The following is a 121,378-nucleotide window of genomic DNA, read 5'->3' as shown; positions in this document are numbered from 1 at the left end:
TATAAACCCTGCCTGCTCCATTGGAGCAGTTTCGGTAAATTGAGTGCATAATTTGCCCCTCTGTCCTAAAACTGCCTAAATAAAGAGGCAGAGAGTGAGGAGATGTTTCTCTCCTTGAAGCAACAAACAATAGAACTTTTGTTTATGCAGTAAGGGACAGTATATATCTATGTGTAGGGAAGGCATTCTATATGTTTATCCACTTTAAAACATGTTGGTGTTTCCAATACTGTTTTTTTCCTAAATGTTTGTTTTAAGTAAGTAAATGCAAAAAAAAAAAAAAAAGGTTTGATAAGTTAAGTTTGAGACATGCAAAATCCAAGAAATATACAGTTATTCATAACCCTTTATCTTGGACCTGTGCTGTGGTGCCTTTGGTGTGACATTTTCCATGGAAGTATGAGTTGAGGATGGCAGGATATGGGTACTAATTTATATATTTCTTGAATTTGTCTGTGTCACAACCTTAACATTATCAAAATCTAGGTCTTTGTATTTGTAAATGTATTTAAAAGGTTTGAGTTTACCAAAGAGTGACTTATCCAAAATTGTCTCTGACAAATAAAAAAACAACATCGCTTTGATTGTACAGGTTCAGGTTCAAAACATTTTAACAGGACTGTTAAGGGGCAGGAAATGATCACTTTTTCTACAAAATCACAGTTCAGCAGTTTGCAAGTTCTACTTGCTCCTATTCGTGTTCATAATGCCATTTACCCTTCCCACTGCTAGCAGTGTTAATAATTATCAAGCCATAACACAGTACTGTAAAGTTCAGCAGTGCTTCAAAGGATACATATGTAGGTGAGCATAAAACATCATCAGGCACTACATTGACACTTACAAAGTGTGTGACTCTGGTAGAAAACGAACTTCAAACCTGGCAACAGCAATTAAATTGTGCCTTGTCACATAATGGTATGCCAGGATTAACATTGTCATGAAACAGGAAGCATTATGTGATTGAAGTTCATTTCACAAGTCCACCAAAAGAGAGTATGCTGTTTTATTTTAGGCAAATTACTGAAGTGCTGTACAGTGTCTTGTGTCTGTACAGTTTTAAGTTAGCACAGAGTTGTTACACATTTCATTTACAAGAAATGCAGAAGTCAATAAAATATGTGAAGAAATATTTGACAGCAAAATAAATAATGAAATTATATAGGCTGGTTCATAATTGAGTCTCTTCTTAATCTACCTTTTTAATTATAGACAAATGTGAAAACAATGACGGTGTCCTTTCCTCTAGATATTTAACCTATTACAACCAACTGTGAAAACAGAGGATTTTATACCTTTGCTAATGTTTGTGGTTTTAAATAGTTATTTTAGTTTTCTTAATCAGTTATCTTTCATATTATTTCCTTTAAACTTGTAAATAGGTTTAGAAAATAGCTTTGTAAATACTTACAGTATATTAAAAGTTCTGTTTGGTCCATAAGGCCTCAAGATTGGCTCTGCCTTTTTAGTATGAAATCTTCCAATAGCATAAAGGATACTGTCAATTCACTGTTGAGCAGAATATACTGTAGGCCTAAACTGATAGCTAGTAATGCAGTCTTCCCAAGCATAAATCCATGGTTTATGCTGAAGCCTTTGGTTTACTTTTAGGCTAAACAATGAGGCCTCATAATATGTTAAGGCTGAATTATGGGAAGAACAGCATAAATAAAATCAAGGGCTGGGAAGAGATAGAATGAGCTTTACCTTTAAATATATATATATCTATATCTCTTATTTGAGTTTTTGTATTAGTTTACTGTGATTGTTTTGTTGTCATTTTTCTAAATAGGTTTCACATGAAACCAGTGAAAGGGACTCAAATATGCAACACCTAATCTATTTTCCAAGGGAGTTTTACCCTTGTATGGTGCTTTTTGACTGGTCAGGGTTATTTATTAAATTTTATATTTGAAAGTATTTGGGGAATTATGTAAATTCTTTATATGAATCTGTTTATTTCATGAATTGTAAATTTCATAATACTCAGAGATTGAATTGGAAGTTTAGTAAAGTCATTCAAAATGTTCAAAGTTTATAATCTGTGTGCATTTTACATATATTTTAACAAGTGCCAGAATAGTTGTATTTAATATTGTGGGATTCATACTCCTTGCACACCCCTGTGACAGCATTATCTGAAGTTACACAAGTTTACATTAAAAAAAAATTTAAAAGCTAAACAAACAAGGAGGCCTGGAACATATGTTCCTGCATTTCTTCAGGGGATGTGAAGCTAAGGATCAGTAACTGAGCAGGTTTGCTTCTCATTTATATAAGTAATCCTGCTATGGTAGATACAGTAAACTGCTGTCTCCCTCATTTATCTATGCGATGCATTCAGCCTTTGGACTTGGTTTACAAGCCTTTGGCTGTATATCTGATTAGAGGTAGAGCTCTTGCACGATTTTAACAGTGTTTGTTTCTGACTGAAAAACTGTATTTTTAAATAACTTTTATTTGTATGGTTGTTTTTCGTGATAAATAATTGAACAGTTTGAATGACTTGACTTGGTGTCATTATCTTGCAATATAAACCGGTAACCTCACGACTCCACACTTCATCACCATATGAAGTAAATGAAGCTAGCTAAGCTGATGCTGTAACAATTGACAACTTGCCATTAAGGATTATTTTATAGCATGAATTTTAAAATATTTATTCAAATGATATTTTACTCTTGTATTCACTTTGTTTTTAGATTTGTGACATGAATATTTCAGTGCTGCTTTATTTTGTTCTGATGAATTTGTTTCTTGCTTGTAAATTGCTTTTTTTATGGTATAAAGTCAATGGGAATTGCTGTTTGTAAATTAAAATGCTTCTAGAGCAAATCTATGGTGTCAGTGTCTACATTTAGATATTTAATTACTAAGGGACTTACATTTTAGATGTTTTTCCTGAAACGTTATAAGAAGTTGCAGTTTATTACTCATCTACCATCTAGGAATCAGAAATCTTTAGAGACAAAGTACTGTTGAAGCTTCTCCCCTTTGCCAGCATTGCTTGCTTGTTTAGTTCTGAACAGATGATCATCTGAGTTCTGCTCTCCAAAACTTTGTCCAGCTCTCTGAGCAAAACAAAAACCCATTCGGGTGGTGACAATCTGTCTAACATCAAGTCAGAGGCAAGTCAGTCAGGTAGAGAGGTAATGTTTAATTTCTACAGCAGCATTTGCATTTTATGTTATGCCATATCTAACAACAGAGCTAATACTGTTCTCAGTAAGTGCAGGATACAGCCACTCCTTGCCCAGAAGCTTCACTTTAACACCAGTAGCCAGCAACTACTTAGTTACTTTCAGCTGATAGCACAGCCTTAACTTGTCTCATGGCAGCTGGCTGTTGATGACTCTTTAAGTGCCTTTGTAACAAGCAGCTTCTTGGAGGAGTTAATATATCCTCAGCCATGTTACATCCCATCACTGAATTGCTGGGATAGACTTATCCTTCCTGGGACAACTGGAGTTTTACAGGAAGAATTTTTCACTTTATATTCATGAAAATACAGCTGATACGTTTGATTAAAATGTACTACCATTGTTGCCAGTTTTTCATTGTGTATGAGATGTATGACAGCAAAGACTTTTGTTCTCTAATAAAGCTGAATTACATTTAAAAGAGTTTAAACTCGCATGGCAGCGAAGGGTGTGTTTATATAATGCTAATGTAGCTGAAAGAGAATGTTCATGACTGGCTCTGGGATGTTGGATTTGGGAGGTGGGTTGGTTTGTTGGTTGGTTGATTGGTCCCCTGAGACCCTCTGGGCAGATTCAGAATGATTTTACTGTTCTGGCTGAACATCTCTTAAAGTCTCCTTTCGTCTAAGGTCTGTAAACTCAAGTAATGCACAATTGGGTAAACGAGACTGCTAGGAGAGGAATAAATGGAATGTTGCTTTTACTGGGAGAGCAGAGGGACAGAACACAGCATACTTCTGTGTCCTGTACACTTCTTGTTTTGTTTGAGTTGGTAGAATTGTTTCATCTTGTCAGGTGGGCACTGAGATGCAGCAAGGCTGTGTCCATGGAATTTGAGCCAAGCTGCTCACTAGTTCCCTCAGAAAATATTTGCCCTTTTCTTCATTATTTATCTCTCTCCACAGAGCACTAATACAAGCAGCTTTAGCTGTTTCTTGTGAAGAATTGTAAGTTGGGAAGTGTGTGAGCTGATGTGACCCTCAACAACTGTATTATAAATGTCATACCTTTGTTCACAGCAGATAGTCTGTGCACTGGTTGCTACACGTTATAAAACATTGGGCATCCTCTGGAAGTTGCTTTTAGTATGCAAGTTTGCCAAAGGGGCTGCAGTGCTGCATCAGTCACAGACTCCAGTATCTCTTAGTTATTTCTTTTTGAAGGTGAATGTGAGTTTGTTCCTTGATATGGCTGGCTGCTTTTTACTTGCTTTAGTCAAGCAAAACAAACATGCTGTGTTTTGTTTACAGTGCTGTGCAAGTACAATTTAACTTGCAGAGTTCTAGATAAATTTACCTTTTAGAAGAGATGCTGTTAATAAGGGCATCACACTTAGGGACTGATGAGGAGAGGGAAAGTAGCTAGGAAATTCTTTCACGTAGAAGTGGTACATGTCTGGTGCGTCTGCAAATGTGGATTTCAGTAAGAATGGGATGGATGTCTTTACACCATTGGAGCAACTTATGTGCATAATGTGTGCAACAGCATCTGGATAGTGTATACTAAAGCACAAGTGATACTTTGTTTTATAAAATTTGAATTGTTAATGAAATGGAACATTCTTGCTTTCAAATTGTTTTTTTTCCTGGTACATTTAAAAATGTATTATTTTGAAAAGCACAAAATGCAAATATGCCACTGTGGGTAGAGGTGAAGTACTGGTCCTGGTCACCATGTTCCTGAACATGGTAGAGTTTTATCAAGGGCACTAGAATAAAGTACTTTTATGAAGGCTTATAGTTGTGTATAGGAGCTAATAATGTTGAGTGGGCATAGGAGATCTTTCTGCTAAATATCTTAAAATCTGGCATCAGAAAAACAGGGTAAAATAGTATCAGGGAAGATCTTCTGTATTATGAGAATGTAATAGAAAGCATACAAAGGCAGTACAGAGTTCTGAAAAAGTGTCTGTCTGTACTGCCATTGTACCAGAAATCAGACCCATGTTTAAGACAGTCGTGTTCCTATATGGCTTCCCCATAAGCCTTGTACCGCGTAAAACAAAAGACAACAGATGTATACAGGAGAGGAAGAGTAAAGGGTTTGGGTCAGAGAGGCATCTTGCAGTCACCCACAGTCAACTTTATTTGGTATTGAAACGAAGAAGAGTTTCGAAGGATGACCTTTTGAGGCAATTTTGTAATGTTGATTGATAGTTTGTTAGTATGAGGAGAGCAGTATCAGAGAAGGTGCAATGGTGCTTGTTTGAAAACATAGTAAGCAGGCAAAGGACAGTGACCTTGACTAGATATAAGTGAAATGTGAAGATAAAAAAATATACTGATTTTTCTTCACCTGGAAGATCCAGAATTGATTTTGGAAGAGAAAATTTGGGAAAACAATGAAAGAATTTAACCAAAGAAGATTAGAAAACTAAGACAAAACTTGTCGAACTAGTCAAATCTCAAATGATGATGTTATAACCAAATTTTCACACCGTGTAAAACAGTGTTTTATTACTTCAAAGGTATAATACATCAGAAGACTTTGCAGTGTCTAAGTAGTCTTTCTTAAGATTGGTATATCTCCTTTTATAGAGAGGAGAAATCTGATACCAAGACAGGGGGTTGTACTGTGCTCAGATATGAGATGGCATGGGTCAGTTGCCTATGTTAACAGGTTGGTAGCTTCAGGGGACTCCTTTATTTAGATGTGGAAATAAGGGCAATTGTGGTGGTGTATATCAAATTATTATAAGACTTAAAAAATATCTCTATCAGAGTAATTCTGATACTCTTTGCACTTAACTCTTAGTAATTATTCAGGTTTAACTTTGCGTTTTGTAGGTAGCATTACACTGCATTTCTGCTGCACAGGTTTCTGACTTCATCTAGTTCTATCTAGGCATACACAATTGACCTTGGGTGGTTCCTATTTGTTTAAAGTTGCAATAATTACAGTTCCATAGTACAGTATATGTGGTTAAACTTCAACTTATCTTCCTGTTTAGAGTTTGTCCCTAATACCTTGGAAAATACTTTAGGCTATTTCAGCAGAGATATCCAATAAAAGAATTGTATTACATAAGCTAAAGTAATTTCTTTCCAAAGCACTGATTTGGTAAAGCCCGAACTTAATAAATAATTTGTTGTTTTAAATGACAAACAACTTTTTTTTATCCAACTTCTTATATCTGAGCTGTTTATCAGAACTATTTCTGTGCCTGTAATTTCAATAAAATATATATTGTAACCAGGTATTCACCTGGAGCCTGATCCCATGGATGCTACATTTCATTAACTAGATTTTGCTATGAATATGCTATGAGAGGCTTATTACATAGTATTGGACATGGAGATAGGAAAAAAAATTATTCAGTTGAATGTCAGTTGAACTACAGACAGAAAGATTTCACTAAAGATTACTGAAATTATATGGCTAATGGCGTTGTCCAAAGTGACATTATTTGGCTATGCATTTTGCCAACCTTTTCAGATGACTCAGTACAGTACAACCCTAAATCTTGCCTGTGCTTATTTTTTTTTTTTTTTTTTCAGCAGATGTTGCTGGCCACTTGCAGATGACCTGCCTGGTGAATATTGCTTTTAGAGAAGCTGCAGTTTGGAGAAAGATGCACCTTCCTTTAGCCATGTAGCTTCAAGCACCAAAGGTTACTATATCGCTTTTAAAAGAGTTGAAGCCTTTAGCTTGTACCAAATTTAATTGTACATAGTTTGATGTAAATATTCTCACTTTCACATGTGTTGAAGAAGCCTATATGGCCTATTTAAGTGCCAGAAGAGGACATTACTGTCAGAGGACTCTAGCAGTATTGCTTATACGTGAATCTGAACCCAGAGCTAGCTTGGAGCAGGAGAGATATTTGATATTGGGAAAGATGAGTTGGAAGTCCGTACTGCAGCAGGGGGGAAGTGGGTAAAAGACAACAGATTTTTGGTCTCTGCGCACAGCCACGGCCACGTCTCCTCGGGGCACACCAGAACTGCCCACTCGGTGGCACGAGAGGGAACGTGGGCACAGCGCTCGGCGGGGAGGACGCTGGCCCTGCCGGGAGCGCGGGCTGCGGCGCTGGGGGCCCGCCTCGCCGTCCCGACCCCGCCGTCCGGCACGACTTCGAGAGCCTTTGGCCGCGCCGCGACAGAGCTAGCTGAGCCGCGCCGGGCCGCGCGGAGACCCCGAGCCCGCAGCCGCCTCCGGCCGGCCGGCGGCGAGCAACCGAGCGCCCGAGGCCGGCGCGGCACACCTGCGGGGGGCGGTGGCTCCTGCGCAGTGGCTGCGCGCTCCCCGCTCCGGTCCCGCCCCGCGCCGCGCCGATTGGCGAGCGCTACCGTGCGGAGCGGCGGTTGGCCAGCGAGCCCGTCAGTCCGCCGAGCCCCGTCCCCGCCCCGCGATCCCCTTCGGCCGGCCTGAGCCTCGTCCTCGGTAGCGGTGGTGGGCGCCGTCCCGCGGGTGGGCGGCCGGGCGGCCTGGGGGGCTTACAGCGCCCGCCTCGTCGCCGGTGCCGGCGGGTTCCCCGCGCCGAGAGGGCTCGCGGGCGACGCTGGGAGAAGCTGTGCCCGGACAGGTGAGCCGTGGGCGAGCCCTGCGCGCTCGGAGGGACAGGTGGTACCCGCCCGGGCCCCGCCGCGGGTGTCTCGGGGCGACTGCGCTCTGCCTGCTCTTCCTGGCCCTGCCCCTCGCGGCTCCGCTCTGCCTTGCCGGGCTGCGGGCCCGTCCGCCGCAGCCGCCTTTAAGCCCCGCTCGGCTGCCGCGGTGCTGGCTTCGACCGTGTGTTGCAGGCGGAGCGCTGCGGCGATGGGCCTGGTTGGGAACCCACCTCGAAGCTCGCGGCCCTGCGGAGGGGCGGCGGGCGTGGCGCGGGGCACAGCCCGTCTCCGGCGCTGGCGCGGGTCCGGCGCGGCCCGCGGGCAGGTGCGCGGGTGGGAGGCCGCTCCCCGTCGGCGCAGTTCCGCGCTCCGGCCCCCGCGGGCTCCGTGTGAGGCAGGCGAGGGGTCCCGGCGCCGTCAGCGGCCGCCTGTCCGCCGTGCGGCCTCGGGAACGGCCTGTTGGTTCGTCGCCCTTGGCCGATGCGAGGGCAGCCGTGTGACGCTCTCGTGTCGGGCCACCCAGCCCCCGCGGGCGCTTCTGCTTTCTGCTTTCAAGTCGCTTACAGAAATTTTTGGTTGAGTTTCAGTAGGCTTCACTCTGTCCAAGGTTTTGGCATGTAGTAGAGAACAACAGAAAACTGTTGTTGAGCTTCTCAGTTGTGGAACCCCAGCATGCCTTTTGATTTTTGTCTTTTGTTTTTCTGTCTGTTGTTCTAAACCCAATAAAACTGAACGTAGGTAATGTTACGTCTGGCTTGCTGACAAAAAATAAATCTATCTTGGTCCTTCTTATGATGAGGAAAGGTACTCCTTGTCTTAAAAGTCTTTAATGTAGCAACCTGTGCCATTTGTGTCCACCAGATGCTTTTAAGGTCAGATTTGGTTCTATGTTGAACATTGATGCTGTGACTACTAGTTCTTCATATGCGAGAAGGACAGGGACGGTGTGTAAAAAGGACAGAATTCTGTGCACTTGTTTGGCAATTTTCTGTGTGTTTTCAATCCTACTTGGTGTAGCAGCAGTTTGAGTAAGAATATTGAAAAACTCTTATTTTAACCAAGGTATTTTATCCATTTTTCTGTTTATTTACCTTACTTTAGTAAAGGGATAGCATCTAGAAGTCAGCGTAGACAGTAGTCATGAGCTTTGCTTTTTGTTCAATGTAAACTTTATTTCCAGCCTTTTAGCACATGTTATGACTTTATATATATGAATATGATAGTATATTTAAAAGGTTTTCTAATGAGCACCTTGGAAATTAAAGACATTTTACATTTATATGCATAATATCCTTAAAGCAAATTTACATAGGAAGCACGGCTTTTGTCAGACTGTGAGACCGAGAAACTTATTCTCTTTAAAGAAAGTATTTTAGTGTTACTGTATTTACTATATTTTCTATTCCAGTCGGTGTTTTCTGTGACTAACTATGGTGAAATTGAATTGTGTTTGGTTTTAGTTATTCGATCTCTTTGGTTAAAGTCATATGTTGTATTGACAGTCAACAAAAGCTCATCTTTCTGAACTGTCCAAAACTGTGTTTTTTCAAAATTAAACTTCATCTTTGAACTATGTTTCTCATGTAGAACTTTTATTCCACAAACTACTGCTCACATTTTACATCATACTTGGGGTATTAGCCTATATGAGGGGTGGAGGCGGGACTGAACAGAGAGGTTGCCTCATTAAAAAATCACGCGCTCTATTTCTATGGTACTTGAGAAGAGTAGCACTTCTCATCAGTAGCTCAAACTGACTTAGTTCCAAAATGGAGAATTTTAGAAGGGAAAAAAGGCATATATGGAAATGGGAGTAAGGGAACTAGGTGGCCATTTTATAAATTGAAGTTTTCAAAGTACCATAGATGAAAAAGGAACCAACGATCTTGGAGACAGTTGTACTTACTAGAGCTCAAGAGAGCATGGAAAAATTGATGCCTATTCTACACGAAGCCTGGCAACACGTTTGTCTATTGCAAGGCAGATCTGTGAAAACTGTTAATATGCATGTAATAAAAATCGTGTGATGGCAATGATGGTGTTTTTTTTTCTGGTAAGAAATAGGAAATTATATCAGATAATAGCTATTTTCTATTTAATAAACACCAGACAGTATCTCTTAAGGATCAACAGTTTAAAATTTAGTTTGAGTCAATTTCTTAAATTGCAAAGTATAAGTCGAGATCTCTGGCCTGACAGTCCTTATTTTGAAGACTGAGAGTTCCAGTGTGCACCTACCAAAAGGCAAGGGCTCCTTTAAGCTTATTCTTTAATATTATCTTCGTTATCCATAAAAAGCTAAATAATATGGGAAAAGAGAATGGGCTTTATTTAATAATATGTTGAAGAACACAAATATGGGGCAACGTGGTTCTGTCTTGCTAACCAAACCTAACTTTGTTCTTGTATGCAATTGTAGATTTAATTGCCAATGGTAATTAGGTAAAAAATTAAATATGTTCACTTAAGCACTCTAATACAGAGTGATAGTCAGGTTTAAAAAATAACATGTTATCCTTTTAGTAACAAATTCTCATGTAACTGTTCTCTCAGCCTGTCATCTTTCATCGGACCTCTCTATCTTTTTTTGATGAAAGCCTGACTTTTAGCTGGTCTTTATGTCATAATATATTCTGTTTCCCGAGCAACGTGTTAGATACAGTCTTCAATCCAGATTTGTTTTCTGAAACTACATTAGAATGGCTTTCTAGAAAATTCTCTTACAGACTAACGTTTGATTTGATATTACTTTAGGTTTATCTTACAAAATGCCATCTTCAAATTATAGAAAATGAATAGTGAAAGATTTAAGCATTTTTTTAATAGAATCATAGAACGGTAGGGGTTGGAAGGGACCTTCACAGATCATCTAGCCCAACCCCCCTGCAGAAGCAGGGTCACCTAGATCAAGTCGCATAGGAACATGTCCAGGTGGGTCTTGAAGACCTCCAAGGAAGGAGCCTCCACAACCCCTCTGGGCAGCCTGTTCCACTGCTACGTCACCCTCACAGGGAAATAGTTTTTTCTTATGTTTAAGTGGAACTCTTTGTGTTCCAGCTTCATCCCATCACCCCTTGTCCTGTTGCTGGCTACTATAGAAAAAAGGGATGTCCCAACCTCCTGACACCCACCCTTTAGATATTTATAAATGTTAATAAGATCCCCCCTCAATCTTCTCCAGACTAAACAGCCCCAGTTCCTGCAGCCTTTCCTCATATGAAAGATGCTCCAGTCCCCTGATCATCTTGGTGTCCCTGCACTGGACTCTCTCCAGAAGTTCTCTGACTCTCTTGAGCTGAGGAACCCAGAAGCGGACACAGGACTCCAGATGAGGCCTCACCAGGGCAGAGTAGAGGGGGAGAAGAACCTTCCTTGACCTGCTGCCCACACTCTTCTTGATGCATCCCAGAATGCCATTGGCCTTCTTGGCCACGAGGGCACATTGCTCGCTCATGTTTAGTTTATTATCAATCAGGACTCCCAGGTCTCTCTCAGCAGAGCTGCAATCAGGACTTCAAGGTCTCTCTCTGCAGAGTTGCATAGGGTTGTTCCTTCCCAGGTGCAGGACTCTGCTATACTAAGTGGTCTTTTCATATTTTAAATACTGATTAAAAAATTCTGAAACTGGTATGAGTTACATATTTTCTCATGTTTGGATTTAAAACCAACTTAAATCGGCAATAGTGGATAACTGAATTATTGTAAAAGCATTTTTACTGGGTTTGTTGTGTGAAACACATGCTTCAACTTGAATGAATGCTAGTCTTTTTGAAAGTTGTCCAGTTAATTTGTGGTGAGATTCTTTAATACAGCATTCCAGATACTATTTTTTTTTCCAACAAGAGGCTCTTTTCTTCAGTTTGTTAATGTTTTCCTATACTTCTGTTTTTAGACATCAAGTGCCATATCTGTCTATTCTTGATAAATTCTTTTTTCTGCCTTATCGATATCTGTCCTCAATACCAAAAGACCTTAGACTACTAACAGGGAGGGGAGTGGAGAACCAGAAAGAATTAATGCTGCCTGACTGAAAAGCTCAGATACACTGGAGCCCGTTGGCACAGAGTTTTCAAAAACTTTTTTTTTTCAGGTGCATCTAAGTTTCACTTGGAAAGTTAGTTTCCAAAGCCATTGAGAGGGAAAGAAGTAGACAGAATGGACTGTGCAGACAGACACACACGAACCAAAAACAAAATTGCCAGGGAAGAAATACATTTGACAAAGCTGAGATGGAATGTGAATGTACATTATGTCGGTAACTTTGGCTGAAATACTTAAACAGACTCTAACTAATTCATAACTTGTTTTGATTCTTTTATGAACTAGGATCATGTGTTCATGCAGGGTGCGCCTTCTGTGTATATACTCAGTTTGGATGAGTTTTCAGTGTATGGAATTTTCTATACTCTTTCCAGCAAAAGATAACTTGCTTTCATGCCAGTAGAAATTACACAGATTTAAAGACTAGAAGACACATTTTTGTAAGTGGCCATTCTTTAACGGTAGAAGAACAGAGGCTGCAGTGGAGGCACAGTAGTAATGTCATGTGATCTGCACTGATTTTTAACTTTTTCAAAGCAACATGGACTTTAATGGGATTTTCATGTCAGTTCCCACATTAAATTATCTGTCTTTTAGATGATTTTCTTTGTATCTGATGTATAATTTTCTTAAACATTAGCTGTTAAAAATGTTGGTATAAGGCAAAAGAGAAGAGGGAAGGGCTACGTCTACGTATCACCAAAGTGAGTTACCTAAACAGTATTGTCTCAGCTTTGTTGCTGATCATGCTTGGTGGAAATGCTGTGGCCTAATTTACTGATATAGAGAAGGAAATACAATCCTTTTTGGTTTTGTGTCCATTTTGCTTTGTTTAGATAAGTCTTGTGGAAAATAAAGTGAAAATGAGTAACATTTAACATTCATACAGCACCTTGAAAGAAGTTATTGAAACCAATAAGCAAACCTATATCGGCTTGGACCTTGTGTTGATTGACAGAGTGAGGAAGAGTTACAGGTACCTATTTGGAGAACATTTAGTTATGAAATTCATAGCATGTTGTTCTTCCGTCTGTAATAGTGTCTTTTGAGTTTGGGAATTTGTCACGTACCAATGAAACTAGAGGGAGAGCTGAAGATTAAAATAACAGAGTGCATGTTTCAGGTAAGTAAAGCACAGTTTGAGAACTTGAGTTACATAATAAACGTCACTATAATCCTTTTTCCTGTTAATTTACAGGAATGTCATGCTTTTAAACAAGAGATGGTCCTGCTGAGTAGCCAGAGCTAGACCTAACAACGAACTGATGGAGGTGTGCAGCAAAATGGGTTGAGTGAGTGCAGACCCACCTTATTCCACTGTAAGTATGTGCACTAGTTTCAGCTGAGATAGAGTAAGTTTTCTTCCTAGCGATTAGCATGGGATTTTGTTTTGGATTTGTACTGAGAGTAGTGTTGATAACATAGATGTTTTGGTTATTGCTGAGCAGTGCTTGCACAGAGTCAGGGCCTTTTCTGCTTCACACACCGCCCCACCAGTGAAGATGGAGTTTATGTTCATGTTTCATTTATGTGAAGCTGTTGCCGGTTAACTTAGGGTAACTATGTGTACATGGTTAGAAAAGTTGATTTTTTTTATTTTCCAGATGCCAACAGGCAGCCTCCATGAGCTGCTTTTGTAAGGATGACTCCTGCAGAATATCAACTGCATGTAGTCTGGATTAAGATAATGTAATGCATTACAGCGAAACTCTGCATCTGCATTATCATTATGAAATGGCTACTGAAATAGCAATATAGTGATCTTTCACTGTTCCAGGAAAAAAGACCAGCAGTTCAAGAACATTAGCCTCCCAATGACACTTTTAGATTAGAAAATTTGGTGAGATCGCCTCTTTGAATTGATGCATGTATTATAGTCAAGATGTCTTTGCACAATCAACTGTTGAATGAGTATTGTTTCCAGACCAATTAATTTTAAACTAGTCTTCTGACATGCATGATGTAGATCTCTATGCCAGCTTTACTGTCAAAGTCTGGAGGAGGCCTGAGACAATTGAAACTGGTAGTCTGATGCACTTGAGAAGTGGTTTAGTTAACTGAATAATCAGTTACTGGGCCAGTATGCATAAAGCATTCAGATTCATGCACCTAGTACTTTAAGATTTTGGAATACACATTTCTATATTATATCTACATTCGATTAGTTTTCACTTTAGCACCTTGATAGCTGATGCCTTAATCTTGCTTTCAAACTTGGCAGAGTAACCATAAACATGTTAAAGATGTCTTTAACCAAAAGCTTAAGTTCTTATACTTTCTTTTAACCTTAGCACGGTCTAAGACACGACTCTATTGTGCCAACATTCCCTCCCTCCTATAAATGTAAATCTTCATAGTTATCAGGGGATAGCTTTTTTTCTTTCACATACCTACTATTGCCCTGAAGAGCTACTAGTACTATGTACATGGCAGTGCACCTGAAAGACAATTTGAAGAGGACAGAGCTTTTATGAAGCACTGCCACAAGTTGAGAAAATAAGTTGCAACACCCATGGAGATAGTCAAAGCCCACCTGGACATGGTCTTGGACATCCTGCCCTGCTTGAGCAGAGACATTGGTCTATATAGCCTCAAGAAGGCCCTCACAGCCTCAGTGAGTCTGTGAAAACACTGTTAAGATTGTGGGTATACCAGAGTCTGAGAGAGATGGCTGGTTTTCTAAACTCACTTTCTACAGGTGAAGTACTAAAGGAATATGGCAGTAGTTGTGCTGAGTCCTTCATACTAAAGAAGGACTGTTTGTCAGTCTTACATGAGCATCTTGACCACTGGAGTATAGGTTAAATCATAGGCCCAGCAGTAATGGTAATTCCTACCTTCTACATTATGTAAATCTCTTCCAGAATATTTGCTGTTTTAGCCAAAATGATTTGGCAAAATTAATACAAGTATGAAAGCAATTTGGAGTGATGGAAACTGTGAGGGATTAATTGTTGTCTAGCCCTGAGTAAATTCTGTTCTTCAGGACTTAGGACAATACAGTGCAATTTAGCCTTGTCTTCTGATTGACTTCACCTCAGTCAAGTTGTGACACTTGCCCTGTATTTGTTTCAGTTGTTTTTCTAAGGGATGTTGCAAAATAGGTTCTCAGAGTAATTGTGGGGAAAAAAAAAATCTAACATGTAGAAAGCACTTTTTTCTTTTCCATTTCTTAATCTGTCAACGATACCTACCTATTCTTTTTTGAGTTACACAAAGATTAAGACATTGGGCAACGGACGCTGGTGAGTTACAAGTCACTGCCACCTAGTGGGACGTTAGAACTGTGGAGTGGTCTAAAACTGCATTGAATACAATTTGGAGAGTGGAGTCCACAGTTGTTTTTATGGTTGATACAGAATGAGAGATTCCAAGTGACAGCAAAAGATTCTAGATTTCTTTTTTGGGGGTAGCTTATAGTCATTATTCTTCATTTAAAAAACACATTTTTTCCCCTCCTCCATTTATAGTAGAACATGTGAGATGCTCCTGCTGACTTCTAAGATTTGAGTATAAAACCATATTGTTATTAATGAAACACTCAGAAGCCACAAAGACTGTTATGCTTTTGTGACAAATACTAGTCCTTGCTAGTCCCTCTATAATATAGTGTTTACATACTAGAATCATAGAATGGTAGAGGTTGGAAAGGACCTTTAGAGATCATCTAGTCCAACCCCCCTGCAGAAGCAGGGTCACCTAGGTCAGGTCGCATAGGAACATGTCCAGGTGGGTCTTGAAGACTTCCGAGCAAGGAATGGTGAAAGATCATACATCACTATATTGCTATTTCAGTAGCCATTTCATAATGATAATGGATAAGACCTCCTTCCTTCCAACCCCTACCATTCTATGATTCTATGAAGGAGCCTCCACAACCCCTCTGGGCAGCCTGTGCCACTGCTACGTCACCCTCACAGGGAAATAGTTTTTTCTTATGTTTAAGTGGAACTTTCTGTATTCCAGCTTCATCCCATCACCCCTTGTCCTGTTGCTGGCTACTATAGAAAAAAAGAGATGTCCCAACCTCCTGACACCCACCCTTTAGATATTTATAAATATTAGTAAGATCACCCCTCAGTTTCTTCTCCTCTAGACTAAACAGCCCCAGTTCCCACAGCCTTCCCTCATATGAAGGATGTTTCATTCCCCTGATCATCTTAGTTGCCCTGCACTGGACTCTCTCCAGCAGTTCCGTATCCCTCTTGAGCTGAGGAGCCCAGAACTGGACACAGTACTCCAGTTGAGGCCTCACCAGGGCAGAGTAGAGAGGGAGAAGAACCTCCCTTGACCTGCTATAATATATTTGTTTTGTGTGACAGGCAGGGTGCCTTCTAATCTTGAAACTGTTACTGAATATGAAACTTCAGTTACTTTTGCTGAGATATTTAAATCAGAATGTATTGTTTGACTAGAAATTACTCTCAATTGAGGGGCATTTTTGTCAGTTTCACAACAAAAATGGAAAGCTGCATCTGCAGAAACAGAAAACATATTCCAGATGTCAATAACTTAGTGTAATGCAACTTTTATCTAACTTGGGGAGGAGTATGTGTAACACTGTGGTATGGGAGTGTTAAACCTGTCAAGCAAAAGGAGGGCTTTAATCACCTTGCCATTTCCCAGCAAATCTAGGTTTGTATGACAAATTAACAAACTGTTTTCTGGTTCCCACTGTCCTTACATTTACTGCAGAGTCTGGGCTTTGCAGTGACAATTTCCAGTGCTGGTGGAACTTGACAAGTGTAATTGTATACTATTATTGGTAGCTTCTGTTGCTCAAGAAGGTGATTTTCATCATTAAAGCTTTCATTGGTGTGTCCTGTAGTACTTACAGGATCATGAAGATGAGGGAGGACTTTGGTGGTAATCACTGGTGTCTTCTGTACTGTATGTCATAAAACTTCCCTGAATATTCATTCAATCTTGTGGCTGGGTTGAGTTTCATTTTTATTTAAATAAATACATTGAACCTTGATGTAAAGATTTCCAGACATGGGTACGGTTCCACAGTCTGTGCAGAGTTCTTCAGGCGAGTTCTAATTATTTGAAATCTGCACTGTATGTTTTTTGTCTTAATTTTAGGTATCCAGACTGAGATAGTTCTATTGCCTTTACTTATGAGAATGCCATTTTACTTGTATAAGCAAAAGAAACATAATAGCATTGATTGGATCTCACTAATAAGTATATAAATGGTGGATGTCAGGAACTTAGGACATCCGTTTTGTATCTAGCAACAGGACAAAGGGTAATGGGATGAACACAAAAAGTTCCACTTAAACATAAGAAAAAAACTATTTTACTGTTGAGGTGAGGGAGCCCTGGCCCAGGCTGCCCAAGCAGGGTGTGGAGGCTCCTTCCTTCAAGACCCGCCTGGACGCATTCCTGTGCAACCTGATCTAGGTGAACCTGCTTCTGCAGGAGAGTTGGACTAGATGATCTCTAAAGGTCCCTTCCAACCCTACCATTCTGTGATTCTATGATTACTTCTTTATGCAGCGAATGATGGTAGAGATAGCAGAATGGAGAGAGAAGAGAGCACTTAATAATTAATTTGTCAATATTGTAAGTGGTCATTAAATTGAACTCAATTGTGGGTATAGTAAAGATATGGGATATAATCAGGATAAAAATATTACACATTCAAAGCTGCTTTGTCAGCCTTCTCTTCTTCCATGGTTTTAGCAACTGAAGATATTGTGAGATATTTAATAATTTTATAATACATTCTGACAGTTTCAGAGCATTATAAAGAGCTTTTTTCATGAGATTGTGCATACAGCTCAAACTGTAAGACTGTTGAATTCACTGTGATTTTGAAAAATAACCTTATTTTTATTCAACTTAGAGAACTGAGACAATTTTTGTAGGAGAACTCAACTTTGAATCAAGTCTGATTCATGAAAAGGCGGATTTGTTGGCAGCTATTGGGAAGTGCTGAAAGAATTTTTCAGCCTCTTTGCTTAGGAATTATGCATGTTATTGAAGAATATTTATTTAGTTCAGTGATTTCAGTTTGTAGTTTGTAGTAGCCAAATCAGTGGGGTTAACACATAGTTAATCCACAGCCAGTTAATCCACATAATAACATTACAGTGATTTTGGTTAAAATCCTGTTTCAGTGTGTTGAAGACCGACACATCTAGAGGGACACAATTATTTTGCTTGTTCTGCTCAACTTCTGTGTTTGTTTGGTAGTGTAATAGTGACTGATATAAGCTGCTATACTAAATTTTGGAGTGCTGTTTCGCTTCAAAAGGTATATTGTCATTGTATCTTGTCACAACTCAATATAGGAATATATGTTCTAAATTCTAAATATAATTTCCATTACATTTTCATTATTATTCTTTAGTGAGTTTCTCAACAAATGTACACGAGACTACTAAATTGTTCATGACATATTTTATCTATAGGTGGTACTATTGTGTAAAACATCATGAAATATGTTAGGGACCTTCTGGTGAAATGGATATTAAAAATACATAAGAGGAGGATCTGTCGCTTAGGAGGATCTTTAGGCATAAAAGTGTAATAGCTTTTTAATCTTCTATAGACTAATTGCTTTTTCCTTACTAAACTGTTAATAAGCAATTATTATTTAAGTCTAGGCTTTTGAATACTTTAGAAAAGAAACCTTAGTGAGGAGGAGAAGGTATGCAAATATTAGATATGGAGAAGCAGCAATACATGTTTTTGGACACCTTGTTGCTAATTGCCTTTTTCTCTTTATTTAGCAATAACCCAAAAAGATGGAACTATTTTCCCTCCTCTTTAAAGTCTCTGGGCCAAAGCTGAATGTGGTATAGATTGTGATATAAGTTTCGTATCAGTGGCTGAATGCAAGCACAGGAACACAACTATAACCACATTATTGTTTTGTTCTGTTTTCATAATACAATCCCATTTTCTTCTTCCAATATGTTAACTGTACTAACATAACATATTCTCATTCGTACTCTACACCCACAGCATCTGAATATGACTTTCTTCACGGTTCATCAAGGAGAGAAACGTTCTAATGGTGAACATCTGAAGGAATAGTTTTGAAATGAAGGAAGAGGAAAATGAGTGCAATGATGAAAAACTACAGAATTTAATATGAAGCTCTACATGGTCTATTGTAAATGTGTCCTTAGGTTGTGGCAATTGCCAGTGAAGTGGAATAGTATATTGTTGATCTTAATGGAGGTAGAAAGTGAGATTCTTTCCATATTCTTTGGTTGACGACAGCAAACCATTCTGATGCCAAATTCTGGAAGGTGTACGCTCAGACGAGTGGCTGAGGACTTTGAGTTTATCTAGTTTGGAGAAAAGGAGGCTGAGGGGTGACATCACTGCTCTCTGCAGCTTCCTAAGGTGAGGATGTGGAGAGGGAGGTGCAGATCTCTTCTCCCTGTGATCTAGAGACTGGAAACATAGGAATGATTCAATGTTGAGTCAAAGGGGGTTCAAACTAGGTGTTGGAAAACATTTATTTACTGAAAGGCTGGTCCAACACTGGAACAGGCTTCCTAGAGAGGTCTTCCAGTGTTTAAGAGGCGTTTGGACAGTGCCCTTAATGCCATGCTTTTAACACTTGGTCATTCCCTGAGGTGGTCAGGCAGTTAGACTAGATGATCATTGTCAGTCTCTTCCAACTGGAACTATTCTAAATTTATTTAAAGAAAACAAAACAAAAAAACCAACTGATAACCTTTGTTGTTTCCAGCCCAGTGTATCAGTGCCCAAACAGGGCCCTAGTCCTCTGTAGCTGTCTTTACTGACTCAGTTGTGTAGCTAATGAAAGTTTAAGAAAGAAGAGTTATCTTTTGGTAGAATACCAAAGTATGTTTTCTTAAAACATACTGTCAGCTGTCAGCTTCATGATATAAAAAAGCTATCATGAACTAATGAAAGTAGTAAGTAAATGGAGTTTTAAATCAGCCAAGACAGTTGACTTTTGGAGCCCAGAATGGCCACACAAGGTCTGATCAAAAGCTTATCTAGCTTAATATCTTTTCCTCCAGCAACAAAATTAATAAGAACCATCGTCATTATATCCCTCATGGTTATTCATGTATTTGCTGAGGGCAATGTGAACAGTTGGTAACTTCCCCAGATTGCTCTGCTAGCATTCAGAAAGTAGGGCACAAAGACTTCCTCGGCCAGAGGTACTATCTGTACTTAAGAGTCTTTTAGTGGCTTTCTTGTGAGTTGGATAACTAGTAATGAGAATGAGTTTACAGTCATTGTAACCACATTACCTGCATATTACTAACACCAATGTAAAACTTGCAATATTTCTTTCAGAAAATGTAACTTTTGTGCCATAGATGACAAAATTTGCCAAGTGCTGGTAAAATAAGGGCTATAGGGATTACTCAGTTTTGATGGTGGTGTTGTTTTTCTTTTTTTTCCAGTGTAGTTACTCTTGCTCTGTCTTCACTTCTGCTCAGAGAGAACTACACGTCTAAATGGGTTTAAGCTGACAAAGAAGAAAAGACAACCTCTGGTGATATGTGTATTTACATCCTGATTTATCCACTTTGCTTCTGGCAATCTATGAATGAGGTCTGCTGCAATGTGCCTGTGAACTTTCTGTTCAAACAGATAAGGTACGTTTGTTTTGGTTTGGTTTTTTTAGTGCTGTTAGTATAATGCATCATTTTAGTGATTAACCAAAGCAAGTTGAAAGAATTTTTAAGAAGCAAAAATATGAAAAGAAATTGTCATTTTAGTGACTCTTTACCTTTGCCAATATATTGGACCTTTAATGTTTTTTTTTATCTTCTTGCATTGAAATGTTGCAAGTGTAGGGGAGAAGCTTTTATAATATTAATTATTTTTAATATCTTTTTGTTTGTAGTCTTGACAGTCTTTTGTTACTGTAGGCTTAGTAGTAGCTCCAGTGTTATTTAATTTTCAGAGTGATACCTTCTGTGATAGCAGATGTGGCAATATTTCAAATCACCATGTCATTTCAGAAGAACAAAAACTCCTTGGATTTGACTTGGAGGAATAATTCCACCCTATGACTCTCCTCAAGGCAGCAAAACAACTGGGTTTATAGAGAAGTATTTTTTCATAGGAATCTTGGAGAAACATATGCACGTAGGAAACAGCAGTGCATTTTAAATGTTTGTGTTATATTTGAAAATGTTCTGGGGAAAAAATCTATTTTATTCCTTTTTGGAATGAAAGTATCTGACCTTGCAAGCTTTTTCTAAGTACTGAATGTTGAAAGGTAAAAGTATGTTAGTGCTTTTAGTTTTGGATATTAAAGCACTTTTGCCTTGCTTTGGTTTAGTGAATGTTAAAACTTGGAGTAAAACTAAGCTTGGACAGAATTCAGAATCACATATGGGATTTTTCTTTCCCTTTGCAGAGCGTTTTAGAGCCCCCGCACACTGGAAAGCCGAGTCAGAAAGGCGGAGAAGGAGGGGACGAGAATATTTTTGTGGCTCTAATGTAAATGCCACATTTTAAAGAAATTATATCATTAAAATTGCCGTCCACTTCTGTATATCTAAGGACTATTAACAGGAGTAACTCCAGACCTAGAAATACTTTACAATCTGTTAGTGTTCAAAATATGAGTTAATTTTATTAGGACACAGATAAAGGAAATTGCGTCTTGACTAGTTTAACTGAGGAGATTTCTGTCGCTGTTTGACTTACTGGTTTGTTTTGTACATGCCCTTAGGATCATGGGGACAGTTGTTGTTTGTCATGTAAGGCCTTTTAGGGATGACAGTTGGGGTGAAGATCTCATCTTTCTCAAGGGAGTAAAAGAAGAGGTTATTTTTATTTCTCAGCTGCTTGCTTTTTCAGCATTTTCCTGTTTGTGTGATGAGGCTGCTGTGGGAAAGGGTGAGGGTACAAAGGCAGATGTGGCAGTATCCCTAGTTGCTTATTTGAGCAACTGTAGATTTTGCTGTAAGAGTACATGTGAGGAGTTTGTGGCAGTGGTTGACATGGTTATCACCTGTGCATGTTGTGAGGCGTGAGAAACATTCTGTTTGTTTTCTGAACTTAAAGTGAATCAAAGCTTGAGCTGACTTGATAATTCAGTAACCATTTCTTGGGTTTCATGTGTGCAAACGCTTACACACTTGCAGACACACACAGAAATAGTTCTGCTTTTAGTATGTATGTGCGTGGCATGCTGCACCTGAAAATTTTTTCCTAAGTGTATGCTATATGGATGCTTAAAGTATGTATCAACTTTCTGCAACATTGCCAGTTCTTCACACAGTGACAAAGGCATATATGGTGTCTGTATTTTAACCTGTTCCTAGCAGCTGCTTCAGGTTTAATAATTATAAATAGTCAGATAGTAAAGTTTTCACCTCATGGGCATAATACTGATTATTTCATTTGAGAGGAAAATTCCTTCTTTCTTTTGATGAGACAAATGTTTGGATTCAACAGTCTTTATGCAGTTCTTTGGGTGTGGATTCTTGGTGGGTTTTTTTGTGTCCATCTTAACAAGCTTTCATGTAGATTCTCTTTGGATTCTTAGACCCGAGTCTTGCAAAGCATCACCTGCTTGACAAACTGAGAGACAGATCCTATACTAAGACCTTCTCTGTAAGGAATGTTAGCAATGGATTATGTTGAACATTGTAATTTCAGTAAGGTTTGTAAACATCCATGGTTGTCCCCTTGTTCATTTAATCACGTAGATCGTTGTAGTCCTAAGAGTATGTTACCATATTCCTCTAAGATTATGATGTAAGAGTAGTCTCAGATCTGAGATTGTGGACTCTGATTCGTGATTCAAGGAACATAAACTTGAAATCTATCTTTATGATGTATTAGCTGACAATTTCCAGTGATTACGAGCATGATGTGTTACGCTGAATATTCAGTTGAGGGACTTTTGTAGGAACTATGTCATTACTGCTAATCGTCTTTAGACTATTAGCTTTAACATGTTGACCGAGTTCTTAGTATGGATGCCCAAAATGTGCTGAATACAATAATCTTGTTGAAGCCTGTTTTTTGCAGTGTTTAAGAGCAGAATTTGAATTTTGATTCTGGCTTTTACTTTACTTCACATACATACAGAGAATGCTTGTGTCTGAACAGTATCTTCCTTAGGAACAACTAATGCTTTAAGTTTTGCAGCAATAGTCAGAGGTCTGAAACATAGTTTTGTCTGAAAATAATGGTTTTGTGCATGGAAGTATCTGTGACTGTCATTGTGTGAATGTTTTTGTTTAAAAATCCATGTGTAATTCTTCTGTGAGTACCCTTGCTATCCAAATTAAGTCTATAAACAAGTCAGTTCTCATTTTAGTTATGCTTATTTATATAGAAATTTCATTTTTTCTGAATGAGCTGCAACTTACTCAGATTTGTGGGATTATACCTCTACCTATGACCTAATGTGCTTATCCTTTAGTATATAATAATTAACATATATCCAAGAAGCTGAAATCTGATTTCCTAATATCAGGGAGATAAGTATTTGTAAATACTTAGTGTTATCTTTGATCAATACTCACAAATACGCTGTTTCATAATTTTGTGTTCTATTTCAAGATTGGTTCTATGAGGTGTATTACCATTGTGGTCAATGGTTTTGTGAATTCAGAAGTGCAATATGGAGTTCTGGACTGTGTAGTTTTGTGTGTATGTTTAGTTTTCATTAAACATTTTGTATTTCTGCATTTTCATTAAACACTTTATAATTTAAGAATGGATTATTTGATCCAAGTGAGTAGACATAGTTTCTTCATGGTACCACATACTGTGATATTTTGCAGTGCAGTCTTTTGGTTTCTGGAAGAAGTTTATATTACATACATGAAGTCCTAAGCCAATTTTCAAATGTGTCTGTCTGCTTTATGCAGTTTGGAAAAAAAACCTCCCTTCAGACAGTGCTGTTGCTGGATTAGCTGAGATCCTTGAGATTTATCCTTCCAACTAAGAAGGATGATGTTGGCTCTTTCTGTTCTCTGGAAAACTGCTGTTGTTTGGAGCCTGAAATAAAATGTTTTTTTCAGATGCATCTGTTGTATAGATATTAGCAGAGGCCTCCTAAGCAACTACAAATGAGATTTGTGCATTAGTAAGATATGCTGGGACTTGAACCATCAATTATGAGACTTAAGAGATGTGCAGGGAAAAGCGAGGAAGCACCATTTTTTCAATCAGTTAGTAGTGTATATTTCTTATTCTAAAACATATTATGGTAACCATCAGTTTCTGGATGAATATTCCCCAGCATGGACTTCATATAAAACCTAAGTCAATGTAAATGACAAATAATATATTTTTTTCCTACGTGTCATGTGTTTATTGAAAGTGAGAATAAGGACTTTGCATGGCTTTGGCAATATTCAGTTATTCACAGTTGGTACCTGATGGACAAAAGAAAATGAAATTTCCTGTATTGTTGATTGGTTTGTGGGTTTAAAAATTATTATATTTATTTATCTGCATGTATACATTTGCTTTGCAGGAATTCTATTTGGATCATGCTGTCTCATCAGTGCTGGCTGAGCTAAAGCTTCATGTGTCTAGGGGAGAGCATGTATAAAAGGAATGACTTCATGGCCAATGTGATGGTCACCTCTGCAACTCCAGAGGTAAATTTTTTTGTTCTTTACCATCTCCTGTATCAAAACATAAACTTTGGTTTGTTTCACCTTGCACAGAAGCTCTTTGCACAGAAGCTCTTACAGTGTAGTATTTGACAATAGAGGAATTTTAGAAAGCTTTAGAAAGGTTTTTAGGAAAAGATTTTTACTTTCTCATTGCCATACTCCATTTTGATGAAGCACCTGACACCTAGCCAGGGTTAAACCACCACGTTGATGATGATGAATACCCATTTAAATTAGTTTTAAACGAACGTTTTTGACCTACTACTCTTATAGCAGTCATTATTAATGAGATAAGAGCAATTTAACGTACCATCTAAATATTCCAGCTGAATTTTCTTTTAGTTTACTAGTCTACTAGTAAGAAGGTGCTCTGTAAGAGTTTTGTTCATTTTAGTCCTTGTATCCTTTGGAGACCAGGCAGCTCAGTTGTGCTGTTTCCAAACTCTACCAAGCTTTGTGTTGAGCTGCCATGCACAGCTAACAGACTGTGTTTGTAGGTCTGGGACAGCCAACTAAAGAATACTTGGGAATTGATTAGCTTTTTCTGGGTCTTTTTTCACTTTGTTCCGGGTTTTTTTGTTTACTTTTCATGTAATATTATGATGAAATATTATAAATCAGCTACAGTACAGCTTGTCCAGTAAAGCCCACGTTTTAAATGTATAATTGGAGGTATTTTGTGTCTTTTGAAAAGGTAGCATTTTGATGAAATTCTTTCCTGATTGAAAAATTCTTTGTCTCAAGACAGATGAAGAGCTGTGTGAAGCAACTTTTTCCATTGTAGTAGTGCCTTTTAGCATAGACAGCTTGATCCTATCAAAGCAGTTGTCCTGATTTTCGTGAAACAAATCAGCTGTTTCAGCGGTGAGCTGATCTTTAAAGGTCTTGAACTTTCTTGTTATACTTCTATGTTTGTTTGGGGTTTTTTTATAGCTTACTTTCTAAAGCTGGAAATTTTGTAGAACTGAAATTGTATCTCACTATGATTTTTGAAGAAGAAAGTTGGAAACATTCATGAACTGTGCTAAACTAAATTCTACAATTCAGTGTTTAAAGCTTTTTGAAGTTCATATATCTTCTTTTACTTAGTATTTTAACACATTTATTTTCTGAATTTCACATGAAATTCATCATTCTGTATATAAACATATTATTTTTTCATTGTAGGGTAGTAGCAGCTCAGATTCCCTGGAAGGACGAAGTTCAGATTATGCCAACAAAAGCTATGATGCAGTTGTATTCGATGTGTTGAAAGTAACTCCTGAGGAGTTTGCTGTAAGTAGAACTGTTATTCTTACATTTAAGCTTACATAATTTGCAGGGCTTGCGGGGTACGAAAAAAAAGGTAACATTTTTCTTAAAATGTCTTCAATGAACTTCCAGTCTTCTTGAAAACAAAGTTCTGATTTTTACAAACTTTTAACAAAATGAACATGTCCTGATATAGCCTTTTGATATTTTTTTTAAATTTTATTACAAATGCATTTAAATATATTTGTTGTTCTTAATTCATAGAATCAAATGAGCACACTGAGAGAGGATTAGCAAGTTTGCTATTTTGGGTTTAGCAGAACAAAATAGCCAACAGAGAAGCTTTGCTGGGGAAAGATTCAAAGAAGCATTCTTTTGCACTTTTTTATGCATTCAGTTGTGTAAATTACAAAGTTAAGTGCTCTGTACGTTTATACACTCAATTTAAGTACCTATTGGTGTAACATAATTTACATAACTTCCAAATCCATAATGTCATTTGACTACTGAAACAATTCAAGTGTCTTATCACTCAGATGCTAGAAGTGTTCTAGAAATGCCAGGATATACTAATGACTTGCCACTCAGGGTGGTAGAGTTTCTGTTTGTGGTAGGTCAGCCTGGACAGTGGAGGGCAAATTCTGGGCTGATTAGTTCTGGTCTATGGTTGAAAATGTGACTCTACGGTTATATGTAGTTAATAGAGGGCAGATGTAAATACATTAATGTTAACTCTTATTACATTAGTTAAAATTTTATTGTTCTTGCAGAGTCAGATTACATTGATGGATACGCCAGTATTTAAAGCTATACAGCCTGAGGTAGGTTTTCTTAAACTATCTGCTTACAGATAGCGTCTGTGGAAGTGTAACTACTTAAATAATTCTTTTTGTTCACAAGTGCTCAGCTTCTTTCACTGAATTAATTCTTCCAGGCTTATTCCTTGTTAGCACTGTGCATCTATAACACAGCTTGATTTACCTTGATTTGTCATCTATTGCCACAATAAATGACTATGCATTTCTGGAGGTCTTCCTGTCCTGCTTTATGTTGAATGTTTCTTCAGTTAGGTAGTTATCAGAATATGATAAATTTGCATGAAAATGATGTTACGTTGGTATTTTAATTTTTTTTCCTCCAAAAAGTACAAGAATTGTGTGTTTACAGTTTTGAATTCTTGAATATAAGAGCATGTCCTTAGATTATTACGGTTTATTGTATTCTCCGGACTAGGTGGAGTATCATAAATACATAAATGGCCAAAAAAACCCCCTATGATATTAGCAGAACTTAATTTTTGATAGGGCAGTCCAGTTTAGAAGGTTCTTAGTAAGAGCTCAATCTCTTTAATTTGATCACTAACAAGACAACTCATTTTATATTACAATTGTTCAAAGATATTTATGCCACCTATTTTGACAAGATATAGGAAGGAAAATAAAATCTTATCTATCTGATGTCTTCCTTGTGTCTTACGTTTCCTGTGGGAAAAAATTTGACAAACGAGCAGTGCAATAAGAAACCAGTAGTACTCATAGAAAAATCTATTAACACAAAAATGTCAGTATTTACAAATAGATACATGGGTACTTTCTAATGAAAAAATCTGCTCTGGATTTTAGTTATACCTTCAAATTTCTTTTGCTACTTTATTTCATATTAATATATGAAATGATATCATAAGTGACTGCTTAGTCTCTATCTTGAGTATTAATAATGATGCCTGTTTTTACTAGTATCAGGAGACTATATGAATCACATTGTTTATGTACATCAGCAAAACACAAAAGTGTTTGATTAGACTAGTTGTTATCAAACTGGTGTCTTGGATTCATTTAAGTAATGTAATGGATACCTCTGTCATATCTTAGTTTTACATTTTTAAATGTTTTTAAACATTTTTGATTTTTAAGGCGATTTTAAAATGTGTTTCCTAGGAACTAGCCAGCTGTGGATGGAATAAGAAAGAAAAACATATCCTTGCTCCAAATATTGTTGCCTTTACTAGAAGGTTTAACCAGGTAAATGGTGATAAATGAACAGGTACTGTTTGACAGTTGTCTTGGAGTATAAATTTAAATAGAAGTGCTCCTATGAATTAAAACTCAAGAATATTTTTCTGAATGAGAATTAAGATTTTAAAATGGTAATGCCTGTTTTCAATTGACTTGTCTACATTTTTGTTTTGTTCCTCTGGATCATTGGTTCCTAATTATTAGTTCTAGATAATTATTGCTGATGTGTCATGGTACATGAGCAATACTTTTCCTTTTTTCCTCTGATTCACCTGCTCATAAAGTTATCTTAGTGTTACCTCAGTTCTCTACATACTTATATCTAGTGGTAATGCTTTGGGCTAATTGCAACTTTCTTAACCTTGTTTTTGTCCTGGACCATCATAACAGTTTACAAATATTTCATCTAATAAAGCCCTTTATTTTGGTAAATAAACTCGATTATATGTGTTTATTTTATAGGTCAGTTTTTGGGTTGTACGAGAAATATTAACAGCACAGACCTTAAAAATAAGGGCAGAAATATTGAGCCATTTTGTGAAAATAGCTAAAGTAAGTGCAAATTTCTTGCAAATACTGTCATTCAAAATCTTATTTCCTTTTTATTTATTTCTGCACTACTGTGAATGGTTGTTGGATTACAGGTGGTAATGTGTTGGGTTTTTTACCATGTCTGCTGTGTTTTATTGTATGAATAAGATAAAGATATAACATCTGTTGTTTTTATTTGGTTGTAATAAAACTACCCAGTTCAGTATGACTCATACCTTTGCTTAACATGTTTAAAAATGGTTTGTCTTCTTGATGGCTAACTATGTGTTGCCAGCACTGAATATGGTTGTAAACGGTTCTGCTTTTTGTCTGCCCCTATTTACACTTGCCTTTTACAAAAAGAAATGTGTTACTTCTAAAATGGCTATTGTGATACTTGTATTCCTACTTGTAACATGTAGTTGCTTGCAGAAAGTACCACTGCTAAATAAAGCTCAGTTAAATTTTAGTGAGTGTGAGCACTGCAATTTAGAAGTAATTCTTAGCTTTTAAAAAGTGTGTATTTTTAAAAATATTTTTCTGCTTCATGACCTGTGATTGTTCTGTTTCATGTGACCCCATGTGACATTTACTAATATTGTTAAGAAGACGGCACTTGAGTCCAAGGCCTGACCGCTAATCCTGTACACGTGAAATTGTGTGCCTGTATTTAGAATAATATTTTCCATGTAATGCAAGCTAGGTTTTTTTGATATTGTGAATATTTCTAATGTAGTTACTTAGCAGTTTTGTGCTTATGAAGAAGGGAATGTATCTTTTTGACACAAATGCATAGTTCAAGTAGTAGGGCAGTGGTCAACTTTGAGGTGCTAGGTGGTTCTTAAAAATAAGAGATTTGGCTTTGTGGTTTTTTTCCCTGCAACAAGAAAAACATCTTTCTCCCTCTTCCTTCTCAATACAATACAGTCCTTCCTGAAGTGCTCCTGAGCAATTTGTAAATCAAGATGAATCTGGTCTCTTTAAGATTTATGAAGCACTATGTGACAGCAGTTCTCATTTTTCTATCTTTATGAATTTTTTTCATATTTTCTGTTCCTGAAAGAGCAGCCATAGAAAATAACAAATTCAAATGAAATACGGTTTCTATTCTTACAACTGAAATGTCTGTGGTTTTGAGTGGTATATTGGGAAAATTTGCAACTGCAAAATCTGATCTTAAGAATTTTGCACATTGACATCATCGGGTAATGTTGTTGCCAGCAGTTATTGATGGAAAAAAAGGGTTTTTATGAATGCAGTTTTGAGATTAATTAGTCTTGCCTTCCTTTTTGATGTGCTAAAAGTTGTGTTCCTTTTTTTTTTTTAGAAGCTTCTAGAACTGAATAACCTTCATTCTCTTATGTCTGTGGTGTCAGCACTGCAAAGTGCGCCTATCTTCAGACTTACTAAAACCTGGGCTGTAAGTTACCGTTGTCTTTTCTGTCTTGTTTGAATTCTACTGAATTGTTAAATTTCATGCCCTGGAAGAAGATTCTTTATATTCTTGTTTTTGTGGCACCATCATAGCAGAAGTAGTGATCTGTTACGTCTTTTGTGAAAGTAGAGTTTAAATGGATGCGTATTTTTAAACTATCTTTTTTTCCTGTCTATTCTAGAAGACACTGATTATATGCTCAAGAGGACTTTAGGTTATAAGCAATTTTAGAAGGCCCTTGTACAGATTGTATCTCAGTATCCCGTTATCCAGGTCATTATGTGTTTCATTACCTAAAGTGAAAGGAAGATAAAATGACCTATTGCAAATACAAAAGCATTTATTTTGTGATTATTGTACGATATGTTTCAGTTTTCATTTTCATTTTGCAAATTCTGTCTCTTGAGGACAGAATTTTGCATTCAAATTTACTTTAAGTTCTGTGATTTCTTTCACTAACTGAATCAGCCTTTGTCAGCAGCAAGTCCATCCTAGAGCTGACTGGCACTGGACTTATCAGATACAGGGGAAGCTTTTGGCAGCTGTTTTCAGAAGAGTTACCCCTGTAGTCCCCCTACTACCAAAACTTGGCCACACAAACCCACTACACTGGCTCATGTTTAATTTATTGTCCACCAGAACTCTCAGGTCCCTCTCTGTGGAGCTGCTCTCCAGCAGGTCACAGAATCTAAGGGTTGGAAGGGTCCTCGAAAGATCTAGTCCAACTCCCCTGCCAGAGCAGGACCACCTGGGCACACAGGAACTCATCAGGTGGGTTTTTAGTGTCTCCAGAGAAGGAGACTCCACAACCCATCTGGGCAGCCCATTCCAGTGCTCCCTCACCTGCACAGGGAAGAAATTTTACCTTGTGTTTCTTTGGTACCTTTTATGTTCCAGCTTGTACCCAATGCCCCTTGTCCTGTCATTGGACATCATTGAGAACAGCCTGGCTCCATCCTCCTGACACCTGCCCTTTATGTATTTGTAAACGTTAATAAGATGACCCTTCAGTCTCCTCTTCTCCAAGCTGAAGAGCCCCAGCTCCTTCAGCCTTTCATCACAAAGGTTGTTCCCCTCCAGGTGCAGGACTCCACACTTACAAAGACACTAGGAAGAGGGGAAGGGTGAGGGCAAGGGCTGATCATGCACTGCATCGTCATCCTACTCTGTATTGCTTTTGGTTGGGTATGTTTTCTGTTTATGTTTTTGGTTGGTTGTGGATGAAATTGTTTCCTTTTCTTTCCCAAATCTGTCATTCTTGTCTGTTTTGCCTGGGTGCCATAAGTGTGAGAGAGCCCAACCTGTCCTTACAGAGTTCCAAAGGCCCTCAGTACTTCTCTCTTCCCTGTCTAGTTGGGAGGGGGAGGAGTGAATGAGTGGCTGCTCATGGTTCTTTGTTCCTCCCTGGACCTAAACCACATTGAGTCAGTCAAGATCTCACTGAGTGGCAGCACGGTCTTCTGATGCTGTACTTTTTATCAAAAAAGTTTTGTCATAAACAGGTGGCATGTTTTCAATAATTTTGCTGGTTTGGGTGATGACGAATTTGACCGTGCTTTCCTTTCCTGTGGATCATACAACAGGATCGGTTCTGGGGCCAGTCTTGTTCAACGCCTTCATCAACGATCTGGATGAGGGGACAGAGTGTACTCTCAGAAAGGTCGCTGATGACACCAAACAGGGAGGACTGGCTGATTCCCCAGAGGCTGTGCTGCCATTCAGCGGGATCTCGACCGGCTTGAGAGTTGGGCAGAGAAGAACCTCATGAGGTTCAACAAGAACAAGTGCAGAGTCCTGCATCTGGGAAGGAACAACCCCAGGCACCAGCACAGGCTGGGAGTCGAGCTGCTAAAGAGCAGCTCTGCAGAGAGAGACCTGGAAGTCCTGACCCAGCAGTGTATCCTTGTGGCCAAGAAGGCCAATGGCATCCTGGGATGCATCAAAAGAGTGTGGGCAGCAGGTGGAGGAAGGTTCTTCTCCCCCTCTACTCTGCCCTGCTGAGGCCTCATCTGGAGTCCTGTGTCCACTTCTGGGTTCCTCAGCTCAAGAGGGACAGAGAACTTCTGGAGAGAGTCCAGTGCAGGGCCACCAAAATGATCAGGGGACTAGAACATCTTTCATATGAGGAAAGGCTGCGGGACCTGGGGCTGTTTAGTCTGGAGGAGACTGAGGGGAGATCTTATTAACATTTATAAATATCTAAAGGGTGGGTGTCAGGAGGTTGGGACATCCCTTTTTTCTATAGTAGCCAGCAACAGGACAAGAGGTGATGGGATGAAGCTGGAACACAAAATGTTCCACTTAAACATAAGAAAAAGCTATTTCCCTGTGAGGGTGAGGGAGCCCTGGCACAGGCTGCCCAGAGGGGTTGTGGAGGCTCCTTCCTTAGAGGTCTTCAAGACCCACCTGGACACGTTCCTGTGTGACCTGATCTAGGTGACCCTGCTTCTGCAGAGGGGTTTGACTAGATGATCTGTGAAGGTCCCTTCCAACCCCTACCATTCTAGGATTCTATGAAATTTTATTATTTGTAGGTGTCCGTGCAGATTTATATTTTAAACTTGTATTATCTCCTTCATTTTTTCTCTGTAGCTTTTGAATCGCAAAGACAAGACCACCTTTGAGAAGTTAGATTATTTACTGTCTAAGGAAGATAATTATAAAAGGACACGAGAGTACATCAGAAGCTTAAAAATGGTTCCTACTATTCCATATTTAGGTGAGTGAACAATTATTTTATCTGCAGTTCATTTTGATTGACAAGCACTAATGTAGTATGTTGTGCACCTGAAGAATATTATATGTGAAAGGTATGGTTCGCTTAATTTCATATCTAGAAAAATTACATCTGGTGGAGATTTTTCAGATAGGCACTGACTAGAATCTCTGTCATGTAGAAGTTCTGTGCATTATTGACATTTGAAACTACAAGTTTTTCTTTGTTTACTATCTTTTTTTGATGTCTTCAGAGTTTAAAGGAGCATTTGGTTTCAGAACTGTCTTCAGAGTGTTTTTGTCATCTGAAAATTGCTTTTCTTTTGATGTTGCAATATTTGGAGACTCAACACACATTAATAGTAGTTGTGTATCAGAGGTTTTTTGAGTCATGAGCCAGAGTGGTGTGAAATTAAGTAATTATCTATTCTTTGCTATAAGTAACCTGAACTAGAACAGGATGAAATCTGAACATGTCAAAATAACATTTGTTGCTTTATTAAAGGATTACGACATTACAGGGTAATCTAATATATTAAAAACCCAACTCTTAGTTATATACAACACATGCTACATCACATGTCAGTTTAATGCATGTCATACTGTTGCAAAGAAGGGATGAGGTAATAAGGGAAAAAGTGTGCAAGCACACGCAGACCAATGCACAGTAAGTATCTTACAGGCTTACTTAAAAATATATTGAGTTTCTAGAGGTTTTTGCTCTCCCTCTTATATGCATTCTTAAACTTACATTTTTGAGTAGTTGCTGTTTTGAAATGGTATTATAACAATCTGTTCTAGAAACCTACCTCAGAAGAGTATTAGAATTATCCTAGTCCATTGTATTTCACAGTTGTGACTGACCTCTAAATATAGATGAGTAAATCTATTCAATAGTTTGACAGTAATATAACTGTGAAATGCGGTAAATATAACTTCTCTTGACTACAGGTAACTTCTTTATATAACTTCTGTCTACTGGCTAAGGATATTAAATATATATTGGTATCCATCATTGGCCTGCAAAGTTGGATAGTCCCTTTAATTTATATCCATCCATTTCTTAATACAGAGGCTACACAGCAGGTAATGACTGAAGTCAGGTACAAAATACTGTGGCAGTTCTAGTGTAGTATAACATGTATAGCCAACATGTTATATCTGTTGTAAATCTGGATTAATTTCTATATGCAGGTAGTTACTTTGTTTTCATTATTGTTTTTCAAAATCTAAAATATTACAATTAAATGGGAATTCTGATTTATAGGTGCAGTTTATTAAAACGCTCAAAATGAAGGGGAAAGACTAGATTCATCATGACAGTAATGGTTTCAGTATCTGCTCTGAAAATCAAATGATATAGTACTAACTTTATTCGTGGCAGCTAACACAGTTTAAATCCAAATAATCACACTAATGTACATATACCAGCTACACTGTTCAAAGGATACGATTTCCTGTGTCGAATGATTGCTCATAATAATAATAAAACTCTTGCTGTACATTTTGTAATATTTCCTGTATTTGAGAATATTTATACATATTAATAACATATAAAAATATTTAAATGTTGTGGCAGTATTTTTACCATCCAAACTTAATTTACAGTGAATAAAAACCAGAAAGCTTATCTACAGTCCATCTGAACTGCCAGTTCTAAAAGGCTCAATATAACTAGATTTAGTACCAAGAGGTGTTCTGAATGCTATATCATTTCAGTTCCACTTCTTCTTCAGCTTTTTTTCCTGAAATGATTCTTGAAAATACAATATACAAGCCCTCACATCTTTGCCATAAATGTACAATATCTTACATTCTTCATTTCAGAAAAGATAATGCCAGGTAATAACATCATAGCTTTACATGACTTTTAGAAGAAGAAAGCAAAGCAAGTTAAAAATGGTATCAGTGGAATGTGTTGGGGTTAGGTCTTATCATCATAACAACTTTCTTTAAGGAATATGATCCCCCCCGGAATTCAGCCCAATAAACACCATCCTGATACCGACTGCGGTAGTGTCCTCCACGATACCAAACTCCATTGAGATTTGAATGAGCGCATGCGTTGTACCACCATCCTCCCTTCTGGTAATGAGCACAATTACCTGCAAAAGAAAGCTCTGATTCAGTCTTAGGAGTAAATGAAAAATCTTGCAGCACACAAGCTAAGCACGAAACAGTGTTTGGTTTTGACAGTATGTTTAACATGTAAATCCATGTGGTAGAAGGTGAATATAGGCTTCTTCAGGAACCAGCTCTGTAGGTAGGTTCCATAGATAGACTCTCCGTTGCTGGAGAATTTATTTGCATTACTGTCTCAATCCCCATAGCACATTTTACAAAAGTGATAAATATTTAAATGAAAAAAATCGTTTAAGTGTTAGTATGTTTAAGGGTTGACACATCAGTTTGTGCTTCTTAAGTTACTAGTGGACAAATATCTACAAATGGCATTTCTTTTTTTTTCTTTTTGTTTGCACTTCTGTGTGTGCCCACAAGTATTTTTTCCTTTTTTAAAAAAAAAAAAGAGGGAGGGCAGTGTGCATGCAAAAAAGGCAACTGAAAGAGACCTTGTACCTGTGTATACATCATGGTCCCGATCCAGCGTGGTGAACTGTTTACCATTGTGCCAAGTGAAAGAATCTCCAGCGTTGCCATTGTAGCGTCCCAGCCTCAACTTGTAATACTCACTTTCTGGCTCCAGTCTGAAGCTGGCATACTCAGCAAATACTTTTCGGCCTGACCAGTCTTCCATTGTTATGAGCAGTTTGTAGTTGCCTTGATTCGTTAACCAGTAAATATTTTCTAATCCAAGCCAGTATTCTCCATCTATATTACCAAACCCTTGCTGTAAAGGAAGCAAGAGAAGCATGTTAACATCATGCATGTGTTTTAGAGGTAAATCTGGGTGTATTCTGAAGTAGAAAAGCACAGTAATTTATTTTATAGAGACTTCCTCTTCTATAAGAGTAAACACACAAGTTTCTTTTCAAGTAAGTTAGTGGCCAGACCCTTAAGTCACCCTTTAACTTCACCAATAATTTTTAGAGGGTAGAAACCATTAAACTGCTCACTTGTCCTAACCTTGTATGTCTCCCAGTTCCTGAAAAAGTTGACAGAGCCATCCAGCCGTCTCTGAATGACTGTCCATCCACCAGGGTCATGCCGTTGATCACACCAGACCTGCATAAGCTGGTTTGTGTTTTCTGGCTTTACAAGATAGATGGAGCTTGTATCGTGGCCATCTTCTAATGCTTGTAGACAGTCTCTCCAGGGCCCTATGTCAAAACAGAAGGACTCTGCATCAAAATGCAGTTGTGTGTATTTTTCGTGCAGGGTAGTGGTGGTATGTTCATTGGTAACTCTTTACAGTAGATTAACAACACTTGTAAAGGTAGCAGTACCCTTGTACTCAGCAAATGAGTTAGTAATAAGTTTTACAGAAGCAACCTCAGTGTTTTAGGGGGGTTGATCTTCTCAACTGGTTAATCAAAAAGTCTGTAACAAGAGGCAATACAAATTTTTGGTCTGTGGTCATGCTCTGGTGTTCTTGTTTTTTATAGTCATTCACAGATTTTGCCTAGAGTGTTGCTTTTAAGCTCCTTCTCCATTTCTTTTGTGGCTATTTGTTCAGATTTCTGGCAAATTAGATGTAGATGCAGTATTCTGTGGCACAGTTGCATGGCTTATGGGAAACGGAAGAAGACTTGTAATGAATGCTGGTAACTTAAATTGCCCTTGTTTATTTTATCACAATGTGTATGTAGTGGCACTTTAAAAACAAAAAAGAACATGCAAGTTCAAAGTAATTTCTGAAGAAACTCCTAAAATAGTCAGTCTCAGATCTTTGATTTTGGTAAAAATATAGTAGTATATGATGTGGTACTTAACAACTTTTTAATCTTGCAGTTTCTTCCTAGGCCATGTGGCAACATGATTCCACACACGATTCTTTTCTCTGAAGATGCTTTAAGATAATGATAAACTATTACAGATACTTGAAAGCAGAGTTTGCTACTACTTTTCTATGGCAGGTGGTTTTTTGTCAGGTACTAACTTTCTAAAATTTTTACTGAGGTGTGTGGCATCAGATATGAAAGGGAACATACTGAAGATGAAGATACTGATAAACTAAAACCCATTCTGTGTAATCCACGTCTGCTAAAACTCGTTCAGCATTAATGCATGGTTGGGCTTTGGTGCACCATAGCCCTACATCTGACCTCAAACCTCTGGGTCATAACTCCAAGACAGGAGGAGCTGTTAGTGAGTGTCACAGCTAAACCATTTCATCCTGAAGTCTTTTATTAGCATTTGGCTCTTTGAAGCAAGTCTATAGAGCAGTGTTCCTAAGACTATAGACATTTTTCTTGCAATTCATATTTTGCAAGTTGAATGGAAGAAAATACAATTTTGAACTTCTGATGTTGTCATGCAGTGACTTAGTGGCTATGTATTGGTTATTTTTAACAATTTTTAATTTTTCTGTAAGTGTTCAGTATTTTGCAGACAGTTAGACTTACCTAACATTCTTTTAGGAATGAGTGGGAAACATGAATACACACATAAGAATTGTAAGGGATACTTTGTGAGGAAGGAGAGCTGTCAACAGATTAAACTGGTTGGTTTGTTTGTTTTTACATAGAACATTAGAATCATGATATTTTTGTCTGAAGTTTTGCATGCCACAATGCAAGCTTTGGTGAATTCGTCTCTGGCAATGTTGTGAAATAACTGCTTTGTAGCAAAGTGTTTTAGAGACCATGCTTTAGACTGATACATCTGCTCAAGTTTCTTTCATTATTGGTATTTCCACCAAGAAATAGGAGGTTTTTTTAAATGTGGCAGTTGCACTATTTGATCATTCTTAAGAGTTTGATGATGTCATTTAGAATGTTGCACATAGACTTGAAATATATTGAGTGCAGTTCATGTGCCTTACTCTTGTTTCAGGTCTTAATTTCAGATGTCTATGGGTCCCTTATTTTTTTTTTTCTGAAGCAAGTAGGTGTTACCTGCACACTGAAGAACAGATATCTTACATGGGACACAGAGTACTTGAACTACATTTTAAATATGTGGGACTATAGGTTAAACTGAATTCTTTACCTGTTGTTTCTTTATCATGTAGATCAAGTGATCTCTAATGGGATTTTTAGGCGCCTCATCTTGCTTACGGCACAACTCCTAACACTCTTAATGAGGGCTGTATGATGTCCCTTATTATTCCACCACTTGCTTCTCTTTGCTCCTGTCTTAGAGCTTAAGTGCCCTGTGTGAGCTACAGAGCAGATGTGTAGTACTTCTTGAGTTACACAAGCAAAAAATTATCACATGCTAGATGAACAAATTTGTAGTAACTTCATAAATGTTTACACAAAGTGTCAGTCCTCTTCCAAAGTCATGAACTGTAGAGGTAAATAAAATTTAAACGATTGACTGGTGATTAGTAAAAATTTTATGCAGCTCATCCATGTAATATAAATGGGGGGATTGTCTTGATAGAGTAACATGAGAAAAGTCTGCGGAGCTAGTGTGTCTGAATCAGACATTTAGGATTTAGTTTTTTGCATTTTCTATGCTTCTACTAAAACATGTATATTATAAATACACAAGATAAATACACAGATGACATTGGATCTAAGAAATCTCAATTAGTTAAAAAAAATTCATTAGTATTTATTTTGACAAATAAATTCTGTCTGCATTTTTTTATTTTACAATTAAAATGTTCCCCACTGCATATTAATATAAACTACTGTTGATGTGTCAATAGTATTACTTACCAGACGGTTTATCAGTTGAAGTCGGAATACTAGTAACAGCAGGCATGGTTGGTAAGGTAGGTGGCAAAACCTTTAAGTTCTGATCACTCTGAATCTCATTTGTAGATATCTGGTTAATAATGCGATTGTAAGTAGGAGGCTGGTACACTTTATTCGGTGGCTGTGGAGTTTGTGGCAGTGGCTTTACAGATGGTGTTCTTTGACAGTGTTCTTCCAGTTGGGCAATTATTATTGATTGATTATTGGCAATTGACATCAAATGTTGGTATTTGTGCTCCAAGTCTTTGTATTTGTTTGCAAGCTGCAACATATCTGCAGTTTGGTTCAAGATCTTATTCTCAAGTTGAGAAAGTTCTAAGGCGTTGTCACGTTTTCGGATAATTTCATGTAGTAACTGCATATAGAGCTGTGTGACTCGAGAATTCATATTTCTGCTCTCTTTTCTTAAGAGTTTAACCTCATTAACAATCCCGCCATCCACCTCTACTAGTTGCTGAAGAGTTTCTATTTGTCTCTTTTGTTTAAGAAGTTCATTGTTAAGTAACTGTAATTCTTGTTTATTTACCCTATTTTCAAGTAGAACTTCAGGCTCCTTAGAATTAACACAAATGGCACCTGTCACTCTCTGTTGAGGTACAATAAAGGTGTAAGTGCATTTCTCCTGTGTGTCACTGGAACGCTTATATCTGTTCATATAAATGAATTCTTGTTCTGTTTCCTCATCATTGCCTTCAAATTCCTGTGTTTTGCTTGCAGTAGCTCCCACAACAGCTATTATCAGTAAACAGATGAATCTTATTGTCATCATGATCCTCTAGTTCTGGTCAAATGTTCTTCTGCAAAGAACTTTTAAAAATCTGTTTTAAAATAAATTTAACAGTAAGTAAACAAATAAGAAATCAATGCAAACTTAAAACTGATAATCTGTTCTAAAACTTACAAAGTATTACATAATTAGTACATGTGTACATACATGAGATTTTTCTCATTGAGCATGAACTTACGTTGGCTAAAGGGGACGTCACAGAATCACAGAATGGTAGGAGTTGGAAGGGACCTCTAAAGATCATGTAGTCCAACCCCCTGTTCAAGCAAGTCTGCCTAGACCAGGTCACTCAGGAATGTCACAGGCAATAGTTGTATCATTCTATGGCCAGAACTATAGTTACTAGTTGCAAGTTTATCTAAAAACTGCCAACCCCTCCCAAGAAACTAACTAATAGATACCAGGATTTGAAGTCTTCCAGGCAAGTACCACAGAAGTTTCCAAGATTGGTGTTTTTCATTTAAATATGACTGACATTTTCATTTCTTACAGTTACAAATATAACCTTTAAATGTAAACAGAATGTAAGTTACTACGTGCCATTAAAAGCTCTAAAACTATCAAATAGCTCACTTGCAGTATTTTATAGTTACATGTTATAAAATATATTACAGGAGATACAGCTTAGGTGGAATGTAATAATTTTACTTTAGTCAGCATTATTGAACCTCCATTTTGTGGGTTTTTTTTAAGAAAGGAGAAACTCTACATTACTCCTTAATATTTTTAAATTCTTCTGCCCAAATATCATAGGCAATAAAATTTTTTGTTTTTTCAGACTAGTAGAATTTACAGCTGAAATATTTGAGACTCACTGGAGACATTGTCTTTACACCCAACCTAGTTGTTTCACTTTGTAGTCCCTTCTTGGAAGGGAAAACACGCATAGATGTGTGCATGGTGGACAAAGATGACCCTCAGCTATTAAAATTAGCTATTGGTGTTTATTGATATAATGCAATGGTACCCTTTTGGTGGCCTTATCACTCTCTACAACTACCTGAAAGGAGGTTGTAGCAAGGTGGGGATCAGTCACTTCTCCCAAGTAACAAGCGCTAGGGCAAAAGTAAATGGGCTCAGGTTGCACCAGGGGAGGTTTAGATTGGAGATTAGGTAAAAGTTCACAAAAAAGGTTGTTAAACACCAGCACAGGCTGCCCAGGGAGATGGTGGACTCCGTCCCAGGACATATTTAAAAGACATGTGGATAAGCTGCTGTGGGACAGGTTTTAGCGGTGACTGGCAGTGTTAGCTTAGTGGTTGGACTCAATGATCTTGATGGTCTTTTCCAATCAAAGATTCTGTGAGTCTCTGAAATTACTCTTAGTTCTCAGAGTACACTGATGTTTAAGGTGTAAATTTGAGTCCATCACAATCTGTTAATAGTCTACAGTTGTCTTGGAAACAATCAACATTCTGACTACTGCAAGGAACGCCTTCGGCACGAATCAGTCTTCAACTGCTTGAACAGCACTTTGATACCATGTATTTCTATCAGCTTTGTGTTTATGAATTTTAATAGGCATATATGTATTATATATGTTAAATAAAACGGGGGGAAATGCAGTGTGGAGTTTTTTCAGTGTGTAAAACCTACTTGATACTTTTTTAAAACCAAGGTAGTGTTACCATCATATTTTCCTTTGCTTGTAAAACATTTCATACGGAATAACCATTCATTGTTTAACTAATTGTCACTTTACTGCTTGGTCATCTTTAGTACAATCAAAATATTTTAAATGACATGAAAATATGATAATAACAGCTGTGAGAAACTGGAATGAGTCCATCTGAGTGCAACCACTGATAGCTAGAGGCTGGCAGACATGATGTATGAGAAGCAGCAGAAAGAGCTAGGTTTGTTTAGTTTCCAGAAGAGAAGGTGACAGAGACATCTTACTACTGTCTTCAACTACTTAGTGGGTGTTTGTAGAGAAGATGGATTCTCTTTGGAAGTGCACCACGAAAGTATAATGGTCAATGGATACAAATTGCCTCAGGACAAAATTATTTGCGTTTTAGAAGAAAAGAATATCAGAATGAGAGTGGCTGAAGGAGTCACTCGGAGGGAGTGGAATCTCCATTTCTGGAAATAGGTAACATTTTGATTCAGGCAGGGCTCTGAGCAGCGTACTGTTGAAATTAGCCTTGCTTTGTAAGGCGAAGGTGAGGTCCCATCCAATCTGAATTGTTCTATGATTCTGGCAGCTGTGGACTCTTAAACATTTTTTTCAGTTTCAGGTTAAGGATGGATATACATATTTACATAATTCTTTATACTGAGAAGATACATGTTTGCCAGTCATTAACATTTTTCTGTTATTTTGAAATAAACTGTAGACATTTATGTAAATACTTCTGTTAATGATTCAAACAAAAGTTATCATGACTTGATCTGTCCTCAAGTTTTAGGATACACGTTTGCCTCAGTTTCTTGTTTGGATTAAACTGATTTTCATTTTGCAAATGGAGAGGAATTGTGTTTTACAGAACTTGTGAAGAATCTTGAAATCTTCTCAGATAAAAGTTTGGAGTTTGACACGGTTAGTATAAGTAAAGAAAGGTTATTTGGAGACTGGGAAACATAGCCTAAATTTACCTCAGATAGCTTTAACTTGCATGATCAGCAGTGGCACAGCAGGTCACACTTAGAAACCCTGGCAGTTTTCCAGGCCTCGAAATTTTTGCATAGATGGACTGTTTTTACAAATACCCCTCACATATAGATGTAGAATGGATTTTATTTCACTGGTTGAAGTATCATTTGTTCCCTTTCGAAAACTGTAATTATTGTGACCATTGAAAAGAAACCAGTTTTTTCTTCGGTTGATTAGTGGATTTTTTTACATCTCGTGTCTTTAATAGAGCATGGGATTTGGGGTGCACATATTCTTCTCAAGGATGAAAAACAACAGAGCAACATACAACAGCTGGATTTTTCTGCAATTTTTCTAAAAATGTTTTAAGAAAAAAAAATAGAACAGACTTCATCAGACTCAATGTATCAGTTCGAATGTCTTTCAAAGTAGAATAAACTCTTTCAGTTGTAAAGGACCTGTAGTGATCATCTAGTCCACCTGCCTAACCATTTCAGGGCTGACCAAGTTAAAGGATGTTATTGAGGGCATTGTCTAAATGCCTTTTGAACACTGGAGAGGCATGGGGCATTGACTGCCTCTCTGGGTAACCTGTTCCAGTGTTAGACCACAGCCTGTAGAATGTAAGCCATCAGTGAATGACATCAACGTGTTTAGACCATCCTGAAATGCTTCTTTATAATGATCTTGCCTGCATTTCACGTTTTCCAAAGTGTTCTTCCTATAAGAAAAATCATTGGAAGGAAAAATGCGTTGGTAAGATAATGCTTCTGTACAAATAGAAACACTAACTATACTGTCTTCAGATGTCCTTCTTCCTCCAGAGTCTGTTTATGAAGTGATCTCTTAAGTCCTTTATTATCTATTATTATACTTTTTCAGTTAGAGAAGTGTTCAGAATGAGGCTTGTTTGTTGCATACTGTGAGGCCTGTATAACAGAAATGGCATTTCTTCTTTTCTGCAGTTGGATTCAAGTGATGTTGATAACCAAGATGCTTGTTTGAACAACTCTCAAGGACTAATCTTTTACGGAGATAAAAGCTTGCTGAAGGAAGTGGGAAGGGAAGACAGAGAAATAATCTTAAGTTTTGATTTAATGCTTTTTGATATCTTCCCCTTCTTTTTTAGTAGGAGAACATCAGATTCTTAGGACATTAGAATTCCTTCCCATGGGAGAGGAAGATCTTATTTATTTGATGTCTAGCACACAATTTTTTCCTGTGTTGCACTTATGCCAAGTAATTGCTCATACTCTTTGTAACTGAACTAGTGCTGATCACTCAGTTCTTCCTGTTTCTCTGGCTCAGCCCCTCCTTCCTCACTCTCTCTCCCAGTAGGTCTTCTGCAGGGAACTGTAAAGGAGCTCTATTACTGAGATTGTATTTTCCCCCTGTGCAAAATTCCACTTAGGTAGCTATAGACTTTTCAACTTCACCATTCCACAAAACAACATTATGTAAAAGCATACTTGGAGTTTCGGTGCATATTTTCTTAGATGTGCTGTGTTTCTGGCAACTATCTTTTATCCGTGTGCACACTAACAAAACTCCCAACAAACAAGCATACAAACAAAAGAAGGGAGAACTGAAGGAAGCATATTTCAAAGGAAATATATATGTCCTTTTAATTGAAAACAAAATACATACTTTTTCTAATTAGAAGTTCTAAGTTTGAAGTAACATGATTTTTATATTCTGACTGGTCAAGACTTTTGTAGTTGTAAAAGCACTTTTTGTGGCAGTTGAGTTGGGAGAAACTTGCCCTAGTGCAGATGCACCTAAACCAAATTTTGTGTATGTTTACCTTGCTTGGCAGGGTATTCCGTAAAATATTTTTTTCTTGTTTGTTTTTCGTGAGTATAACTGCATCTCAGTACTGTTGTATGGGTTAAAATCACAGTATTTTTCGTACTGGTAGCCATCATAACTGCTTTGATTAAAATGTCAGTTTGTAGAACAAATGTATTCTCATCTGTATGTAACTGGAAGTAGGTAATAAGTTGTTTTGTTTGCTTTTTCATTGTTCCCCTGAGGATGTTCCTATGATCTGATAAAAAAGAAGAAATACTTTCTGAAAGGTGTATCAGATGTTTCAGCATTTTATATTCTTTTCTGTCCATTAGAGGGAAAATAAAATCTTTCTTTGGCTTTGCTTTGAAATATTTTTCTGTTCTGTACTTTATCATACTTGTATAAAACTTTTGGTTAGCCAAAATATATTAGCTTTTGGTTGCTCTGAAAGTCTTGACACTTACACATGATATTTCAATAAGATTCTAGTATCTTACCGTCTAAAATGATACAGGTGTTTCACATCCTACAGTTTAATCACTGTCATGATCCCAAAGATATTTCTACATGCACAGTGTAGCTGTTTGGGAATTGTTCACTTTCTTTTAATCAGCTTGACTTAAAGGAAGCATTAAGGGTAGCAATGTCAGCACTATGGTCTTTTTTAAAGTTATTTATGACAAGATACGTATTTCATTGTGGATACTCCACAGTGTATACCTATTTTGTTGTTTCTTGGTTCTGATGCATACTTCAGACAGTCTCATTTTTACAAAATAGACTGGTGAACTAGCTCTGGTTTTCTGAAATTTTACCTATCCTTTGGAGTTCTGTGTGCAAAGAGAACAAAAATATGTCTCCCTCAGTCGAAAAGTATGACTTGTAATAACATAATAAAATTATTAAGCTTATTTGAAAATGCTACCAGTAGCCTTTCAATGCTTTGGCTGTATTCTGTTGGATGAAATTTGTTAATAATTTGTTATTAAGGCAGAGGACTGTAGGTATGAAAGTAGTGATGCACTGAGCTATATAAATGCAGCTTTTGTACAAGTGATACATGACACTGTGTCTACCATTGGAGACTACTTTACAAAGAAGGCAATTTTCCAGGCTAAAACTAGGATATTACACGAGGATTTCTGGGGACTTGAGTTACTACTTGAAGTATAGTTGAATGTATTGCAAAGATAATCTAATTAAGAAAAAAAAAAAGGCTACCAATTTTGTTTGAGAAGGTGGTGTGTGACGGAGGTAGCAGGAATTCTCACTTCAAAAAGGTGTTTTTTTTTTTTTTTAGTGCCTTATATGTCACAGCTCAGGAACTGAGGCTTTGGTTACAATAATCGTGAACAAGAAGAAGGAGTACGTTTCCTATGTCACGTTACACTTAAGCAGGAGGGCTCAATAAGCTGTCAAAATAAAATAGGACTCTCCATGTACGTTGCTGTATCTCTGGGATAACAGCTGTTGTTTTTACCAAAAATTGCTATCTTTTTCTGTCATTGTCACTTAACTTCCCTAAAAAGGCTTCCTGGGTATTTCAGTCCTTAGAAAGTTAACTCCAGAATTTGGGGGTTTATTTTTTATTATTTCACTCTGTTTTTATATGTGGTTTTATTTACGTGTCTCGTTTTGGTTTTGTTTTTTTTTTTTGTGGTAATAGGTGACTTTCACGAGAAAGTGGATAGGCAAGATCCAACACTCAAGATTTATTCCTCTCCTTTTAATGTGCTCTGACTCAAGGGTCTATAGTCTAGAGGGTGGATCATGAGTGTGTGTAGGTTTAACGTGCCAGAATTGAATTCACCATTATTAAACTGATACTTTAGAGCCTTTTAGAAATACCCAGCGGAATGAAAAAAAGGATAAGAAGGATAAGATACACACTTTTTACACCACACTGATACTTTCTGACTTTTCCCTCTAGTTGTTTTGACTTAAAAGAAAAAAGTAGCAGTGATACCTTACATCTACATTATTTCAGTTTGCTACGCTCAATCGCTCTGTTACAAAATTCAGTTGTATGGATTAGTCAGTTCTTGTGTGGTGGTCGCATATAATGAGTCTAGCAGTCATTTGATGGTCTGGCTTTTCTTACATAATCTTACATATGGTACCTTTTGTGCAGATTCCTCAGGCTTTTAGACATATAAATGAAGGCACAAAGGGCATAGTGTTAGTTTTTACAGAATTTATTCATGAAAAGAGAAACTATTTTATTTGGTTATAAATTCACACAAAGTTTTATAATTGTTCATTCTAAGCAAGAAAAAACTAGCAACCAGCCTCTGTTGTTTCTTTAATATTTTTGTCCTAGATATTAAAAGTAGTTTTTAGATGAGTGCAGTTTTACAATTATTTGCAATTTGCAGTTATAAAAGCAAATGTAAATCCCACTATATAAAGATCAGAGGGTTTGTGTTTGGTTTTCAATAACAAATGTTAGGTTTTGCTTCTTTAGAGTCCTTTGATGGTGTTTGTGGACTTAGTTAGCTGGCATGTTCCAGGCACCAGACCAGTAATACAATCTGGATTTCACCACACCATTGCGATAAGCATGAATTTCCTGAAGGTGCTTGCTTTCTTACTCTCTGCCCCTTTTCTCAGAGCTCATGCTCCATTCATCTTTCTCCCTGATATCCTCTTCCACGAAATTATATTAATCCATCCTCTCAATTTTTCAGGTAGTCTTCATATTTAATGTGATTTATTAATTTTTGCTTTTCTGTAAGGAGAGAGACTTCCAGTTGTTTTCTTTTAGAATGAACTCAACGTGGCTTGATTTTTAGTTGTACTGCTGTGAAAAACCTGAACACTTTCTTTTTTTCAGTTTTGTTAAAGGAAATATCTATTCACTGTGGAAATACAGCACAGCAGTATGTGTCTCGTGTATTAGGAAAAGTTTTAAAGTAAATATAGTAAATATTTTTATTTGGTTTTTTGGTAACTAGTTACTTGATTCCACTGTAAACAAGGGCCACGCTGACAGAAACTAATTAATTGCCTTAAATTTATTATAATGCATTTTATACTCAGCTTTTCTGTTCACTTAAAATTGTGGTGAAATTTCGGTTCAAACACTAGTTCATTCTTGTTAAAAGGAAATACTTTTTTCACTGAGAGGAACGAATGACTAAAGCAACACTTCTAAATGACAGTGACTTAATTAGCTCTTGGAGAGCTTTTGTTTTGAAATACTATCAAGTGCTGCACGAAGTGTCAAAAGATTATGTATCTTTTGCTGCCATGTCACTTTTGTCAAGTTTTAGCAAACGACAACTTTTTTTTAGTTACAAGAAGTACTTTTTTTTTTTCTAGATTACCAAGAATTTTAGTAATTTTGTTTGTGGATTGTTCTTTGTGCTTTACTAAAGTTCTGTCATAGATGTGGAATGTAATTATTGAAAGAGAGCACTGCTTTTGTTGTTGCTTCCCTTAACAGTGGCCTCACCTTATTTTCACTTAATCCAATCACTACTAAAAAGTTCTCATACTATGTGTGCTCATATATGTGCATGCCCGTTGTCCATATTACTAAAAAACCCTTAAACAGATTAACATTTTAATAAATGTGACATCTTTTTGCCCATGAAAAATAGTAGTTAAATCATATTGTAAATATGGAATGCTTACACAAAGGTACTCAAACGCTAGGTTCTTTGTCAATGAAATTTTTGCAAAATCATTCCAATATTAACTTTATAGCCTCTATTACCAGGAACTTTTATATCTCAAAGTTATATGCATAATTAAGTAAGTTTTAACAAAGATTTCACATTCCTGAAAATAATGGCAAGAAGGTTTTCACTGCCTGGCATCATAAAATGTCTCAGTTATCTTTCCAACTATAATACGTGAGGCAAGTTTCTTTGTTTTTTAAAAATAAAAAACAGGTTTGCTCCTTTATAGTATCTTTTGACAAGCTTATATTCACTTATATAATAGTCTTTGCAAACCAGTCTTTGGACTCTGGATGTATACAAACTCAGATGCACACTTCAAACGAAATTCATCTGTGCTATCCATTCTTACCCTGTCTCCTTTGGCTTCTTTCTTCAGTCCTTAGCGTGCTTTCATCAAAGATTTTCAAAACAGTTCATCCCCAGGAGCTGTGACATTTCACTTAGGTGCTTGTATCAAAAGTGAAACTCTTCAGTGACCTGAAGTATACAGCTGGGTAGGTCTGTGCGCTCTCCGGGAGTTAGACAAGGAAGTAACTAGGTGGAAAATCTTTGCCTTTTCTCCGTTTTTCTTCAAGCTTTTTCACAGCTTGGCTACCCTATCCGAGCAACACATCCACACCGTCCTACTCTGGAGGCACGGTAAGATTTAGTGGAAGGATGGGAACTCAGCATTGCGGTTTTAAAGTTTGGAATCCATCATCTCATGCGAGGTTAAAGCAGCCTTACTTGAACTTCAGCTCCTTTGTGGCAGACTTGCATCCTGGTGGGGGGGAAAGGGAAAAAAAAAGGAGGGGGTGGGGAAAGGCGGACCTCCGCCAAGCTGACACGTTCTGGTTGGACGAGCTTTCTTCCTCCTCCCCCGAGCGCCGGGCCTCCACCAGCCGCAGCCGCCCGCGGGCCGCGCCGCAGGCCCCGGCCCGCCCGCCCGGGCACGCTGACCTCACGGCTGCCGGAGCGGCGGCCGCAGTGCGGGGGCGGCCGCGGGCGGGACTCGCGGCGTTTCGTAACTGCGGAGGTGCAGTTTTGTACAGGGGTTCTTATAAGTGAAGCTTCGTCCTCGTGTGTCGTGAGCCTGTTGCTACCAGCATGTAAAAGTGGACCCGGCCGAAGAGGTGTATTGCTATTGATTGAGTAATTAGCGATAATCCAAAATGAGAGCGATTTATCTGTTACATATAAAAGTGTTAAGAGTAGGGCGAAGCTCTAGAGGCTGTTTGAGAAACCAGGGTTTGTTTTTTTAGATCAAATGAGAGATGCGAATCTGTAACTGCAGAAGGATTCGTCCCCAAAATGTCGGGAGGAGAGGGGGGGAGATCCACGTCCTGCTTAATAGTCTTCGCAGCTGATGGAGACAGTATTTTTCATTGTAGACGCTGAAGTACTCTCTTACTAGTTTTTACTGACTGGTCGTCTTTAAAAAATAAAGCAAGACAGCTTTATTGAGAGTAGTGCTGATACTCTCATTTTTTACCACTTCCCGGATCATTTCTATCAGGAAACTGCATGTTCTCAGAAATAAAGTGAAATAATGTTGTCTAAATTTAAGCAAACAATTAATGCAGCTTTTGAGTCCATAGTTTGACTGAATACTGGTGCATTTTTTAATGTTTGCTTACTGCTTGTGTTAGTAATGTAAAGCATGTTTTTTTCTCATTCTGTTGCTGTGAATTTTTAGTTTCCGTAGAACCTTTCTAAAATTTGCCATTACTGGCTTTTCTGTTTGTAGAATACTTTTGTTAGCTATTACTCTGATTTAATTGAACCAGAATGTGATAATTCTGTTTTTGACAGATTTAGCAATACGTCCATTAAATTTTCTTCTAATTTGTATGTGATCCACACTCCTTCCTTTCCAAGGTGGCTTGTTGACCTAGCAATATACGTAGTTTCTCAAGGGAGGAAAGCAAAGAGCAGGAAGAATGAAGAGAATGGGTTGCCATGAGTGTTGAGGCGACTATTTCGCATGCTGATCAATTTTTCAAATTTCAGACTACTTAGAGAACTAGCAAGATTATTACCTACCTAGATTTCTACTTGATTGCTTAGTTTTCTTTTGAAATTAACATTTTCAGACTTTTTGCTTTAGTAGAAAAATAAAAGTTTCTAACTTGCTGTTACACCCCAGAATGCCAAAGTTCTTGGAAATAGAAGATTTCCTAAGGATAAATTTTCTTGTTTAGAATTTTATATATAAATCATCCATTGCTACTTTTAAGATCTTTAATGTATACTTAAGCAGCATTGATTTCTAGGGCACTTAAATTTAAGTGCAGTCAAATGCCTAAAAATGAAGGAGACTAAATACAGACTTACTTTGCATTAAGTTACCTTTTCCCATCATTAATGTTTTTAGAAATAACAATGCTGTTAAAAAAAGGCATTTAAAAGATCAAAAATAGCTAAACCCTTTTCTTTGATAATTCTCTTTCTGAATAATAATATGTTGTTACATAGATCTACCTTATGATTAAGTGTCAAATGTGTCTTTGTCTTTTTAAAGCTATCTAAAAAGCCTGTTCCCAGAACCATTTGTTTATAGGTCATCCCAAATTGTGTATGACAAAGATGCCTTATTTCTTTAGTCTGTTGTAATTTTGTCTACTGGGGAAAAATAAACTTATGTCAACTTGGTAGATGACAGGGACCTTTTATTTGGCTGTGCCAAGTGTTCATAGAATATATTAATTGTTTAACGGTTTTAGCCGTTTGTGAAGAATTGAAGAGAAAAATGGGATTAGCCTTCCTAGGGCCGTTCTGCGTGGAGCAAATGGGAGTGCCTTTTCCTTGGATTTGTAATACTAGAGAGTTCATTGCTTCTGTTACAGGCCTTACGCTTAATGATTTGATTTTTAGAAAGTTTCATAGTTGTCCCATTTGCTTTTTATACTGAGAATCTCAGAGATCAGCTTGTATTTATATCCATGATTGGACAATACCAGTTTCTACTAATAGTAAGATTTTAACAGCCAGTTTTTTCTGGCAGTGAAAGTTAACAGTTGTCTTCACCAGAGTAATTCAATCAACAAGGAGTGGTCTAATATTAGACTTGGCTTTGAGAAGTCAAGCAAAAATGCTGTAAAACAGCTGGTCATAGAAGTTGGCTTTGAGTAGTGATAAGAAGCTCAAGGTAAACAAAGTAGATAGGAATGTACCAATCTTAAAAGACAAACTTCGAGAAATAAATTAATTTTTTAGAAAGTGTGCAGTTCAATTGCTGAATTCATTTGCCCCAAGGTCTTTTGGAACTCAAAAGTTTAAAGAAAAAAAAAAAAGGGTGGAAGAATAGCATGAAAAAACCAGAAATTGACAGAATGTATTCAGGGAAGAAATGTAAAGAAAAAATAGCATCTAGACTTAAATACAAAAGCGTTTATACAAAATGTAGCTCAGGAAGCCCCTAAACCACAGCTAAGTGCTGAGAGGAAGCTACATCTGGAAAACAAATATTGTACATTTGCTTTTTTGCTATATTCTTCTTCAAAGCATTCCCTACTTTCTTAAACTAGGTAACATATGGTTTAAAATGGTGAAATGAATTACTGTTACAATATTTAGTTTTCTGAAATGCATTTTCCTCATTCATGAGAAAAGAAATAGGAAATAATTTGGCTTGGAGGAGAAATTGGGGAGAAAAAAAAATAGCGATACTCTAGAGAAAGTCTGATTTGTTCAGGAGATATTTGTTAGGAAGCTCCGGATGGCTTCAGGAGTTTTTAGACTGTTTCAGCAGGTAAGAGAATGATCTGCAGGGGTCTGAGGCGATTGAGGACATAAATTCCTGAACACAGTGCCATCTGAATTACTAGTAACTTTTTCTGTCATCCACTGATAACTTATTTTGAAAGTGAGTTGATTTATGCTGTAGATACTTGTCTATTTTGCTCTATTAGGCTTCATTACTACCTTGGCAAAGATGGGATGGTTAATTCCAGTGACATGTTAGGGTGAGATTACTCGGGTTATACCATGGGACTCTCTTTCTTTTAGTTTTGGAGTGGCTTTGTTTCTTTCATTCAACTTAGACAAGGAGAATAGTTGAAAGTGAGTTGACTTTAAGAGGTTTCTCTGGTGTTCCAAGTGATACTTTCTGAGAAGTCTCATGTTTGCAGACACTTGAGTGGCCTTTTGGATTAGCAGATTAGCAGCCATGCTTCTTCAAGTTTTTCTTTTGAGGTTTCTAGTGTGCTTGTGAAGACGAGCAAAACTTTATGTAGATCAGCAACATGAGACACAACATGATGGTAGGTTGCTCAGTGGAGGATTAGATGCATCAAAAGGTAAGAAAGAATGTATTTTTTCTGTTTTCTCTGAAGAACTTCAAATCAACCATGAAATTGAAAAGTCAGTTCCCTAAAATTGTGTCACTCTTTTCCTTTAAAACTTGTGAATTTTCAACCACACTGAAATGTCACTGTAGAAGCAGTAGTATTTCCAATTGTCTGTCAAGCATTAGTAGAAAATGGTTGTCATACTGAGACACTATTCTTTGTATTCCTGTTACCCATTAGTTTAGTTTAAAGTCTTTTTGGAGAACAGGACTCTCTACAAATAAGCACTGTCATGGTAGACCAAATAAACCATGGGAAGGTTAATGGAGTTCAAAAAGGCTAGTCTATATCTGTAAAACACAGAAATAATACCACCACAGTTAAAAGCACTGGCACTTTTGTTAGTGACATGTCTTCTTTCACAGAAACACTATTTCTTTTCCTTTATTTCTAGGGGGAAAAAAAATCTAAATTGTATCAAACAATATTCAATATGAAAAGCAAAGTACAATGTAATGGTTTAAGTTAGCTTAGTGCCATGCCTGAGCTAAAAGTTTCAGTATTGATCTTTTGATTAAAGAAACAAGTTGCAATTATTATGCTGCAGTTTATGTCAGTTGCTTCTTGTCCTATCACAGCATATCTCTTAGAAGAATCTGTCTTTCTAACTCCCACATGCTCCCCTTTTTGTTAGGAGAGTAACCACAGTGAAGTTCTATGCCTCTGGCCCCATCTCTTCTCCAGGCTACATAAGCCCAGGTCTTTATGTGTGTCCACATCTGTTGAATGTTCCTCCTTATCAGTCATTTTAGAGGTCCTGTGCTGACCTTTCTCCAGTTTAATGTCTTGTACAGAGGTGCAGCAGGACTCTACAGCAGTATACCAGCTGTGGCCTTGCTGCAGCCAAGTAGATGTAAAAAACCTCTTAATCTTTAAAAGCTTTTTGAATATGAAGTGTATACTGTTTTGTTGACACCTCTGTGCAGGTAGTAACATTGCATTTTATAAGACACTCTACTAAGTAACATTTCCTACACACTTCATGCTACTTTAAAAATAAACCTGAGTTTATAATGCTGCTTTCTTAAAAGTTGTGGATGCCTAGAGAGTTACTTTTCTCCCTGTAGGTCAGATCAGGGATGTCTAGAACAGTTAATGCATTCAGGTTAGTAGCTAAGGCTTAAATAAGCATTGTAGCTTTGAGAAGGCAGTGTGATCTGAGCTCTTTTTTCAGGAGCTGGTGGTCATTATTTCTTTTTTTAGGTATAGAAGGAGGCAAAAGAAACAGGGCAGTATAGGAGATGCTCTTGGCCAAGAGTGGAATTAAAAGATGTATCAGTGCTGTAATTTTTTTATTATTTCTTTTTCTTTTTTTAATGCTTAATTTTAAGATGCCCATGACTTTCAGGGGACTTGTTTAGGAATAATGAGGTTAGTCATTACGTCCTGTTGTTGAAGCTATGGCTTGAGCAGAATGACTTTTGTAGGCATGCACTTAGTATAACAATGAGAGTGTACTTTCCATTAACTATTTTTAAAAAGTCTATTTGCCATTTCTGTTCTGTACATAATATCATTTGTTCTTTGCAATTACATCGTTTGCCATGAAGTAAAATAATTTTCAGAATGTTCACTCGAATTTCTGAGTTATTTGAGAGTTTGTGTTTCATGAATGGATTAAGAGATGTATATTAGAATTATGCTATGCATAGGTGTTACATTGGCACAGGTTTTGAACCCATGAGGTACGTTTGCCTGAATGATCCCTAAGTTTTATTCAGATGAACACTGCACTGAAGGCTTACTGAAGCATTTATTCCAGTGAATGTCTCAACTTGGATGTGATCATTCTTGAGGAATGCTGAGCCTGTAATAGACTATCTGTTCCAGAGTAAATATTCAAAAATAGTTTGTCTATGCTTTCCAGGTATAGACAAGCCCAGAGTGGTAATGTGGCACTTCAGTACTGTTTTCTGGTTCTGAAAACAGAAAAGAGAGAAACCATATGCATGACTATCGGTATGAGAAGTTTGATTCGATTAAGAAATTCCATATAATCTAGAAAACAGCATGGTACAGAACATCTTTGCAATTTTGGTTGATGTACTGCAATTTCAAGTAAAAAAATACTGCAGGCTTGCATACTGTGCACTGTGCTTTTTTTGCTGAGCATGAGATACAGCACTTCTGTTTTGGCTGTTCTGGAATTTGGAACTGTGTAAGTAAAAATTATACAAATCTTTTTAATTGAGAAGATTTTTTTGTCTTTTTGACTCAACTTCATTGTAGTTCTCCAGTTATGTGTGTGTGTGATACTGATGCTATGTTGCAGTTAGCTGACATCAGACAGAAGTGATAAACCTGGTCAATATACCACCTTTACTTTCTTGTGAGTGATGCCATTCACCCGGCCACTGTGCCAGCAACATGTATTACAAATCACATGTTTTTGCTTTGGCAAAGATCTGTCTTCAGTTGTTTTTTAGAGTAATTCAACTCCTACCAAGGTTAACCAGTGTATATGTTTGGTTTTGTAGAAAAATTTTCCTGCCTTTAGTCCATGGAAAATATCCAGTCATCTTGAAACCAATGATACCACAAAACTGTTGGCTTTTCTGACTATGAGCTAATCTCCTAGGAATGATGTCTTTGGTTTTACAGACTGCTGACTGCAGTGTTTCGCACTTGCAACCATTAACTTAATTGATAAGTTGTTTTCTTTCTGTCCTCTGCTTTATTTAGTGTGATACAACCACAGTACTGTATGTGGGAAAAGGCTTTCATAAATATAGCAGACTGCAGATTGGAAACATATTTTTGTCTCTTCTGGTTTTCCTATCAAACTAGATTCAACTTTTGGGAGGGGAAAGAGGGAAAATAATAGCTTTCCATAGGTTCCCTTCTGTTATGCGTGCCAGTTACTGTGTGTCTTGTAGACACTGCTTCCTGTACTAAAAGAAAGCTCTGTATTCAGACATCCATACACTGCAGCATATGTGTATCCAGGGTCTCTTTTGAGTTGTCTATCTTTAGAAAGAGTACATGATGCAAAGTAAGAACTAAATTTGTTAATTAAAACATATAACCTTTTTTTCCCTCTTCTTATAGTTTGTGGTTGTCACAGTAACAGTAAAAGTTACCAAACAGATGTGGGAGGTTATTATACTACTTGATCAAAATGTTAAGAATAACAAATTGAAGTCCCCAGGCTAATCTGCAATAATTTCTCATCAGCTAATTATTCTTTGTTGCAAAGTAGTGGAGGTCTGACTAACAAAAATACCATACAGCAATTGTTTCCTAATGTACTTGTATTTTCAGAATTGCACGGACTCTTAGCAGAGCATTATGCACTGAAGTGTATGTCAAGTATACAGTAGTGACGTCCTTTAACTGCTTAATTTTGGGTTTGTTAGCCCCACTATTTCACAGGATAGTTTAATATCCATTATAAAAAGAGTAAAGTTTTTAAAAAGGAAAAAAATTACACAATTCAGAATGATACAAGTTTTCAATCTTTATCTGCACTTTTTTTTATGATCAGTATTGCAACAGTGTGTATTGGTGAGACAGTGTTAGGTACTGTAATTTTGAATAACACCTTGTGTTTTCAAGTATAAAATCCCTAAAAGAGATTAGGAAATCTGAATTGTTAAGAATAAATGGTACTGCTAATTCTACAGGTGACATATTGTTACATATTTTCTATAAGGAGTTTAAACCCCACTTCTGTTAAGTCTTCCTGGTCATAGTATTTCTTTTCATGGGGTCTTTCTTACATGGAAATGATGTCTCTCTCACTGAACTCATGTAAAATAGATCAAATCACACATCATCACAGTGTGTGGTGTTAGTACCCATTGACTCCAAAATATGCTTGTTTATTATCTGCTTCAGTGCTACTTTCTCAAAAGCTTTGAGTATTGAATAAAGAAATAATAGGAAAAGGTAACTGTGAATGAAGACACAAATATACAGACTTTGGTTTGCATCCTGCTGAATGCTGCAGTTCTCCATATATACTTTTTCAGTAAAATCTGACCTTGAAAACTGTGGATGGGGCACTCAAAATGCACGATCTGGGTGGCATTGACTACTGCATTTCAAAGTCACTTTATTGTTGTATTTCAGTTTCCCTGTCAGTAATATTACTGTTTTGTTTGATCTCTGCAAAAAAAATTTAAGAGATAGGTACTGTAGTTGTTTTTTGCCAATTTAAAAATAACTGCCCACCTTTACGCAATGTGATTTCCATTGATAAGTTCAATTCTTGATTATTTGACCATAATTTTTCTTAGTCATTATTTCCATGATACCATAAACTAATGAATAGTGTGTATCCGCATACAATGTCCAGCTGCAAAATTAGTTCTAGTAACAATGGAGAAAAGTGAGTATCACTGGAAAATGTTTTGCCTGTGGAAGCAGCTGCCCATGAGCTCACCCTCTGGAAAATATCCTGATGGCTTCACATCTTAGAGAGCTTTTTTCAGTGCACAGTAGCACAAATGTAAGCCAAGGCTTGAAAAGCTAGTGCTGTGTGTTTTCTTTGGCATATGGCAACCCTGAGCCTTTCCTTTGAGAAGCACATCTTAAAAGTCTTTTGCTAAAGGAGTAATTTTGTGATTCCTCTGGGCAAAATAAACTGATTCTTGTCTCTTCCTATTATCATCACATCATATATATATATATAAAATACGTATATATATGATCCAAATGCCACTGCCCAGATGAAGACTGGTAACATTAAAGAAACATTCGTCAAAAACTAACCAGCCTTCTTGCTTTAAAAGAAGAGAGAAGACCTTTGAGAACATGTTGCTTGATGTGTATTTTGTAACATGTCAGCATGTTACATTCAGTTTAATTTTCTATTACCGTCCCTCAGTTTGGGTTCTTTCTTCCTGTACCCACAAAAAGCCCATTTCCTTACAGTTTTATTGGGAATTTACAGGACCTATGCTAACACACACATCCACATGCACCACCTCCCATCCTTTTTGTTCTTTATGTATCTTGTTGGTCATTATCTTTATATTGTGCTGGAAAATTTACTGTTTGTCCTGAAGAAATGCTTACAACTACTGATACAGATTAGAGGGTTTTTATACTCTTGTTATCAATGAGAATAGCTGCAAACTTGCGCAAAATAGCTAGAAAGTAGCCTTGAACCAGGCTGGCATAATGCATGTTGCACTGTAGAGACTCTGAGCAAATAGAATTTTTACAGGGTTTTAACTACCTTTTGATGTACAGTTTCACAAGAGGGGAGAGTGAAGAGCTGCTATATGAAGTCTAAATCTGGGCAGGGTCTCCAGGGTATGGGGAAATCTTGGTGACTAGATCTGATCTGGTTTCACTCAGCATTTGACTACTACAGAGCCTTTTCTATACTGGGGAAGTTGCAGTTATTTCCTTTGTTCTAATGTGCAAGGTGCCTGGTCCATGTTGGCAGTGTTAGTAACCCTTGTGTGTTGGATGATGGCTAAAGCAAAGCTGAAGAAATAAAAGGATGTGGAAGCTACGCAATATGCAAGGAGTGATAAATGGAAAGAATAATGCTGTAGGATTTTTAACATAAAAATGGCAGGAAGCATGAGGAACCACCAGAAGTAATTCTTGTTATAGTTGTCAGTAGGCAACCTTTTTGGGAATTAGCTGTGATCTCTTAGATTTGCATAAATGTACAAAACTAATGATCCTGGCTTTTTCTGCTAATATTCTTAAAGGAAAATCTAATTTTCTGCGGTTTCCAAGCTTATGGATGCAGAGACAAAAATATACCGGTATGAGTAAGTTAACAGAGCTGTACTCAAAACACAGGGAGAACAAAATCCCTCTTCCTATAAACTTCACTCATCTTTTGGCTTGGATATTATTGTAGTTAAGAGAGGTAGAAGCATATCAGCATATTTAATCCATAGGTCCAGAACTCCAGACAACTAACATAGATTACAAAAATGGAGACCATAATTGTTAGGAAATAGAACAAATAAAACAACTCTCCCTTTCTAGAGTGAGAAGTGTGTAGATTTGGAAATGAAGACAAGTTCAGAGTGGTTTTTAGAAGATAGTTTTTAGGAGAAAACAGTAAATACTGCAGGTTACTCTTAAGCTAAAAGGACTAAGATAGTCTGAGTTGTATGAACTTCTGCTTTATAAACTTTATACATATCTATGACATAAATTACTTCGTCAGGAGAGAGCTTTTTTAATATGGGAAGAAAAATTTCAAAGGACTAGTGGAGGAAGTTCAACTAGACTGTTAAACTTGACCTGATTTCTAAGCATCTTTTTTCTTCTTTGTCACTCCAGCATGATTGGAAATTCCATTGGCTTATATGTTTTTCTGTTGTTAATAACATTCTATTCCCCTATTTTAATGAGGGCTAAAACTTTTTGGGTTTTTTTTGATGAGCTTATCAAGTTACCTTTGGCTACTGGATCACTCCTTTGTCTATCATGTCAGTGGGTTTAACAGGGATATGTTTCTTTCTTTGTCCAAATTCATGGCTTGGTGGAGTCATAGTCTTATGGTTTCCTAGTAGAGCAGTAACAGTTCATAATTAACTGAGTTTGTTCCTGTTCTACATCAGCTTCTTCATTTTTCAATAAGAATTCTTAGGATTTCTTCACTCAGTGCTCCTTAAGCAGTGACAAGGTTTTCCAGAAGGCATCAAAAAATAGGGTAAAAACTAAAGAAATGGGGTAAGCACTTGCAGTGTGGCTAATGGCTGGACATAATGTAGTGTGACCCAGTGAAGCCACTCATTTGTCAAGGTGATAGAGATCTGAAGAAACATATCTGTAGTAAGCACAACACTAGTGAGAAGAAGTCTCGCAAGTACTTTATTTCCATAAAGTACTCCTAAGTCTTGGAGTTGAAACATTAATGGAGATCTTCCAGACAGCACTTGAGATATGCAAAATTCCCCACCAAGACTGAATCTGAGCTATAAAACTATGTAAAAGTAAAGTATGGAGTGTCCTCAGCTTGTGAATGAAATTTTACTCCTGCAGATACTTAGTACTTCTTAAAATCTAACAAAATTATGAGACCTATGTTTAATACAGTGTGAAGAAGAAAACCTTAGTAAGCCACATGTCTTTTTCTTAAATTTTCTAGATGAGACAATACTAGGGAACCACATAAGAACATTTTCATTTCAGGAAATAATTTATTTTTCCCAGATGGAAGTCTTAATTCCAGGGGTTTGGGCTTTTCTTCATCTGCGTAAGTTTGAGGCATACTTATTACCAGGAGATTACACAAAAATGTGCTATTTTCACTGCACAAACTTAATACACTTCCAAAGATCCAATTGCTATCAGTAATTAATGCAAGCACACCGAAATTCTCTCAGGACTGTGATGCTTAGGTGTGCTACATGCATTTCATTGTAGTGGCTTTCCTTCTCTTTTGAAAAAGTCCACTTAACTCGCATAGTTGTATTTCCTCTTGGTTTAGTAGCTGGAATTTACCAAGGAAATTTAACGTTGTAAAGCTAGCAGAGTGCTAGAAAATAGCCAGCTAGCTGTTTTCCTGAAACTAAGAGTGCTCTTTTCAAGGTAGGGCAAGAAAACATGGAGCAGAAAGGGAGTCATTAATTATAAACATGCTCAAAAAGGAGCATGGAAAATCTGATGTGGAAGTGTGGTAGATTTTTGTGCTGCACAAATTCTTTTCCCGCTCAAAAGAATGTCCTTTTCTTTATCATACAACAAAGAATCAGTAACTTCCCAGCACAGCTCATAGAATAGTTTAGGAATATATTAAATTAAAGTCTGTCTTTTAGCTCACCCTAAATGTTTGAGCAATCCTTTAAAGAAAAATCAGACTGAAATAATGTTTTTGACATACTGTAGCAATATCTGCAGTGATCCCTGAATGGAGCACATACAGTGATTTCAGTCTGTTTGAATACGACATTTGCGGCTGACTCAGTACATTTTGTACAGCATATTCTCCCTGCATTCTTAAAGATTTCACTTCCAGGACCACTGAGGCCTTAAAGGTGTTTTGTGAATGACACCTGAGACTAAGAGATTATGCACTTTGTCTTTTTAGCTAAATTACAGAGCCAAAAAGCAGCAGCAGTTAATCAGGCAAAGATGTTATGTGATGTTTCTTATTTTTACTGAACGTCTTATTGTTAATTGAGTCCTTGTTATGGTACTGTAAATTGCTAATGGTGGACATCAGCCTGTATAAGTGCACATGAGCAAAATTTTTCTGTCCTTTTTTTAAGAGGTGTCGTAGAACTCGAGCAGTAACAATAAAGTTTTTCAATATGCAAATCCTGACCTCTCCTTTATTCAGTGTCCAGACTACAGTGGGGGTAAATAGTTGCTGGCTATTATATTTATTTAAAATTAGCAATTATTTCTGCTCGAAACAGTAGATAAATTGATTGCTTTGTTTGTTTTAGGAATTTATCTCTTGGATTTAATTTACATTGATTCTGCATATCCCGCTTCAGGCAGCATTATGGAGAATGAACAAAGATCAAATCAAATGAACAATATTCTCCGAATAATAGCTGATCTACAAGTCTCCTGTAACTACGGTTGGTATATTTTATTATACTTTTTAAGCATTATCTAAAATGTCTCTGGTACAACATTGTGAAAGTGGGTTTCGGCCCTGTGTAAAGACAACACAAGAGAAGGACGTTGGGAGAGTTGAACACTAGTAAGTGATGTTGCTCCCACTTCTGTGAGGTTGCAGTCTTGCCAGTAAATCAGACAAGTAAGCACGTATTCTAACTTATAAGAACGGTAATAGAAGCTGTGCACTTTACTAGTACATGTGGACTACAAATGACATTTTTCAAATACAGCTATTGCATTTGGGTCATATTCTGCTTCTGGCAGGTGACAGGATCAGGCTCCCTGCCTCTCCCCAGGCCATAGCAGTGGTGGGCCTGGTGTTATAGTCTAGATTATATTCTGTTTATGTTATAAAAGCATAAAAGTGAAGTAATACAAGGCATGTTTCTCTCCATGCACCATGCATCGAAGGATTTTTCTGTTGTTCTGAACTTAGTGTCTTTCTTAGTATTCAGCATTGTAATTTTTAAGTCTCTTCACATCATATTCACATGAGAATCAGTGACAACCATGGCTGCAGGCTTTTATTTCCCCCAGAATAGTGAGCACAAAATTCAAGCAAGATTTACAGCACATAGCTCTTCTCCACTTGTGAGACAGCATATAGTAAAATCCACTGACTTTCATAATCTTTGTTTTCTTAACAAGTGAGCACCACTTCTGCTCAATCAAATCTTTAATATCTTCTTAGAGTCAAAGTGGTATTTTTGTTTTAATTTATTCTTTAGGAAGGTTCAAATTGTCTTTTTTCCATTAAGATAACTGTAACAACCAGAAAAAAAACAAAAAACGAAAGAATAATTAATTTTGATTAATGTGAATGTTCATCTTTTTTTTGTTTGAATGTTCTACAGATCATCTTACAACACTACCCCATGTGCAAAAGTATTTGAAGTCTGTCCGTTACATTGAAGAACTTCAGAAATTTGTAGAAGACGACAATTATAAGTACTATTCCTTTTTTCAGGTTTTGGGAAATTAACTGGCAAGACTATTTGGCTGTTAGTTTGAATAACAGTTCAGTAAAAAGCTGAAGATATTTTGGTGTTTTTCTGGTGTTCTGAATACTTTATTGATGGAACTGGTAATACCCGGATGCCTGGGTAAAATCCAGAATGGCAGTCATCTTTTATGACTCTAACCAGATTTCCAAAATCAAGTATCTTTGTAAAAGTTTAAATTAGATGAAGGTCTATTCTGGGAATTTTGTTTAGCAGCCATAATGCCGTCTCTAAGGTGTCCAGGATTGACTCTATGCTATTGTAAAGAGCACTTTAAAAACATCTTCCCATTTCAAATTACTGTTTTTAATAAGCTGATAATTAAGATGCAAACCTGACAGTTTTAGGGAGTGGAAGAGAGCTAACCCATACAGTAGTGTGAAACGGACACTGTAGAGTACATTGGTCAATACGTGAATGTGCTTCAGTTGAAGGAGGTGATAGTCCTTGGCCAAAGATTATGAAAGAACTAACACATGAAGAAATAGCTTTTGCAGCCAAGGTTTTAAATAACTCAACCAAGGTAGATGAAATGCTATGTAATTATCTATTGGCTACTGCTATTTAGGTGAAGCAACTACTACTGCTATTTAGGTGAAGCAAATTAAAAGTATTCCAGGCAACCAGATGTTCAGTAATGTGATGTTGATACGAAAGATTTTAGGATGTGTTTTGAAGAGCAGGATTGCTAATTAACTTCTTTAAAATGAGTCTTGTAACTGGTTTTATTAAATACTTTGGTTTCAGAATTTGGGTGTACTTATACAGTATGCTAAGTTATAGTGGGAAAGAATCTCCTCTCTCTTTCCAGTGACCACTCTTTTTGAGCCAGGGACAGCATTGGTTTACTCTGCCTTTTGCAGGGAGAGCAGAACTATCTCAGTGCCAGGGGATGAAGCTTAGATACTTGCCCTGAAATCTATTGGGAGGATCCCAACTCATGTTTTGCCAAATGAGAACCTCAGTTATACGATATGAAAAGGAAAATTTGGCAGCCGCTTGATACAAACAAAGCTTTTCTCTACAGTTTTTGGTTCACGCCAGTTGTTTTTGGTTCACGCTTGTCAGAGAGTAGGAACACTCCAGTAAACACCCTGACAGTGATCCTAAAATAATAGATCTTTCTTGCTCTGTCCATATACTATTCTCTGCAGAAGCTGAGAAAGTTTAGCATTTGCTAGTTACTAAGAATTTAATGGGGCAGAAAAATAGAAATTCAAATACATGAAAAGGAACCATAAGTTTGTTAACGAACTTCACACTAACACATAGTTGGTAATGTTTGGATACTGTGGAGAATGGACTGGAAGATACTGCCCATAAAACCATGAAAGATAAGGCAGTAAGGGAAGTGGTAGTTAAGCCATATGTGATATTCTGAAGTGCTGTCATAGGTTCCTTTCCCCCTGCTCCTTTGCATGTTTTCATGTAAAGTTAAAGACTTTCACTGGTGTTTGTGGAGTACTGCAGTCTGTAGCTTGAAACCTTCACAACTTTTTTTGTATATTTAATGCTGTGCAGTGACAGCGGTTATTTCCTTTGATTTTATGCCCATTCCATTAAAATTTACTTAACATTGTAGTTCTTCATACTTCTTGGTCAAACTGGTGAAAAACAAAGGACTTATGAATGTCAAGTTAAGAGTGCCTAAACTTGAGACGTGGCAGAAGTCATATGCACTGGAAGATAAGACATGTGTTGGAGTGCAGAGATAAGGCAACAGTAAGTGCCTCATAAAACACATCAAATAAGGCAGAGAGGCATATAATATTATAACTTTGTTCTGACTATTGTCTTTTAAGTGTTGGTCACTTTACTTGCTTATGCTCTTTTTCTGTAAGTTCATAGTAACTAGTATATCTTAAAAACTATTTTTAAGTGCACATTTCCACATGGTAACAGAATAAATTCACTTTTCAGGCACAGAGGGAATAAAATTTCTGCTATTAGGTTTGTATCTAAATTTACGATCTTTTGGAGGGTTTTTTTTTACAGATGAAAGACACTAATAGGGAATATAAAATACCCATTTCCATTTCTGTTTTCATAGATTTGCCTGGCTGTTTGTTTCTTGAATCTAACAGGGAGAGATTTACCTAAAAAAACCTTATTGTTTTGTTATATAACAAAGAACTATTTGTGCTTACCACTGCCAAAATAATTACTTTCTTCAGTTTCTTTCCACTTTTATTAAGAATTTTTTTTTGGTTAATTTCTCTAAAATCTTGTTTTTCCAGATTATCATTAAGAATTGAGCCAGGTAACAGCTCTCCTCGACTGGTTTCCTCCAAAGAAGATCTTGCAGGTATAAAACTTCATTTGAAAATTCAAGTAAGGAAACACTTTTCATTACAGAAATCCTCTGTGGAAGTATATGAGAAAACCCATTTTATATCAGAGGGCTTTTGGAAGAATTAATAAGTTTCAGATATGGGCTTTTACTGCAATTACAGAATTATCTTGTAAGTGCTGTGAGTCCCAAGTGCAGTCCCTTTCCATGCATATGTCGTTTCAGAACATCCTTGGTCCAGGGCATCGCTCCTCCTGCAGGTGTAAAAGATCTGGTTTTTGTTGCAAATTTCCACATAGCCAGTTTGTACTTGGGTTAGCACTGTCCTTTGTCAAATAATTTTCTTCCTTTATGATATTCACCATCAGATTCTTACGGTAACAAGTTGTATCCCATATATCAAGATTGATTTCACATATATCAGCATTCATTGACTAGGCAAAACAAATCCATTGATCTTAAATGAATGAAAACAGTTTTATTTCAGTATTGATTTCAAGTGGTGATTGAGACGATGTTCGATAGTACCTACTCAATTGAATATGCAATTGTATGATGTCTGGCAGTATTAGGAGAAGGTGAACTTTCCCCTCTGAATCTGCCGTGCCCTGATATGCTCTGTAAGGTTGCTTTCTTCACCATGAGAATTAATGTGATGACTAGCAACCAAGTCTTGAGTCATTCCTATTGCTCCATTCTTGTGTTAGTATTTCCTATGAAAGCTTGACACAGTTGTGAACTGCTATAGTTCTTGCTCAGTTACAGTTCTCCCTTACTAACAGTTAGACAATGAATGCCACCAGCGTTTCTTAATACCCAGATGAATTTTTCACTGACTTGTACCTATGTGCCTGCAAAAGTGCTACAAAAAAAGAACTTTATTGAAAAAAAAACATTAATTCCTGGGGAAAGTTAGTTAAGTAAGTTAGTATGAATTCAGAGAGAAATTTAAGTAAGCATGAAGACAGCCCTTTATAGTTTATTTCACTAGATTAATAAATAGAAATATAGCCATATGTTAGTCTTGAATAGTTCTGAGCTGAAATATCCAGATACTAGTAATGAGATATTTGACTGCTGGGAATTAAAAATAGCACATTTGAAGGTATGTATTTGAGCCAACTTTATTTGGATTCAACCTATAGTTTGAGATTACTTCCATATCAACAAATGTGTTCCAGGAATAAATCCTTTGCCACTAGCAAGTTATAATTGTAAGAGATAAATGCAAAATAGTTTACGTGGTAATTCCAGTCAAATTCCAGTTTAAGGCACGAGAGTCTGAATATAAGGTAAAATAGAGGTTCTTGGTTTGTAAGGGCAGTCATCAGTTCAGTTCTTCTGGTAGTCAAAAAGTTAATACATTACTATTGCCAGTAAGTCTTATTGAGTTCTGCATGTGCCATTCTGCCTTCTTATAAGTTGCCATGTGTTTCCACGTGGTGAAAAAACTCGATATTGTGCTAGTAACTCTAGGGTTTATAATGGACTTGTGTTGATGATGGAAATGGATTTTCCTTCCTAGCACTGTGACTTTTATCTTCTACACAGCTTTGTTTTCTCTCTTTAAAAAGAAAATTAACAGTTTCCTCTAGCCAGAGACATTGTAGGTTTCTTTTTTTCCCCTTAAAGTATTTTTGTGAGTGTGAGGTCCACCTGGACGCATTCCTGCATGACTTGATCTAGGTGGACCTGCTTTAGCAGGAGGATTGGACTAGATGAACTTTAGAGGTCCCTTCGAACTCCCACCGTTCTGTGATTGTGAGGTTCAGTAAGAACAGTAAAATCCTCCAGTACTTCTTTTTACAAAGTACTGGAGAAAACTGTGTGTCCGTTTTCCACTTCGCTGTCTGGTTTTCCAGTAAGTTCAAATAGAAGGCAGACATCTGATTCAAGTGTCTCACAACAAGCTATGGTTTGTATATTAGTGGCTAAGATAGTCTCATTTAATTACCAAATACATATATAATTGTGAATAGTGCTTTCAAGGGAAGATGTCATGCCTTCTCTAATGCTGCAGGGATTCTTGTCTCTTGCAAGTAGCATTTAAAAAGGAGTTTCAGACAGTTTAATTGTATGCTTTCAGGAACTGTGTGATTCACACAACTTCCTTGGCAGCAACTTAAGTCTGTTTGTTCTGCCTTGCTATGGTTTGGGAAAGTGGCTGGAGAGCTTATAGTATGCTAACTGTTCACAGTTTCCAGTTGAATTAGCTATAAAAGACATCTGTGTTCCTGCAGTGTTGGCTAGGAGGTGCCCAGCATTTATGGTACAGCTATTAGACAGATTGTTTTGGAAGGTATAACTTGATACATTTCCCAGAACAAAAGAAAATATTTTATGTCATATATGGTAAATAAGTTAGCCTTCTAATCAACTGAAGTTCCTTAGCGTTTGCACACCAAGCATAGCTCAGTACAGAAAACTTTATGCATGTTATTTATCATCGTAATGTTATTTTGAAGATTTCAGAGTGCTGTGCTAATCAGAATCTAGAAAATAGATACTCGTTCTCTGAAATATACCATGCTTGTTCTATTTTGGAAAACAATATAAAAGGAGAAAATAATGTTTAAGTAATTACTATATCCAGAAAATTCTATCCAATACTAAGTGATTCAAAGACCAGTCTTGATTCTGTGATTTTTAATGAACATCTTCATTAAAGTTAGTGTTTAGAAGTTCTTTTTAGCAAAAGTCAGATCTCAGCTGTGGGCAGCTCTAGTCAGAGATGGACCCACATCCTCTTCTTTTTTTTTTCAAGTGGGTCTCCGTAGAATTCTTGAGAGGAAAATAAGTAGACTGTAGGTTTTATGTTACCACCCTACCAGGAATCAGGAGTAATTAATCTGAAACAGGTGTAATCTCCTTTTTGTTATTGGGATAAATTTTATCCCACTTTGCTGAGTCTGTTCAGCTTCAAGTGTTGCTAAAGTACTTTTAGTATCTCTGTTAATTAATTAGAAGCAGTAGATTACATTGGATGTAAAGCATGTGAATATGCAGGAGCTAACAATGCAGAAATAGAAGGAAGTAAAGCTGGGATGTTTGCACATTTGTAATCCTCTGAAAGTAGGTGTACTATACTAGGGATGTCTGTAGAGCAGTCCCAGCATTTTAAAATAAAAAACCCACACACTGTCGTTTTTCATGTAAACACTAAGTTTGACATTTACTTTTGCCATTTGTTTTACTGGTTGCTTTGGCAACTAATAAATAGTTTGTGCTGAGTGCTTTAGCAGCCAATCATTCTGTGGAAATGAGGATTGTCTAATCCCCCTGCAAGTGCTTGGTTATTGCTTCATATGCATAGTGTCTGTTTTTCTTATGCTGTACTTAAGGTAGAAATGGAAGAATTGTTTTTTTCTTCACACAAGTTTACAGAGAAAAACTTTGCTCTTTCATTTCAGATTTATACTCATTTCCAATCTCTTTGTGATACTTACCCTACAAATTTTGCCAACTCATTTGAGTGTTTTTGAAATAAATATATAGCAAACAAATGGGTAGGATTCACATGTTGTTATTAATCACTAAATTCAGACAGAATTAGTGTGCTGTGGGTTTTGGTTGTTTTTGTTTTTTTTGTCTGGTGTGTTGTTGCTGTTGTCCTTGTGATCTTGCCTGTACTGTAATCTAATCTTTCACTACATTGTTTACATATTTCTACAGTCCTACTCCTGGAGATACTGGATTGAGTACTACTGGGCAAACTTCTCTAGGATCCATTTTGTATGTTTTGACACTTAATATACTAAAATCAACAAACTCCCCTCTGTGTCCACATCACTTAATTGGTACCTTTCTGGCAATTGCAGCAAAAAAAATTAAACCAAAATGGAATGGTCCAAGAAGACTGAACTACTTCTTCAGACACATATGTAGTTTTTTCCCAACAACAATGGAGACAGGGCGAATGAAGCTGCACCTGCCCAAGCTGTAATTGTCCATAAGGGATATTAATATCCATAGTTAACAATCCAGCATGACTCAGTGTTAAACTTATAGGAATAAAAAATATAGGTCAATATGCTCGTGTGATTCTCTTTTTTTGTAATTGTTGTTACTGAGAGATGTTGTGAAAGAGTGACTTCCATGCTTTTGGAGTTAACTTTTAAATTAGTGAATTTTGTTAATGTGAATTTGAACTCAAAGCAAAGGCTACATTGAAGGAGGACCACACTGGGTATCTATTTCAAGCACTCTTGGCACTGGTAGGTGGTAGCATATGTCAAAAAAATCCCTAAAATCCAAACTGAACCAAACTATTCTTGTTACAGATTTGAGGAAATATGTATGTGAGGCAATAAGAGCTATTAAGAAACGTCTTCTAATAAATTGCCTAATATGTACATTCTGGCATCCTGTAAACATAAAGTAGGTTCTGAAAGATAGAATCTGGAAGTAAAGGGAAGCAAAAAAATACCACTTAGTCCAGGTGTGTTTTAATCTCTCCTTTCTTGTTTGCTTGTTTAAGAAATTTGAGATGAGAGGTTACTTGCACAAAGCAGACCAGTTGAGTTTGAGGGAGGAAGGAAATGCCCGTATCATTACTTTTTTGGACTACTAAGTGAAGTCGTCTGTTGTTAGACCTTTTAAGCTGTTTTCGGATTATGTAGGAAATCAAGCCTGCACATTTCACCTGAAGATCAACTAAAGGCTGTAATAAAGGAAGGATCATTGAGAAGGAGAAGGGAATCAAGAAAAAAGAAGCAACTATAGCTGGAAAAGTGGAAGATAAGAAACTGAGAGTTATTTGGAAGAAAATGTTAACAGATACCAGGGTGTTCTTATCACAAGAAAAAATTATGGTTCATCTGGACTGTCTGTGAAATAAACACTTAGAGAAGGAAAGGACAGTGCAGCAAAGCCAGGCAGTTTATTTGAAGAAATCTTAAATCATGATGTCTACTGAATGTTTCCATAGCCTTAACATAGTCTTCTTAAAGGCAGAAAACTAGAATGAGAATCTGTGGAATAGTGAAAATACAAAGTCTGGCATTAATCAGTGAGTTAATCTTTTTCTTCATATGATATTTCTATAATTGAAAATTCTCCATTGCCAAAGTAGACAGACTAATGTTCTATAGCAATTGTTGTCTTTGAGGTTAAAAAAAAAAATGCAGTGCAGAATAAGGTTTCCAAATTATTTTTTATAAATGTGTCTGTTACCTTTTGCTGTAACGTCAAGTGGAGACTAAATACAGCAGCAGGGATCATGTGACAGAGATATAAAATCCTATTTATGTTCCCATTGCTCCCAGGGCATGGCATTAGGAATAGCTCATAGTCCTTTTGGGGAAAAAAAAAAAAAGACTACTTTCATTCAATAACCAAATTGTCTTCCTGACCTCTGAAGCAACAGGCCTTTGCGTCCTTTCTCTAAAGACAGTAGGTGGGCTTCAGTTTGTCTAAAATACACACACAGAGCAGGGGGCTGCTTGGAGGAGCACAGAGAGGTGTAGCCACAGGCTTTGACTCTTGTTAATAGTTTTCTCTTGACTGAGAAGCAGCCATAATATACATGTCTCTTGCATGTTGTATGCCTTTAATAGGCTTTAGTTTATTTGTAAAGCAATACTCTATAAATGAAAACTATGGTTTCGCAATAGCCATCATTCTAGATTTTTTTTTTTTGCATCCTTCCTGATCCTGTGCACAAAAACATTCTTCTTTATTGTGTGTTTTGTGAGTCTTTTATTTGAAAGTTTTAATTATTACCCACTGACTTTGGTTACAATGGCAACAAAACAGTAAAAATTTACAGCAAAGATTTAACTAGGGAGTCTGTGGCTTGGAATGTCTTTATTAAAAGTTTTGAAACAAAGCTGGTAAGTCTCAGTTTTACTTCTTAGCTGTTTGCCGAAAAATAGTAAATAGTTGGGATTGTTTTACCTTCCCCAAAAAATCACTCCATTTTTTGGTATATCATCCAAATCACTTTCAGTTTTCTGTTTCAATGCCTTTGGTTTATTGATAGATTTTTAGAGGAGGAAAATTGTGAACTGTAACTCCTTCACCCCACTGCTTTTCTTAAAAGCTCTGGAGACTGTAAATGTTCACATGTTCTACTGAAGGATTGCAAAAGTAACGTTCACTTATAACATTGGAAGGATTATTCATGGAAAAATTATGCAAAGGAAAAAACAGTGAGATCCTTTGGGATATGTGTAAACTTTTCCAAACGTTCCTGCCACAGATCTGTGAACAGCACTCGACTCACTCTGATGAAGTTGTCTCACGTTCCCTTACGCAAACAAATTTTTAATAATGTTTTAATATTTTTATACATTATTTTTGTGCATGTCAGCATAGTCTTGAAAATGATGCTGAGAAATAATGAAAACCAAACTAACCCTTGTTCATGCCAGCTGACTGGAAAATCCTACTAAGAGTGCTTTGTGTCCATGAAAGGCAAAATAACAGAATAGCAATCATGGTAACAGTATGCACTAGGAGCGGAGCCAAGAGGCTGAAGAAGAGAGTTAGCAGTAGCAGATGACTTCACTTACTGGAGGGAAAAAAAAAAAGGCAAAATCACTCAATCTCAAATGAATTTAAATATTGGAATTTGTTATCAGCAGTATCAAGCACAGCTTCCCCAGATAATTCCTCAGCAGTCTGGTATGTCCATAAACATCCCTTGGTTTGTGTAGTTTTCATCAGTATCTCACCACTTACCCTCTTTGGCATCCTTCTTGGCACAGGCTCTATGTCCCTTTAGAGAAATGAGGTCACATCCCCTGTGCCCCATAACTCATGCTGACACCTGCTGCACCCTAGACTTCTTACCAAGCTGAATGTACCCTGCAGCACAGGTCCTGTTAAATGAGAATTCTGAACTTCACTCTGACAGCAGAGCAGTTACAAAGACTTTGTAAAGGTTTTTAAACTCAGATTCATTTTACCTTAGCAGAGGATTAACAGAGCCAAACTGTGTATATTCCTCCTCTTGCCTTGGCGATGTGGAAGATGCAGAACTACATAGGGATTAGGATAAGTCCATTACCACCTTTCACAAGACTAATGAAGACAATTGTGATTGTCATGTATAATAGCAAGGGAGCCAGGCAGGAACCGTTGGCTTAAGTTATAAGGCTACTGTACCTATTTCCATAAATTCTGTCACCCTTGACACGTCTCACCTTAGGCAGGCAGTATTTTAATCTGAAGTCTGATTCTATAATCTTATTTTCAATCTTTGTAATTCAGTCCTTTTAGACACATTACATCATTTGTTTTAGGAGGTTTTTGAACAAACTTTTTCTGTTCTGAGGCTGTCCAAGTAGTAAAAGCTCTTGATAAAATTATAATGAGCAATCTTTAAATAATGTTATATTCATATTAGTACAAATTTCACTCCATGCTTGCTTAAAGGACATCTAATTTCCAAAAAAAAACCAACCCCAGAGTATAGAGTGAAAACTCTAAGAACTATTTTTGATGGTAGACAAAATCTCTTCATTTCTGTAAGTTTTGATAATGATAACATTTGAACCTATGAGTACTGTAGAATACCTGAAGTCAAATCCAGTTGACTTTGCTTTTGTAATGGCTTGATTGTGTCAGCATGAGACTTGTTAATTTGCTGTTCTTTCTTTAGATAAGTAGTTTTGTTGCAGTCTCTGTGCTTTGCTTCCTCTCTGCATAAATTTTAAGACTTTGTTATGAAAACAAAAGACTTTTGTGAAATTTATGTTCTTACTAATCTCATACTAAACTACTGTGCTCAGATTCTTAATTTTTATATTCTAACTTGGGCTTCGTCTTCCTGGTAGAAGGGGAACATGAATGCTATTGTATCTAGGGAAAACACATGTCACCTTACAGCCCAAATGCAGCAAAATCTTGCTTGAACGTGCAGCCAAATGCGGTACTCAGCTTTCTTCCAGCCTCCCAGATGTTTGTTTAATATCTGGATCAAATGATGATTAAAAGTGCTTTTTTTTTTTTTTTACAACTGCATGTGGCCTTTAAACATAAGACCTGTGAAGCCACAGTGACTCATGGTACTGTGCTCATGTTTTACCAGTTTTCAGTTGTGTGATGTTAGAAAAGACACTCAGACAAAAATGGTGTCTTACATCATTACACTGTATAGATGAGATCTTTCCCCTTACTGCTAGAGAAAAACCTTTACAATCCCTAGTAATGACCCAGATCCTAGTGAAATTCCTGAGTCTAGGCTGTGGGGAAATACAAACATAAATCATTTGGAATTACTTCCTGTGTTTCATACAACTTGATACAAGTCTGTATTGCAGCGTGGATATGGACAGTAAAGCATCTTGCATCTATTTGCGTTAATTTTTTTATCTCTTACTAGGACAAACTCATAACTGGTTCTCCTGTTTCTTCGTGTAGTATAAATCCTCAGTTCAAGGCAGAAGATACTGATGAATAACTTCCATACTAGAGAAGAGATAGAGTAGCCTATATAACGTGTAGAATCATAGAATATCTCAGTTTGGAAGAGACCCATAAGGATCATTGAGTCTAACTCCCTGTTCTTTCCAGGACTCCCTAAAACTATAATACTAAGAGCATTGTTTAGATGCTCCTTGTACTCTGACAGTCTTGATGCCTTGACCACTTCCCTGGGGAGCCTGTTCCAGCGAACAACCACCCTCTCAGAGGCAGTTCTGTTACGAGCATACCTTCACTTTCTGTTGTGAAACTGTGCTTTGAAATGCAGAGATTTTGTTTGGGGGTTTTGTTCTGTAAGTTTTGGGGTTTTTTTCTCTTTTTCTATTTAACAATAATTTGAGACAAAACACTTCTGTAAGGATTCTGATGATAGTTGTATGTGGTTTTTCACATCACAAAATTTCCGTCTCTGTTGATTTCACATTGGGAAGCTTTAGGTCAGAGGCCAGAAGGTGACTAAGCTAAGGTCTCTGGAGCCTCAAAAATATGCTTCCTGCCTGTGTCACTGCTACCTGAACTGTACCAAGTCCGGAGATAGATATGGGGCAGCTGGACACTTTCATGACTACTGTTCCCACTTCTGTCATATGCAGCAACATCATAACTAAATATTTAAAAGTGAAATCTCAATTGTTTATTGTGAAGCCAAGAATAGTCTTGCATTCACTGAGGATGATGATAGGCCATGTTGTTCTCCACTGTGTTACAAAGTTCAGTGCCAACATTTTGCAAACAGCATCAAGGAACTGGAAGAACAGCTTGTCCATGTTTTCTGTCAGGCCTCAAAAATGAAGTGGAGAATGAGAGGAAGAATAATTGCAATGAGACATCTCTAGAGCTCAAAGATGATTAAGAAGTAATGCATCTGTCTGTCTCTCAGATACATGAAAAGCCCCTGCTTTCCCTTACATGCTTAAGCTCTGAGTCAGTATGAGCAGATTGTTTACAGTTTGTTCACAACATGGAGTTGTGAACAAAATTCAAAACATGTGTGAGCATTCCTGCTCATACCCGAAGTACAAATTGACTTTGTGGCTCTGCATGTTACACTTTGGCACATCCAGCTGTTACAAGGGTGCCAAGGCTTTTTTCAGAGTTCATTGTTAAAAGTACATCTAAAGCTGGTTTTAAAATTATTTCCAGACAGTTCAAGGACATAGAGATGTATTCATAACCGAAATGGATGGTATAACCCTAATGCACAGGAAACAGTTCTTTAGAAATGGTGCTTCTTGGTGAACTTCGTTTTAGTAAGTGGCTAAACCAGCCCATGAAATTTCTGGGTTTTGCATCATTTTCTCTGTGTTTTAGGTCCATCTGATGTGTCAGCAATTATGAAATTTGGCAGAAGACCAACATGTCCAGATGCTTCAGTAGCAGCAAGTCTACCTACGCCTCCTGTACCAAGGCACAGGAAGAGTCACAGCCTGGGAAACAAGTGAGTGCTCCAGACTGTCTTATGCTCTGGCAATTTTGTGCATCACAAAGGTTTAAGATAACAGGAGAACACTCTGGTAGTTGTCCTTTCCATTCCTTGTATTGCAAGAGTGCTTCAGGCTTTACCACGTGTCCTCCAGATTTTCTTTTGACACTTTGTTATTTTTGCAGATTCTATTCTCTGCCAGTGCAGTGCTTGAAAGCTCCATGCCCACCTTGGTCTTTGGATTCCAGTGTACATAGCTGAATTTTTTTTTCTTTTCTTTTTTTAAACATCTTGATAACACATATAAGGAAACTTATAATCCGCTTCACACGCTTTATCATTCAGGAAAGTTGAGACCCTCTGCACTGTTTTACCTGGACAATACAGATTAGAACGTTTTTCTCTATCATTTACCCAGCTAAGTGAAAGCACCTGCTCCTTAGTTGAGGTTTCAGCACCCATCAGATTTCATAAATAATTTGTTAGGGAAAAAGATGTTCACATGGCTTGTCTGGGGTCATATACTGTAGATGCCTTAGTTCATCTTCCCTGGGATCTGCTCTTTCTCTTTTTCTACCTGTGGCTCTCTCCATATATTTTATGTGGAGAGGAATCAGATAAAGGCCACTAAGATCTGAAACTTGTGTTGGTAAGTCAAGAAGCGTATGTGCAGCAGAGGGAAAGTGTGAACACTACGGTTTAATTGCCTGCTGTTTAGTAACCTATCTATTCAGCAAAGTCTGAGTGGAAATACCAGGAGCCAGTAGTTGCTGTTTGATGACCTAAGAGGGGGTCTGCCTTGTTTTCACAGCATGATGTGTCAGCTCAGCGTGGTGGAGAGCAAAAGCGCCACCTTCCCGACAGAGAGGCCACGACACCTCCTGGATGACAGCGTCCTGGAGTCCCAGAGCCCAGCTCGCGGACACACACTCCACTCTCTTTTCACCAATGGCCTGACCATAGGTAAAGTCTGTGTGGGGAGCTGGTGCTCCTGCTTTTCTCTCCCAGTGCTCTGGAAACTCATAGGGAAATCCAGAAGTAGGGAACTGGGAAGATCTTTAGCTCCTCTACAAAGACTTTTCATTTCTGTGGAAGAAAGTAGATCAGAAACACTGCTTAGTCAACTTTATCTCAGCTTTCCTCAGTTACCTGCTGAAGGTTTTGTTGAAAGTGGCATGAAAGATTGTCATTGTACATGCTCAGTATGTGACACAGAGCAATGGTCAGCTTTTGTCAGGAAAAAACAAAAGTGTTTCTAAGAAGTGGAGATATATTTTGAAAACTACCTTTTCACAAACAAAACTTTGATTTTAATGATATGTTTTAGAAGATGGGAAAATAGCTTAGCTGTGCTCTTTGAGACTTTAAAAGAAACATAAACTTGTGAAAGAGGATGATGACAATTACATTATGGTATTATAGTTAATGTAATAATAATTACAATAAAACCAAAGTGATGGAGATTCTGTGTTCTAATCAAGAGAAAGCCACCCTTTAAGTGACTTGGACTACTTCTAGAACAGGAAATAGACTGTGAAGGATAGCAGATTACTTGACCAAGAAGAGTTTGACGTTGAGATGGTGTTTGAACTTCTGAAAATGCAGGCACAGCAAACTGTGCTATACGCAGCATTAGAATATAAATCCTGGGCAAATTTAAACTGAGCTAACCGTCTGTGCTAGGGGAGGAGGCACAAAATGGTCATGGGCTTGGAGGGAAAATAGGTACTGTCACTGTGAATACCATCGTGTTGATTTGTTATGGCTGTTAGCAGCAGCATACAGATGGCATATCCTCTGTTACAGATGTGCTTGCTTGATGAAAGAAAACAATGATATCATGTCTAGTAACTTTAATTGGCTTGCAGATCATGTGGTATAAATATGATCTTCCAAAGTAACTGGATTTTGTGTTCCTGAAGTGCTCACGTTTTAGAGGAAAAGCAGCATAACGAAAATCAAAGTAACATGTAGTTGTTTGGTATTTAAACACAACAGTAACAGTTATTTCATCAGTAAGATATCATTGGGAAGGCTTATGTAGGCCTCGTTCAAGTTTAGATTTTATCATGAACTCTAAAGACTTCAACCTTGAAACATGATTTGAATAAACAGTTTCCATGGTACTACATAAAGATTACTCTGGTGATCCACATACATTGGCTTTGTATTTGCCTTTGGGTGGTTTTCTTACTCCTTCTCTGTACTACTCTTTTTCTAGATAGCAGTGAAAGCTCAGAATTTAGTGAGGAGCTGCCATCAGGGCTTGAAAGGTGAGTTAGCCTTCATGTATGCTCACTGAGCGCTCTACAGACTTAGCTAAGAAATTCACGAATGATCCCTAATGTAAGTAAGCACTAAATCAATAGTTATTTTTATGAAATTATTGATTAGTTAGGAAAAAACAACAAACTTTCTGAAATAAAGCACTGGAATTCTTCCTGTGGACTTGGAAAGATAGGGAACTATCTCTGCCATGTTACCAAACCCTAACTGTTGAAGTCTCAGACTAGGGTTTCCTTCATCAGATATTTGCGTTCATAAACAGGAGTCGTTTATATGCCACGCTGGGGCCTAACTGGAGGGTACCGATCCGGAATTCTCCTAGAAGTCGAAGCTGTGTCTACAGGTACAGTTCCAGGTCTACCTTGCTCAGTGTATGGTGCTAAACTTCAATATGCATCTCTGCGCTTTCCCAGCGTAACCTGTGTTGTGTCCGCAAGTATGCTTATATGACTATATCTACTTATGGGAGTGTTGCACTCCTGCTTGTAAAAAATCCTGTTAATACTATAGCAGGGGTATGGCCCATTCAGATGAAATTCAGTTTAGCTATTGATTTAACTTATTATATCTGGCTTCCATATTGCAGAAAACTGGTGTTTACTTTGGGTTTTATGGCATTACAGAAGCAGATTTGTCAGGAAGGTCTGCGACAAATAATGATGTTAGAAGGATACCTTCTTGACCCTTTCTCATAATTTATTTCCCGATTTGCAGGACAGCTACCCATAACATCTATTTGTGTCAGAGAGCGATAGTACGATGTGTTGATTTTATACAGTAAAGAGGTGTTACCTTGCCCAAGTAAGAGAGGGAACATCCGCAATGCTGTATGTAGCAGGCACTCCCAATGTTGTTAATCACTATGACGTGGACTTTTCAGAAACAGGTAACTTATTTGCAGGCCAAAGAGAGGTTACGTGGAAAATTGTTTGTAGTTAGAGTGATAAAAATAATTAATTGCATCCATATCTGACCCAGACTTGATAAATTCTTTGGTAGTGGGCAGTGAAGAAGCATGTATGAACAGTAAAGGAAAAAGGGCCTTGAAACAGTGTTCTGCAAATACTGAGATTTAGTTGGAGTTTAAATTCAGTCAGTTTGTTTCAGCCATTGTAGAAATGTCGATATAATTTGTAAATCTAAGTACAGCCATTTTATTTGAGCTAGTAACATCTGATAGTAACACAAAGTACAGGAAGTTAGACAAGAATAAAAACACATACATTATAAATAAGTAAAAGAATAAATTTTGAACAATATTTCAACTATTATACCAGCTTCTAGAAAATACTCTCTTAACATGTCCATGGTAGATTTGTTTAAAAAATGTAAAAAATCAGAAATATTAAATATAAGAAGATAAAAATGGGAAAAGTGTGTTAAATCCACAAAGAATAATTATTTCCCAAAATACATTTCTTGTGTTTATCCACCATCAAGTAATTTTGATGCTTGTGTTCATTCATCCTTTTCTGGAGTCTTCTGCTTCTATCAGAAAACTAGAATTGGCACAAATACACATTACTACAGACAAGGAAATTCCATTTAATTGAAGAAGATGCACTGTCCAGTTTAAAGTCTGTTCTTGCATAGGTTGTGTTGCTGTGTATATATGTCATTTTCACCAGCATGTGTTTATTCAACACCATTATCCTTATTCATAGACAGAATAGTATTCCTTCCACAAATGAATGGTAGATCATACACACTGTCCTTTTCCTTGCATTCATTATTAGATGTGCTTTAGTTGGCTCTGGTAAACCTCATTGGCCCTTACGTTTATCAGGGCTGTGATCACATGGCAACGGGGAGAATTTAGCAGCAGATAATTCTAACAGATCAGCACCTACCAGTCAATCTTTGGTTCTTATGTTCTTAATGACTGTTTGCCTTTCTAACTGAGCCTGTACTTAGATTCTTTCAGTTGTAGCACTTTCTGAGTGTTATATATGGGAAGCTCTATGTTTGTCCTGGAAAAGTAAAAATTACTTTAATTACTGTACAATAAATTATTTGGCAGCATTATGTAGTTTTCCCAACTTTTTTTCGGTTACCCAGTTTCCTACATTCTTTTTTGATAGCTGAAGTTCATTTTAAGAGAAAATTACATTTGTGGGAGCTCTTATTGCCAAAATTTTAAGGCAATACAGACAATTTCTGTAATTTATCAGCATAAAATAGAAAAACTAGATTATTTACATGTCTAAACCCCCAGAAGAGAACCTTTTGTTGATGTGCTGCTTTTCAAAGATCCCAGTTCCTATTTGTTTTCTAGGTCAGACTCTACAGAGTAAATTGTTGAATGATAACAGCAGATGTAAAGTAGTGCAGGAAAAATATATTTAGAGCTAAATTATATCGCTTGCTTCTTGTCCTTATTTGTCTGCTCAAATACATATGGTAATGTTTTGTCTCTGCAGCCCAACAGGGGCCTGCAGCTGCTCATTAGGTAGTTCCACAGAAGTCATTAGCATGGAAGGGCCATTAAGAAGAAAAACATTGCTCAAAGAAGGCAAGAAACCTACTGTAAGTGATTATAATTCTAATTCTTCCTGTGATTCTCATTCAGTAGCGGCTGGTTTAATTTCCAGGGTTAGATTAAGTGTGCAGCTCGATACCACAAAAACAGTGATCCTTGTTATTACCAATTGTAAAATTATTTTCTGTTCAAAGTTTTAACTGGGTTAACCTTTTGTATGCCATTTAATCTACAGCAACAGTATGATTGTAAACTTTGTATGTCACTTAATCTATAGAAATTTTGCTTCTCCCTACATCTGTAAGTAACCTCTCTAGGTTGTGACAGCGTAGCAAGAGTAAACAAACTCTATAAATCAGCATGCATTTCTGTAAGGGCAGAAATTTAATATTGTAGTAAAACGAGAAGGCTGCAGGGCATGTGTCAATAACGTCAAAGTCATGGTAAATCATACTTAACCTAAATTTACAGGTTTCACATGGTTCTGGTCCTATCATTTGTTAATCTTTTGTTTTCTGTAGAGTTCATTAATGTTTTTATGTGCAACCCTACTATTCAGTGCTAAAAGATTTGAAGAATTACAGAGATGTCATCTCAATAAATTTTATTGATCAAATGCTGGAGTCTTTAACATCTGTCCAGTAGAAGGCAGCACACTGTTTTGCTGTGAAACAGTCGATCCTGGTATTTTTATGAAATACTCAGGTAAGACAGATTGTATTCACAGCCAGCCATCCAAATTTAGGTAGCTGAGTTGATTCACACCAGGAGACACTTTATATCTAATTCTCCATTCTTTGCTTCTGAAATTAACTTTGGTACTTGGACTTGCTTGTGAATAGATTTTTGAAATGTCAAAGATACGCAGTTTTTCCTAATTGTTTTTTTGTTTCTAATTCAGCTCTCTTCATGGACTAGATACTGGGTTATCCTTTCAGGATCAACTCTTCTGTATTTTGGAGCAAAATCTTTAAGAGGCACTGAAAGAAAACATGTAAGCTTCAAATTTGTTCCAAAACTAAAAATTGTGTCTTCATAAGCAGATCTGGAAGGGTATTTGAAGTGTACTTGCTGTTCCAGGCTAAGCCATGTGTCTGCAAAACTTTTACAATAAAAGGTCAATCCCTACTGCAGTCCCAGGTGTGACTGACTTCTCTGCCTCTTCCAGTATAAATCTACACCTGGTAAGAAAGTCTCCATTGTGGACTGGATGGTGGCACTGCCTGATGACCCTGAGCATCCTGATATTTTCCAGCTAAATAACCCTGACAAAGGTAGGTGTTGCAGGGTGGGCATGGTCTACATTATATTTCTGTGACAGGAAGCAGATTAATCTTTTTTAATGAGTTTGTAGGTTACAGAATTTGCAGTGGCATTCGTTTAAAAGAATGGAGAGGGAGATTGTCAATGTAGAATTTTCAAGGGAGGGTACAAACGAACTTCAACATATTTCTACAGTATGCTGTGGTGATTCTGTGGTGCCTACAGAGGCAGTGCAGTATCTTGACAGCTACTGTCAGTTTTGCAGAAATTGCCCAACTGAAATGAGATTGCTACGTGCCTGCATATATGATCTCCAAGTTTCTGAATAGCTTTCTTAAAATAGGTCAGCATCACATCTTGAGCCCAATTAAAATATTATGAAAATTCTTCAAACATAAAACTATTTACCAAAAGAAGCCTTTTAAGTGATTACTAATTACTGTTTGATAATTAATTTTGAAGTTGCATAACTTTTCTACCTATATTAACTTCAAAAACTTGAAAATATCAGTAAGCCCCTAGAGTTATTTTGCACTTTGAGGGGTTACGTAAAGATTTTTTGAGGCTGCCTCCGCTTTCACATTTTCCGCTTTGGTACTGACATGAATCTATGTCTACTGTGTGAAGTTCATCTCTTGAGTGTTCAATGCACAAAGTATTTGATTGCAAGAAACAATTTACAAAGTAATACAGCATAGAACTTGCAACAGAACATTGAAAAACTAAGTTCACAAATACCAAAAACATTCATAAAAAGTTTGTCAGTAAGCACATCGATCTTAATGAGATGCAATTGCCTTAAGGTTGCATAATGTGCCCCACATGATCTCTGTTGTATGAGCAACATCCTGTTAGAGCATTTGAGGTGCTACAAATTAATTTAACAATTCACTTCTAGACTTCCCCTTCTGCACAGAACTTAGAATCCCTTGAAACTATATGTCTGACTGCAAATTTAGAGGCTTTGATTTTCTTGTTTTTGTAGGCAATGTTTACAAGTTCCAGACTGGTTCACGATTTCATGCAATATTATGGCATAAGCATTTGGATGATGCATGCAAAAGCAGCAAGCCTCAGGTAAGGTTGTGAAACTTATTGCTACTCACTTTTTCATACTTTCCAGAAGATACTAGAAAAGATACCTCTTTTCAGTTTATGTGCATAATAGACAGACATAATTCTTCATTTTTTACATTGATCCAATTCTTGAATAGGAGGAATCAAAATAATAAACTACAGAATTCCTACCAAATCAGAATTGGTGCAGGTCTAGTTGTAGGTTTGGTTACCTTAGCAATATATAACATGTACACTCAACCGCTTCAAGTGAGGTGACCCCGTTTCTGCTTCAGAACGGCCTTTCTCATGGACAAATGAAAAATGCTAGCATTTACTCCACTGACTGCATTTTCAAGTGCCACTGAAGGAGGAGTCCTGTAAAATGCTGGTTTTGTCCTTTATATAGCAGCTTCATTCTTCTCCTGAGGGAAATGTTAATTCTTAAAAGGATTTCCAAAGGTGATATTCATAGGATGCTGATCCATACAGGACCTAGAACAGGATGCAGACCTAGAATCTTCTTTACACACACACATCCCCGTCCATGCATGCTGGTGACTTCTTTGAATACTTTGGAGGATACTTTGAATACTTTGGTCCATGAATAGAAAAATCATTTGAGCCTTTCAGTTAAGGCTTAGCCCCCTTTTGGGCTTCTTTTGGACTGATAACACTGTTCACATTGGATAGTGATTAGCCCACTCTGTTCTGTAACCTTGCAGTTTCCCAGTGCCATAATAGACTTAGAAGTATGGTGCTGCTCAACAACTTGCATTCTCTTCCAGATACCTGCTAATCTAATGTCATTCGAGTAATTTGGTCTCCCACCTGGTATGACTTCAAGTGCCAAACTGAAGAAACAGGCTGTTGTTTTCTAAGGAGGAAGAGGAGAATGGTTTCTCTGATATGAGCTATCCACAAATACTTCAGCACTTTTCTGTGTAACTTGAAAGTTATTCTGACGCAGCTTTTAAAAGCAGAAAGTGAATGCTGCCCTATAGGACCAGATGTAGTCTCATGTATGGAGTGAAAGCAGACAGTTAGGTGGACAGAAGATTAATCCTGACTCCTGGGGGATTATAGAGCCCTCCACTTTTTGTGGTCGAAGACTGCCATGAACTGATGTTTGATCACAAACTGAGCATCATATCTTCTGCCTATTCTTTTTTTAAACAGTCCTTTTTATTGTTAAGCTGCTTTGTGTGACTGAAGAATATTTGGCCCATGTTGGGTTTCAGTTCTTTCTAATGCACAGAATGATTCACAGTGTTAACTTGCTGCAAAGTGTCAATTAGAATAGAAAATTGTGGAATAACATTTTTATAATCTAAGTGCACTGAGTTGCTTGTCAATGCGGCTGCCTCAGATTTTGTATCAAAACTCTGGACAATCCTGATGTTCACATTTGAGCTATTTGGTAAAAAATGTATTTTGGCACAGGACACTTGGTTTTCTTTTCATTCAGTTACGTTACTCAGAAATGCCGTGACACTGGGTTTTAGGCTATGTTGTGCTAAAGGTTTTATTCTCTTACTAGTGGCCTAGTTGCTACAAGTTTGGGTTTTTCTTCAGTCTGAATGTAGTTCATCTTGAATCCCTTGGTACAGCAGCACAGGTAATCAGGTGTTATGGTATCATGTGGCCCTGGCTCCTCAGAATGATTCTGTATCGTCATTTCTATTCTGCCTTTCTGTGGGTGACTCAGCTCCACTCCATTCCAGTACATGACATATAATACTAGCACATGGTACTGCTAGTGTGAAGTCATGATGGCAGTGTAAGCTAGGGAAGAAATTCTGACAGTGGAGCAGGTACAAAGCCTCCACATGACCTGTGTTGTTAAACATAGGTCAACTGTAACTTTTATTTTAAGTGTTCGTGTTACAATCCTGAGAATGAAACCTAACACAAACCAACTTTTTAAGAAAACCAATTCCTGATAACAAATCATTTAGATCCTGGGACATGTGAATGTGTATGTAAAGTTGACAGAGTTTCTTTGATAGGTCAGGACTTGTGTGAAAAGAGTGGTAATGCAAAATATATTTATACCTTCTTTCTCCTTCTTTTCTACATTAAGACAGCTTTAAGGTAGGAAAAACACCAATATGTGGAAGGCAGAGCATACAGTGCCATTAGAGACAGCACAGCAGCGTTTGAATGTGGTAAAATCCTGCCACCAGTAAATGACTTCAGACCGTTAGGATATGATATAATCTAAATTATTCTGCACCTGCAGACTTTTGTGATTAGTTACCAATGAAATTATTCATGCAGATGTGTTACGTGGACTGCCATTTCAATGAATGTGCCACCTATGACCATGTATATTCTGTGTTACTAGCACGCACAGGGTTTGAACTATGTGACCAAAATGATGATACACTAACCAAAACAGAACTGTTAAAGTGAAGAGGTTTTTTAAAATTACTTTATTACCAGCTCTTTCCCTCTCAAAGGGAATAACCTGATGTGTCTTAAATATAAGATAAATTTAAAATTGAATACTTATTGGCATGAAATGTATATAACCTACAAGCATGTAAATACCTTCTAATTTTTAATGTGATGTAGTGGATTGAACACCAGTGAGGACTCATGACATTTTTTTCCAGCATATTGCAATGGAGATAAATGAATAGATGTTTTAACAACTTTCAGTTACGTTCAACAGGCTTTCCTTGAAAAGAACAATAACTGATGACTGATGAAGTAGTAATAGAATGAGTCTGTACGCATTCAGAATTTAATGGCTTTTAGAATATAAGGATCTCAAAAAAATATGTTACTGTACGTACAACAGGTAGTGTTCTGGCCTTCAAAAATGTACATCTGCCCAGAATTACAAGTTGTAAGTTACAAAAAGGTCCATTTACACTTGCTTGTAAAACAGATTCCCATCTAGAAAGGAAACATCTTTGCCAGAAACCATGAAGAGCCCCAAAACAGTGTGGTACGATTAAAAGCAATATTTATGAATTATTTTATATCCAGTCATTTGATCACTGACAAAAGATGAGTCTGTGAGAAATTACACCCACCAATCCTATTCAATCCGCGATCTCAAATCCTGCTCAAAACTTTGGAATTTGGAAATATGTCAAAGGTAACTTGAATTTCTTCACACTGCTATGAATGTATGCAGCATTAGATAAAAGAAAGATGAACACAGGAAGTAATAGTTTTACATACACAGTAGTTGAGCGTAATGTCTTTTTAGTATAGCACAATTGTGAAATTGCTGCATGATATTAAAAAAATTCAGAATGATGGCAATGTAAGAATATTATTAAAATTTCTTAAACCAGTTTTAAATGTGGTTTGGTACCATTTGCTCTTGGGTGGCACTTTTACTACTAATTGAAAGCTACTATTGAAATACATGTTGCATACCAGTACTGAGTAATCGGCATTTTCACAGAAATTGTCACAAACTGTACAAGTTTTCATCTGTCAAAGAGAGTAACAGCCATAGTTGTTTAAAAATAAACATCTCAGAATTACTGTTTTCAGAATTGTGAAGATATAAAAATGTATGTAGGCAATATTAGTAATCTATTAATGTTCAATTTTGATGTAATTCAGTGCCAAAATGTTTGTTTTTCCAAATAGCACTAAAACGAGGCAAACAAAGTAGTTTTCAAATTGCAACTTACTTGTCACATTGTAATGTAAACCGATTTCAACATTTTGGTTTGTGTGAAAACTGTTGCACTAAAACAACTGTTTTGGCTGTATTTTCCAGCAGTCCACTGCATGCCATTTGTGTAAGGATTCTTTCTATAATTCTTGTGAACTGTCTCACCCATAATAACCTTGACGTTGGAATCTAGGTTTTTGGCAAAGTATTTTGTTACCTCAGTCTTGTATCAAGTTGCTGTATTTTTCCGTTTGTTACATTGATAAGGATTGTTTCACTAATTAAATACTTTAATGTAAAAAAAAATTGTTTACTTGAACAGCAGTTGCACTGGGTTGTAAGTTTAAAAATGCACACAGGATGTATGCTGTTAAAAATAAAAAATTCTGAAAAAGAATAGTTGAGGTATAGAAAGCACATTTTAGCTCAAAGGCAACAGGCATGTTTTATTTGTTAGTGAATGGTAATGGAGTTGAACAGACTTTATAGGTTGCACTAGGTATGTAACTGATGGCAATGGTAATTTGCACTACTGACACTAGTAATAGTTGTTGTGGTATTTCCATAGCTGTGATCTATTACTATGGACATTTGTTAATCAAATTCTGACAATACACCAGACCTTTCCTTGGGGAAAATGTAAAGAAAAAAGAAGTAAAATTTTACACCTCTCAGTAGACCTCAGATGTGAGAGCAAGTCAGATAGGCATATTAGGAAAGATCAAAACATACATTTGGCATCAACTGAACCATAGTTGAGCGTAAGAAAGCTGATTCCCCAGAAGGCTGTGCTGCCATTCAGCGGGATCTCAACCGGCTTGAGAGTTGAGCAGAGAGGAACCTCATGAGGTTCAACAAGTGCAGAGTCCTGCATCTGGGAAGGAACAACCCCATGCACTGGTACAGGCTGGGGGTTGAACTGCTGAAGAGCAGCTCTGCAGAGAGAGACCTGGGAGTCCTGATTGATAATAAACTAAACATGAGCGAGCACTGTGCCCTCGTGGCCAAGAAGGCCAATGGCATTCTGGGATGCATCAAGAAGAGTGTGGGCAGCAGGTCAAGGGAGGTTCTTCTCGCTCTCTACTCTGCCCTGGTGAGGCCTCATCTGGAGTCCTGTGTCCAGTTGTGGGCTCCTCAGCTCAAGAGGGACAGGGAAGTGCTGGAGAGAGGCCAGCGCAGGGCCACCAAGATGATCAGGAGAATGGAACATCTTTCATATGAGGAAAGGCTGCGGGACCTGGGGCTGTTTAGTCTGGAGAAGAGGAGACTGAGGGGGGATCTTATTAACATTTATAAATATCTAAAGGGTGGGTGTCAGGAGGTTGGGACATCCCTTTTTTCTATAGTAGCCAGCAACAGGACAAGGGGTGATGGGATGAAGCTGGAACACAAAATGTTCCCCTTAAACATAAGAAAAAAACTATTTCACCTTGGAGTCTCCTTCCTTGGAGGTCTTCAAGACCCACCTGGACATGTTCCTATGTGACCCGATCTAGGTGAACCTGCTTCTGCAGGGGGGGTGGACTGGATGATCTCTAAAGATCCCTTCCAACCCCTACCATTCTATGATTCTTTTGTAAATCTTTCTCAGGAGCTAATTTCTTTGTCTGTGATTTAAAGTAAATGGGCCAAGTGATTCCATTGTGTCTTTAAGTGAACTCCTTAGTATCTCTTCTTACCTGTTTCTGAACTTCATTGTTCTGTTCTGTCTTTACTAGGCAGAATAAACAGAAATGCTCAGGGGGATACTTGTCAATGTATTTCAGGATATTTTTTGAAGTGTTCAAACATTCTTTTCTCTCTGTTTTTTTAACAGTTAATGTAGCCACTAAGGTAAGCTGTGCTAGGAAGCAGGGACATATCAGTACAAAGTCCAATTGTCAATGGCCTGGTTGCTTCTGCCAGTTGTTTACACAAATTCATGAAAGATCAGCTTAGACACAGCTCTTGCTTGACTCTCTTTCATTTTGGTAGACTCCTGATAGCACGATAGAAGCCAGGAGAAAAGGTCTTCTCGAATGGAGATTCCACTGAAGAAACTTCAAGGTAAGTATAGAAGTTTGGAATCACCTCCGTCTTGGAGCCAACACAGGTTCTTTAGAAAAGGAGAAGAGGACTCTAGACATGAGCACAAACCATTTGGAAACTCCATAGTGCCCGGGGCAAGTTCAGGCAGTTCTAACATTGTGGTACAGTTCTACAAAAGTAAATGTGAAGTCTTACAAGTGACAGACTTTGTTTCTAATAACTCTTTGGTTTGTCACGGTGATAGTGATTTGGGGTTGGTGTGTTTGGCTTGGTTGAGTTCTTGTACCTCAGTTGAAAAGGAAGTACCTTTTTTAAAGCGTTTGTCAAGGCCCTGTGGGTACTAAATGCCCTAATGAACAGCCCCACCTGGGACTCCCATGCCCACTGTCCACAGGCCCATTTAAGCTCAGCTCTGGGCCCCCAGTCCCTACCTGAGCCATGCTGTTAGAGGTGCAGGCTCACCCTGTGTTGACCCTGTGGATCCAAGCTCTGACCTGGACTCCTGGTTCAGATTTGGCCCTGCCTTGTCTCCACAGACCTGCCCGGCAGCTGCTGGGCCTGCCCTGGCCTGGGGGCTGACTTCCTGCTCAGACTTGTTGAATCACAGAATCTCAAGGGCTGGAAAGGACCTTGGAAGATCATCTAGTCCAAACCACTTGCCAGAGCAGGACCACCTAGAATCCTATGGACTTGCTGGGTGGTCTAGACTGGGAGGTTGAACTTGGCCGTGGTCTCAAGCGTCGTCAAACCTGCTTGCCTCACTCAGGTACTGAGCAACTGGGCTTTGACTGACAATGCGTATATAGTGCCAGTTGTCTTCTTCCCCTCAGGTCCCAGCTGCTTGGTTGCTTGCGGAGCTGCCACAGCCCTTGCTGCTCTCTGATACATTCTGTGTGATTGCCTCTGCAGTGAGAAATGGAGGCATCTGCAGCTGCTCTGAATTCTACGCCTGGTTTATGCCTTTTCTGAAGGAAAGAAAGAGGAGAGAGACAGAAAGGTGTTTTCCCCTAGCAAGTATACTAAACATTTCTAAAACTGCACCATGGATTTTGCAAAAGCAGATGTGTGGAGAGAGAGGATGAGGAAAGAGTGGGCTGCCATATGCAGGAAGATAAAACAGTGACAGAATGGTGATTAGAGGTTGCTTAACCTCAAAGTAGGTTGTTTATTTAGAAGAGTCACACTTTGTTTTTTGTTTAAATAGAAGGCAAAAAGTATATCAGATAAATACATGAGAATGAAGCTGCTGCCTAGCTGTTGCTTCACGTTGATAATTTTGTACAAGTCTAAAGTACCTTCACTTGTTTTTTCTGCCAAGGTTTCCTTTCTAGTATCTATGTATTAGTTGCAGTCACCAAAGAAGAATGTGCCACTAATACTATATATTGTCATTACAACCTAAAGAACTTTTAGTACAATTAAATAAAACCCATAAGAAATGCAAGATGGCAGTATGTTATCTGCTTTGTTGTGGTTTATACCACAAAGTATTTCATTTCCTTTTGAATTATGGAAATGCAAGTTATTAGTGTAGGGAAATTACTAAATTTCCTCATTAGGAAAACACAGTTGGCAGATAAATTTAACTGACAATATACTGTTTAATAAGAAACTTTCTTGCTCACAGGATATCCACAGACAACTAGTTAAAATTTTGTTATTGCAGACTTTTCTAGTTCACACACTAAAACTGTGAGACTTCTTGAGACTTTAAGATTTACAGTCAAGTGGCTACAGAATTTGCCTGAACGTTCTCTAGAAGTGACTGTGTGTACACTGCAGCCCTTGCTGCTCAAGTGCTTAACAACTTGAATCTGCTCAGGAAAAAATAAACAAGAAGCTTGTGGTGCTTTTAGGGCAGGGTCCCTCTTAACTTTTAAAAAGGATTAGAGGTGAGAGCTTTAAAATTGCTAACAGGAGTAAACTGGCAGTTACTTTTCTATGTTACAATTCAGATGAATACAAGGTATGTTAATGAGAAGAGATAAGCAAGTCTGAAAAGCTTATATGCTTGTTACTTCCACCTCTCCCTTACCCCCAACTGACTTCTTTTGAAGTGAACACCAAGCATAAATTCCTTTTGGAATTAACTACAGTAAGGACTTGATAAATAATATTTCTTAAATTTCAAGGAAATTTAACAGCATACCTATTTGAAAATGTTGATCTAGTGATTCAGCTGGTAAAGTGGGCTGTTAATGAAAATCAAAATTTTCAATATTGAACTGAGACGAGTCAACATGTGGTAAAGGGAAATTGATATTAGTCATGTAATAGACTGTTCTGCTTAGTATCAAAGTTACTGATTCCTGAGCTTAGCTTAGTTATTTTACTTGGATAAAAATATGTATAAAGATGATGTTGAAGAACTTCTAAGGTAGGTAAAAATTGTATGTTTCTTCTGTGGATTTATTTTTTTTAATAATGTTTTTCTGTGACTGTGCTGACACATGATGGTAGAGAAACTCGCAAATGTAAATAACAGTAAAAATTGTTGCGGATTTTTTATTGTTCCCCTTGAGGTGAACTAAGCACACATTTGTGTGCTAACTATAGAGAGATTTAATGAACAATGCAATGGGCAGAATCCCACCACCATTAGCAAGTCTACAGAGAGTCTGCATATGTGACAGGAGTCAACGCATATGTACTTGCATGAGCACTGATCCTGTGAGCAGGCTCCTTCCTCAGTGCAGCACTGTATATGCCAGTTATGCTGGCCCAAGGTGACTCCTAAGCACTTCTACACACTTGATCAATTTTACGCAACAGTTACTGCGGCATTTCTTTTCAGCAAGGGAGAGTTTTTTTCCAAATCGTTCGTTAGGCCTTCTTGCCCTCAATACCAGATCGTTCCTTAGTCACGAATTAACCATTGCTGAGTAGGTACAATTTCAATTTCCCCTTCAAAATACTTAAGCTATAATCTAGCCACCTCTGCCATTTCCCTTTTTCCTTCTAAGACATCTAAAGATGTGCATCTTTCCATAGAAATAAAAGTTATTTAAAATAAAAATTGCGAGCACTACACTATTGAGAGGGGTTTTTTTGTAAATAGCCTATAAATCCGGCAAACCCAATTTCCCTCTGAAAATAAAGTATGTTATTCTTTTGTATGTCTCCCCACCCAGTTTACTCCTCCCATTTAAGTTAGTGTTTATGTTGGTCATTAAAACAGGTACACTGGCCAATCTAGTGTTGACTCAAGTGATATTGACTCACTATTTCAGTTACTTGCTGTGGTAGATGAAAGGTTGCTGTGATTAAATACCTTTTTTTTTTGTCTCACAATTGTGCACACAATTGCTGTGTTGATTTTTGTGTCACTGTAAAGTAAAAGGGATAATCTTAACAGAGAAACTAACCCGAAACCTCCTATGAAAAACACAAGGAACTATTTAAGATTAGACCGCTGAAACACATTAGGTTGCAGTTGATCTAATGGGAAGTATTTAAATCCTGGTCTATAGAGGAAAAGGATCATCTATCATTCTCCCAGTTAACAAATATGACCGTTGAGAGGCTGTGGTATATAAACATCAATTGAAGAGTATATCATTCAATTAGGCCAAAGTTGTTTATGTGAGAAAATGAAAGAACAAAGTGAGCTGATTTGCTGTTCAGGAAGCTAACCAAGTCACGGGATTTCCCACAGACAGTACTAGTATAATTGTAGAGGAAGCAGATGTTGGGGAACAAGCAAGGTTACAAGGTCTCCCATTTCAGTGGAAGCACAAGGCAGAATTGGAGCACTGGAAAGCATGAAGTGTTAGACAAAGAAGCTTAAAGCTGTAAGTAAATACACTGACGTTTGATTCCTCTTACGTTCAGGAGGACATGATTTTGTGCATTCTGGTGAAATACCAAGATTGCACATAATAAACATGAACTCCGTTATTTTTATGTAACAAATGTAAAATTCTGAGGTGTTGTCTTAAATATTCCAGGCAAAACTAGTGACAGTGTTTTATAAAGCTTCACTAGAACAGTTATTAATTGCAAGGCTTTCAGTGTTTTGTGTTTCTTGAGCTCTGATATACCTTGCTGTAAAATGTCGTCTTCCTGTTTCTCCTCTATGCTGTAAACGTATTGACCTAAAGGGGCAAATAAAGTCCAGAGCTGCTAAGATATTTTAAAGGACCTCTTTTAAAGAAGAGCGCTATTTTTCAGTTTCAGAGCACACTATTTTCTTCAGTAACAGACCATAGTGATACTAGAAGCAGTAAAAACAATGATTATTCACTCAACATTAGAATGTCATCTTACGTAATGGGAGGCTTTACCAACATAGGTTCATTTGAACAAAGGACAGTACAAAGCAGTACAATAAGTATATCTTAATACTCTGTAATCTTTTTTTGGAAGGACTGTTTCTGGTGAAAATTACTGCTCTGACAATAGTTGAGATGCTGCATTTTTTTGGTAACTCCCATCTCAGCTAGAAAAAGAGAAATTTAGCAGTTTTAAGTTTTAGTTTTAGTTCAGTGCATGTCGTCAGCTAATGGTTTCAGTCTGTGGCTTTCAAAGGCACATGCTGGAACCCAAAATCATATTTCATATTTAGGAACTGATGCCATCCCTTTCTTGGAAAATTTGGGTCTCAGCTCAAGATGAAGGGCATAAATGGGATGAAGGTTAGCATCCCATAGAGGTTTCCAGAAACTAAACAATTCTTTGAGGAGAAGACACTAAGTTATTTAAATAGACTCTGTATACAATTTCTGTGTCTCTACAGTTTTTATAGGCTTCTTTATGTAAAAGGGACTTGTTTCTTCATTGTCTCTGTCTGTAAAATTTTACTCACAGTCATTGTTCATGCCCAAGGAGGCCTCTGGTTTCTAATAATGCTAATTTACATTACTCCAGATGAGGTTAATAATGCTTTTGGCATGCTAAAACTACTCGTTACTCTTAGTCTAAAAATAAGGTAATAGGATGACTTTACATTGGCCAATGTGGGTAACATATGCATACAAAATTTATGAAGAGAAACCATATTAAAAGTTTGTTTACACATAGTTAAAAATGGAAAACAGATTGTTTCACCTAGAAGATGAGACTTGCAAGGAAACGTTTGAGCGAATTTCCTACTTTTTGTAACTTGCAGGTAAAACTAAGATGGAGACTTCTGTGCAAAGGGATACACAGGAATTACTCTCTTTTTACACTCATTAGAAAGTAGAAGTGATCCAAAAGAAAGGAGTGGGTAAATGAGAGTGTTTGTCATGAGTGGATTTTAACATTAGTTCTTTATTGCAGGAAGAGACTACTAGGTTTTTTTCTAGTATTTCTTAGATCTTAAAAATGCAATTTTCATGTAAATTTCCTAAAACTAATTTAACAAGAAATTTTAAAGGCATATTGCTACCTAGTATATCAGTCTACTGATTTTTGCACTTAGCATCTACACAAAAGAAAAAAAAAAGGATGCCGTCTTTCCATAAATAAATATGACATTAATGATAAGGAACTTTATTAGTGCTTTGTTTCCTCTCACTCTTTAGATAAATTGTCCCATCTCTTATGCAGTAAATCATTCTCCCTATAAAACTTTGTATCCAGATTGTCTCATTTTCTCCATCTTCTCCTGTATTTGAAGTTTGGACCCATAAAATACTCTAATTTTACTTCAGTTAAGCCGCTGTCCTCTGTCCTGTGTCATGCCTCTCGATCTTCAGACTTACTCCAATCTCTGTGAAGAATTTTGTTGATTTCTTCCAAGACAGCACTGACGGCTAAATCCCACCTTGAACTGACTATTTTTCCATGCTCTTGTTGGCTTCTTTTTCTTTTGATTGTTTGGGGTTTTTTTTTCCCCTGAAATTTTCTGTAAGCATTTTTCTGTCCAGTTCCTATGTAATACTCCTACAAAAAACTCCACTTGTTCTTTAATTTTCTAACTGTTTCTAATAGTTAATAATTTTAAATGGTTTTCAATTAAAAAATAGGATTAAGATCTTTGATGAAGCTGATAACTGATGATGCAGCACTACTTTTCTATATATTGTAATCTATGCAAATTTCTCTTGCAAGGTTCTGCTTAGCTACTAGTGAGCTAATGATAAACAGCATATTTGAAATTTATTAATTAATTGAGGAGTTGATATTAGAAGTATTTACAGCTTATGAGAAGACATCTGCAGAACCAAGTAACTTCAAAGCTTTGTAAGCATATTAGAAATACTATTCTGCACATGCAGTGTAACCTTAAAATCAGTGAATACCAATATCTGCATGAAAGGGGAAGATGTACAGCTTACATGACAATTTGCAGAGAGCACCTCAAGATTTTAACTTTATAGAATGATCATTAAATATAATTCAAAATAAATTCTTACATTTTATGAGGCAAAAACTGAAAAAGAACAGTACAGCAACATCTTTGATTTGCAAATTGCATCAGGCAGCAGTATTTTCATCTAGTACTCTGATGTCAGAATAGTTCAGATAAGATCCAACATATGCAAAAGAAGACAGATCACCTACAAATGATACAGACAATTGTTGTGATGTGTTGTGGTGTCACATTATATCACACCCTCATGGCTGCTCATAGAGTAAAGCAAGGTGTGCTTTTGTTTTAATTTGCCTTCCATCTGCTCTGTGGTTTAACCATGCGTAAATACCAAGCTAAAATTATATACTGAAAATCTTCACTTTGTAGTCTAATTTTGGTAACATTTTGGAGACTCTGAAATTTCCATGGCATGGTTAAAAAGTTTAATAGTGCATGTGGCCCCAGTGAAGGGTCACAACATTAACACAAAGTTCTACTAAAATCAGCTGCTAATTTAGAACTATGGTCTGAGTCTTGACAACTTCAGTGTCAAAAGCAATTTAGATTCAAGGTAATGTCAGCCACAATGTAAAATCTCACTTAAACTAATCTCTCCCAACTGAAAAGATTGTTCTTTTCAGACCTCTTTTCCTAGACAACGTCGAATATTATAGGATCCTACTAGGCTTTCTTAGTTACTTGGTAATTAGGACACTGAGAGATGGTGACAGGATTACTCCTACCCAATACAAAAGAATACAGTTTGAATTTGTCTTCACAGCATCTTTTTTAGGAAGAAGAGAGGAATGGATAACGCTGTAGCTTTACAAGCTTCTCAGAATACCAAAAGATAAAAAATGTAGGTTTTCACTAACATAAAATTTCTTCCAGGCATCAAAGTGATTCAAATTACACTATATTATACTATATTAGTATACTACAGCTAGAACTGTTGCACTGGGCCGAACTGTAGAGTAAGCTAATAAAGTTTGGAATGAGATGTAAAAGAATCTCACTTTTTTTTCCAAACCTGTATGAAAAGTCAGGTTTCATACTAAAGTCTGAAGTATCAAAACAGTAACTCTTGGGTTTAAAAGAATACAGATCAATACAAAATATGATTTCCTTTTTGGCAATTACTGAAAGTGTGCTTTTCTGTGTGTTTGTTTTGTTTTATAGAGAAAGTGAATAGAAGACTGAGCGTAAAGTTCTGTTAAGTTCCAAATTGTGAAATTCGGCAATGATACACTGTGGCAAAAAAAATACTTGTGCTGTTCTTGCATGTATTTTTATAAGTATTTTATTTTACTCCTGGAAAAATCCTCAAATACAGAATAGCATAACTAGAAAAATCTTCCCACCAGCAACAACTTCCAGTTCAGCAGGTCCGCTTTGCAAGGGGAAACCTGCTCAAAATGTAATAACAGCACTAAAAGACAACAAGACTTTTATTATATCTCCATACTTCGACAACAGAGAAAGCAAAGTCACCCGTGTGATTGGGATTGTTCACCATGAAGATGTAAAACAACTACACTGCTGGTTTTGCTGTCAGCCTGATGGAAAGATATACATATCAAAAGCAGAAATTGATGTTCATTCAGATAGATTTGGATTTCCCTATGGCACAGCAGATATAGTTTGTTTGGAACCCAAAAACTGTGATCCAACACATGTGTCAATTCATCAGTCTCCACATGGAAATATTGACCAGCTGCCAAGGTTTGAAATTAAAAACCGCAAGGCTGAAACCTTTTCTGTTGACTTCACTGTATGCATCTCCACCATGTTTGGAAATTACAACAATGTCTTGCAGTTTATACAGAGTATGGAAATGTACAAGATTCTTGGGGTAGAGAAAGTGGTGATCTATAAGAACAACTGCAGTCACCTGATGGAGAAAGTCTTAAAGTTTTATATGGAAGAAGGAATTGTAGAGGTAATTCACTGGCCAATTAACTCATACCTGAAGGTTTCTTCTAAATGGCACTTTGCACAAGATGGAACGCACATTGGCTACTATGGACAAATCACAGCTCTAAATGACTGTGTATACCGTAACATGCAGAGGAGCAAGTTTGTGGTTCTTAATGATGCTGATGAAATAATTCTTCCCCTTAAGCACCCAGACTGGAAAACAATGATGAGCAGCCTCCAGGAGCAAAACCCAGGGACTGGCATTTTCCTCTTTGAGAACCATATCTTCCCCAGAACTGTATCTACTGACATGTTCAACATTTCCTCCTGGAATACTGTGCCAGGTGTTAATATATTACAGCATGTTCACAGAGAGCCTGACAGAAAAACTGTTTTCAATCCCAGGAAAATGATAGTAGATCCACGGAAGGTGATTCAGACTTCGGTCCACTCTGTCCTACGTGCTTATGGGAACAGTGTGAATGTTCCCATGGACATTGCTCTCATTTATCACTGTCGGGTGCCCCTTCAAGGAAACCTTCCTAGAGAATCCCTCATAAGGGATACAACGCTGTGGAGATACAACTCGTCATTAATCATGAATGTTAACAAGGTGCTACATCAAACTATACTGCAAGGTCAAAAGTGAAACCTTGGTTATAAGGAGGGAATGTGGAGAGCTACCTGTACTGTGGGCAGGCAGAGAATAGAATTTAAAAGTTATATTAAAATCGCTTCCATGTGAAGTTTACATCTTTTAGAGGTTTAAGAGAACAGCCCTTTTATGTTCTGTAAATGCATTGGATTCATCAACTGAATCAAGGTATCTAGGGAAAAGATTTTCCAAACTGAAAAAAATATTTATTTGTTCCAAGAATAGTGGTTGAAGCCTCAGTTCACTGTTTTCTCAAGGGGTGTGCACATGGTTTGGAAGAACCCGATGACATTTTTATCATTTGTTTGCTGGAAAGTGGTGTGATATACTTCTTATCAGAGGTACATCCCTCTGTAGCTATAATATATGTCTGTCTCTGAATTGTGTTGGGTAGGCTATAATTGTAATTGCACTAATGAAATTTAAAAGTGTTGTGATAGGCATTTAATGTTATGTTCTCCCCAACAACAAATGCACTGTGTCGTTAAGATCACCTATTACTCACAGGAAAAAAAATGTAAATTATTGCCTTCAAGAGGAGAGAGGAATCCCACAATAGAACGAATACAAATGCCAACCTTGTATTTTGTTGCAGGAGTGATTCAACAAAAAATTGCCATCTCTGAAAAGTACTGGTGTCAATGACTGGATCTGATTATTATGTAATTTTCTAATTTTCCTTTTTTTTTAAACATCGGTTTTAATTTTGAAAATAGAATGGCTTCCTAGTGTGCCTCCACCCACGTTAATTAAACGAGCTGTCAGCTAAATGCTGGGGGGTCGAGTCGAGCCACCTCCTCCAGCAAGGCACAGCACTACTGTAGTTTTTGTTTAGCGCCTGTGTCGTCTGTGCCGTTCCTCCCGGTGCTGTGTGCGGGAGGCTCTCGCTGGAGCACGGCACGTGGACCAGAGTGAACGGCGCTACCGGAGTCGCTGGCTGCGGTGCGGAGGAACCTGACCTTGCTCCCCAGGACCGGCGGCCATGCTCCGTTGCTGCCCTGCCTCACCTCGCGGTCTTGCGCGGGGTGTCCCCGACATAAGTGCTTGGGGTGCCTGCGGCGGCAGCGACTGCAATTCGTCCGGAGCGACCCGAGGCGCGGGGCTGCCCTGGAGAGAGCCGCGGCCGCGCTTCGAGAGTACTACCGGTCCTGGGGATCGTGGCTCGCCATGGGGTCCCCGCTGCTCGTTGGACAGCACCCCGAGGCCGCACTCAGCGCGCAGCCACTGCCCGGTGGCCCTCACGGACTGCCGGCACCCAGCAGCGAGCGCACGGGGCGGCCCCAGAACGGCCCCGTACGCCGAGGCTGCAGCTGAGGCCGGCGGCGCGTGGGTGTGCGCGACCGGCTCCGCGGCTTGTAGGGGCTCTTCTGGACGTACGGCCCGCGGGTCTCCCCACGCCGCTCGCTCTCCCGCCCGCAGCTACCGCCTCCTTTCTAGGCTACAGGTGCCATCGGGCTCCCCGCTTACCCTCGGTACGCAGCGGCGGAAGGCCCTGGCGCGGCCGGCACACGGGCAGTGCCACAGCTGCCGCAGAGGAAGCGCGGAGCGGGCGCGAGGGCTCCAGGAGCGCCGGCGCAGCTCTCGCGGTCGGGCCCGCGCGGGGCTGCGGCGGCGGAAGCGTCGCTGCGTCCCGCGCACCGGGAGCGGCGAACCCGCGAGACGGGAGAAGCCGAGGGACAGGCTCGTTGCTTGTCGGTATATGGTATATTTATCTGGTCAAACTTCTGGCATTAAGGAGAATATCAGGCTGCGGCTCCTGCTTAGGATTGTGTAACTGGCATCACTTGCAGAAGAGGCTCCAGAGGCTTGGGATCTTATTTCCGCTCGAGAAATAGCAAATAAGATGGTGGTCAGCTGTAGCAATGTTTTTTTGGGTACCGATGCTAACTGCTAAACGGTAAGTTAAAAGTGTATGTTAATTGTGCGACCCTGTTTTTGAAGCCCCTATCTGAATACACTCCAAGCCTGGTATTTAGTTTTAGATTTAAAGAATGCGTAACTCTTCGAAAGAGTAGCATTGGTGTGTATTGTGAGTTAACACTGGTAGGCAGCTAAACACCACACAGCTATTTACTCACTGCCTGCCCCACAGTGGGATGGAGAAGCAAATCAGAAGGGCAAAAGTGAGAAAACTCGTGCATTGAAAGACAATTTAAGAGGTAAAGCAGAGCTGCACATGCAAGCAAAACAAATTAAGAATTTATTCACTGCTTCTGATCAGCAGACAGGTTTTTATGTATTTTCAGGAAAGCAGGGCTTCATCACGGGGTAACGGTGACACAAGAAGACAAATGCCATAATGCTGCATGTCTTCCTCTCTCTCATACCCCCAGCTTTTATTGTTCAGCACAGCATCATATGGTATCGAATAGGTCAGTGTGATTTAGCAGTGCGAGCTGCATCCCTTGCAGACTTCTTGTGCTGCCCTACTCCTGGGACAGGGAGGAGGGAAATAATTAGAAACAGAGAAGGCCTTGATGCTGTGTAAGTGTAGTCAATGATAGCTAAAATATCAATGTTTTAAGCATTGTTTTGGTCACAAATCCAAAAGACAGCATCCTGCACACTGCTAAGAATAAAATTAACTCTGTCCCAGATAAATATAGTGACAAAGACAAAAAGTTGAAATAACTATCTTTTAAATGTTGTCATGCAATTTTTATTTTGCCTGATCTCATTATTTTTCAAAGGATACAAAGTCTAAATGTTTACAGTTGGAGAAATTTGTCTTAGGGATATACAGCAGATTATAATGAAGAAGTTTTGAATGTGCGGGAAAATGTGTGGTTTATCAGTTCTAATGGCACAAATTTGAGTTTATGGCAACACTTCATATTGGTCTGTCTTAGCTTCTTTATATGTAGAAATGGCCAGCTTCATTTTTTAGAACAGTGTTTTACAAGTAGTGTAATAATACTGCCCTCGGTTCAATCCTTCAGTATGCTTCTGACTTTGAACTGTGTAAGAGAGAAGGGACACTGGTGTTTAAAGAGTCTTTCTGAAAAAGATGGCTTAGCAACAGGCAATCTAGATAAAGATGGTAAATTATTTTTAATCTTTAGAATTAAAATTTTTATTTACCAGTGGTTTGTTTTGTTACTTTTGGCAAAAAACATAAAACAGAGTATAGAGAATAAATTTTCCCATTAATAATACACTAATAAGGCTTTTTGTTAGTGGTGGCTTTTTAGTTCAACCCTGGGTAAACCAAGGATTGGGCTGTTTATTGTTCCTGTACTGAATCTAATACTGCATATTAACATCCGAAAGTTTGCAGTCACCTCTTGTCAGTTTCTCCCTATACTTACCATAGTTTGGGAGATTAGGTAGTAAGCTGGTTATCAAAAATTAAACTCAGTGTAGACGTTGCAAAGGTACTGAAATGAGCTGCATAAAAGGTCTTCAGCTGTCTCAGGACAAAGAAAACAGATTAGAAGGAAAGGCCAAATGTAATGGTTTAAGCCCAGCCAGAAACAAAGAAGCACACAGCCATTCAGTTACTCCTCCAGCCGCCCATGGGATGGGGAAGAGAATCAAGGTAAAACCTCGTAGCCTGAGATAAGGACAGTTTAATAGGACAATATAAGGAGAGAAAAAACAATACTACTAATAATGAATACCTAAAGTGAGTGATGGACAGTGCAGTTGCTCACCATCAGCAAACGGAGACTAAGCCCATTCGTGAGGTTCAGTCCCTCCTCCCTTGGCCAAGTCCCCCACTTATATACTGAGCATGACATCATATTGCATATCTGTTTAGCTAGTTCAGATCAGCTATCCTGTCTGGACCTCTCCCAACTTCTTGTGAAAATTAAATCTATCCCAGCCAAACCCAGGACAGGCAGAATGCGGAAAACATGTTGGGAAGAATAGTAATGAGCTAGGAACAGCTCTTGAAGTTAATTAGAATTTTGTTCCACCTTTCCGTAAGAACAATGCTAACTGTGGAAGTTAAAGAAAGATGATGGAAAAGAATGTCTTAAAATAGAAGTTGTAGAGCAAAGGTGAAAACAAATTCCAGTTGGCAGTTGATAGTGATTTCCATTCCACAATTCTAGGAAGCCAGACAAGCTATAGAAGAACCTGTAATGTGTGTTTAATAAAGACATCATGAATGTAGTGTAAAATGTAGGAAAAGAAAGCATGAGTGGTTTAGAAAGTCGGCAAAAGAAGAGATTACTTAAGTAGATGCAGGTTTGTAAGTGGCATACAAAGTTTTACAGTAAATTTTAGAAAAATTATGGCAAAAGAAATACGGAGAAATGTGATTATTTTGAGCAACCTGATCTGGTGAAATATCGTTGCCCACAGCAGGGGAGTTGGAACTAAATGCCCTGTAGAGGTCTTGTCCAATCCAAACCATTTAATGAATCTATGAATCTAACTGGGACGAGATCTCTTCATTATGACCTTGCTGCAGAAGAAAACACATTGTGTAACTGCACTTGGCTGAAAAACTGGGTAGTTGTGTTAATCTCTGGCTGATGACAAGCTCAGATATATCTGTGCAATGTGATGCATCTGCAAATGTACCGTCCTAGCATATGTTAAGAAAGAAAATTTCCAACAATTATGAGGGCTTATTGCTGCCATGTACAAATGGACAAGGAACAGATATTTACAGTCTCCAGTACTGGAGATTAATTGAAATTGGGCCAACTGCACGGAAGCAACTGGTTAAAGAAGAGCGTTTCTTGTGAGATGGTATTCAGACAGCCTATCGTGTTTAATAGAACAGTAGGAAATATGAAGACCAGGAGGTGATATGACTGCAGTCCACAAACGCAATAGGAAAGAGGGAATGCTCTTTTCTATTAAGGGAAATAACTGAAAAAGAACATCTGGTGCAAAGTAGCCATTGATACCATTGGCTAAATGTAGTATTAGAGCAAATCTAATGGGGTGCAAATCTAATTGGGATGCATCCTAGAGAGCTGGCTGATGTGATCACTAAGCCTCTCTCTATCATTTTTGAACAATCATGGAGGACAGGTGAGGTGCCTGAGGACTGGAGAAAGGCCAATGTCACGGCAGTCTTCAAAAAGGGCAGGAAGGCCGACCCAGGAAACTACAGGCCGGTCAGCCTCACCTCCATCCCTGGAAAAGTGATGGAACAACTCATCCTGAATGTTACCACTGAACATATGATGGTTATCAGGGGGAGTCAACATGGCTTCACAAAGGGGAAATCCTGTTTGACCAACCTGATATCCTTCTATGAGTGCATAACCAGCTGGCTAGATGAGGGGAGAGCAGCGGATGTCATCTACCTTGACTTCAGCAAGGCTTTTGACACTGTCTCCCACAACATCCTCATCAGAAAGCTCAGGCAGTGTGGCTTGGATGAGTGGACAGTGAGGTGGATTGAGAGCTGGCTGAATGACAGAGCCCAGAGGGTGGTGATCAATGGCACGGAGTCGAGTTGGAGGCCTGTGACCAGTGGAGTTCCACAGGGATCGATTCTGGGGCCAGTCTTGTTCAACACCTTCATCAACGACCTGGATGAGGGGACAGTTGATTACACCAAACGGGGAGGACTGGCTGATTCCCCAGAGGCGGTGCTGCCATTCAGCGGGATCTCAACCAGCTTGAGAGTTGGGCAGAGAGGAACCTCCTGAGGTTCAACAAGGACAAGTGCACAGTCCTGCATCTGGGAAGGAACCCCACACACCAGTACAGGCTAGGGGTCGAACTGCTGAAGAACAGCTCTGCAGAGAGAGACCTGGGAGTCCTGATTGATAATAAACTAAATATGAGGCAGCACTGTGCCCTCGTGGCCAAGAAGGCCAATGGCATCCTGGGATGCATCAAGAAGAGTGTGGCCAGCAGATCGAGGGAGGTTCTTCTCGCTCTCTACTCTGCCCTGGTGAGGCCTCATCTGGAGTCCTGTGTCCAGTTGTGGGCTCCTCAACTCAAGAAGGGCAGGGAAGTACTGGAGAGAGTCCAGCGCAGGGAATAGAGCATCTTTCATACGAGGAAAGGCTGCGGGACCTGGGGCTGTTTAGTCTAGAGGAGACTGAGGGGAGATCTTATTAACATTTATAAATATCTAAAGGGTGGTTGTCAGGAGGTTGGGACATCTCTTTTTTCTGTAGTAGCCAGCAACAGGACAAGGGGTGATGGGATGAAGCTGGAACACAAAAAGTTCCACTTAAACATAAGAAAAAACTATTTCCCTGTGAGGGTGACAGAGCAGTGGAACAGGCTGCCCAGAGGGGTTGTGGAGGCTCCTTCCTTGGAGGTCTTCAAGACCCGCCTGGACATGTTCCTATCCAACCTGATCTAGGTGACCCTGCTTCTGCAGGGGGGTTGGGCTAGATGATCTGTGAAGGTCCCTTCCAACCCCTACCATTCTATGATTCTATGAAATCTGCATAATTTGTGTCAAGTTCTCTTGAAGACCAATAGGAATAAAATGACATAAAACTGTAAAGAATTATTGTTGCTATTATAAAATATTGTCTTTAAAATATGCTAGAGTATATTTGAAGTTAAAATTTGCCAAGTACTCTATAGTGAGGAAATATAAATGCAACGTTCCTAATCAATCCAACTTTTTATCTTTTCCAACTACATATCTGTGGAGGATGAAAATTAATGAATCACGTGTTGGGAAATCCATTAATTTCACCCCTCAAATAATTTCATATTTATTTTCTTTAAGAGTTTGTGTTCTGGTGTGTTTTGAGTTCTATATTTTTTCTTTTTCTCTGCTTCTAGAACCTGCTGGTGTTTCAGATCTCTTGCAATTCCTTATCAGAACCTGTATTTGCCTGTTTATATTAGGTGTGTAGTATGTTACTGAAGAAATGATTGCCCAAGAAATGCAGATATACAGTGTATTTTTCTAGTTCTCTTTAAATATGTGTGTGAACTGCAGGATTAATTTCCAGAAGGAAGCTTAGGTAGCCTTAAAAACAAATCACCTGAGTGCCTAAGTTTGATTTGCTTCAACAACTCCACATTCAATTTTGTAGTTGAAGTTAAGTCCTTGTGAGGCAACTGTATACTTTGCTCAAGAGAAGGAAAACTTGTTTTTCTGGTAGGTGTGGCTGCTGTTGCTGACTAATATTAAAGAACACCAACCATCTGAAATAAAATGTGTTGGCAAGTGTCTTAGCTATCGTACCAGCATTTTTTTCCTCATTCTTTTTCTATATTGAACAATTATTGCATTTTATCTTAAAGATATTTGTTTTCATCTGGTTAGAATAAACAATCTGTAGATTACACCTTAGCAAAAAATAAATGGAGGATTGAACAGAACTTCAATCAGCTGGCTGCTTTAAAAGGTACCTTTTTCCTCTCTGATGTTCATTGTTTAAAACATAGTTGAAAGGGTGTATTTTTAAATTATTATTTAATTTTTATTTTAAAAAAACAGGTGATAAATTAGTTGTATTTTTTAATATTGGATAATTTTGAGACTTCTTTAGTAAAACCTATTTATTCTGTAAAAAGATAATTTTAAGTCATAAATAGACAAGAATGTGGAAAAAATGTTAAATGTGACCTACTCTGTGTTGTAAGAATGCTAAAATATATAGCGACCTGGGGATAAGAATGCTACAGGGAGAATTTTTGTCTAACTTCAGAACGTTTAATAAAAAGACTTTGAAAATTTGAGTCCTTCTCAGTCACAAATCTCCAGCAGAAGTTGTATGACCGTAGCAACTTCATACCATGTGTTTGCAGTTCTACTCTAAATTACAAGGACTTCTGGAGGGGAATTCTGCTTTTCAGAGATGGAAGCGTCAGTGCTTGCTGCTGCTGCTGTTCTGCTTTGTGCCTAGTATGATGTAATGAGATTTCTGGTGCCCTATGACTTTTCTGGTCTGTAAAGCAATTTCTTGGTAGCTCGGAAAGGCTACTATAAAGTGTATTGGCATTGGGCATTTTAAAATGGGACATTTTAAAGAGTATGTTGTGACCACAGTTCCTGTTATTTTGCTTTTTCAGAAAAGAGTATTGCACGTTGTTCTGAAGGTGTGGGCAATTATTTTTTTGACTAAACTGAGAGTCACAAGATTGATTGCTGTATTCAGAAGCCAGTGTTTGCTGGGTGAAAAATACTGTTTAAGAGGAAAACCAGACTCTAGGGGAATTTTTCAAGCCAAGCAAGTTGCAGGTGAATTTATGCACTTTCAAAGTTACAAAGCTGCTGAGTGTGATATCTGGATCAAAACTTTGGATTTGGGTTCTTTTAATTTTGTATCTTTCTTATTTTGCTTTGAAAATGCTAGTTTTCTGTTCCATCATGAAGCGTGATTGAGAGGTTCTCAAAATAATCTACCATGTGAGAAATGCAAAAAAAAAAAAGTATGCAATATAGGTTTAATTATTATTTTAGAATAAACTCTGCCATGTTTTGTATTAACCCGATTCATTCTCTATATGTGTAATTTATGTATCAGCCCCTAACTTGTCTGAGAAGTCTGGTTGAGGGCTTTTTTCATGTAAAATTTACATATAGACTGTGTACAGGGGAAAAAACCCCCAAAACCAAGCTTTTGTTTTCCTTTTAAAATGACTAATTATTTAATTAGATTTTCTAAGATTTTGGTCATAGAAAGTACTGAATACTTGCTCCTTCTTCTCCTGTATACAGACCTCTATTTTATTCTCTCACAGAAACCTCCATGTACAGAAACTGTTTCATACATCTGACATACAGAATGCCATGTGCGGTATCATCCATACCATTAAAGGCGTGTTCTGTGATTTCATCATAGAAGCACAGTAGCTGGATCTCTGATTAAATCCATGAACAGTGGTAGAGATTTGTCTCTCATCTAGTTTATGAAATTCTTAAATGGTGATCACAAATCAATATTACCTCATGCTACATCTTTTTTTTTCCTGCAGATGCAGCAGCATAAACTGCAAGGACAAAGAAATTTGCATCCACATTTCAATATATTCAAAATGTTGCGTGGTGAGAAAAAATCTTGGTTTGCAGCTGCTGTGTGTGTTATTGTTGTAACTTCAACGATCACACTTTCATATATTAGGTTACAGAGACTTTCTCACCTGCCAAAAATAATTCAAGAAGGTAGCAGATGTAGAGGAAAAATAATCAATAGCACAATAACAGCACTAAAAGACAACAAGACTTTTATTATATCTCCATACTTCGACAACAGAGAAAGCAAAGTCACCCGTGTGATTGGGATTGTTCACCATGAAGATGTAAAACAACTACACTGCTGGTTCTGCTGTCAGCCTGATGGAAAGATATACATATCAAAAGCAGAAATTGATGTTCATTCAGATAGATTTGGATTTCCCTATGGCACAGCAGATATAGTTTGTTTGGAACCCAAAAACTGTGATCCAACACATGTGTCAATTCATCAGTCTCCACATGGAAATATTGACCAGCTGCCAAGGTTTGAAATTAAAAACCGCAAGGCTGAAACCTTTTCTGTTGACTTCACTGTATGCATCTCCACCATGTTTGGAAATTACAACAATGTTTTGCAGTTTATACAGAGTATGGAAATGTACAAGATTCTTGGGGTAGAGAAAGTGGTGATCTATAAGAACAACTGCAGTCACCTGATGGAGAAAGTCTTAAAGTTTTATATGGAAGAAGGAATTGTAGAGGTAATTCACTGGCCAATTAACTCATACCTGAAGGTTTCTTCTAAATGGCACTTTGCACAAGATGGAACGCACATTGGCTACTATGGACAAATCACAGCTCTAAATGACTGTGTATACCGTAACATGCAGAGGAGCAAGTTTGTGGTTCTTAATGATGCTGATGAAATAATTCTTCCCCTTAAGCACCCAGACTGGAAAACAATGATGAGCAGCCTCCAGGAGCAAAACCCAGGGACTGGCATTTTCCTCTTTGAGAACCATATCTTCCCCAGAACTGTATCTACTGACATGTTCAACATTTCCTCCTGGAATACTGTGCCAGGTGTTAATATATTACAGCATGTTCACAGAGAGCCTGACAGAAAAGATACAATCAATCCCAGGAAAATGATAGTAGATCCACGGAAGGTGATTCAGACTTCGGTCCACTCTGTCCTACGTGCTTATGGGAACAGTGTGAATGTTCCCATGGACATTGCTCTCATTTATCACTGTCGGGTGCCCCTTCAAGGAAACCTTCCTAGAGAATCCCTCATAAGGGATACAACGCTGTGGAGATACAACTCGTCATTAATCATGAATGTTAACAAGGTGCTACATCAAACTATACTGCAAGGTCAAAAGTGAAACCTTGGTTATAAGGAGGGAATGTGGAGAGCTACCTGTACTGTGGGCAGGCAGAGAATAGAATTTAAAAGTTATATTAAAATTGCTTCCATGTGAAGTTTACATCTTTTAGAGGTTTAAGAGAACAGCCCTTTTATGTACTGTGCAAATGTAAATGCATTTAACTTATTACATGAGACATGGTATTTTGTAAGAGTACACAGTGATTAAGTGCCAATAAAGAGTTGGGTTGTTGAGGTAAAGTCTCTACTGCAGGTTTTTCAGATGTGAGAGTTGATAGGGAGAAGATAGCTCTTTTGAATGGCTATAACTAGCATTATGCAGGGCCTAGGAAGTGACCATGCAGAAATTAGAAAGCTAATGTACCCATTTTTCAGCTTTCTCTCATTTTCTTTTCCCATCTTCATATATTGTTTAGCTAGTACAATGATTTTGTAAACTACTTGAAGAAGAAGTTAATTGATTTTTTTTTTCTTGTATCTCTGAAGTACTTGGTGGATAAAAAAACACAGCTGTGATTAGAGGTGTCTATTAAAAGTGGCTTGGGACAGCATCTCACAGATGAAGACCTTTATTGGCATTAACAATAAATTACAGAGGAAAACACACCAGCTGTAGCACTGTAACTGTCACTTGTTTGAGATATTTCTTTGTAATGGAAATGAGAATTCTTAGCAGATCGCTGAGTCATTCAATGATACCAAGGATCAATGCAGATGGTATTACTTCTGGAAAAATATTTTTTTTCATCATTAAAAAAAAAAGTATTTCCCAGCTGGTTCACATAATGCACAAATTAATACACAGTTTTCAATCTATGTATAAAAAATACAACTGCTATAATTAGTAACTTTTGGTTTTAATTCTTGCAGTTTTTATGTCACTATTTGGATAAAAAAATGCATATGTAGCACCTTGAGTTAAAGATAAACAAATAAATAGTGAAAATAATTGAGCAAAATCTACCAGTTTAAATTGTAAAAAAAATTAAGGTAGTGCATCGTAACACTAAACATAGCAGTTTGAGTTTTTGCTGATTCAAATGACTGTTTAATTGTATTTTTTAATGGTTTAAGGAGAAGAGTGATCCCTGTTTTGTTACCCACAGCTGTTCTGAATTACTTAAGCAGTAAGTGCTGAGTCCTGTTAGAAAGCTTTAGAACAAAGGCCAGTGATACAGGTTGGTGTTGAAGAAAGAGATTGTTGTGAACTGAAAAAAAAGGCTATTTTCAGGTGGAAAGATGAATAGAGGAACCACTATTTATGATACATAGCACTTGTATGTGTGTGTTTTTTTTTTTTCCTGGGACCTTGAAGCCTCATAGCAAACTGTTTCTTTATTCATGGAAAGGAAGCATCAGGTGGATTTTAGTCCTTTGTGATGGGTAAGTTGAAATATGTTGCTCACTTATGTAAGTGTTAATGGTACAGAAGCTGTGTCTTTTCCAACCTCTATCTAAAAACACTGCCAGATAGTTGCTAACTTCTGCTAAAAAGTCATATGGAAAGTAAAGCAAAGAACATTTGCTCACTGTAACTTAACAATTTTTGACAATTTTTTTCCTGTTTGCTAAGTCCCCAAAGCTATGTGCATTGTACTGATGTGGCAAGATATTAGAACCTTCTCATGATAGGACATCTGGTGGCAGTGATACTGTGACGTGTGTGAGAGAGTTAAGTGTGTGTGTGTGAGAACAGGTATGCTTTTTAAATTTTTGTGGTATTGTCATGTTTTCATTCCTTCATCTGTTTTGTGGTGGCATATATCTGTGCTCTGTCATTAGTGAATTGACATCATTAGCTAGCAAATGTCCATGTGAAACTTTTATGTGAGAGGCTTCAAGAGATAGTCTATAAATAACCATTAGCCACTAACTATGTTTATAGTAATCATAACCTGCTTCACAATAAGTGGAAACTATTCATAAAACCAAAAGGGAAGAAGAACAGTGTAGTGTGTATTGGATGCTATTCTGCTTGCATTCTCTGGGACAATGCAGAAAAAGAGAATTTTAGAGTTCTTAATATGTTTAAAATTTTCTGCAACTTGTGGAATACTTGTGGTAGAATCCCTTTCCAGGAATCACTTCATGGCTTTTAACAAACTATAGCATTTGCTTTACAGTAGCAACAGCATCTCCCACAGTCTCTATCAACAATCTGTGTCAGCTGTATTAACATCAAAGGTGCCTGCTGCAGTAGTACTGTTTTGCTTGGCAAGAGGTCCATTTGGAATTTTAGATATGTAGATTAGAAAAGGACATCTGCAAGTCCAATTTCCTGCTCAAAGCAGGGTAAGGTGGCATGGTTTCCTTGAACTTTATCTGGGTAAACCGAACACACAATGACTCTGGGCAGCCTTTTTGAGTCTTTAACTACCCTCATGATGGGAAGAGCTAGTTGGAATTTCTCTTGCAGTTTGTGACCGTGGGCCCTTGTCCTATTGCATGATACTGAGTCTAACTCTGTCTTCTCTATACCTTCTTGTTAAGATAGCTGGAGACAGTAATAGTGCCCACCCCCCATGATCACTAACACCTTCCCTTCCCCCATCATTCTCTCTGGAAGGCTGAACTAATTTCTCAGCCATCTTGTGCTTCATCTCTGCAGCCTGTCATAGGACTTGCTGCAGCGTGTCAGTTTTGTAATGTTGAGCTCAACATTGGACTCGGGCGTGGCCTTGAGAGCAGAACTGAGTTGAAGAACCTTCCTTTGAGCTCCTCCTAGCTGTGGACTTGCTTGTACAGCTCAGTGTACAGTTGGCCTTATCACAAGAGCATATTGCTGAATCCTGTTCAATTTGCTGTACAACAGCATTCCCAAGTCCTTTCCTCTAAAGCTGCTTTTCATCTAGATGCCTCCAGCCTGCCTGTTTTGTTGGGTAATTGTCTTAGGTGCAAGATGGTGCATTTGTTTTGGTTAAAGTTCACTGAGATTTCTGTCAGCCCACTTATCTGCTTTGTTGAGGATCCTCAGAATAGCATATTCTCGGGCATATTGACTGCTTCCCCTTTCTATGGATTCCACTTCCTATCCAAATTAGTATCATTGGAAACTTAACTGTGTGGCTACTGCAGTTTTTTACAGGTCGCCCATCACATGGTTCCTTTAGAATAAGCTGGGTTGCTGCACACTTCATACACTGTATAGCTGCTTCCATATTAAGAATGATAAGAACTGGGTTTCTAGACAAGTTATTTAAAGCTTTCTGTTTTATATAAGTTCTCTTCACTTTTGAGTGAGGTAACCAAAGATCTTATATCATCATTTGTGCCTCCATCAGCATAGTCTGAATTGAAAGCTGTGAATTTGGCTTTGAAGTGGTAAAATCCTTGATTACAAATCAAAGTAAATTCTTGTGAGTAAAGGTGGAAAACCAGGTTCTAAACACTGGCCTTGTATTCGAGACACTGCCGCTGTGACTTTATGCAATTCCCACATCTACTGAATCTTGCATACAAAAACTTCGTTGGTGTAACTCATACTGCATACTTCTGGGAATCTTGGCATTTGTGCCCTACTTCCCTATCAAGTGTGAAACTCGGATTCCTTGGTTAGTGGGAAGGAAAAAATCATCATGCCAACAACAGTAATGCTAGTCAGTTTTATCTTTTCTAGGACAGGAGCCAATCTTCATGAAAACTCATGTTTTCAAGTTCTGTAAAAAACCCAACCAAACCAAAAACCCCCAAAATCTATTAAGAGGAGATTTTATTGTAAGGGAGGAGGGGAAATCAACCTAAAGCATTTCTAAAGCATGTGGTGTTATAGATACAGCTTTTTAAGTACATGTCAAATACCACACATGTCTGTGGAAAGGATTTGCTACTCAGTAGTTAACTTGTGTACATTAGGTCGCCTATGATGATAAAAGCAAAAGACTTTTTTCTACTCCTATGCTTTGCTTCAGACTTCTGTAGTTTTTTTTCCCAGAGATGTAACACTCTCACAGTTATTTGCCTCCACTTTCCAAATCTGGATGTAGCAACTACTTTAAGTGCATAATAATACTAACTGCAACTTTTGGAAAAAGTGAATGGCTGCTAGACATCATGTAATAGAAGTGTGACTTGCTGTAGAGATTGAACATTACCTTCCCAATCATTATATTTCTACCTGTGAACTAAATTACATTCTTACATCAACTGTAAGAAAGATAGACTACAGAACACCGATCAAGCCATTCTGAGTTGCCATCAGCAAATTTGATGAATACTGTCAGAGGTTCTCTAAGGTTAATTGTGATCACAAGCTCTATCAGATAAATGAAAAGTTGTACCATTCTTGCTGAGGGGAGTTCATATTGACATGTTCCCAAACTTGAGTCATTATTGTTAGCATCTGATCCTAGTTACAGGACTTGAGTCTTCTATTTCAAAGGCTAAGTACTTAAAGCTATTAAAAAGAAGAAACGTTTTGAAGACAATTATATTAGAGAAAGGGTTTGCTATCTTCTCATTTGATTTAAGCAGCCATGCACTGTAACCAGTATTTGCTGTTACCTGTACAAAAGCCTATAGTTCGAAAATAGTAGCTTCACCTTCGTTTAAAAAAAAAAATAGGTCAGAAGTCAAGTCAAGCGCTACTTCATTTCAGATGATGGTGGATTTGAATGGTTTAAACATTACAAGCTATGGTTCGGAGCCCAAACAGATATGTTTAAACATGAGTACAGACAAAATATTGTGATGAATACTGTTAGCATGCTGTATTGTGTTATGTCCAAAACAACCCATTCCCAAATGCCCAAATAAAAGTAAATGATTGTGCATTGCATGATGATACCATTAGGTGTGCAACTTTGGTTCATGCAAAGTCCCATTTTATGGACACACTGCTGATAGTCCATCTATTCCTGAAGATTCTGCATTTGAGAGTTTTTCAGCCATGTTCTTTCCATAACACCAAATGGATACTGTGGTCTGGCATACTGGTGGCAAAAACCAAGCCCATATCATTTTGGCCATTTAGTCCATTTAACCAAGACATTTCACCAGCCAAAAAGCTTGAACCTCTCTTTGACTTTCTGTACTCTGGTAGAGGCCAGCGGCTTATCAGTTTTTCTGTCCTCAAGTCCATTATATACAGGTATCTGTTATCAAACAGTAGAGCAAATATCTCTCCAAAGCCCAGCAAAGACACATTTGAGAAGTCAGGAGGTTTGATAACCCTAGAAGACAAGACAACATTGTTAGAAACAATGACAATGTAGTCATGAGCCTGCATTACTAAACCAAATCCTTACACATCTGTAGAAAATAAATGTCTAAACTCATAATTCTCAAAGCATTTAGAAAGAATTGCATGCAATTTTTTTTTCAAATTAGGCACTTGGACACTTAGCTACAGTCAGGCCTGTGGTTTCAGTTCTGACTGTGCATTCAAGATAGACCCTCTGAACATAAGGTTAGGGTTTGAAAGGGATTCTGCGCAGCACAAGTTTAAAAAGTCTTATTTCCAGATACACACAAAAGAGCAAATGCACTTGTGTTTTACAGTACAATTCCATAGGAGTTTCATGCCTCAATATCTTTAAGAGGTAAAACCTCTTATTCGTATTTGACCACTCTTCTAAAAGCTGGAAATAAAACATAAAAATGCCTTTTTGTGATATGAGGATAATAAACCATTCAAAGTTAGTCCTTTCCAGAATGCTGTTTTACTGACAGCGTAAGTTAAGCATCTTCATCTTAGGGAGAAATAGAAGTATTTGTTACTTCCCCTACACCTTTAGGATATTTTCGTCTTAATAACTAAAACTTGGATTGGCTATTGAAGAGAGTGAGTTTTCCACAACTGTCTTGAGCATTTGATCAGAGTATTACATAAAGCCCAGAACTGCGGCACAATAATGTATGGAGATAAAAATCTGTTCTCAGCAGTAAGAGAACATTTTTCTTTTTTTGAAAGATGAGAGGGTAAAATAAGAGGTGAAATTACTCATTCTTACTTATAAGAAGCACTTCTTTTGGAGTAGACCTTCCATGGTAGATACTCTACAGATATTCAGGTCTTGTCAGTTAAGGGTCTGGTAACAGTTCTAAAATGCAGTTTTGGACTTTTTTTATAAGTTACAGTTCTTCATGCCACCATTTCTAACAGCTACAGCCTCATTCTTTTATGGAAACAAAATGCCACGCTGTTTGATACCTCACTGTAGTCTGATAGATTTCACTATCATTCCACAGTTTTATTGAGAATGATCAGTACCGCTACGAGGAAAAAAAAGAAATCTTTTTAATTCCTTGTCCCAATAAAGGATCCCCATAAATGGCTGCCTGCTTCTCTGTGGAACAGTCTCCATGGTAACAATAACTTCTAGTCTCTCCAATTTCATATTCACAACTATAGCACTGCAGTTTGTTTTAACTCTATATTGAAACTCTTCAGCTTATGGAATGAAAATATGAAAAAAGACTAGCCTGTGGCCAGAAATTAAAACAGCAATCAAATGATTTTTATTAATAGATGGTAAATTAGAATTAAGCCTGGCAATATGTATAAAGTGGGATGTTCACAGAATTTTTATCAGGGTTCTTTTGCCCTACATCTAAAGCATGTTGTTAAAACCAATATGTTCTACTTATTATTTATTTATAGAAGACTAAATCCTAAACAGAAAGATTTACCTGAGAATATCGTAGCTGGCAAAGTCCCACTGGTATAATCCTAGTGCTGAACTGCACACTATGTATTTACCATCAAAGTGCAGTCTGGGCTGTAGAGAGATGCTCCGGTCTTCAGAAACAGACAGTGTTTTTAAGCACTTGCAGTTTATTTCCCTTCCAATTGGCCAAATCTACAATTTAAACACAGTTTAAGACCATAAGACATTCATGTGCCAAACCATTACACAAAGAGAGCAAGCCTTACAGTCTGTCTTTAAGAATCGGGTAAATGCATGCATGTGTTTTTCAGAAGTATTTCTCCCTTTTAGGTAGGAACATCAATTCTGTAAGTGGTTTGACTTACAGAAGTATTGCAGTATGTATTGTTTCTAGCCTAAAAAATTCCAGTAAAAATGGGTACTTTTAAGAACAGAAAAAAAAAAAAAGAAAAAAAAAAACCCAACCATCCAGTGGGACAGAAATCACAGAATCACAGACTGGTAGGGTTGGAAGGTAACAATGGTTCAGTTCTGAAGCACTTCCATAGCCACAAACAATTCGTGACACTCTCCAAGCATGAAGTCCCCAACAGTAACACTACTTGGAGTTTCAAGTGAGCAGGTTAAGCATAGACAGAAAGCAGTTATTTTTTTGTTTTGCCATTCATGTAGAGCTATTATTTAAATCTAAACATGATTGAAAGTATTGAAAAGTTAGCTTCCACAGAGATGGATGTTTTATACACAACTTTACAGTCAGGGAATATGGGAGAAAACAGCAAAGCCCTCAAGCCATTTTATTTCCCTGGGTACCAAAATGATACATGTATGATATGTACATACCTTGATTTCATACTTATCTGCACTTAGAAGAATATAATCCCCAGGACTATGCATAAGAGATTTGACTTTGCATTTCTGCAAAACTACCTGTAAGTGAAGGATATAATGGTTTATGTTTATGTTGTTAAATAACCAAACCGTGATTTGCATTTTTCATTTCACTGACAACCTGCACCTTATACTCTTGTATAAAGGCAATACAAATACTTTTAGCAACTGAACGGAAACTACAGTTCACATTGTTCTTGTTACTACTAGTGACAATTTACTGTATAAATAAGTGAATAACCTCTAGAATCACCCCTCACCTGTGAAGTTCTGAAAGAAAATATTGTTTATACACTTTGGATACTTCTCATGCTCAGATTTTGGTTATCAAGATCACTAGATTTTCTACAGAATTTTTTAGTTAAGTTTCTTTTGGAGCCACTGCTTTTATTCAGTCTTCGAATCAAACACTGATTCCTCATATTATTTCAGCTGCTTTGGAATAGAAGTATCTCCAAGGGTGTGAAAGATTTAATTAGAGCTTCTTTAACTGTTTTTACAACTCAAATGTTATTTTGCATTATTTCCTAATCTTCTTCAGATTCTACACTTAGATGAAGGGTTTGGATTAGGAAAAGGAAATTTAGAACACATTACAAACTTATTGCAAGGCAAGTAAGTCTTTTGCAAGATTAATTAAAAATCAATATTCCCACCTTAGTGACCCATTCTGTGTGTCCAGTTAGGGTATTCAGGCACGTTCCTGTTGATAAGGCCCATACTTTCACAGTGAAGTCTGCAGAGCCACTGACCAGAATATCAAGTTCATCATTGTAATCCACACTAAAAACTACAAGCAAAGAGGATACTAAATAAGGAATACCAGTCTCTATGCATGTGTTTTTCTGTGAAACACTAACTAGTATCTTCTGTCTATGTTTAGTAGCCTCTCAATTTGTGTATTAACACAGCAGTGATTGTTGTTCTTCAACTATATATGTGATTTGTTGCTCTGGATTCCTATGTGTACATTGCAAAATTACTGATTTTTGTCTAAATTATGAGCATGTGTATCAGTGGTTGCTTTATGGCTGGATTATGGCAAAGAGTAACTTCAGCTAGTTCCTGTTTTAAGAATTCTGTTAAGTCACTTCCAGCAAGATTAGCACATTTGATATATTTTATTACTCACAGTGGAACACATGAAGATATTGGTAGAGGACAGAGAAGTTAATTATGAGATGAAAATGCAGATACAGGTTCCCAGGTGCTATTGTGCTCTTTCCTGTAAGCCCATCTCCAGTCTGGGGATATAAAGAATTGCTATTGCCATGTGCTCCCTGCTACCTAGTGTTTGCATCTTTTTGGTAGACTTAAAAGTACTCAATAAGCATGACATTTAATATTATTTCCATGGTACTGGAAAACACTACTTGGCTAAGCCTTGGCATTATTGAAGGCCAGAGAGATCTGCGCTTCTGTGGTGAGGCTCTCACTCACCCCACTCCAAAATGTGACTTGGGACAGAGTCTAAAAAGTGCTATCGTGCTAAATTATAGTTTGTTGGATGATGCTATACGCTACTTGACCTGTAGGACAAATTACAAAGTGAAAAGTTCAACATACCTGCACCAGTATGTCCTCTAAAATGCTGTGTCTTTGCTCCAGAGCTCCACTCCCAACAGGCTACTGTGTTATCAAAAGACCCTGTTACAAGCTTTTGTTCATCAAACTTCACTGCAGCACAAGTGTGTGTCTGGATACCATATATGCACTGACCTGTGCTGACATCCCACAGTTTGGCAGATAAGTCATCTGATCCTAGAATATAAAAGAACAGGGTAATTGGAAGCAAAGAGTAAATAATATTTCCAATCCTACATTCATCATCCACGTTCGTTTTAAACATAGTATTTTCATGGAATCACAGAACAGTTATGGTTGGAAGAGACCTCTGGAGGTCAACTCTTCCAACCCCCCTACTAAAGTGAGGCCACCTAGAGCCAGGTGCCCAGGAACATGACCAAATTGCTTTTGAATATGTCCAAGGATGGATGCTCCACCATCTTCCTGGGCAACGCATGCTCAATCACTCCCACAGTAAAAAAGTGTTTTAGTGGGAACCTCCTGTGTTTTATTTGTATCTACTTTCTCTTGTCTCATCAGTGGGCACCACTGAAAAGAGCCTGTCTCCATCTCCTTTGCCCGCTGACTTCAGGTACTTACATACATTAATAAGATTCTCCCAGAGCCCTCTCTTTTTCAGCGTAAGTCCCAGGTCTCTCAGCCTTTCTTCATACAAGAGATGCCTCAATCCCTTCATCATCTTCACAGCCCTTTGTTGGACTCTCCAGCATGTCAATGTCTCTCTTGTACTGAGGAGCCCAGAACTGGACACAGTATTCCAGGTGTGGCCTCAGCAGTGCTGAGTGGTGGGGAAGACGCACCTCCCTCAACCTACTGGCAACACTCCTAAAGCAGCCCCAAATACAGCAAGGGCACATTGGTGGCCTGTATTCATTTTGGCATCCACTGGAACTCTCCTAGACCTCTTCTGCCAAGCTCCTTTCCAGCTAGGTGGGCCCCAGCATATTCTGGAGCCATAGAGTTCTTCCTCAGGTGCAGAGCTCTGCATTTTCCCTTGTTGATCTTCTCATTAAATAGTGCTTTCAACTTGCTTGAATGAGGAATACGCCCTACTTCTAAGTCTCAGCACTATAGCAAAGCCTCTTTTCATGTTAATTAAGCTACTAGATATCTGGCCTTCCAATTTTCTCATATCCTTTTAGCACTTTCCATAGATTCTAGGACTGCCTCTGATTGACACTGTCTACTGAAACAGATGCATGGAAGTTTTGCATGATACATCACTCAGATTTGCAGAGCCACTGACTGCACTGAAAGCTTTAGTTTGTTTCAGGTCAGAAAGGAGACTGTCAGATCGCAGAAACCAGTGCATGAATGCAGGCCTTATCTCCTGCCAATTTCCTTTCTCTCCCCAAAGTTTTTTTTAAATTTTTTTAGAAAACAAACAAACAAGCAAAAAACAGTACGTCCAGACTGCTGACTTTTGGAGAGCAGAATAAAACCCCAGATCCTCACACCTGTTGCTTCTCCTGGTTGTTTCAGCACCAAAGCATGCCACTTTTCAGAAAGTTTTGAAAATGTTGCTTTCTGGGATACTTACATTCCTTGTTGAGCAGAGATGGGAAAGACCAGCTAGACTTGTCTGTGTCTAGTAACCATCTTACACCGACAAATGTGGGACTACCTAACCAGTGTTCCAAACTTATTATATAGCATTGTCACCTCAAGTGATTGGAAAATCCTTGGAATATGCTCTGACGGCAGTTCATTGTAACTTTTTTACTATTCTTTCACACTTACGGTTTCTTATTTGTTCTAGCTCTATTTTTCAGTTCAAACTGAAATTGTAAAGTTTGCAGTCTTCAGGAAGGTGTAAATCTAGCAGCCTGTATCTTTACTAGTACCAAGGTGAAATCTAGCTTATGGGTCTTCATACAATAACATGTTAAGAACTGAAAGTGTTTACAGCCTGTATCAGAGAAATTGTCTTGTTTCAAGGAAGAAGACAGGCTTTTCCCTGCCAGAACTTGGGAGACTGCGGTGATCACATAACACATACAAGGCCCCTGTACCTGGCAGTTATCCTCTAACAGGATAACTAACATATCTGTACTTCTCAAATGGTCCTACTAATCTGAAACATGATACCTGCTATTATTGTTTTTTTAACCAACAAAGAAATTAGTCTTGTTGTTTTCCTATTAAAGTGACTAGTGAGTGTATTAGTGTGCCAGATGGTTCAGAAATTGAAAAAAGAAAAAAAAAAAAAGATCTGACACTATGTTAGCACAGTGAAAATAATCTGTCTGGTAAAACAAATGCAACTTGTCAGTAATCATATGGGGTGGTGGGGACTGGAGGGGGAGAGGAAGAGAAAACAAAGAATTGGAAGTTTTCTGTCCTTCCTACCTGTACAGAGAAGTCCATCTTTATAGTAAAGTGCATATACTCTGGCACTGTGTCCAATTAAAGAGGATGTCTCAAAGGCTTCGTGGTCCTTTAGTTGCTTCATCCTTAAAATAGCCTTTAGGTAAACCTTCTTCCAGTGCAGAGGATCCTGAACAGAGTCATCTATTTGCCAACCCAAATTCTTACACGCAGTCTGCCACACCTCTGTACAGGCACTTATAACCTTATTCCACTGCTTAGAGACGAGGCAACATGTGAGTAAGGTCTGAGGATCAAGCCATTTTAACAGATAAAAACTAAGCTCCAATGGAAGAAGTTTGAGGAAGTCCCTCTTGAGGAGAATCTCTAGATTATTGGAGAGGTGCCTGAGCTGGACTGCTCCACTCAAGCTAATCAGGTGATCCAGAGTTTCATTTTTCTGCAAGTCCGTCAGAGAAAGAAATGTAATAGAAATGTTATCAAGCCATGCTTCAAAGTCCTTTTTCTCCATAAGGTTATGGAAAAATTTACCTGTGATACATCAAAATACTGTATTAGTTCCATTCAGAAAACAAGGTAAGCATCACATCTTTATTACTGGTACACCAGTATTGCAAATGGCATGTTAACACATAGAGTGAAGTGACCAAACACATTTTGAAATATTCATTAGGTTAGGATTAAGCATTTGCATGCGCTTTGGACCTGCATCAGACTTAGAAGTGGATTGTATGGAGCTAGTGAATGTTAGCATTCATTTTTAATATTAACACCTTTTTTTTGTGCTTTCAAATTCTGAACCCAGTAAGATAAGGGTTAGTTTAAATTGTAAAACTATTATAACAAATAAACACTGTCTTACAGTTTACTCATGGATTATACCGAAAAAGGGAAGAAACCAAAGCATGTAAGCAGACTGATAAGCTAGTTACTGACAGAACTTAATCATACCTTTGTCCTGAACTATTTTAAACACAAAGCAGGTAACTGTAGTTTTTTTTCTAAAGAAGATACAGCCATCTTTCTATTTCACCCATGTAAAGACTGTAGATTGTGCTCGTCTAATATAGTTTTTGACATTTTTTTTTTACTGTTTTGATCTACATACTACTACTTATTTTACATTCCTGGGGTTTTTTTCCCATTTTCTCTTTATTTCTAATGAAAAGAATTAACAGTGAAATTGAAGGTTTGAACTACCTCCTGAACTATGCAATCTGTATGTATTTGTAATATCCTGTGGCATCAGAAGTTCCTACAATATACTTGGACAAGATAAGCATCAGGCAAACAACTGAAAAGCCATATTTATTTCCTCTGGAAGATCTAATTCCAAAGTTCCCAAATACAAAGAACTGAGGAATCTGAGTGAGAGTCAATAACATGTTTATTACTATACAAACATTTTCCTTCATAAAATAAGATCTTGGAGTACACCTCTTAACATGGCAGAGTAGTACAGAAAAGTATAGTCTTCACTATGAAAGGTTGCACATGGCATGCAAACGCTGATAAAAACACAAGAAGGTTCTGGGTGGTAAATGCACAGAAACTGCTGCTCCTATCAAGTCACAAGTTCGTACAGTAACTTTTACTTCCAACAGCACTTACCGGTTTTCCTCTGCACATTTGGCACATTATATTTGCTGTTCTAACAGGCATGTATTCTCTTAAACCAAACAAAAATTTCTAACAAGATCCCTACGAACAAAAAATAGGCAACCTCTGAAGCGCTTGTGGTATTTAACGCGTAACGCCAATACTGAAATCAAGGGCTGCTGTGAGGCTCCGAAACCGGCGCTCAGAGCTACATTCTCTACGTGTTACGCAGCGCCCGCGATGCGCTTCCCGCCGCCCGCCCTCATGTACCTCCGCACGCAAAAGGCAGGGCGAGGGCCGGAGAGTTTCAGCGCCGCTGCTGCCAACAGCGGCCGTGCCGCTCGCCCGAGTCCCGTGGCGCTCACCTCAGGTAGCGTCCGGGCGCGGAGCGTCCTCCCGCAGGCAGCCGCCACGGCTCGCGCGGCCCCTCCGAGCCCGGCTCGGGCTGGTGCTTCCCTGCGGCCATCGCTCCGCAGCTGGACAAGCTCCCGGCACTTCCGCCGACCCCGCCACAGCCCGCGGGCACCCGCGGCAGGAGGTCACCCTCGGACGGGACTGGGCGCCTCGGCCACGCTCGGCGTGGGACGGGCAGGGCAAACCCCTCGCCGCGGCCCCTGCGCCGGGCGACCCGCGGCACCCGGAGGGAAGACCCTCCCCGGACCCCACCGCTCTCCGTAGCCAAGCAGCTTCCGGCGCGCTCCCCGGACGTCATCACTCCCCGCTTCCACACGTTGCTCGCTTCCGTCGGGAGCCGCGGCCGAGGGCGCGTCTCGCTCCGCTCACCCGGGGAGGCCGCCGAGCGCTCGGCCTGGAGCGGCCGCCAGCGGAGAGGCGGCCGGGGCTGCCGTGCGAGGCGCTCGTCACAGGAGCCGTGGCTGCAGAGGAGTCCCGTTACCTGCTGGTTTACTCCCCTTCGAACTCAGACTCGAGGTGAGCGTGGGTGCCGCGACAAGCCGGTCTGGCCGGGCCAGCGTTGACTGGTCTCGGGCGATGGGAGGGGGTAGTCGAGGCGAGCTCTGGGTCGAGCACGGTGCCTGGCACGCTTGAGCCGGAAGCAGGAGGTGGAGGCGACCTGATCCTTCTTGGCCTCTTCTGCTTCAGTGCAGAGGAAGAAGCTGTACCTGAACAAGAAGCTGTACAAGAAACTGCTGTCCTGAGACCACTTAGCTTTGGCGTTGTTCTAGGCTATATAGCTCGCCTGTTCTTCCAGAGTTGAGGAAAATGGACGATCCTAAACTAAGTCTGGACAGCAATCAGGCCTCATGGTTTAGGGTAAGTCTCTGTGTGATGCATTACCATTATTTGATTTCACTCAAAAATCAAATGTGATGAGGTCTTACTCCTCTTAAGAACAAGAATAAATGCAGATCTTGGTAATTAAATCTACTTTCTTTTCTAAACTCAGATTCTAATCTTTCCTGAGTAACTGTTAACACTTTCAGCATAAATGCTCCTGTTATTTGAATGTATTTTTTGTGCTTAACTGTCATCCAACTATTCTCACATTTCTCATATTATGGGAGAACTTGTACTAGTATGACCTGTTACGGAATCATAGAAAATAAACTTCTTAGTAAATTAGTGCAGTCAGTCGACATGGGGAATAGTTGCTTTTTGGATATAGACTGCCTTCAGGTTAGTCAAGGTAAGAAATTCTTCAGGGCTTTAAAACAGTTTGATATGCCTGTTTCGGAATGGACAGGTTTGTAAACAGATTAAGAAACAGTTACTGTTTTACGGGTCTTTTTTTCTTCATTGAAATAAATTTGTATGCAATACAAAAATTGCTTCCTGTTGTGGTATGTGCTTCTAGACTATGTTTTGGTTAAGAAATTAATGTTTATTTTGACTTTCAAAACAGCTGTGCACTCCTGCACATTTTTTTGAAGCTACCATTTACTTCTCCAGATTTTTTAATGAAATAGCTGTCACTTTCATATACGTATAATATTTTTTTATATGCTTTTTTAAAGTCATTAATAACATTAGGAGCTGCTGCTGGAAGAATCTAGGAGGCCATCTTGTGGATAAATCAGGGACAAACATGATCTAATACTGTGCTTAATACCATATGGTTTTGGATATATAGTTACTATATTTGCTCAGAATGTTTGGGTGTTTTATTTTGGATGAATGCTAACAGGCTTAGCCTTCACTTGTTACTTCACTTGTTCGAGTAAGTAAGATTTCTTTTTCTGGGTCTGTGTGCGTGTGTGTTTGCTTTTTGTTTGTTTGTTTGTGGGGTTTTTTTTGGTTTCTTCTTCCATAGCAGTGGATGAGAGTAGACGAGTAAGGTGAATAAAGATGGCAGGATCGAGAGAAAAAGACAAGGAACGAGCCACAGAAATTGAAGGGAAAAAAGAAAAACAATGAGACAGGCAGTGGCACAGAGATACAGAAACAAAAAGGGGGAAGATGGAGGACAGAGAGAATAAAATGGACAGGCAGCAGAGGACAGATAAAGAAACATTAGAGACAGGGAGAGAAGAGTGACAGTACCAAGGCAGAAAGATAGAGAAAAAAAATATGACTGTGATGGGCTGCAGGCATGAAAAAATATTTGAAAAAAAAATTATATCTGAAAAATCTGAGACTGCAAAGGATCAAATTGATACACACTGCATCATCGCTGATTTCAGGCTGTGATGGGTTTGTGTGGAGCTGCACTTCGCTTGGTAATAGGGGGAGGGAGTTGCAGTGTAGACCGCCTGTAAGCAGTTCGCAAAACTTTAACTGGCTCTGAGTCAGACCCACCTCCAGCCCCACCAGGCCAATCTGGCGCCTCTGCCATCACTATTTAGGACGGGAGATCTGCCACAGAATAGGGAATGGTACAAGATGGAGGCAACCATATAGACCACAAACAGAGGAGGAGGTGCATCAGACCAGAGACCCTCTTGCAGCTTGTAGTGAGAGAGCAGCTGTCTCCCTGTGACTCATAAGAGGGCAGTGGCAGGACTGAGAGTTGGCTGCAGGTCCACGAGGACCCCGTGCTAGAGCAGTTGATAGTACTCAGATGCACAGGAGACTCTGTGGAGGCGGCCACGGTATAGGTCATGCTTGGGTGCTTTCGGGCCACAGAGACCTACATAGAAGGCAGGGAGGAGCTGCAGCCCATTGGAGTGGTCCATGCAGGGCTGCCTAGTGTATGAGAGACAACGAGCTGGAGCAGGGAGGACTATCAAGGAGTCCTCCCACCCTGAAATGAGACAAGCAGCAGGAGCTATCCAAACAGGACTGACTGCAACCCCCATTCCCACCCCCTGCACTGCTCAGTGAAGAAGGATGTAAAGACCCTGCAATCAGGTGCCGTCTTAAAGGGCTGGTGGTGCTCTTCATCATAGTTGCACTCTGTAATGTTTTGTGTTTGTTAGGTTTTTGATTGGTGGTGCATTAAATTGTTTTGGTTTATTTCCCAAGTGGAGTAGTCGTGTCTGTTTTCCCCAGGACTTTTAAGTGGTGAGTGAGCCCTGCCCTCTGGGATTTCCAAA

At 38.1% G+C, this 121,378-nt stretch overlaps 5 protein-coding genes across 14 annotated transcripts; 3 read left to right on the top strand and 2 right to left on the bottom strand.

Annotated features, from left to right (window-relative positions):
- Positions 1–7,458: 7,458 nt before the first annotated feature.
- On the top strand, positions 7,459–84,093 carry RALGPS1 (Ral GEF with PH domain and SH3 binding motif 1). Of its 6 annotated transcripts, XM_062011817.1 has the most exons (23): positions 7,459–7,725; positions 12,987–13,107; positions 19,025–19,150; positions 20,194–20,388; positions 24,243–24,369; positions 25,555–25,662; positions 26,409–26,459; positions 27,576–27,659; positions 28,116–28,205; positions 29,512–29,604; positions 32,212–32,338; positions 59,717–59,854; positions 60,752–60,845; positions 63,136–63,203; positions 72,927–73,053; positions 73,850–74,001; positions 75,260–75,311; positions 75,587–75,679; positions 77,745–77,850; positions 78,705–78,797; positions 78,972–79,077; positions 80,052–80,143; positions 80,911–84,093. In XM_062011817.1, the coding sequence occupies exons 5-23, from the start codon at positions 24,295–24,297 to the stop codon at positions 80,938–80,940; spliced, it is 1,779 nt and encodes a 592-aa protein (XP_061867801.1). In that variant the 5' UTR covers positions 7,459–7,725; positions 12,987–13,107; positions 19,025–19,150; positions 20,194–20,388; positions 24,243–24,294; the 3' UTR covers positions 80,941–84,093. The 6 variants fall into 6 exon arrangements, with proteins under 6 accessions (XP_061867801.1, XP_061867800.1, XP_061867802.1 ...); XM_062011816.1 differs by lacking the exon at positions 19,025–19,150 and having other exon boundaries at positions 20,230–20,388; XM_062011818.1 differs by lacking the exon at positions 19,025–19,150 and having other exon boundaries at positions 75,587–75,667.
- Positions 32,811–47,926, bottom strand: ANGPTL2 (angiopoietin like 2). Its single transcript, XM_062011821.1, has 5 exons — positions 47,369–47,926; positions 38,121–38,977; positions 35,419–35,612; positions 34,912–35,182; positions 32,811–34,439 (listed from the first exon to the last, which is right to left on the bottom strand). The coding sequence occupies exons 2-5, from the start codon at positions 38,926–38,928 to the stop codon at positions 34,240–34,242; spliced, it is 1,473 nt and encodes a 490-aa protein (XP_061867805.1). The 5' UTR covers positions 38,929–38,977; positions 47,369–47,926; the 3' UTR covers positions 32,811–34,239.
- A 5,376-nt stretch (positions 84,094–89,469) lies between the features above and the next one.
- Positions 89,470–95,465, top strand: LOC133627255 (uncharacterized). Its single transcript, XM_062011347.1, has 2 exons — positions 89,470–89,584; positions 93,250–95,465. Exon 2 carries the CDS (start codon positions 93,311–93,313, stop codon positions 94,634–94,636), a length of 1,326 nt encoding a protein of 441 aa, XP_061867331.1. The 5' UTR covers positions 89,470–89,584; positions 93,250–93,310; the 3' UTR covers positions 94,637–95,465.
- Positions 95,466–96,381: 916 nt separating this feature from the next.
- On the top strand, positions 96,382–107,485 carry LOC104562776 (uncharacterized). Of its 4 annotated transcripts, XM_062011342.1 has the most exons (3): positions 100,021–101,934; positions 102,602–102,770; positions 103,508–107,485. In XM_062011342.1, the coding sequence occupies exon 3, from the start codon at positions 103,508–103,510 to the stop codon at positions 104,873–104,875; it is 1,368 nt and encodes a 455-aa protein (XP_061867326.1). In that variant the 5' UTR covers positions 100,021–101,934; positions 102,602–102,770; the 3' UTR covers positions 104,876–107,485. The 4 variants fall into 4 exon arrangements, with proteins under 4 accessions (XP_061867327.1, XP_061867326.1, XP_061867324.1 ...); XM_062011343.1 differs by lacking the exons at positions 100,021–101,934; positions 102,602–102,770 and adding an exon at positions 96,382–96,539; XM_062011340.1 differs by lacking the exon at positions 102,602–102,770.
- Positions 107,486–108,569: 1,084 nt separating this feature from the next.
- Positions 108,570–118,625, bottom strand: FBXW2 (F-box and WD repeat domain containing 2). 2 transcript variants are annotated; one of them, XM_062011344.1, is made up of 7 exons: positions 118,253–118,625; positions 116,310–116,819; positions 113,940–114,134; positions 113,030–113,163; positions 112,326–112,412; positions 111,505–111,674; positions 108,570–110,045 (listed from the first exon to the last, which is right to left on the bottom strand). In XM_062011344.1, the coding sequence occupies exons 2-7, from the start codon at positions 116,797–116,799 to the stop codon at positions 109,757–109,759; spliced, it is 1,365 nt and encodes a 454-aa protein (XP_061867328.1). In that variant the 5' UTR covers positions 116,800–116,819; positions 118,253–118,625; the 3' UTR covers positions 108,570–109,756. The 2 variants fall into 2 exon arrangements, with proteins under 2 accessions (XP_061867328.1, XP_061867330.1); XM_062011346.1 differs by having other exon boundaries at positions 116,310–116,727; positions 118,253–118,409.
- Between the last annotated feature and the right edge of the window lie 2,753 nt (positions 118,626–121,378).

The sequence above is a fragment of the Colius striatus genome, chromosome 19 (assembly GCF_028858725.1).
Source record: "Colius striatus isolate bColStr4 chromosome 19, bColStr4.1.hap1, whole genome shotgun sequence".
Taxonomy (NCBI): Eukaryota; Metazoa; Chordata; class Aves; order Coliiformes; family Coliidae; genus Colius; species Colius striatus.
This window is presented reverse-complemented; position numbering and strand designations above follow the sequence as displayed.

Bases quoted from the DNA above. Each gene is read 5' to 3' on its own strand.
- RALGPS1 (XM_062011816.1), top strand. From the start codon at position 24,295: ATGTGTCTAGGGGAGAGCATGTATAAAAGGAATGACTTCATGGCCAAT. The intron at 77,851-78,704 runs GTAAGTGATTAT...TTTCTAATTCAG, and splicing joins AAGAAGGCAAGAAACCTACT to CTCTCTTCATGGACTAGATA. The intron at 80,144-80,910 runs GTAAGGTTGTGA...ATTCTCTTCCAG, and splicing joins GCAAAAGCAGCAAGCCTCAG to ATACCTGCTAATCTAATGTC.
- LOC133627255 (XM_062011347.1), top strand. From the start codon at position 93,311: ATGATACACTGTGGCAAAAAAAATACTTGTGCTGTTCTTGCATGTATT.
- ANGPTL2 (XM_062011821.1), bottom strand. From the start codon at position 38,928: ATGATGACAATAAGATTCATCTGTTTACTGATAATAGCTGTTGTGGGA. The intron at 35,613-38,120 runs GTAAGTAATACT...GTTTTGACATAG, and splicing joins TTCAACTGATAAACCGTCTG to GGCCCTGGAGAGACTGTCTA. The intron at 34,440-34,911 runs GTACAAGGTCTC...TTTCTTTTGCAG, and splicing joins GGACCATGATGTATACACAG to GTAATTGTGCTCATTACCAG.
- FBXW2 (XM_062011344.1), bottom strand. From the start codon at position 116,799: ATGGAGAAAAAGGACTTTGAAGCATGGCTTGATAACATTTCTATTACA. The intron at 114,135-116,309 runs GTAGGAAGGACA...TTTATATTCTAG, and splicing joins AGATGGACTTCTCTGTACAG to GATCAGATGACTTATCTGCC. The intron at 110,046-111,504 runs GTAAATCTTTCT...CTTGTCTTCTAG, and splicing joins GCCAGCTACGATATTCTCAG to GGTTATCAAACCTCCTGACT.
- LOC104562776 (XM_062011343.1), top strand. From the start codon at position 103,508: ATGCAGCAGCATAAACTGCAAGGACAAAGAAATTTGCATCCACATTTC.